At 39.4% G+C, this 144,179-nt stretch overlaps 2 protein-coding genes and 1 long non-coding RNA gene across 6 annotated transcripts; 2 read left to right on the forward strand and 1 right to left on the reverse strand.

Annotated features, from left to right (window-relative positions):
- Nucleotides 1-18,008: 18,008 nt before the first annotated feature.
- LOC146380389 (uncharacterized) lies at nucleotides 18,009-70,484 on the reverse strand. The gene is made up of 3 exons (XR_014801398.1): nucleotides 70,251-70,484; nucleotides 21,055-21,202; nucleotides 18,009-19,933 (listed from the first exon to the last, which is right to left on the reverse strand). It is a non-coding gene; the product is annotated as an uncharacterized LOC146380389 (long non-coding RNA).
- Nucleotides 70,485-72,101: 1,617 nt separating this feature from the next.
- On the forward strand, nucleotides 72,102-78,855 carry LOC146380390 (phospholipid scramblase 1). Of its 2 annotated transcripts, none has more exons than XM_084939411.1 (7): nucleotides 72,102-72,210; nucleotides 72,856-72,949; nucleotides 75,298-75,340; nucleotides 75,429-75,649; nucleotides 75,824-75,985; nucleotides 76,494-76,655; nucleotides 77,047-78,855. In XM_084939411.1, exons 2-7 carry the CDS (start codon nucleotides 72,881-72,883, stop codon nucleotides 77,074-77,076), a joined length of 687 nt encoding a protein of 228 aa, XP_084795537.1. In that variant the 5' UTR covers nucleotides 72,102-72,210; nucleotides 72,856-72,880; the 3' UTR covers nucleotides 77,077-78,855. The 2 variants fall into 2 exon arrangements, with proteins under 2 accessions (XP_084795537.1, XP_084795536.1); XM_084939410.1 differs by lacking the exon at nucleotides 72,102-72,210 and adding an exon at nucleotides 72,245-72,601.
- Nucleotides 78,856-89,436: 10,581 nt separating this feature from the next.
- Nucleotides 89,437-124,344, forward strand: plod2 (procollagen-lysine, 2-oxoglutarate 5-dioxygenase 2). 3 transcript variants are annotated; one of them, XM_084939412.1, is made up of 21 exons: nucleotides 89,437-89,937; nucleotides 101,988-102,079; nucleotides 102,916-103,052; nucleotides 107,471-107,634; nucleotides 109,974-110,086; nucleotides 110,411-110,474; nucleotides 110,756-110,853; nucleotides 111,813-111,914; nucleotides 113,814-113,939; nucleotides 114,052-114,173; nucleotides 115,688-115,792; nucleotides 116,600-116,725; nucleotides 117,241-117,382; nucleotides 118,099-118,161; nucleotides 118,515-118,559; nucleotides 119,320-119,433; nucleotides 119,728-119,793; nucleotides 120,018-120,122; nucleotides 122,131-122,277; nucleotides 123,117-123,242; nucleotides 123,407-124,344. In XM_084939412.1, exons 1-21 carry the CDS (start codon nucleotides 89,838-89,840, stop codon nucleotides 123,560-123,562), a joined length of 2,313 nt encoding a protein of 770 aa, XP_084795538.1. In that variant the 5' UTR covers nucleotides 89,437-89,837; the 3' UTR covers nucleotides 123,563-124,344. The 3 variants fall into 3 exon arrangements, with proteins under 3 accessions (XP_084795538.1, XP_084795539.1, XP_084795540.1); XM_084939413.1 differs by lacking the exon at nucleotides 118,515-118,559 and having other exon boundaries at nucleotides 89,438-89,937; XM_084939414.1 differs by lacking the exons at nucleotides 118,099-118,161; nucleotides 118,515-118,559 and having other exon boundaries at nucleotides 89,438-89,937.
- Nucleotides 124,345-144,179: the final 19,835 nt, after the last annotated feature.

Consider the following 144,179-nt stretch of genomic DNA (forward strand, 5'->3'; position numbering starts at 1 on the left):
GACACGTTCAACATGCTTTGTTTTTCTGTCCCCAGTCATCAGCTATTATTAAAGACAAATTTTCAATATCTCTCTGGGAGTCCAATTAAGGATTTACATTGTGACAGTATTTTTCACTTTAATTACTATACATGGTGCAAGCTTTGACGTACTTCCTTATTTATCAAACAACACAGTGGAACGGAATTTATCAAGTAAAAGGATTGTTCGACGCTGTAATTGCACCTTCCGTTTTAGCTGTTAAAAAAAAGATCCAAAACCTGATGAACAATTGAATAATAGCTCAGCTGGAGAAGAACTAAACTCCCAAACTGTAAAGAATATTTGATATATAGCTCCTCGTGATACGTACCACTGATCATATGTGGGAGAAAATGAAATGAAAGGAAGGGGATTAAATATTATTATTCCTAAATGCAGTAACTCAACTGCTGCCGTATTACACCACAGGTTTCTGAATCACAATTGGTTGTGGGACTTGGGAGAAAATGTATGGACACCGTTATAAATTTCACTGTACCTCATATTGGGCAACCAGCTGGAATCCCCTGTGTAACTAGCAGTGTGGTAAAACATCGGTGGATGACAGCACTCACAGAGATGCTTTGTGACCGCTGCACTTGACTGGCATGTAGTGTTTGACACTGGCATTCAGGGATTCACTCTTAATATTTAAAACCTAAATGCCTCATTGTTGGAGATGACTGCAATAGTGTTGAAGTTAAGTGGCTTCAAATTGAAATTTCCTGTGGGTTTGTAGCCTGCATATGGAGCCAATAAAAGTCCCGTGGCCCTGAATAAATGTTAATTTTTCTTTTTGTGGGTCTGCAGGGTAAGAGAAATGATGACAGTTTCTCTACTAAACATGCAGATATTCTTTGAATAATCATCTCATTTCTTGAAAAAAAAAAATAGTATGGCAATCCTCTTTCATTGATGGTTCCCTGGAAGCGAGGCCTGCAGTAGTTCAAAGCTACCCATGGCATCCTGCTTAATGCCCAATTTTCATTCAGCATCTATACCAGCTCCTTTGTGTGACCCTGCAAATATCCTCTGGGCCTCTTCATTAGTCTGTGGGGCCTGTGTGCAAAGGCTCTCCAGTTAATTTGCCCTGGACTGTTTCCCCTACTGGAGATCAACAAGGAAAAAAAACTGCCTTTTAATATTCATAGAGACATCATATATATATATATATATATATATATATATATATATATATATATATATATATATATATATATATATATATATATATATATATATATATATATATATATACACACATACACACACACACACACATATACATATATATATACATACACGTATATACATACACATATATATACATGTATATATATATATATATATTTGCTTTCTCCATTTTTTTTTAAACGCATTCTCCTCATCCATTTTAAGTGCTTCAGCGAATCTCTCACACCACTCATTGGCTTGTTTATTGCCAGCTTTTTGGTCTGATCTTGTCATGCGCTGGTGATGCGAGCACCGTGGTGGGTTTTTTTCCCCCCTTCTTTTTTCTGCATTGTTTGGCCGACCACTTGCTGCTACAATTGACCTGCAAGTGGAGCTGATGACCAAGATGACTAACCCCTGGGGAGCCCAAGTCAGGGAAATCATGCGAGAGATGGAGAGAGACAGAGAGGGAGAGCAAGAGACCAAGACCAGCTCGCACAACACAGGCATGCAATCACACACAAACACACACTGTACTGTATTTCCACGGAGCTCTCAGTGGCTCGGCTCCTTGGTCGAAGCATTTGCGGCGAGGAGAGATGCCACATTTATGCAGCACAAGACAGTCATTTCTTTTGGGTTCAGGAGCTCCTAGTGTGATACTGGCATGATGTGCCTGGCTCTGACAGGTGCTGCCATCCCAACAGCGCAGCTCGGCCACCAACCAGACAAGAGTTGTCTGCTCAAACCATGGAAGACCCAGAACCGTGCTGGGAGCGTGATCCCAACTTGGCACTGACCACAGCACCAATCACTGAAGCTGATTTAATTGTGTCACTCTTGGGGAAAGAGAAGCTGGTGAAAATAGAAGTGAAAGGCATGGCTGCTCTACCACATTACCACTTCGAATTAGAAAACAAGGAACATTTATTGTTACATTTTTTAAAGTAAGGCTTTAAAATATATCTGCGCTCCCAGTTTGGGCATTTTTCTTTTCCCAGTTTGTCAAGGCAGAGCATGTACTCCAATAGGTGTTGTATGTTATTAGAGGTAGACAGGAAAACTGAGTGAACTGCATAGTAGACAAACTCACCAGGAAACATTTGGAAACATGTCTTCCTCCGCTGCAGGATTGTGAAGTTCCACATGGAAAACATTAAGCTTTATACAGAGCGAATAAGGATGGGCCAATAAATGTCAGGAATTTCAAAAAAGCAGGACCAAATCAAACAGGGTGGGGTCTCCATCACTTGCCTCCAATCCACTGTTGCATTCAATAAGAGAACGAGCATTCCTCACCACATCCCACCTTGCAGTTTGCTGTCTGCTCTGTAATTAGCTCAGGCAAGGTATTGTTTCCATGACAGCAAGAGGAAGCAAGAGGCAGACAAAACATAGACAGGGAAATAAAGAGAGAATGAGGAAAATATAGACCAGGTGGAAATTTTGGACACATCTGTAAAACAGCAATGAGACATTCACTGTTCACCACACTGATTCTCAGCGCCATTCCCTTCACACTGAATGGAGAGCATGTCAGGCTAAAGCTGCATTAAAACGAGAGAGAAAATACCTTTAAAAGCAAAGAGATTAACATAGTCTTGTGGGGCCATAAAGGGATCAGGTGATGGTGTGAGAAAGACAGATTACAAATGCCATGTGATGAGATTGAATGTGTCAGCTTTAATTTGGAGGACTTTGGCTTCGTGACTCAGGCTGCAGATGATCTGGTCTAAACTTTTACTGGGCGCTGTCCAAGGCTGTCTCCTTGGAAGAGTTACTGGGCCATGGGACTTTGTCCAGACGCTCCAAGGAAGGCAGAGTGCACCACAGCGCTTTCAGATCGGCTGTATTTTGATTAGTTGCAAGGGTAGAAGCACTCTGGTGTTTTATGATCAGATGTTAAATATCGGCGCGGAATTTCTTGTTTTTATCATGATATGCAAGAGTTGGCTGTTCTTGATCACACTGGACAGTCTTTTGATCTCAACATTAGACTGTAAATTTTTTGTTCCTTTTATCATTTTTTTTTTTTAACTTTACACGGTTTATCTTGCGTGTGATATTTTAAACATGAAGTTCTTTTGGCTATTCAAGTGTCTCAGCGGACAGAAGTTGTTAACAAATATTATTTTTACCTGTCTCAGGTTCCAGAGAGCCCTTTGCAGGAAGACCATGTCCTCCATCTGCTTCCATTCAGACTAGTAATAAGATATATTCTAAGTTTACTTCTTATAGTTTAACTTTGAACAGTTCACATAATAAAGTTGTACTTATGAAGTGGCCATTTTTCTGCTCATCCCTCAGCTCTGAGATTTACAGGGGGTAGAATCGTCAGAGTGAAATCATAGGTCTACAGATGTTTTCAAGATGTTTTTTCTGTCAGTTGCAGATTATCCCCTGTAGCAAAATCTCATTAAAGTGCAATTTACAGAGCTGCACTGATGTTGCCATCAACCAAAATTAAAGGCATTAATTTTTCAAGAAGTTCACCAAAGTCCTCACAATAAATGATGTAGCACTTTGTAAGAATGATTTGCCAAAGTATTATTTTGGGGGAAGAAATTAACTCACATTAACGGAGCGAGGGGATTGGACATAGGCTGCAAAAAAGATGTGCAAATGTGGCCATTTAGTCAGAGCGTGTCGGTACGGAGACATGCATATTAAGGCTACCATGCTGGGACAGATGAGGGAAGAGGGAAATATGAAACCCTGATGGAGGTTATGACACAGACACATAGAGAGACGTGTACACTGGAGGGCTAAGGCGCCCACTCTTCTGTACTCAGTGCTGCTGCTGAATGCAGGAGGATTAAAAACAGGCAAAACTTAAATGTAGTTTGGTACAAGCGATGAAAATCCCATTCCTCTGAAGTGTGGCAAATGTAAAGCAGTACTGGATGTTTTGTCTTATTACAAATTTCCTCATAATGCTTATATTTTTAAAAAATATTTTTAAAGCAATTTTTATATGAAAAGTGAATGTTTAATTTATTGAAAGTGCTCTTGATATTGATATTGGGAAACTGGCTTCTTGCAACACAATCACAGATACTGCTTTTATAAAGCGAGCAGCAGGCTGATATTTCGCGCGTTTTCCGTTCTTGTTCAAGTGAGAAGCTATTTAATTTATGAAGCATTAATTTGTTACAAACCCAAATTAATTTTACAATATTTGACTTAATAAAGTTCTTCCTAAATATAATTTAACATAAATAGTTTGCTAAATAAAATTTAGGTAGCTAAATGAAAAAAACAACAACAACAACAACAACAGCAAAGTTTGTAAATTTAAAACTGTCAAAATCCCAATTAAATGTTACGTTTATACAACACTTTTAAAATAAAAGCTCAATAACATTAATAATAATAATAATAATAATAATAATAATAATAATAATAATAATAATACTAATACTACTACTAATAATAATAGTGATGATGATGCATATTTCGTTGCATTTCTAACGAACCTAACTGCCATCGTTTATTTCAAAGCAGAAGTCGCGGTTACCCCGTTTGGATTTGAACATGACGCCATGCACTTTATAAATCATAAGTGATCACTAAATGGACATGGGGCATGGGAAGTGCAGCTCCATCATTAATGTACATTAAAATTAATGCCATGGAATGGTCTCTAAGCTGCGGAAAGAGCACTGCTTGTCCCTGCAACACTTCTGGAAGCTGCAGGGATGTGATTTATAGTAATGTGGATGTACTCCTGCAGACCAAGTCGAAGACATAAGAAGTAGAGCATAATTCTGTATAGTCCAGTGATTTATGTTGGTATTTATAATTCGGAAACGGTGCAATTAACATCCATAGACTGGTGGTGTGAATAAATACAGTTCTACATAAAGCAAATAGGCCTGTGCAACTCGGCAAAATAACCACACACTTAATCAAAGTCACTTTGAATTATTATTATTATTATTATTATTATTATTATTATTAATAATAATAATAATAATAATAATTTTTCACAGAAAAGTAAAACTTTTTATTCTCTAAACGTTATTTACTCCAAAGTTAAAAGTCTTTCTTCTTCTTTCTTTATTTCTCGGTGAAACAATGTAAGGCGGATATAGGTTTAATTAAGTTAACTCATGAAAAAGATGTCACAGCATGCTGCAACCAGCCTGCCCGCTGCACATAATGTAGGCTAAAGAGCAAAAGCATGGTCTTTCTTATAGCTGACGGTCTCTGAGTCACTTGTTTTTGTCCTCAGCTCACACCGTTGAGGCGTCGTGCCAAAGCCTATCAACTAAATATCAAAGACGCGAAGTGTCGGATCCTTCCACTCTGCATTTTTACCTTATTTCATCCAATCCCACCTGCTGTCGCGGGTTAAGTTATTTAAATGCAGGTACTATTGGGAGGCTGCACACGCATGCACGTTCAAAATGCCATTGTCTTTTTTTTCTCTCTCTTTTTTCGTTTCATCCTCAAATACGGAAATCATTTGCAAGGAAATTATAGGCCTCGCGAGGGCAGGTCTTTTGCATACTAATTTTGTTAGACTTACCTCCCGTGGTCAGTGTTGGATGTGACCATTAGTGAGAGCGCTAGAATTTATTTTATTCCACTGAAAAGAGCGTGTTTAGAGTAATGTGGCGCAGACACCTTATGCCAACGTTAAGACAAATGGCTGGGAAGACTCTTTGTCTGCTCCTGGACTCGGGCCTGCAGAAGGTATGCCTCTGGAGTGTTTTGAGTGGCGACTTTAAGCGAATTAAGGCAAACACGTGGCCTTTGTGCAGGCACAGTTGCCTCCTGAATATGAGACTCTTTTATTTTCTCATACAATAATTAACCTCGTATAACTGGATATCACCCGCCATCTCTCCATCACCATTCGTCTATCTGCTGACCTTTTTATTTCTGCAGCCCCACCCAGCTTTACACCCTCCTCCGTGCGTGATAGAATTACACTGGCCCGTATTTCTTCTCAAATTATGTGGACACAACAGACAGATTTTTTAAAAGGTGAAAGGAAATATTTTTAACAACCTCGAAAATAAACACTTGTCCAGCTTTGGGATTTGTAAAAAATAAAAAATTAAAAAAATAAAAAAAAAATAGAAGAAGATAAAAGGTTGTGGTGTGAAGCTGAGGCAGGAGAGATTTTACCGTTGGCTACTTTGGGGGGTTGGTGCGTTTGAATGGCAGGAAAGGGGAGGGAGGGGAAAGGCTTCAAAAGCTGCTTACCAGCAGGTGGCGGCAGCATAACGTTTGAGCAGCCCCACCCCTTCAGCTTCTGGGTTGTGGACTTTCTGGTAATATTGACAGGTGTTTTATTCTGTAGCTCAAGAGAAATTAAAACTGCCAAGTTGTCAGCAAATACGATGTTATTGATCACTGATGAGTGAAATTCAAAGCTGTTGTCTGGAAGGTTTTTTTTTTGCTCATATTTAAAACAAAAAAACCCAAAAACAAAACAATGGCCTTGGGTCAGCAATGGCCATATCTGACTTCTTGCTTCACACTACTAATTTGACAGTACGTTTTGTTTTTTTAAACTAATTATTATTGTGTTTTGTTTCTTGACCAAATCGAAACAAAAGCTCTAGCAGACACCTGGATGGACATGATAGTCATCAAGGTCCTTTGTGAGTGCTTATCCTCAGTGGTCAGGTCCCTTTTGTGGTGGGAGTCATTCAGAAGATGAATCACATGATGCATTTTTAATTTCCCTGCCGTGGCCCTAGTCCAGGACTCGGTGGGTCACATGGAAATGAGCGCTAGACAGGCTAGCGACATCAGCCGACGAGGGCTGCAGCACTTAAGACATGATGTACGACGGTCATTACCAGAGGCAGGTCAGGAGGGAGTCCAGGTCATTCTTGCCACCAAAGAGAAACAGCAGAGGAGGCAAAAAGTGTCTGGCCAGTTTAGAAAATGTCCCATCTCCTCAGACTTTCCCCAGGAATACACGCAGGGCCCCTGATGGGTGAATGCTCCCTCAAGACAGCAAGGGATTATTACCCATCCTCACCTCTGCTCTTTGTTCTTGTACAGTATATGGCTGATGCACATGGCATGCTCTCTCTCTCTCTCTCCCTCTCTGAGTTGCATCACAAATAATGGTTTGACATATGTGCTACTTATCAACACGTCTGCAGACAAGTTGGCAAGTCACACATCTATTTTAGTTTTGAGGTCGGCTGATTAGCAGTGCACATACAGGATTGAGCACATGTGTCACTTGCACTCTTTGTGTTGGCACGGTGAAACTCCAGCACAGTAGAAGCTCGGGCTAATTACCAAATGTCTGACGGCCTTTTCTTTTTCCTCCCTTTGATTGAAACTTTGACTTTTGCCTCCCGAGTGGCATCATGAAATGCTTCTCCTTTTGTGAACGTGCTTCTGGGTGGCGCGCTGTGCGACCAGGCCGCTATGCGGGAGCCTCGGTGTTGTGTATCTGGTGTCACAATATTTTGGGTGTCAGAAAGAGCAAACAGATTTAGAGCAAAGCAAGGTGTGAATATCGCCGCATGTATCTCTTCTGAGAGATTTCGTAGCTTCCTTATTATAAGGACAGGGTTATTCAAAATTAAACAAAGGTGGCTGACAAGTGGAAAGTTAATTGCATTCAAAGCCGTGCTCAAAACTCGCATCTCTAACGCAAAGAGAGGACAGCGTGTCAAGGAGATTAAGGAGAGAAAAAGGGGAGGAAAAAAAATGAAAGGAAATAACCAAAATGAAATAATGTGCTGGACCACCTCTTGAGCGAGTACAAGCGTGGCATCTGTGTCAGATGTTGTTAATTAACGTCAGTATGTTCCTCGCTGGCACTTGGCTTTCTGTCCTTCGTGCAGGGCATTTCCTAGAGTAGAAGTGCTTGTGGGGAACAAATGTATGTGTGTGTGTGTTGAGGTTTGGGCAGGGGGGGCTGCAGGGTTAGAAACAGCAGTGGTAGGGGGTGTTAATCCCACTCATTATAATTCTAGTCTGTGGCCTGTCTTGGGAAAGGGACTACAGGGGCCTACTGCTGTATATTATCAATATGTATTCCTCCTTTTTCACCTCTCCAAGTGGCCCCTGACTGCATGGTGGCTAGGTAGTCTCTTTCACTGTCTATGTGTATTATGTGTAAATATTTCATTGTTTCTTATACCGTCCCGCTCATTCTTGACCAAAACCAAATTTGTGTACACCCCTTGACTCTTCTCTCTGTGAAATTTGTGTTGTTGTTGTGTCTTTACTAGTATATACTGCCAGTCACCTTAAACAGGATTTAGGCAGGATTCCAGTGATGACAAACACAAAATTCTATATAAATTAATAACCAGTCTTACTATATAGTTACCCTGAAATATTTTTTTCCCTCTGCCCTTGAAGTCCAAAGAGCAAACCACAATGCCATAATGAATAAAAGCAGCATATGGCACATTACTAACGTGGGAATTGACCTTTCATACTACATACTGTATGCGTGGAGTGAACACCTGCTTTGACTATACGTGATGCTGAATATGTGTAAGGTAGCTAACAGCAGGCAAAGGAAGGTACATTATTATAAAATAGTCGTACCAACAATAAAATAAAGTAGCATGTTGGGAGGAAAAAAAACACAGCACAAGCCAAAACATGCACTGTTTTGAATAATGTAGACTAAATCCACCAAAAGCTTACCTAATGCCACCAAATGTGCATTTCATAAACTGGATAACAAGAATTGCTCATAGTTTCCCTTCCCAGTGTTGTTTTTTTGGTGTTATTTTTGCAACACAATGAACCCTATGTCAAGTTTTTATACATTTTGTTATGTCTTTGGGGAAATCAAAGACTTTAAAGACAGTAAATTATTTTTAATGCTTGCACAAAAATAATAGGCCATTTCCTAAATGATGTGCCATGCTGGTGCCTGGGATCATCAGGATGCCAGTTTTGCCTCCCTGTTGATCGGCTAATTTGAGAAAGAGCGCACCTGGTGTGTCTTATTGCGTGCACAAGTGCCGAGAAATGGCACTCTATCTACTAGGTTTGGTTATTTCCATGCAGAGCAGAGGTACTGACAATGTTAGCATTAACGGCTCATTAAAATGAAGAAGGATGAAGTCATTGCCACAAGAAAAAACAAAAAAAAACCAACAAAGTTGTTGCACCTTGCTAAATGGGAGACCGTAGTGGAAACGAGGTAAAGAGGAAGTGGAGCTTTCAAAATGGCCACCACATCCTGTAATGACCAGTGTTCAGTTTTTATAAGCCCTCCACCGAGTAGGGTCTCAGATTAATGTAGACGGGAGCGTGACAGCAGTGGTCTGAATGGACTGCTGTAGGGAGCCCACTGGGGCTTGTTTCAGACAGCACACGCCTGATGGTAAAAGTGAAATGGCTGCGACATGCAGATGTTGGAAGCATCTAGAACTGTCCCGTATCCAAGAAAAGCTCTAAAACCTTTAAGAGGACTACAGTGGGTGATGTTTATAGCTCTGACTATTGAAGTGTATGTGCTGTTTATCACTTTCACCTGCCTTGCTTGGAGTGCTGGGATGTCTAGCCAGCCACTGCTTCCAGGGGAGCGTTTGGAGCTTATCTTTTCAACAGGTTTTCGCGTTGCTGTGGACAGCAAATCAGGGCAGGCTCAGCCAAGGAGTCGAGCACAGTTTGGGGTGGTGCCACACCTCAGCACTAATTTCAGGGTTAGCAGAACGCCCAACAGGAGAACGGCATTGCCATGGCAACGGTTAACAGCTAAAAGCACTGTCTACAGTCTGATAGGGGCCCCAAATAATCAGTCATCACGACAAACAGCCGATTATAGCAGTCTTTTTCAACACGCAAGGTCTCAGCAACAGCTAAGTCTGTGATTTAGCTACAGCATAACTAAATGCATTGGCATTTGCTATACGTGCATTTTAAATCCCCATGTGCTCAAGATGGGATTTTGTAGCAAAATTTGCTATTAATCTCAAATTAATAGCACAAGGACAAGAGCTTTATCCATTTGTCTTTAATATTTATGTTTTTACCAGATGCACTCTGTAATAAAAAAAAACATTACAAACGCTTCCAAAGCAAACCAGGCATATTTACTCACTCCACTCCTGAACTTGATGTTGAAATTATATATTTTTTTCTGCCTGTGTACGAGCGATATAAAAAGCGAATGAAAAGCATGAGAGTAGATGGCAAATCGGAGAGAGGGTGTGATAGTCAGTCAGGGGCAACCACAATATACTTTCCATCAGGATCTAGTCAATTTATCAGGAGAGAGATGTTATTAGCTTCCAGATAGCTTCAGCAAAAGCATGTAGGTATTTTCCTCCCCATCAGTCTCCTTTTATATTTTTAGATGTTCTTTATGTGAGTACAATGGCCTCAATATCAAGCATTTTAAATGATGCTTGAAATACCAGTCACTTGACTTTGATGTCACAGGCAATTAAATCCAACCTTACCCCTTTCCACCGTTAATAACAGCAATCTCGCCCGACCTAGTGCCTAATTAATATGTGCTATTTGTCACTTTGCCTTGACACATGTATATCAAAGTGGGGGTGGGGAGAGAGGCCTGGAGGGGTGAAGAGGTGGCTTCATGGGGGAGAGTGGGAGGTGGCGGCAGTGGTGAAAGAGTGGTATGGTGAGCTTTCATTAGGTGGCAAGGTACCGCTTCTCCTCTCTCTATCTTCTCGCTGCTAAGTGAGAGGCAGGTATACCGTCATTTGATTTCATAAGAGGGGAAAAAGGATATTTAGTGTGGGAAAGATGCTTCACAAAATGCGGAGAGGGTAAAAAGGCAGGAGGTGAAGAAAATATTTGGCCACAAAGAAGAAGAAATAATGATAAAAATGAGAGAGCTGTGAATGCAGCCATGATTTATTGCTTCGCTTCTGATGGTGATTATTTTGCATGTAATGACACATTTTCACATGGTGGATGCTTAATTTTGGAATGAAAATCTTCATATTGTTTATTTGTACGTAATTTTGTGCCTTTTAGGATATCATCATCCTTCACTGGAGTTTGACTGTGGCAAAGTGGTGCTTATAATTAGGCATGTGTTTGTTTGTGTATGTGCATGCATGTGTATTGTGCATTGTGCATGTGTACATGCCTTGTCATTGCCAGTTTCCACTATGGCTCGGCGGGTGGTAGGGCAGCACTGCAACGCTGCAATGAAATCAATGATCCATGGTTCTTTAGATGTGACCAACAAACTAAGTTGTCATCTAGCTCTAAAACAAAAGGGTTAATGGGGGGAAAGCGGAAAGGAAAAATAAGAAGCCAGCGCACAGACGCCGCTAAGATTACATTGCAAATGTGCAGGGTATCATGCCAGTGCAGTTCTCAGTGGGGTCAGCAGACAAACACCAAAAATTCACAAATACATCCACACTACATCTCTCTCTCCTAGCCCCCCACCCCATCCATCCTCCCCTCACTTTCCGCCTGAAACCCTCTGCCAAATGCTGCCAGACTCTCACATCTGTGCCGAAAATGAATTGTATCCCAGAGCCCTCTGAGTCAAGGATTCACTTGTAAAGAATGCAGTTTTATTGGATGAACAGACTAATGTACCATGCAATGTAGTTGCACTAGCATTTTATGCCACATTGAAAGAGTCAATTAATTTGCATAATTTAAACGAGCATGTACAGCCACTTTGAAGGCATGGCTAGGCAACTTGGCTAGTCACGTCAGCCCTTCCATTTCTGATAAATTAATCATTCTTGCCATACAATTAATTACATTTATGACAATTTGAACCTTTGTCCCACCCACCGGCCTGACAATTTTACAACCAGGCTGCAATATCAGAGCATCCTGATGAAACCTCGGTGATTTAGTGAACACCTTAACAGAGAGCCTATGCCTAGGGCTGAATAAAATTAATATTTTGTTTCCCATCTGGTGGAATCAGCAGAATTAATGAGGGAAGGAGGCCCGTAGCTACGCAGAATCCAGGGATCAATCTGCCTCTCTCCGCTGGTTGCTACTCTTTGCTGGAGGTGTGTGTGTGAAGCCGGGGGCGTGGGGGGAGATATGAGAGGCGGGTGAGATGGAAGGAAGATAGCGCGTTGTGCACTTCCACAGTTTGAGCATTCACCCACAATGCACTATGGTGATCACTACTGTAAATGAGTGATTACAGCAGTGCCAGTCACTCCTCCTTTCAGCCCTGACAGACAGCACAGTTCCTTACCCACCACCACCACCCTACTGATTAATTTCCAATTGTGGTTGCCCGTCTGTCTGTCTTTGCCTTTGACACTTGTTTACAGCCTCTAATTGAATTGCAGTAGGGCAAATGTCTATGAGCTCGCTGGCGTGGAGCGCTGGCAATAAAGTGACTACGTTCTATGGCAGAGCGAGACTAGTTTAGAGCGAAAAGCTCAGCATCCGGGCTGCGTGTGGTTCTTGTCGCCATGGGAATGGCTGGGAGTCAGAGGGGTTTTTGATGCTGTCACAACAGAAACAAGGAATTTTCAAACTCCCTTGTTTTGGGATATTTTACATTGCCGATTCCTCTAGACTTTAGCAGATCATTTTTAAAAATATGATTTCTTTGTTTTTTAACATTTCCTAAATTGAAGATTTATTTCTGGGTTTTTTTTAGAAATTCTTAGAATGTGATTTAAAAGGTTAGTTTTGGCCATTGAACTTGTTTTGGGGGTTTTTTGCATTAAAATGCTTTTCAGTCTGTCAAAGCAGATGAGGGACATTTAGGAGTCTAAATGCAATGCAGATTTTTATGGACATATGTTTTGTTGGGGTTTTAATACAGCTGCGACAAGTAGGGAGACTTTATGCACAAATTTAGTGCTCGGGATTTGTTACAAATAATGTTTTAGGTTCAGATTTTATTATTTTTTTGATTCTGTGGGATTTTGATGCTGCCAAAATGAGAAAACTTGGAAATTGAATGAATGAAAAATGTAAATGACAGTGCACATTTGCAAAATAACACCACACAAACATTTTTTTTTTTTTTTTTTTTAAAGACACTGGACACGATAGATACAAATCTTTTCAAAAGTTTTTTGTCCTCTTGGAAACGCGTCCAGACAACCCATTAAACACTTTCCCCATTTTTCAAATGTTTTCAGTTCATTGCAGCTGTACACACCCACTGTTACACTCATCTGTAAGAAGAAATAGTGAAGACAACACATGTTCATTTCATGTATTCATTCATTGTCGCTGGACTACAATGAACATTTTAGTCATCCATTTACCAGAGATGGCAAAGAAAGAGAGACAGAGAAAGCACTTGTATGACAGAATAGGCACTCCCACAGTGTCATCCAATCTGGGCACCCCATTACCTCCTTCTCTTGCCCTGTGTGTGTCTGTGTGTGTTTATGAATATGTGTGTGTGTGTGAACCGGCCCCCCCTGTCTGCCTTGCTTGCTCCATGCAGCGTTTTGCCGCCTAGAGAAGGTGCTAGTCGTCTCTTTGAAGTATCACTTCAATTACAGGGTTTAACCCCACAGGTCAGCCCTTGATTATTTACACAAAGCTGGTGTAATTCTGCTGGAAAGACTCGCCTTTGCCATGAATACAAAGCCAGGTTTCACTCTAATGGAGTGAATTTCACATCAACACTCGTCCTGTTTTGACCTGCATCTGATAGGGTTAGTGTGTGACAGAAGTAACGCGTCGTCTTGTAAAAGGTAGACACACATATGCAAAGTGGGGAAATATGACAGGGATGCTTCAAACCAAGCATCTGGGAAAGGTGAGATCTAATATCTTCTTGTACCCATTTGAAATAATTCCTGTTGGGCATTAAATGTTTTTTTTCCTGTGTTGTTCTGATGGTTACAAGCAACATGAGGTTATCAAAATGTGCCTCAATGATGTTTTTTTCCCCCTCTGTCTTTTTGTTTTAACTACACTGAAAGCTTGGTGGCGTGTTTCATCTGCTTGGCTTGCCTGATAAATTGGGGCCATGTAAAAACTGATCTTGCCAAAAATGGCATTGAATAATAGATTGTTTTGTTGATCAGGTTGCTGTTTACTTACCCTTTTAAATCCCTATTCTGTCTCCTCTCAGCTGGTGGCCTTCAATTGACTTCTTGTTATTTTTTCATGAAGTGAAGAGAGCGCAATACCAAGTGCTGCTATCACTCCTTCTTAAATAATATAAACAAGAGAACAACAAAAAAGGTAAAGTCTAAGTCATCTTCCCTGTTAGTTCATTTCAGCCTAGATGGCCCTCGTTCGCTGGAGCATGATGCGTGCAATGAAAATACGAGGGTCCTCTTCTCTCCGTGTCCCTGTGTGCACCACCCCCATAAAAGTTGCAACTGCCAGCTCAGGTGGAAAAATGTTGCAGAGTAAAAGATGTATTCAATAAATAGAGAGGGACAGCATGGGGCCTGGGGAAAGTGTGCATGAGACGGAGGTTTGGAGAGTGGAATAATGGAAGAGAGGGTAGATGGGGCATGAGTGTACATTAAACAGCGGTGCTTGACGCCTGTGAAAGAAAGCATACCGCTGGGAATATAACTCTTAACTAGTATTGTCTCCTTTCAATTTAAAGGAAGAACAAGTGCTGTCATCTATATAATTCTTTCTTTTCAAAGGTGGTTATCAACATTCATTACTATACATTATATCGCTAATTAGAATATCAGCGTTAAAATGTATGTTATGTGCCACAGGATATTTAAGCACATCAGTACATATAGCTACAGAGTTGCTCAGGCTGTTTTTATGACCACAATAATGCTTTAAGCAAAATGTAAAAGAAGAAAAAGGGGGGGGGGAAATGTATCAGCGCAGAATGAAATGTAGCTCATCAGACACAACAAACTTTTTGGGTATTTTATCTGTGGCGAATATACAGAATATATAAATACACTATGTTTATATGCTGTGTGTGTGTGTTTTTGCATATAGCTGAGGTCATTAATACACATATAAAACATTTAAGGGCTAGGGACCGGGGGCAGTTTTGTAAAACATTAGAAAAGCTGGTGGAACATCTCAAAAGTAATTTTGTTAATTGGCAACAGGGGTTTAAAATTGGGTATAAAAATTCCAGCGAGTATGAGTATCTTACATGTAAGGGAAGAGGGGGTGGGGGTTCCATCGCAAAGAAAAAGACTTTGTTAACAAATAGTTCAGCTATTTAAGACGTTTCTAAAATGTAAAATCGAAAACAATTTGGGGATCTTATCACCTGTGGAACATGAAGACAAATTCTTGTAGCATTGCTGAAAGCCAATGTGTAATGGCCGTGGTCCTAGGACCCTCAGTCAGTACTGCAATAAAAACAGACATGATTCGGTAGTGGAAATCACTGCATGGGCTCAGGAACACTTTATAAAACCATTTTCAGTGAACACAGTTCATAACTGCATCAACGAACTGCAAGTTAAAATTCTACCATGCGCGGAAAGTAACCGTATAAAACAAGACCCAGAAACACAACCACCTTCTGGCCCTGAGCTTATTTTAGACTGGCTATGGCAAATTGGAAATCTGCCCTGCGGTGTGACAAGTCACAATCTGAAACTCTTTGAAAATGACTGGCATCACATCCTTCTCCCCAACCTCTGCTATCATCTTTTTCATGGTTTGACTTCATGTATTCCTATTTCAGAGCTGGGCTTACCTTAAACATAAGTATAAGTGGTTTTGCTGCTTTGATGGCATCACAATTCACAAGAGCAATGACCACTGCATAAGAAAGGGAAAATTTGGCTTACACTCATGATGCCATGGGATTCTTGCACATCTGATGTGACCTCCATTAAGGTGTATAGAGGCTTGGGATAAAGTCAGAGTAGTAAGATAGTCTGAAACACCCAGAAAGCAATAAAAATTCAGCACAATGTATGTGATGGTAAACATCTGCCCAAAATACTTTAAACATTTGAAACTCTTTGTTAATCAAATTGTGTATTAATATCACTAAAATGTGTGGCACTGTGCTTTGTGTGCCCAGTCTCCATAGTACAAATGCTAACAGCCATCTCTCCTTTAAGGCCTACATCTCCATACACCATACATGTGTACATTGCTCCAATTGAGTGATTATATACCAGTGTACTCTAATACAGCTGAAATATTGTACAAAATACTATAGGTGTTCACTTTCTAGATCAGGACAGGAGGACTGCACTGGGTTGCAGGGATTGCATACCTTACTTTGAACCTTGCTTGTTTACAACTTCACATCACAAAGGGAGGGGTGCTGCCATCTGCTGGGTCTTAAGACGCAGCTAGTGCAGGCTATGTAACATCTTACATTGCAGTTAGCTGACATTGTACTAGAGGTGGGTAATATAACCTTAAAATTTTCTAAAGATATTTCACGAAAATTTGCAACAAATTTTATTCCTGACAATAGAAAAAAAGGTGAACAATAATTTATCGCAAATTGCAGCATGCAGAGAGCAGCATTTGTTAGTCTAAACAAAACAAACAGCTGCCATCACTGATTACAGACTCTCGACCTGTACTATGTTATTTTACATTTTTTAGCCGCCACCTGTGGTTTTCACATGTACTGTATTCATATATTCTCCATTTCTTTTAGTCAGGCGAATGTACATCACAGCGCTCCTTGGCTAGCACGTTTGTGCTGCACTGTACGGTGCAAACAATAGACAAGAATGGGTTTCAGAGGGCAGTGCAGGGCTTGCTGGTTTTAAGTTGTTGTGAAACTATAAGCTCTATAGTTTAAAATTAAACATTTTAATTTGTTACATTTAAAAAAAAATGTTGGATGTTGTACTTGTTGCTACTTTAAAAGCCTTTCTTCACCATCATGCAACTGCATCAGTAATGGGTGTAACTAGCGACTGTTTCATCAATGCTCGAATGACACATCATGAGCTGCTGGCGTCTCCTTCTCACATGCCTTCATCGCTTGGTTGTATTCAACAGTGTGTTTGATCATATGTTGTTTAGTAGAAACCTTTTTTTGTGTATATTTTGCAAAGTATTGTGATTATTATGAAATCCTCTGGAGCAGCTAAATCCTCATCAGAGGCCAACACTCAGCTCTTACCTTCAGACATGCCTGTCTCACTGTTGTGCAGAGATGGGCACTAACGCGTAATCCGATTACTTTTTTCAAGTAATGAGTAATGTAAGGGATTACTATTGCAAAAAAGAAATTACATTACTCTTACTTTTCTGTAAGCACACTGCGATACTGCATTACTAAACCATCATGATTTTGTTTGTGAGAGTGTCTCATGACAATGATGTAAGCACTTGCGACGTCCGTGGCAGCAACAGACGTGTGTAGATCAACAATGGATAATATGGAGTGCGGGAGAGAGTACGACCAAGCAGTGTTTAAAGCGTGGACGTACTGACATTACTTTGAGTTTGATTATGTAGAAAGTGACAAAAACATTAGCGTCCGCTGTAGACTCTGCTTGGGAAGAAAATTTCTTTCTACAGCGAAAAATTAAACTTCAAATCTGAGCAAGCACCTAGCAAGCTGCCACGAGAATGTGAAATTCACAGAGATCCCCCCGGATCCCCCCACTGACATGACCGCTGTGGCACCGGGCAAACCTCCACCCACCCCACTCCTGCTAAACAGGTGAAAATAGATTTAAGAGCGACAGGACGTAGTGCTTTGATTTATATTTATTTTTTTGCTGTGTTCTACTTGCATCTACTTGAAAGAGTGAGTGTAAACACAAAACATTGTTTTATTTCATATGCTGGAATATGCAGAAAATAATTTTAAATGTTAAAGAATTTCTTTAAGCCAAAGACTATTGCATATCATTTAATTTTTGCTTAATGCAACGTGTATAAAATTAAAACTAATAAAACAATTTTTAAAAAGAGACTTTTTCATTTGATTCAATTTTATATGATGGATTTTGCATAAAAAATAGAATTGGGCTGAAAGGTGTATTGCTTTATTACATATTCAGGTTGTGTATAATGTTTTTAAAAAGTAACTAAGTAACTAAGTAACTACTTACTTTTGAAAATAAGTAATCAGTAAAGTAATGGGATTACTTTTTGGAAGACGTAATCAGTAAATAGTTACTAATTACTTTTGTAAGGTAACTTGACCAACACTGCTGTTGTGTATGCTAAGGAGCATAAACACGTGGTGTTGCTCTATCATTGATGGATTGTGCCGATCGTGGCTCAAGAGTTGGGAGTTCGCCTTGTAATCGGAAGGTTGCCGGTTCGAGCCCCGGCTTGGACAGTCTCGGTCGTTGTGTCCTTGGGCAAGACACTTCACCCGTTGCCTGCTGGTGGCGCCAGTGTCCAGGAGCCTCGCCTCTGTCAGTGCGCCCCAGGGTGGCTGTGGCTACAATGTAGCTTGCCATCACCAGTGTGTGAATGCGTGTGTGAATGGGTGGATGACTGGATGTGTAAAGCGCTTTGGGGTCCTTAGGGTATAGTAAAGCCATTGACCTGATGATGTGACACATTTATATGATGTAAAAATTTAAAGAAGGATTACAATATGATATGAGAAAGTCCTCCATGTTTTTCTTTTTTAATTAGCTAATCAACTAGTATTTCTGGCACCAGCTAGAGACGACAACATTTAATTATCTAATTTACTAGGTAATACATTGTGGCTTATTAGGAAAAGACTAGCTGATAAACTGGCCTGCCTCCATACCAGACCTATCAGTGGGTGAAAATATTTGGTGCACCGTGAAACAAAACAGAACCAACAACCCTTGAAAAAAATTAAATGAACATGATTGGACAAGGGCGGGTGATGCCAAAGAATGGTTGCTTGAGTTAAGATTTATAAAGCTGTAGGGACATATGAGACAAAGAAGGCTGAAAACCACTGATATAAATACATACAGTGTGCGGCTTTAAGAAGACAATGGCTTCCTTGATGGCACTTGAACCCATAAGAGAGCATCTGCCTGCCTTCATGTTTCACAATGAGGCTCATTACAAAGAATATTTGGGTCTTGATGAAAGATTTTCGTTGATGTCAATCCATCAAGCTGATACATACCTGTCAAAAAAAGAACAGAAATGTGCCATTGTAGTCATGTGTTCGTCACAAGATTCGACGCTGCGCGGCTGGTGATGGAGCTGTGATGGGGCTATGAGTGACAGCCGGTCGCTTGATTGTCAGCTCAGCCCTCCCATGACCTCCAATGAGTCTGTTTGTAAGCCACACATAGAGTTACATGGTGTCCTACCAGTGAAGGATTTCACACAAAGCACAAATGATTCAGCTGCTATGCAGAGACGGCAGTGTGACTGCAACTACTAGAAAATGACAATCATTATATTCTTTTATCCAAGTTTCTGATGTACACACTGAGAAACTCAAGCAGTGTCATTGAATTTAATTTTAATGTGGTTTGATTGACTAAAATAGCATAAAGAGCAGTTTTAGAAATGCCTGCCCTTGTGCAAACTATTATCCCCGCAACAATCGCAACAGTAGATGGACACAAATTTTCTCCAACCTCTCTTAATTTGAAAAATATAAACAGCTGGCTCTCCGTGCTTTAAGAAAACAAGAAAGAAAAAGCAAACCAGTTGGTATGCTTCAGAGCTGAAACCCCACAATGCCCTGATAGCTTGTCTTTGTACCACAGAAGCACATTCATTACCTCCTTCTGTCTATTTTAGACAAGGCATCAATTTGAAGATGTGAGGTGTCACGGTGTGGAAAATGTTGCATTTTCCTTGTCAGCCAAGCCTATGTTTCTCTTTCTATGGCCCGGATAAAAGGAGTGGCCTCGGCATGCATCTCTGCCATCTTTCCATTCCCCACGGAGATATTTGAGTGCGAGATGAGTCTCCCTCCATGCTGTGTACACACAGAGAAAAGAGAATTGGTGCAGATGCATACTTAGGACGAATAGCAAGTTTTTCCTCACCAATACAACCAGAGCAAAAGTATTCAATTTTCGACATCTGCTTCACTTCAATAATTCAATGCATTTGAATGTTTTATAAGTAAACTATATAATCTTTAGAAGGAAGGAAGTGGTGTTGTACTGGAAGCTGCCTTCGCTGTTGTCTTTCATAAACAAGGATGGCATAACGTATGCCTTAACCCTTCTTGGCTTGATGATTTAGCTTGACATGCTCTGTGTTCTTTAGATTTGACTGATTTGGGCTTTGATGAAACTGAATCATGACAATTTCTCGCTGCATTATAGCTGTTGTCATTCCAGCCTGAAGACAACAGCCTAATAGGATCAAAAATGAGGCAACAATGAATTCAGCCATACAGCCTTGCTTTATTAACATGCCTTTATCTCTGATATCATCAAAAGGCTATCATCAACTAAAAGTTAACAGCATAAACCCTGAGCTCCTCTATCTCCTGAATGCGACGCACCATCATTTGCTGTTTTTTTTTCTGCCCCCTTGACTGATTATCATTACCTTTTCTTGCAAATACCATGCTCATTACGTTAGTGTACAGCCAAAACATTAGTAGAGGGAGCCTATCTCTCTCCCATGAAGGGAGAGAAGAGGAAGAGCTATGGAGGCAGATTTTCCCCTAGCCTCAGCAGCCAGCCCTGGCGCACTTGGCTATTAACCACAATGAACATGGGCTTTGTTATTAACATCTGTTCATCAGGGATCGGGCCCAGGCCTAATCACCCCTCACACCTTCTGTTTCTGCACAAGAAGAGAGGCAATCAAGGGCATCATTTGGCAGCTGGCTGGAACTACTAATGCTTTTCTCCTGCTCTGCTCTGCCTCCCCCCCCTCTCCTTTCATTGCCTTTTCTCTTTTCACCGCCATCATTTTTTCCTCTCTTTTCTGCCCTTATCCTCAAAAATGTCTCTTTCCCCTCTTATGGGATTATGTTATTTGAGAAGAACACACACATACAGACAGACAGACGAGAAACACATAGAGAAAAAACATGGACACACTCGCACACACATCAACAGACAGAGGCAGAGAGTGAACCTTTGATAGCAGTGAGATGGTAGATTTACTGATGGCCGTAACAGTCCGGCGCCATGGGTGGTTCACATGAACTCAACCTCATCTCAGCCTCTCCGGTCCGCTCCTCCCACTGTATCGCGGGCAGATGTTCACAGGTTCATATAAGCCCCTGAAACAACATTCAGACTGGGTGTGAGAGAAAAGACAGTCACAGGAAAAGATAGAAAGCCGTGAGAACCAACATTGGCAAGAAAGTAAGAGATAATAGCAAGACTGACAGATTACCAGTGGGAGATACTATATTTCAAAAAGAAAAAAAAATCACTACTACAGATTCGCTCCCAGTGCAGAAATAGTTCTTCTGAAGGTTATGTTGGTGCTAAAATATGTGACACTCATATCCATCTAGAGATGTGAGCTATTATTTCGAGGTTTTTCATTCTTTTCATTTTTTTGGAAGTCTCTGGCGCTCGATGCATGTTTGTCTGTGTCAGTTCTGTTGTGACCATATGATATGTGTTTTTCTGCTGCGATTTATGCCAGAAATTTCAGCATTTGTTGTCATCGGATTAATCCCTTTGTCAGCCCTGGCCTCTTGAACACATTGTGTCTCCTTCTGTTACCCACAGGAAGGAAGGACTGGGGCATCTGTGTTTGGGTTGGCTATGTCTAAATCAGCACTCCTTGTCCTATCGTGGTAAAGACATAGACACACACACACACACACACGCACGCACGCACACAAACATATACCCCCTTCCCTCTCTCTCTTTTCCAGTCTCTGAATGTCTGTTTCTAGCCGAGAACAACATGTCCTCTTCTGTCTCAGTAGTGGGGCTTCTCAACACAAAGCCCTTTTCATGTGTGGATGCGGGTCTGTGATGGCTGTCACATTTTGGCTAAGTTCTCTGGGGCTGTCAGCTTGATATTATGTTTACCAGGATGCTGCTGTCACTCAGAAAAAGTTGCTATTACTGACAGTGCTATTACTTCCTTGCAGTATTTCTTGACTGTTAAAGGGTTCAGTGTACCCAGTGCACTGAGATGGGTATGATCAATGGCTCATACCCATGAGCCATTGATCATGCACAGTTAGATACTATCTTTAAATTAGTTTAATTGAGTAAAGCTAAACCAATATATACTGTTAGTTTAAAATCAGGCCAGCATAAACTGTCAAGCTTAACATTCAAACCCCTTTTAAAAGTTCTGTATCATAACTAAATATCCAACTAACTGCTTGTGTAGTTGCGGCTTAGCTCTGTATCAGCGGGAAGGTCAATGGATCGATCCCTGACTCCTTCAGTCTGCATGCAAAGTGTCCTTGGGCAAGGTACTGAACTCAGAGTTGCCCCTGATTCATCCATTGGACTGTGTGTGTGTGTGTGTGTGTGTGTGTGTGTGTGTGTGTGTGTGTGTGTGTGTGTGTGTGTATACATGTTTAGACATCATGTGAGGACAGAAAATTGGCATGCTACTATAGTTGTAGGGACCAACAGTTACAGTCACGGGGACAAAATGCCCGTCCCCCACGAGTTTGAAGGCCTTTTTTAGACTCAAAATGTAGTTTTAGTGTCAGGGTTATGGTTAGGTTCAGGCTGATGGTTAGAATTAGGCATTCATTTTTGATGCTTAGGATTACGGTAAGCGGCTAGGGAAACCATTATGTCAATGAGATGTCCTCACTAAGATAAGAAAATGAATGTGTGTGTGTGTATGCGTGTGTAAGTTTAAGAAAGTTTTTAGGTATAGATAAAAGTGCTGTAGGATCGTGCATGTTTGGAAGACGGAGACTTGTAGTAGTTCTTTGAGTGCTCCAACTGAGTAGAAAGGAGCTATACAAATAGTGGTCCATTTAATTTGTGAATGATTTTATTGTTTATAAACCCTTTATCACCAATACCTATTCTAACGACAGATTTCAAAGTGATTGCCACAGATTCTAAAGTAGACACATATGCAGGTAGATATGCAGGCTACAGTGATACAAAGCCTGACTGCTCATCACTGCCTTCGATACCTTTTGAAGAACAGGCTCTGGCTGCTGGGCTGGAGTCAGCATGCACTCACTCAAACACTCTCCTTTGCTAACTTTGTGTTACCGTGCTGTCTGTGCAGATGCTTGCAAAGAGCTGATGCTGTGTTAGCAGGTGTTTCTGTCCTAGACGCAGTTAGCACGTTACCTTTGCTCTCTTGCTCAGCCATGCAGTAAAAATAAATGTTATGCTCATATCTCCATTCTTCAAAAGTTATAGATCACTCCACTATTCTCCTATTCCCTGCACACTAACTGAAATCAGCGGATTACAATGCAAGTGCAGGGAGAAAGCGCAAAAAATGTAATGTGATTACAGTAATGCCTTACATTGGAATGAAACAGATTACACCCACTGTATACACACTGCAGTACATAAGCTAGCAGGAAAAATTAAACTCAGAAACATTATTTTAAACCAACTCAACTAAAGTTAACTTAATTAGCTAGCAAGATAAAAGCTGGTATGCTCACTTAAAATAACTAATGAGCAAAATAATCAGATTCATTCAGCATCATTTCACTAACACAGTCATTTTTTAAACGATTTGACAACCATATGGTATTTTTAAAATGTAAATAGTGAAAGAACTTTTTTATTTTCATTTGGACTGACTTTAACTATTTAAACGCATCTTGTGTCTGTTGCATTGAAAGTCCTACATCTGAAAATGTCAAACCATAAACATTATGAGATTGAAAAGGCGTGGAAACACAACAAACACAAACTTAATTTACTTGTTCCAGCATATGGAGTTACAGTTGCTTCTCCTTCAATGAGAGAGGTCATCATCCAACCATATCCAAAACATAGTGCATCCATATGTCCGTGTGCAGTTGGTAGCATGTTAATTCAATGCGTCTCTATAACAGTTTGCCACCGTGTTTAACAGGCCTAATTGACTTCAGATATTTGCACTAGAATCTAAAACAAGTTTTTCACAACATTTAACAAACACGCAAACACGATAACATCTCTTGCACCCCCTGCCATGTGTACCGGTGCTATAGTGTGAGCAGGAATTGTCTAATTAGCCTGTTTGCAGGCTTGGAGCATCACTTTTAATGAGGTATCATTTCCTCAAGGTCATTTCCGTGTTCCCAGGTTGTGTGTACGTCTTTGCGTGCATATGTGAGTGTGTGTTTTTTCTTCCCCTCTGTTTGTTTGCATTCTCTTTTTTAATTGAAAATGTTGACTCAGGTTGTCTCCATCTGTTAAGTGAGGAGCAGCATGACAGCAAATAATTATGACCTTTGCAGCCTGTCTTCTCCCAGAATGCTGTTCTTTCTTCGATAGCACAGCTTATGAGAAAAAAAACAAAACTGCTGTTGCACTTCCTTTATGAATAAATATATTACCTGAGGATACTTACTACTGTGCTGCCATTTAGAGAATTGACTCAGAATGTGTAAAGACTCATTTCTTTTCCTTCCATTGTCATACCACCACATGTTCTTCTGTAATTCATATTTGCTTCCTCTTTTCAACCTCTTTTTCCATTTCTAGCCACAGGGGTCAACGACAACGCACTCGGTTGACAGTAGTCAACAATAGCTTTTTGGTCATGGCTCACAACGTCCACACTTTGCCTCTAAAGACAAGGGTCGTCAATTTTATTGTTTAAAAGTCATTCTGCCTAACCTCTATGACTCCATTTTCTTTCATTTCTTGACCTAACTACCCGTTCAGTTCTCGTCTCCTTCTCACTCGATGGCTTCAGTGCGTATGTATTCACCACGCAACAGCTCTCTCATTTCCAGTGTTCCCTTCATTTTCGTCTCATTCTTCACGGACACTTCTATTTCTGTAATGGTGCATGGTCAACCATTATGTCTCTATCACACAATTGTCTGTCTGAGACATTTGCCCATATACAGATTGAGCTTTTCACCTTCGTGTCACCTAAGCTTACCTTGTCAGGAGCATTTGTACCTTTCTGAAACCTTGAACCAAGCCAGAGCTTGTAGCGCTAGCACAGCTAGCCAAGCTATGCTGCCACCCACCTAAATACCTGTGATTCAATGGGAGGAAGCGTGCCCACAGTGGAAATGATAATAGTGGAACTGGTCTAGGCCTCTATAACCAGGGGAGTTCTAGTGTCCCTCCTCTGTCAAAGTAAAAACAGTGAGGTGCTAAACACCTTCCATCCCAGCAGTGGCGGGGGGCTCACAATGCCATTAGAAAAAGTGTGGAGAAACACTTGGAGTGTCAATTCCTCAGGCTGGTTACACCGCAAGACTCTGTGTGTCCAGGTATGCTGTAGTCATGCCAGTAGGACAGAGTGATGTGGGGGTGGGGTAGGTGCTCTAGGAATTACATATGGCGGCTCAAGAGGGATAGGGAGTACGGGCGGGATGTGAAGGATGTAGTGTGCGACTGTATATGTGGTCTGACACCTGGAATGCTATTTAACTACTTACTGGCAGGTGTGGTGTCCAAAACATACACACATACACAGTTGTGTGTAATCGCAAAAAGAAAAAGAAAAGTAGACTGGGCCTTGATGGGTTAAATGGCCATGTCCCCCCTGTGTTGAGGGGGAATGTGCTCCTGTGCTGTGAGCGATCACTTCCTCTCTCAGGGGCTCCAGCATGGGGCCAGACTGGTGGCTGTTAGCTGGAGATGGATGACTTCTCATCCTGCCTCTTCCGACAAGTAGAGCGCACAGGCAGAAAAACAACACAGGAAACATGAACATGCAGCCAGGAGTAGCATTTTTATATATACAGTAGACAATGCACAGTGCTGCATGACTTTTGTAGAGGTGGGGGAAACTGCTTAATGGAAAAACAGTATTGCACTGGTTTGCCAAGACTAAGATACAGAATTACCTAAGACAACATATTAGTTTACCTAGATGAATTTAGCTAATAGCCAAATTATTGTGATCCTGAAATTTCAGCTGTGACAGATTTAACAGAAGCTCCTAAAATAACAACTAGACAAAATACACCGTAAAAACACGTATAAGCACATACTGTACATATATTGCATGCTCCATATTCTATTGGAATTTTCTTTAGTAGAATAAAATTCAGAAAACTAGCAAACCATGCTGAAAGTATACTCATTATACTATCTCTTTTACAGATGGAGGTATTAAAGACATGGCTCTGAATCTATAAACAGGAGAGCTTCCACCCTCAGAACTTTCATTTCATAGGGGGAGGTTTCAAAATGGACCAGAATGAATGTGAAGGTTTAGTCCAAACATCTTGTAACTCATAAAAAAGGTTTTAAAAAAAGACAGAAAATATTGTGTATTTTTTTATGTATTTATTTATGTGCTGTCTGTAAGAAGGGGATCATAGATCTTATGTCTGAACAAAATTTCTTTTGCCTCACATCATAAAATGTACTGGTCTATAACAGCGACTTTAAAAGACTGAAAACCCATTTTCCTCGGTTCATGTGTAACCACATGAGCTATCGCACTTTAACTGTAGTCTACATGGTCCAAGAATGGAGGTCACCCTCAAAGCCCAGTACAAAGAGTGGACTGATCCTGTGGTGTTGACTTTAACGTAATGTCCTGACTCCCCTCCACAGTGTTCAGAGAGTCCTGAACAATGTATCTGAAGTGAAGTTCTCTCAGCAGGTGGAGGTTCAAACGGGTCCCAAACCAGAGGCACCTCGGGAGGGATCGTATGGCTGGTGCCGTTAGGCCTGGCCAAAGTTTGACCCGCACTAAAAAACATGCCTGTTCCAGACCATTTCTGCTAACCCCCTACTAAAACAACACCAGGGAAAGTGTGCGCCAGGATAGGTATAGCTTTGGGTGTAAATGATGTGTGTGTGTGTGTGTGTGTGTGTGTGTGTGTGTGTGTGTGTGTGTGTGTGTGTGTGTGTGTGTGTGTGTGTGTGTGTGTCCAAGGTGAAAAGGGGCAGGTGTATATGCAGCTGAAAATACTGACCCAAACATGGGTAAACACACAAATGACAACCTCATGGTTTTCCTTCTTTGAACTCATGTGACATGCGGCTGAATGTGTCAGCGCATGAACATATGACCTATATGTGTGAAGCATTCTTCATGTGAGGTCAAATGTGAGTATATTTATACAGCACTGCATCAAAGTGCAATACTCAAGTCATCTTTTACGTTGAAGTTCATCATTAAGGGGTTTTATTATAAACACAAAGTTTAAACTTTATTGAGGAAGTTAAACTTCTTGGTTATTTTTCTTTTTCCCAGATGTTCCTAAAGCTATGAAGGTGCAAGCTTTCTTTTTGGCTAATTAAGGATCCAATTTCTTTTCTCACACATCTGTACTTTATTTTTACTTTTAGCTATAATACAAAAAAAAGTAAAACACTGACAATAGGGATGAGTGAACATCTTAACAGGCGTTGATGGCCACCAACTGATAGGCCCCGCCCTTTGGTCAGTGAGTGATGGGCCAAACTTGACCTTCTCTCTGAACGGCAAGGGGTATGGGGCTAGAGATTGAAAACATCCTCTCAGAATGATGGCTGTTTCAGGGCCTGCAGACATGGGAAACATGTCCTGCCAGTCACACGTACTCTGTGGTGTAAAAAAGAGCCAAGAGTGGCATGCCAGATATGTCACCCATGCGCCAGACCAACTTTGCAGGCCAAGCTGAGCCAGCGGGATGCCACTGGTCACTAACTTCACCAGACAGACATGGGATGTGTTTACAAATAGAAAAAAAGATAAGTATGTCTGTTGCATATTGCACTGCCACGCTCTGTAGCTGCAATGAAACTGTGGATTTTTCTCTCATGGATTTCCATCCAATAGTCAGGAGAAAATCTGTTCTATTGACAGAAATGTCTGGTAACTGACAAAAAGACAGAGAAAACATGCATACTATTTAGCCACATGAATTCCGGTCTGCATATTCTATAAGAAGCTATGAGAGAAGATATGCAAATGTATCTTATAGCATGTGATTGCTGAATTGTCTCTAAAAAAAGGCCTTTTTAGCTTGGGAAAGCTAAATATTACCAAATATCTCTGTGCTCACAAAGGAGGCAAATACGTCTGGAAAATGTATATGCAGACACAAAGTCAAAATTTTAAAAAGTAAAAGAAAAAGTAGTTATTAAACTGTTCCTGATGCATGCTATTGAGGATCCAGTAGTATGCACTATTCTGTGATTTTAGGAGGTGCATTAAAAAAGGAAGGGGAGAAAGAAAGGGAGAGACAACAGCAAGTGCCTCTGATTGTAATTGACAAAGAGACCTTTTTGGGGATATGAGGGTGGGTTTATGTGGGCTGGATGTTTGATTTGCCGTTGATTTGTAGAGCCCCCCAATTTAAATCAGCAACACAAACTCTAAAAGGCATCTAGAGGTGATTTGCTCCTTTTCCCCCCCTCTTTTGGAACCATGAGGCTGGGGCATGAAGTGTCACAAATGACATTTTTCTTCTGGAGTTATGACTTTATATTTAGGTGTGATCATTTATATCACATTTGAAAGGTGTGCTATGTGGTAAAGTAGTCAATCCACTGCTGATTACAAGCAGTTGTGCGAACAACATCTCAAAAAGTCCTTCCACCTTCTTTCAGTTTTCAAATATGCATCTCAATTGATAAAACAGTGGCTGTGCTTAGTAGTGACCTAACAATTAAAGTAACATGTGAAGGTGTGTTACCCAGAATGCCAGTGAGTTATCTCGCCATAAAAAAAGGCGGCGCATCATCAACCCAAGTCTCCAAGAGAATACAGGATGCTCCATACGACTTGGGTTGACGTTGCCACGTATAAAGTTGAAGCGAACATCTCTTGATAGTCATGCTTGAGAAATGACATGAGAAAATGATGCGCACCCAGGTGGTCAAATGCTCTTTTTGTCTCTCAGCAGACAACCAGTGCTGCTTTTGTTGCTGTTCATCACTTTGAAGGAGGACCCATGGTGGGTGTTTACGGTTCCTCGCTTCCTCTTGGTACCACATGCTTCCATGCTCCCCTCACCAAACAAGCAGGAGCTTTTGTTGTAAGAGGGGAAGTGGAAACTTGTAAGAGCTTATAATATATGGTGTGAATATATGGGGGGTGAGTAATAAACCATACATCTATTCAACTTAAACTACTCGGTGGCCATATTCCCTCACAGTCTCCACACTTCTCACGAGGACCCCATATCAGCACCCGTTTAAACTACACAATAAAAAAAAAAAATCACTTCATTGTATGCCAAGTTATATTATATATATATACAGTTGTAATCCTATTGGGCACACAGGCTAGAACATATTGTTACCAGTCATTAGGCCCAGATTAATACTTGAATACATATACATAAAACCCAACAGAATGATATTACTCTGACTTGCCATCCATAAATTGTGGAGATATAGTGTCGCCAGATAGAAGGCATATGGCCATGGTAGGACACTGCTCCTTGTAATTGAGCAGCAGAGCAAGCAGTCCATAAAGATGCCAAGACATAGTTAAATATTTATGTAGATGAATGGAGTAATAAATAAATGGTTAAATGAATAATGGCTTGACTAACGTGATCGCAATAGATAAGTCATGTTTTATTCAGGACCTCTAACCCGTTTAGAGAGAAAAGAAGATGTTATTTTAATGAGTCGTTTGTTTAAATTGCCTCTGAGTGAGGGTGGTATTTCAACAAAGTGAGATGTTCAGTGTTAAGTTTAAATAATCTTAATAAAATGCAGGTATGCTGGGTTATTCTACAAAAGGTGCCTACAGAGATCTGAGGCAGTATTTCATTGTTTTAAATCAAATGCGGTTTCCAAAGTCAATGCAAAATGATTGTGCTGTTAAATCTAAGTTAATCAGCGCTGGAATAATACTTTCGCTCTCATCTGGGTAACAAAACCATATCTTCCCTTTACACACAGATAAAAGTCGGACTGTGCTTTTCTCCTATTGGGGATATTGTATGTCTGTGGACTCCCCACTGAGCTTGACCAGATTGCTGTTCAGGCATGCCCTCTACAGGCAAAATCTGGAACTGAGACCACTATCTTCTGATGTCATCTTTTTAAAAATGAGTATGAACAGACATACTGATATTTAAAAGGAAATATTGGGATATTTTACAACGAAATAACCAACTTTATTCCTGCAATGTAAAAAAAATCATTTGTTTTTGCTGAAAATTCACCTTCAGTCAGATAACGGAAAGTGGACAGTGCCGTTGTTTTATCACATCCAGAACCATTGAGATAGTTTCTTGAGTGGACACAAGGGAAAAACTGTCAACAGCACTGACACAGATTCCCACTGTGAAGTCAGGACCACATAAGATGTAAAGCTGTCCACAGCATGCCATCAGGATTTCCCTCTTTGTCCTTCAGATTGTTTTTTTTTCTCTCTTCTCCCTCTGGATGAAAAACGATCCCATTATACTATTTAATAGCCACAAATGTAGTCGTTCATAACCTACCACTGTTGTTCATTTTCGTCCTAAACAGATCCACATTAGTCCAGAGTCACAATAATATTTATGTATGTTTTATGGTATGGTTTTCCATCGTATGTTTATTGATTAATTCATTTCTATTTGTAGTTATGAGACAGAAACAAATTCAGTAAATGTAATAATTTGTGAATAAAACCTCTGTTACAGAATAATGTCCCAGCAATTAAATTAGCTGTTTGGCATGTGGCTTGTGGCCATCTCAAATCTCCCCTGGATCCTTGCGTTCCTTTGACGGCCCACATTTTGAGTCGCCTCTTTGAAACCTGCTACTGTAAATAAAATATTTACACAGAAACCGTTAGCAATTAGTTAGTTCAGTGTTACTTAAAAAAAATCCAGGAAACACACAGAAATTAAGCAAAAGAAAGATGAAGAAAGAGCATAAAACCAGCGTGATTTCATGATCTGTCTGCAGAAACTGCGTGATGTTTTGGTTTGTGAAAATAATTTTCAGGGGACATTGTTTTGTGTTTGTGTGGTTTGCGTTCATAAGTGTGTGTATTTGACTGCATATAACCGAGCGTGTGTATTTGTCTAGTCTTTGAAGGCACTGCCTTCCCCTGTGTGTCTTTATTGTGGTGCAGCTGAGGCCCTGCCTGTAGCTCTGTCCAGCAAAGAGAATCAGACACCAGCTGCATTCAACGTCACAAACCTCCACTGGCCTTTGATGTCTGCTCTGCTGCCCAGCCCCTGACCACAGAAACACAGTGCATCCACCAACCATCTTGAGCAAAAAAGACAGAAACACCTCAGTCCTATTTACATGTTTTTATTATCTAACGGGAGAGGAGAAGTTGTTTGATATCCGTGGACAAAAAACAAGCTGTTCGGGTCTGGGCACTCTGGGGTGTCGGACTGATTGACTGCATGGGCAAAGTTCCCAGGGTCTGTCTTTGTGTCCGACTGCTTTTCAAACAGCCTCGGGCATGAGAGAGTTTTGCCTTGGGCAGAAAAATGATAAATTAGAATTACATTTTACCAAATCAGAGTGTCTAGTTTTGGACTAGGAAGGTGCAAGAATGAAATGAGATAGGCTTTTATCATGTGGAATCAAAGTACAATCACGTTGACGTGAATGCAGTTGTCCTATGAATATGCAAAAGAAGAAACGGGGCTTCCCGCTGCTGTGTTGATGCAATTGATAGAGCACTATTTGGTTTGTAGTTTACATTTTTGCATATTAGCATTGAGATGCACAACCTAAGACACTAAACAGAGGTATGCTTGATGAGGTGCATTTTGCCTACTGAATGAAATCTGCATGAATAAGAGCAATTATGTGTTTGTACATGTTTTAATTAGTATAAATGCTGTCATCTGATTTGCATCTATTAGAATCTATTGTGAAATGCACCTTAGCAAAGAACACATTAGATTCAAAGTTTTAAAGACTGAATTAAAAGTCAGATCAGTATCCTCACACTGCTGTCACTGCAGTATATTTTCTAATTCAAGTGCTCAAACTGGGGCATGCCAGCCTCTCCCTTGCCTCTCGCTTCTGTAGTCAGCTACTCAGAGTATAGACTCTTCTTTAACACAGTAAGGTGAATACAGAGTTGTCCAGCCTGTGGCTGTGATACTGCCTGTGACAAGTAGAGTGTACGGGGCAAACAGAAACGAAACAATAAATAAAAGGGAAAAATAGGGTAGGGGGGTGGGGGGAATCAAAGATAACAATGCATTTTTCCTACTGTCTTTCATGGTTTTACGGCAGAAGCTTTAGACGCAACGTTTGTATCATTGCCTCTCAAAAAATTTCTAAGCAGTGGCATTTCCCTGAAAGGCTAGACAGATGACACGGCGCCCGATGTGCCCCCGGATAGTGCCTTGTTTCACGATCGTTGTTAGCCTTAAAGCCCCTGCGCAAGCATCTCACAAATACCTAATGGTCTTTATCATAAATATCAGTGCTGCAAAGGTTATAGTTAGATAGATATGTCCCTGCGCTCCATTTAGTTGCATAGTAGACACTTTTGACTGATACTGCTTTCAAGTAGCTAGAAGCACATTGATAGAGGAGGCTTAGAGCTAAATAACAAGTAGGTTACACTCGGGGTAATCTTAATGCAGGTGAAATATCTGCTCTTGTGTAAAGGTTATCTCAATATAACTTCTACATTGTTTTCTCAAATCTCAGCAACATCCTCTGTTAAACTAATGGAGGACCTTGCCATTTTGGAATAGCGTGACTTCGAGGCAGAACAGTGAACTCAGAAAACAGTTTGCATCAACGTAGAACCTTTACAGAGAATCTGCAGTTTTCTCCTCTGTACTGGGAGCACTGGAGACAAACTATAAAGGCTATTATAGCTTTGACTAATAGTTTACTTGACTGAATTATAATCACATGATAATATCTATTGACCATCATTGATTTGCTATTAGAGGGCTAGTTTAACCTTGATTTATGGTAGCAGACCTGTCGAGTTCAAGGCCATAAAGGGATCATTGACAAGCAACAATAGCCCTTGGTAACATGCCCCTAAGGTCCCCTTCAGCAGGAGATCGATACCTGACCTCTATAACCATTACTTACCAGCAATAGCTTTTCAGCTTTTACTAAAAATGATGTACAGTATCTGTCTGGGGGGAAAGGGGATACATTGTTCTTAACCTTGTGCTAATAGGCTTTTCCTGTGACTGATGTATCAAGGTAAAACAGAAACAAAAATGAAAACCTGCAAAGAACACTATCATATGCTTCCCCCCCATTATAAGCAACGCTGGGTATTGCTCACTGTTTAACCTCTATGCATGTGTTATATTATGAATTTATAATCCACACTGCAAACAACAGAATTTATTTTTCTCAGAGGAAGTAGGAGGTGTTGCAAATTGTTGTGCTGAATTGGTGTAAACCTTCTAAACATGTCTTAAATTTCATACTGACATAAAGTAGGATATTTATTTTTTTTAAGTATTACTTTGGGGAAAGAGATAAGGAGATATGTCTAGATATGTCTAAATTTAGGATGTGTTGTTGGGAAATAATGTTTCTAAACCTTTATGGAGTATTTAAGAAATGATTCGGTTGATTTAAGAAAAGCATCAGTTAGTTGATTCTGCTGGTTATCTGTATTGTGTAATATTAAACGTATTCTTCTGCGTCACAGGGGCACAGTAAAGCACAACTGAGCAACGCTCCACAAAAACACTTGATTCCTCTTCACAAAAAAGTGAAAACCACTGCAATGTTGTTTCTGGACAGCGAGAGTGGAAAGAGTCAGGTGAGTGCTACTTATCCGTGGGACCTTTCTGAACCAACTTCAGGATCTGCAGGGTAGTTTTCAGAAGATCTTTTTTACAATGAAGTGTTTCACCCAATCAAATTTGCAGTTCACTAATGTGATGGTATTTTCTTAAGACGAAAGTACATACAAATATATTAAAATCAGGCTTTCTAAACACGTGTGATGGAGTAGGATCAATCAGTTGATGGTCTTAGTCTATATTCAGAACGATACAGACTATTACATGATTTTAGATTGTCCTACAATAACAGCTAAGATTTGTTTGCAGTGAGTTTACATTCTTGCCATAATATTCAAGTCAGTAGCGTGCACTTGGTAATAAAAGCAACGGTGGCTCCCCATTAAGAAGGACCTTGGGGGACAGAGTATCTCTCACAGAGTGACCTTTATTATGAACAGAGCCAATGGGTCGTTGGATGTGACACATATGTATTAGGCTGATTAGGAGCACAGCCTTGACTGGGGTCTGCAGGTGTCCAGCAGCACGACACCAGCAGCCTTTCTCTGTCCGAATTAAGAGGAAATAGTGAAGGCATGTGACCTTTTTAGATAGGAAAGAACTTCACTTTACAAGCTATCCCATACGAAGAAAAGCAAATCTATTGTGTAGTGTTTCTTCGTGACAAAGAGCAAAATGTCTGTTTTTCATTATTATACAAAAAAAAGCCAATGATGCTGCTCATATTGCACTTTATGGTTGATTTGATAAAGGATTTTTTTTTCTACAATATCAATCTTCCAACTTTCCTTAGAGGTTATAGTGCACGATTACATGTCTGTATGCAGCATGTGTCTGTCGGTCAACAGAATCCACTCAGACAGGTGATGTGGGTGAGTAATCCATTATAAGGATACAGAATCCCTTCCTCAGCAGTGCACAGTTTGAGTGCACTCAGCAAGACCTTGATGGGCCCCAGAGCCAGGGCCTGTCAAGCCAGGAGGCAGAGTGATGGAGAGCCCCCACCATGGTGCAGTGGACCCTGGCTTTCACCCACGCACTGCCACTGAGGCTGCACACTCAGGGGCCTACGGTCACTGCAACACAATCCAGATGTAATCTACTGTGTGTGCAGGTATGCACGCGTTGGGCGTACGTGCACATGTTCTTCTCACTAAGAGTATGTGAGAGTGCCAGCAAAGGGTCAATGCAGATTGAGATATTTCCTGCCAGTCTCCTGTCTGTCTGTCTCAAGGGCTTGGGATATTTCCATTATTGAAGGAAAATTCACTCAAATCCCTCAACCTTGTCAGCCAATGACATGCACTCCCAGAGGACATTGGGCTTTAACTCTGAGGGACATTAATGAAAAGGCTACCAGCTCCCAGAGGAAACACCGCACCACAGCACATAGTGCTGCACCAGATAATGGCCAAGAGAGACACTAAAAAGGAGAAGTGTTACTTATATGGAAACTTATAAAAAAAATGTGTCTTTTTTTCTTTAGTTAGTTTTGATCCAGTATATATATATAAAAAAAAAAACGAAAAACAAAACAAAAACGATTTTGTTCACTAGATTTCATGAGAACTACTTTTGACAATGTGTTGGACAGACAGCTGTGAAGACTTTGTTTATGCAGACGGAATCCAGACAGAAAACCAATGCCCCTCCTGTGGTGATCATGGTTATTGTCAAACCATTAATGATTAAACATAGAAGTTTGTTGTAGTTATGTCTTTCTTTCTTTGTGTGTTTCCCTGGCTTTATACACTTACAATTCTGTGCAAGTATGCCTGTGTACATAACTGACATACCTAATATATTTCCTGAATGTTTGGTTATATAGTAAATGACTTTAAATTTGTAATACAGCAACACCATGGTGAGCATAACACAGTTTTTATTATAAATCAAATCTTACAAGAGTTATTAAAGCAAAAGGCCTCAACTTCACTAATTGGCGCAATGATTTAAAAAAAAAAAACAACGCACGTGTGATTTCTTCTCAACCAACTGCAGTGAATAAAGGCATTCCATGTTGTTATGAAACTGAATCAATAATGTAGAGCACTGCTGTGTCTTTATTGCCTATCTGGGGAGCTACCGATTCATTGAAAAAAAAAAAAAAAAGAAAAAAAATACAATATGGGATTTGCTTGCCCAGGGGTTTAGGTTATTGCAATTAGAAAAAAAAAAACATGCCATCAAAGTCTTCTGTAAATATGTCTGTTAATTTATTGATGCATGCATCTGCAGTAATGACTCATTAAAGAGTGAAAGTATAAAGTTATTGAGAAACGATTCTTAGTTGCTGACACACTGCAAATCGCAGAACTGTCTACATCAAAATATGATAAGAGGTAAAGAAATAACTGCAGAGTTGTGTGTGACCGATTATGTGATATACTGGCATAACTTCAAAAAATAGAAAAACATAAACAAATTTTCACCCCAGCACCATGTCATGATATATATTTGTCTGTGTTTTTTGATATGGACTCGAGGGTGTGTGTGTGTGTGTGTGTGCATGTGTGTGTCTCTGTGTGTGAATCCCGCCAGCCTGAAAATCAGTTTGGGCTGTGAAATCCCTGTCAGTGCCCAGGGCTTATGCATTCTGATCTGCTTGGGAAAGCTGCTACACTAATATGTGGCATTAAGCTGGAACGGTCACATTGTCTCACTGTAAATGTTCTATTCATTTTTCATACCTCTTTGTGCAGCAGTCTAGTGTGTGAATACCTGCATGTCTATGGACTGAAATATAGCAATAAAAAATAAGTTGTGAAAAGAGCCAAAGACATGCTTCTTTTACTAAAATATTGTAAAATAGCTTGGATTAAATTATTGATACCCCTCAGAAGGGGCAATAAATATGGATTGTAGTGACATTTCAAGCAGACTATTGTCTTCAATTAGTACCGCAGGAGGCTTCTATCAAATATATTAGTCATTACCTTATTTAAATGGATAAAAGTACCCATGGTGCTTTGGCATCAATGTGTGCACCACACTGAATGTGGGAGAGTGAAAGAATACGATTGTCTGAGGAGATAAGTAAGAAAATAATTACAAATTATGTTCAAGGTTAAGACTACAAGACCATCTCGAAGGAGCTTTGTGTTCCTGTGACCACAGCTGGTAATATTATTAGAGAGGAACGTCTGAATGGTGGGAAAAGAACCAAGAAAACTTCAAAATAGATACAAGCTGACAAATTGACAGTATCCAGTTGCACCATTTGTTGCTTTCCGAATGAAAGTCAGCTCCTTGGAAGACCCAACTTTTGAAAAAGGAAATAAAAGAGGAAGAACTGGGATTTGCTAACATGAATGCTGATAAGAACCAATGCTTATGGGATGATATTTTTGGACAGATGAAGTTAATTAGAGCTTTTTGAGAAGTCACATAAGCTCTGTGCTCACGAAACAAAAAACAAAACAAAAAAAGAAGCTTTCAAAGAAATTAACACCATGCCCACTGTGAAGCACGGAGGAGGCTTGGTGTCATGGAGCTGCTTGCTGCATCTGGCACAGGCTGCTTTGACTCTGTTTGAGGTCCAATGAAATCAAAAGCTAATTGAGGCATTTTGGAGCAAACCATAGTACCCTGACTACACTGGCATTGTCAGGGAGCTCCATCTCAGTCACAGGTCACAGCCACTTCAGGAGCATAATGATCTGAATCATGCATAAACAGTGGAGAAGAAACAAAACATCAGCTCTTTCTGATCTTAATCCAATTGAATACTAATGGAAAGAACTAAAACTTGTTTTCCTTTGACTAAGCTTGTCGAAGGAGAACAAAACTATAAATTCAAAGGTGGTTGTAGAGATTTCCTCAAGGGCGCCTTATAATTAAATATCAGGATTATTGTAATATAGTTTTTATACATTGCATTTTCCTTTGTGTTTTTAAAATCTTAATAGCAATGCCATTTCAGTTAAATATGGAAGAGAAAATGATAAATGCCAGTTAATTGTGTCAGTTTCAAGTCATATGAGGAAAAAAACTGTGCTCTATAATTTTTTAAGCAGAAGGGAACCAAAGATTTAGCCACATCATTAAAATCCTGCTTGCAATAAACTGGCTATCCCTTAACATGACTAGAAATTTTAAGAACATGGTCAAAAATGATTTATATTCATATTGTAAGTTAATATAGAGGCACATAACGAAACCTTAATACACAATGATGCTTATTAGTTGTTAGGTTTACAATCTCTACTCTATCATGAAGAAGCGGAAGTAGATGTTCTAGTAATTAGTATCTTAAAAGATTAAAGTAGCTTGAGCGCTGATCTACTTTTTAACTGAAGTTGTCTGAAGGGCTACTTTCCTTGATTTTAGTTCACAAGCTGTGTTTTATTCGTCATAAAGTGCTTTGTAATTTTTTACGTCTTTGAAAAGCTCTATATAAATAAACTTTAGTTACTTTACTTAGTGACTTACATACTTAAATTTCCCTTGAACTGTTTTCTGTCTGATCACAGGCATTACCAAAATATTGGATTGTGCCTTTAAACCTTTAAGGCTTTATACCCACATATCCACATATTGTAGATTTTGAATGTTTCACTATCAAATATTTGTACAGCTGTATACTGATGGTTGCATAAGTTAACCGGCTACCATCAAAATATCATTAACAGTAATTGAAACTCTCTGTGGATCTCTGCCCTCTAGGTGTTAGGACCGTCAGAGTTGGTTATGCAAAGGAGGACACGATGACAGTCGATGACATGTGTGTTTTTGTGTGTGTATATGTATACGTGAGTGTGTGTGAAAGGTGATTGTTGGTGGTAGCTCGGACAGTTCGCGGCCCAGCGGGGACATTGGCACTCCGGCTGGGTAGGTAATGATATCAGATGCCACGCTCGACAACAACAGGTGCCTTGGCACTGCCACCTTCTACCTCCACGCTGTGTCAATGACATCAACACCAACTCACTGGTTAATTATAGATCACCAATCCCCTGCTCTTCACTGTTCAGCAGTGACAGGAGCATGAGGTTATGGGGAGATGTTCTGTTGAAGCGGGATGACAGGCTTTGCAAAGAACATGACACAACAAGTCGTTTCTTTCTACCATGGGCTGTTTAAAATTAATCTCGCAATGTGCTGCATACGCATAAAAATGCACAACTAATGTGGTTGTTTTGACTGATTTTTAGGAGGCTGCAAATGTTATTAACTGATGTCATAGCCTGCTCAGCATTCATGGTTATCCATTAACTGTCACTGGTGACACAAACCCAACTGGGTTGCGAACATGCTACTTTTTTCTTATTAATAACAGGCAATATTATAGGTATTATGAGTACATCCAAAATATACCTAGATCCTAAAGGGTATGTTTCAAGAAACAACTAAATATAAATTATTTTTTTCATTCACTACTTTCTCATCTTTTTTCATGAAGGGCATATGCTTTTTGTTGTCTTGTACCTCATATGCTCAGAAGCCCTTGTGACTAATTCAGTAGAAGTGCTCAGCTCCAGGGTGGAGATTGGGAGCAGATTTAGGTGGAGCATTTGGATGACCATATGGAACTCTTTGTGGCGCCAAGAGACCATGCAGCTTGGAAACCTGATCACCATCTCCCTGGTGACAGCTGGAGCCTTTACACCATCAGAACATTTGTAGACTTCTAATTTGTCATAACCACCTCCTGTGGCAAAGAAATATGCTGCAAAAATTAGGTAAGCAAAGTTTGGAATTTCTGGGACGGAGCAAGATTTCGGGAGCAGCGCCAAGGAAGAAACCGGGGAGAGGGTTAAGAGATTTGGGGGGGGGGGTGCAGCATGTACAGGAGACGTATCTTATGCTTACATAATCCCGCCGTGTTATTAACTGAGTCACTAGAGCTCTTGCTTTAAATTATGAAGATGTTTTCACTGCAGTGCATGCACAGGTTGCTCTCAGTGTCTGCTGTAGATATGAAAGTAGGTATGAAATGGGGTTTCCTTGTTCCTGCCCAGTCATAATTTCCAGTCACAAGTACACATATGAGTGGGCTTCTGTGTTTGTGCTCGCAGGTCATGCACATGTACCTCATGTATATAGTGGCTGTCAGTCAAGCACAAACTCCCTCTCCCTGAAGTCCCTAAAGAGGGAGAGCTGCTGGTTATTGTAGCTTGTCAGTAAACATATCCCATTAATATTTCATGGAGCTGTACGTGTGTGTGTGTATGTGTTTTATTCTTTTTTCAGCTTTCTCTCAGTGTACCTTGTTGTTTCTCCCCATTTGTCTGAATGAACCGTGTACCTTATGCTCATCAACCAGAAAATCCTCCCCCTCTGTCCATTCTCCATCTCCAGTGTGTAAAGTGTTTTCTGCCTGAAGGCACAATTCTCTTGTCATTGTTGTACACTCAGGGCCTTGTTGTAGTGTGATGTAATTGTTTTGTTCCGAGACCCTACACATTGCAAACTGAAAACAAAGAATAGTTTCATGATCTGTGCTGCTTTGAACCTTTTAAACTCACAGTTTGAGCGCTTGAACCATTATTGTTTAGCTAACAAATTAATGACTCTTTAACAAAGCCTCACACTAACAGAACAGTAATTGCCTGCATACAACTCCCATATCTGCGGTCAAATTGGTGTTGTGGGCCTGTAACGCCGGCATGAAACGGAGACTCAAACTCTCATTGCACTTAGAAGAGCTCTGGGAAAGGCTTGTAGGCTAGCATTTTCTAGTGGGAAATAGCCTGAGTGTTTTTTTCATTGCACAGTAGTAATGCTCTCTAATGCTGATGGTTGACTCTCGGCAGGCAGTCCCACAATTCTCAGGTGGGTCTTTCTAAAGCACTAGCTGAATTAAGTGGATATGGCTGCGAGATTTTTAAAGTGCGTCACAGCGTACAGACTGCTGGTCTACCGTGACATTAGTTGGTTGTTAAGTGTTCTTTAGCGGATTACAGCAGGCTTTGGCATGTTTCTGACAAAGCAAAATGGGGCTATCAAATCCAGTTGGCCTGATTGTGGACGGAGAGGTGATAGAGTCTGTTTCTGTTAATTTGGTTCAAGCTGGCACCTCTGGGAGAACAGCAGACAGAGGACTGTCCAAGAGGGCATTAGGGATGGTTTTAAAAACAATAGATGGGAATCCAGGCATTAGAAAACATAAAATGGAATATATGTTGTTGTGTTTGATGCACAATGAAAGGAACTGCTGCACACATAAAGCCCTCAGGCTTGCTACTGTATATCTGAATGGTACAGTTTGCCAAGAAGAGAAAGCTGTATGTGTGACAGTGACCACTGCAAAAGGCAAGCTGTTTCAAAGCTGTTCTTAGCATCATATGTTAATAATATACATTTCTAGAAATAAAACATTCTTGTTTATGGTTAAATTTGCTCCATGTGATGAAACACCTCAGACGCCAGCTGGGTAATTCTTTATTTATCCTGAATGAATACAGTTAAGCAGTTGTCTTAGTGAGTAAATTCCTGCAAAAATAATAAAAAATAAATACATAAATAGTTCAGTGTTAGCAGCCAGGTACAAAAGTCTGGGTGAGCATGAAAGAATAAAGGGTAAGAAAAGGAATGGCTTTAGAAATGCTCGCCTTCAGCAGAAAGCTATCTGAACTGTAAGTTAGATGTAGTTTGGAGAGTGAGAGAGAAATACAGAGAGAGCGAGGGTGAGAGGGAGCTAGAGAGAGGGGGCTATGGATTTTAATCCGTCAGTCGATAAAGGTCAGTGCTCGAAAGGGCTTTATTCCTCAGCTCCACATCAAAGTGTAAATCCGCTGATTGCAGGCCCTGAATGGGGAGACAACAAGGCTCCATTTGTGGTCCGTTTCTATGGCTCAGTGTGTGTAAGACCCCGCGTGCGCAGACCCATAATACAGGGGGTTTCTATCAGGGGCCCCCTAGATCAATGGGCTGCATGACCTTTGTATTGTGCTGCCAGTTTGGCCCGTGATGTCATGCCATCTATCCGGTGCTCCACTTAAAGGGGTGAAAGAAAAGCAAGGCAAAGTCCCACACCTTCCTCCCACTGAGCCACAGAAAAGACAGCATGAAAGGCATCATCTGCAAATGTATCCACCTGAAACAGGATTTATTCCCTTCAAAACACACCTTTACAGATTAGGGTGCTTTCTGAGAAGGTGCGTAGGCGTTCAGAATGACATGTCTGCTGGTTAAATTCTGACTGTTACAATGACAGTTGTAGGTTATTGCTCAGTCACTGTTTGAATGCATGTTTGCGCATGCTAACAAAAGTCTTGTTGGCTGATTCAGATAGCCCCGTCTCTTCTGGAGTGGTGTTCAGCATTGATCTATGGTAACTGAAATTAAACATGGTGCAGCAGAGACTCTGGGCCAAGAGAAAAGAGAAGCCCTCTCATTGTTCCCAAGTGAAAGGTCCTCTTTATAGTGAGGAGAGACGATGGCAGCTGGTAGGTTCTTCCCTCTATAGAAGATAGAGCACTTCCACAGAGTTGTGGAGTGCATTTGAATGGAAATCTAAAGAGGTAGGCGTGAACCATTTGTTTTGCTATGTTTGTGTTTGCTGTCAACATGTCTGTCTGTGTTGTGGGGCGGCCCCTTTTTACTGAACAAAGTGGCTAACCCTCCACCCCTGCCCCAACTCCAAGGCACACACAAACATGACCTAGACATAATCACAGGGGAGGAAGAGTTACCCTAAAGGAGAGTGCCGGAGCCATCTTTGAGGGGCAGCTTTGTCATGGTGACAGATGTTGTAATTGCCAACTGATAGATCACTTGTCAAGGACGTCATTAGGACTTTGGTGGTTGGGACCTTTGGAAGAAGAGAAGTGGTTAAAGGAAGAACTGGGAGGAGGCGGAGCTAGCACAGACGGGAATGGATGCAGACCAGGTCACATATATTAGCCTTTTGACTGGAGTCATGGAGATTAATAATGTGATTGGCCACGCATTAGAGGAGACACCATTGAGAATAAAAGACTCTCCACTCCTGCCTTCTTGTGACGGCATGAAAAGTTTAAAGGATGGGGCGTATAAACAAAACAAACCCTCTATGGTTCAAACTATAAAGCACTATATGGCCCACTAGCATTGTGCTGAAACGGACAGTCTTCGGGTGATAAATGACATGCACATGTACATGCTCCCACACATCCTGAACTCTTCAGAATTCTGTGATGAGATCTAAAAAATACGCTGTTTTAAAAAATCTTACCTATATCTCTCTAAATCCAAACAGTGATGCCTTAATGTAAAAGATAGCCGGGGTCCTCCATAAGAGCGTGATGAGGCTTCTGAGGGGCCCAAACCAGAGAGAAGGCTCTATTCTCTGGTGGCACATTCAAGGTCATTTAAGCAAGTGTCCCCACGTTCTACAAAGTGTCACTCTTCACCAAAGTAAATTGTCAGTTTGTTTATACTTGCCAGTTGATTGTGTAAGGCACCCCTCAATGCACACACACACCCACACATACACACACAAATGCATACACCAAAGGCTCCCCAGAGGTCAATTAGGACAGACAAGGGGCTTTCAAACAAAGGGTGCTAGTGGCCCAGAGCAGCCAAGGGAACCACATAATTAACAGTTATAAAGTACTTTACTCTGTTAATTTAATTAGTTAATCCTTTTATCAGTGATGCTTTGTTGAAGAGAGTCATTACAGGGCTCCTCTTCCAGTGTAAGGGCTGAATGGGTGGTAATAGAGCTACACAACTGATCTGATCTCCAGTGGCCACAAAGACACTCAGGGGGCTGAGAATGGAGGTCTCTGGACTTCCATCAAGAAAATGTGGTCATATGTTATTTCTCCTCATTAATCTTGGCAAGGTGGTGGGTTGTTATATCAAATGTGTGTCTGTGACGGTTTGATTATTTTACTTCTGGTTGTAGAAAGAGTCAACGAGAAAAGAGACAGATCAAATACATTTGAAGGCACAGGTTTCTGTGGATGTTTGAAGTCAAATGATTGTTTTCAAATAAATAAATAATAAATAATGTAAAAAAAAAAAAAAATTGCTTCTTCTTCTTCTTCTTCTCCCCCAAAACCCATATCTGCCTTTGCACTCTGTAAATTATTTAAATGAGCTGATCTTGCCATTACATTTATTTTGCAGCACCAATTGAAGAGGTAACAATAACGGGCGTGTAATTGTACATGATGTAGTTGCATGCAGTGTCACTTCTTTGCATGTGCAGCACCTTTGAACATCAAATCGTGTTTGAAAATGTTTTAATAATCAGTTCCGCTGCCCCCTGTTGGGCAGTGAACCTGGCTTCCCAGATTTGGACGGAGCTAGAAAGGCGCCCTCTGGCCCTTGCCTTCCTGTACTCACACAAGCATTTAACTTGGACTTAAACATGGAAATGCTACTGTTTAACTTCATATAACATCTTTAAATGTGTGGTGAAAAAAAAAATCATCAACTGGCTCTGTGCCGTTACGCCCATTCCACATTAAAGTGGAACACAGGGTCCTGCTGATTGCTACAAGCCCAGCATAACACCATTACAAATGCATGTGCTGGGCTGAGAATAGATTTCATAGCTACTGTATGCAAATACTCTAACACAATTAGCAACACCATCATTGTACATTATATTAATAAAACACAGGCAGTAAGTGTGTGCTGAAATGAACAGATCGTTCTTTCTGATGTACATAATTCATCTAATTCTATTCAAACAATGCGTTTCTTCAGAATCTTTATCAAGAGTGCCTATAATTACTTTTCAATCTTTTAATTGTGGTAGGCCAGTGCCAAGAAAATTGGTATGGAAGTCACAATCAAACAAAAGTCTTAATCTGACCAGATGGCTAATTCTATACTTGTGTGTGTGTGTGTGTGTGTGTGTGTGTGTGTGTGTGTGTGGGGGGGGGGGGGGGGGGGGGGGTTGACAGAAAAAAAAAACATATCTCTGATTGCAATCATTCTCAAACATCAGAGCTTCATTGGGAGACTAGAGGAATTGTGATGATGCAGATGTGAAACACCTGTTAGTAACCATGTTAACGTCAGCCCGGACCATGGGCATCTTACAGACATATCAAGATGTAGTCTGGAGACATGTCATTCTTACACTGTAAGAGAACACTGTGGAGAATTAGCCCCTGGTTAATTAACTGCACCTGCTGGAGCATCCCCCAATGCCCGGCAGCCCTCTAGCCTCTGCTTAACAAAATTGATGAAGCCCCCCCCCCTTCCTCACACACAGATACAAAAATCCTCTGGCTTCCTATCTTTAGCTAGTTTCCTGTTTTATCACTGTTGTTGTGTAGTTTAAACAATGCCCAAAGAGATAAAGAAAAACAAAAGTACTAACAAGGTAAAGTTCTGGATTTTTTAAAAAGGTCTTTAAAGCCTGAATATTTCATATTCACTTTGTGAGGAAACAAAAAAAAGAAAAAAAAAGAAAACTGTTCAGTCTGTCACACACATGCAAGTACAACTCCCCCTCAATGATGAAATCATAAGAAAAGAGCACGTACTTTAACTGTCAAAGCTGCTGTGACCGAAAAGTTGTACTTGTACTAAAGTGTAATTTTGAGGTATTTGTAATTTGTGTAACTGCCTTCATTTTGTGAGTAATATTTTCACTTTGCTGTACTTGGAAATATTGGATCTTTTTAAATTCTGTACATTTATTTGACAGCTGATGTTATGATTTATTTACATGATTTAAGTCTGTAAATTATGGCAACTTAACCACAAATGAGGTTATGTAGCTGCACTTTACATTTGACACAATATACAAAAAGATGAGCAAGAAGTGAGGAGGAGTAAGGTTGGTAAAGGGTTCACAACTCCCCAACAAAAGCACACTGGCAAATAGTTTAGCAAGCAGATTATTTCTCAGCATAAAATTGCAAATTTTGGTGATTTATTACCATCATCTTCATCATCTGGCACACGGTATCACTGAAAGATTCAGAGAATGAAAAAGGTTTCTTGGCGTCAAAAGACAATTACAAACAAACAAACAAAACACAGATCCAAATATGCTGTCCTTTTTCTCAGCCCTCTCTCCTTTCCAGTAAGATGGACAGAGGTAAAGCTGAAAACTGATGGCAATGGATCAGAGTTGTGATAGCACACAGTTCAAAAGCCAGCATCGATGATACTACACAGAACATTAGTGCATATAGTATGGGCATGTTACAGATCGCTGATGAATACTAACCATTATATAAGGGATGAGGTGTCTAAAGGAAGGCCTTGCTTATTTCATCAAGACTGGGCTAAACTACATTGAGTATATATTACCTACATACTAAAAGAATTTGGGTGTTTCATAAAAACTGACACCGCCTAATAACATTGGTCCAGCTGTTAATATGTCAAAAGAAGGCCCAACTAGTTGAGGTCCTAAAATCCAACCAAGAAAGAATGGGGAAACGTTTTACTTTAAAAACTGCAACTACTGGTCTCCTCAGCTTATTAATAATTTTTAAAATGTGGAAGTAAATATACCTCTATCCCAGCTTTACTGAAATGTGGTTCTGGTATCAAATTCCAAATCAGCACATACTGTATGTGTGATAAAAACAACACGTTCTTTTGAATTTTCAATGCTTCCTTAACTCTACTAAACATGTGCTTCCAATTATGTGTAAATTGTTACATTCTGTTTTATTTATTTTGAAAAGTTTTGTACTTTTACTTGAGACTTTGAATACACGACTATTATTGTGATATTTAATCTTGTATTTCATCTTTTACCTAAAATCAGCGATGATATTTCTTCCTTATCTGGATCTTAATGTGTATTAAACCTATTTTCCAATATATGAACTGTATTAGACAAAGTCAAACTAGAGAGACTGCATAACTGTATGCTCTATTAGTAAGTTTACAAACTCCCCCAACTGTTAAAAAAAATGGCTCCTTTATAATTTCTGGCAGTCTTTGTGGGGATTTGTGCCCAAATGAAAATGCATTCGAAATGAGCAGCCCTCTGTGGCCCCCACAGTGTGCAAAGATGGCATACAGCAATAATCTTAAAAAAATGTAATTAAACACAGATAAGATTAATACAATCAGGGAGAGATGATTGAAAGATGCTGTTGTTGTGTAGGAGGGTGGTCAGGCCCCCGGGCCCCTGGGCCCCAAAACGAGGCAGCTAGCTGTGGGGAAGGGGGCCCTTCGCATTGGGATTAGCTTACCCAGGTGGGGGAGCTTCGTGGTTGGAGCATTTAAATTAGCGGTGAGATGACAACCCCCATTAGGAGGGATTAAAGGCCTGCTGGCAGGCAGAAATGCACTGGCACTGGCAGGGGCATCCGTCACACAAAACCCAAGGCGATGTGGCACAAGTCAGTCACTCAACAGCCACTGTCATTCTTCTCATTACAATCGCACAAAACAGTGTAAAATCATTTCATAAAATTTGCTTGTCCAGGAATTGCCTTTTACCGTAACTTTAACAAAAAAAAAAAAAAAAAAAGTACAGGTGGCTCCCTGAAACATTTTATCACAAAGGTGACATCAGTGCAAAGTTTTGTTCTTACAATGCAGCAGCTTTGTTCTTGAACCTTTTGCTTCTGTTCTGAAAACACATTTTATGTTACAGTTTTTATTCCTTTAATGATTATAGCTGCACTTTTCATGATTCCATATGAAATGTAAAAAGTATAGTAACCTGATTATGCGGTCTCTCTTTAAATTTAATTCAAAAGGACAGCGTCCAGGTTCAGGGCTTCATGCAAAGAAGCCCAATCACCACGGAGGTCCCGCAGAGACTCTGTCTGTCAGTGGGATTGTGGTAACGTCAAAAAGCTGCAAGAGGAATTACTGGCTTACTGCCACCTGACAACGGCACTTTTTTGTTCCTGATGCATTCCTAAGTTCTCAAGGCAGAGGAAAACAAAACAAAACAAAACCAAAAAAACAGCAATCCGATTAAAACAATCTCCTTGCGTGTTGATTAACATACATTTACATGAGAATAGCTCTCTGTGATCAAACAGTAGTAGGTGAGTGCAGCGCCCTATGTGGTGTTATGGCCCCTCAGAAGGAAGTCCACAATGCATGCCACGAGCGCAGAATCTTCCCTGCCTAGACTGTATTCAGCCTGTTTGGCCTGAGCTGCTCATCGTAAATGTGTCATCTCTCCCACGGCAGCTTACAAACAAGAACTTTTAAAGTCCACCACCTGCTGAACTAAGAACTGGGATCAGTATAGGATGAGAGGATTGTATCTCCATGCAAACTAACTGATGACAAGTTCCAGATAGACACAATAACAGCTGAGGGTAGAAACAGGAACATCATGCAGAGTAGAAGCATAATTTAGCAATATACAGGCTTTTGTGTGATGAACACACAAATATTAATGCTATACTCTTACCTTAATAGTGAGGTAAGGCTACGAAACAAACATTGACAAGCACTGCAAGGGTGGCGGTAACAGTTGTGATGGTGTAGGGGGAAAAAGGGAGATGACAAAAAAAGAACTGTAGACAGACAACATCAGATGTCACCGTTTGGTATTTCTAGGAAGCTCCAGAGAGAAAGGGTAGCCTGGAGCCATTGCAGTATATCAGACAAATGAAGTGAGTGTGTGCAAGCTCCTGTGCCAACCTGGGCCTTCTTTCTTCCTCCCTTACTGTAGGCTGAGCTCTCCAGCGGCAACAGGAAATCAAACAATTAGCAGGAGGGAAATGAAAGGTCCTTTTTTGCCCTCTGGCACTTGTAAACATGGAATGAGTGTTTGGAAAATGATGCCATCATCATGCAAACTTCTTTGTCCTGCTGTCTCATGCCGTCAAACAATACAACCTGATAAAGGCAAAAAAAAAAAAAAACTGTTCTGAGATAAGGGAAATATATTAGGAGTTAATAAAATGATTATTATTTATAAATATTTAAAGTAAAGTTGAACTTTAAAAATTTAATTCCAGATCTGTAAAGGCATTTCACAATTTGTATATTAGCACACATAAATAATGTTGAAATTACGTAAAACATGTTGAATATGCAGTTGTATATGCAAAATACCCATTTAGCACAATTTGACAATTGTGCTAAATGGGTATTGTGCATAATAAAATGTGAAAGATGAAAAGAGAAAGAACTTGTGCTACTAATTAAAAAAAAAGATACAAATATAATAAAAAATGTATTTCTTGATGCCACACACCCCAGAATTGTAAAATAATAGTATATATAAATATGAAACAGGTTTTTCATGTGTCTTCTAATGTACACACATATTTATTTACCTTATAAATAAAAACACTGATCAAACATAATAAATGGATATGACCCTAAAAGAGAAAGGAGTTTGTGACTTAACCTAAAGTGTTTATTGTACTTTCACTCAGCCAACTGGGTATTACGGCTACACTTAGAGCTACATGAAGTAGCTTTAAAGAGTAAAGCAACGACATGACTCGCCCCATATTGCAACAGAGTTCAGTGTGCTCTCTAAGTGGAATTCTTAACTATGGGACCCCTTCACAGCAAGGAGTTTCTGTTTACATAAAAGAGCCAACCAAGGTCTGGGACATTGCACTCGGGACTGGGGCATCCCAGTCCTCTGTCGAGGTGGAATGGAGAAAACATGGATGTTAATGTAAAAGGAGAAAACAAGGAACATGTGTTTTTCTTTCAGAGATGAAAGTTTCCAAGCTGGCTTGTTTTAAGTTAACCAAATATTGGATGATGAGTAGGATGCTTTCTTGTTTTGTTTTTTTCTTTTAATTTAGCTAGATAAAGGAACATCTATATAACATTTATTTTCACATTTTTTTCTTACTCCAAAATGCATTTTTTCTTCGAAATAATCTTCTGTACTTCTTTTTTTTTTTTTTGCGAAATGTTGCAAGTAACATTTGTAAAAAAAAAAAAAACAAAACAAAAAAGGCAAAAACAAAAAGCAAATGTGTAAAATGTGTAAAAGAAACGAAGAAGAGACATAAGATATGAGTGCAATATTATGGATAACCAGGGATATTTATATTAAAGTAAGTTAGGAAGAACAATAGTAAACAAACAGATACTTTTTAATATTTAGGAGTATCATCATTAAATGCTTTACTAGAGAACAAAAATATGTCAATACTGCAAAAATACACAGCCAAGGTTCATGGGATAGATATCTCTTATTCTAAATATAGCATATCTGAGAAACATTTCTTTGTTATTGTTGTTATTAATTTGGACGTCATGCTTTGTACTGCAATTTTCTGTGATATGCCATATCACAAGGTGGTAATGGTTTTAAGTAACTTACACTTTTACCTAAGTTTAAGAAATGTATCATTTATTTGTCTTGATGCATAATAGTTATGTTATAATCTGAAAAGCACATTTAGACCTCAACATGTCCATGGTACTACTGAAAAAAAATACAAATGAGGAAATTTAAATTAAACATAAATTAGTGAAGCTAATGGCTCCATATCCTTACACTTTTGACCTGAGAAAAAGGATTAAAGGGTATACGTCCAAAAATTACCGAAATACAGCCAAGCCCCCCCCAAAGGTCCCTTAAAAGATGGCATTGAAAAGCACTGACTAATGCTGTATGAACAGTGCTGACCTTAGATGTCCTCCTGGAAAAATGATTTAGAGTTTTTATTCAAAGTATAGAGCCTATAGCTTTAAGTTTAGGGAGGATTAACTGTAAAATCCTCCCTAACATAAACAAAATCTAATCAGATAACATAAAATATAATCACATTTGTGGCAGGTCTGTAAATGTGTATTTTGTTTTGCACTCACTTGTAAGGGATGTAGAGTAAACCAAATAATTTGCAGTTTTAATCCGTGTAGTTCTATATCAGGTGACTACAAATAATGGGATGCACAATGATTATATTAATATGACTGTTAAGATGCGATCACTGCTAAATGTAAAAACTGAATGTCATATTTTGTTTATTACCATGTAGCACTGACTGCAACCGTTTCCTTTCTTTGCAGCATTACTATCCCCTTCTCCGCACACTTGTTCCTGTCTATCTCTTTATATGAAACTGAGCATGCATACTGCACACATTCCATAGAGCCACTGGAGTCCAATGTTGGCCTGACCTGTCCACATTTTCCCCAGCCTGTCTCTGTGCTCCCAACATCCCTCTAAGTAGTGCTTTACACTAGGGCACCCTCTGGGGCTACTGGGGCCACTTTGATAGAGATGGATGTGCTGGTGCTCTACTGCCCTCCAATGGCAGCTGCTACACACACGTACACACACATACATACACAAACACACACATACAGACTCCGTACCGCTCTGCTCCACTCTGTTTGGCAGTGTTGGGCACTTAGCACTCAGTACTGAGAGGATGGACTGGAGACCAGGAGACTGACCAAAGTGAGGCCAAAGGAGAAGGGCCTCCACATAGGAAAACTAGTTCAAGCAGATGATGCCATGCAGGAGAAGCATGTAATGGAAGGCTGTGAACAGGTGTAAAGAAGCGTGCTTGTATGATGGATGCTAAGACCTGCCACTGCTTCCTCCAGCATTCACAACTGGTGATTGTTATGGTTTAGAAAGCAATACAGTATGCCTTTTGCTTCTACTTTCCACTTATCTTTGTGTAAAGGCAGCTACACAAACACACAAATGTATTGCACACATTCATGCATACACACTGTTACAGTCAAAAATACAGAATAAAACCCATAGTATACGTATAATTCATAGAGATAAATGTACACAGTGTGCTGAGGCCCAGATGGCTTAGTCACAATGGCGGTGCAGGGCAGCCTTTGATGGGTGTGAGTGATTGATTTCAGGCTTGACTGGCTCTGATAGAGTCACCTCAGGAGGCGCCTGGCAACCACAGGCCCACGCCAGAGCCTTTCGGCAAGAAACAAGATGGAGCTGAAATTCGCTGGATGCCCAGCAGCTTCATTCCCGTCCCCATAGAAGTCCAATACATTCTGGGTACTTACAACCAGTGGAATTGGATAGATTTTGGAACGGTCTTCAGCTTTCAATGGAAAAGCAGTTTACAGTAGAGTAATTGGTCATTCAATATGTCACAGCATGTTACTTTCAACACAAAATATTTTTAAGTAATTCTTATTCGGATTTTTAAACTCTTTTTCTGCTTCAGCCTATGAAAAAAAGTACATGCAACTGTGAAGTCCTGATTGACTATCAAATCCAGAGATGACATACAATTTGTGGTAGCTATAAAGCCCTCACAAAAAATAAATCTAGTTTATTTTATATCCATATGGCTTTTCCTTTGTTACTTTATGCTCTGTTGAAACGCTGTAATTTGCCCTGCATGAAGATATTGAGCGATAGCTGTAATGGAATATGACTGTCATCTTGGGGTGACATTTTCAGCACTGCCACTGTGCTGCGACTGACTCCGCTGAGCTCACTGGGCAGGAGGGCACCGTGTTCACGAAGACATATTTGCCCCGGAGTCATCTCAGTTACCCGCTACAGTATGACATGATTCGACAATCAATTAACAGTCCCCTTACTAAACAAGACCTCTTGATTAGAGTCAGTTCATGACACCAACAGCAAAAGATTTTCTTCTGCTGTCTGCTGTAAGGATGAAATAGGAGCATCTGACTTAGAAAATAACAAATCCACAATTGCAGACGCCATTAGTGTTATGCTGGGATATAAACTGCTAAGCCAAAATAGGGTTTTATTATTATTTCCGGTGCTTTAATTTCCTTTAAATGTACAAGCATTTACACATACACACATCTAAATAAACATAACACCTGAATGTGATTATTCCATCCTTTATCTACACTGTACTACACCCTAACATTTAGTGAAAAATGTAGAGGTTTCAAAAAAGATGTCTGGAAAGAATACACGGGACAAAACACAAAAACAGCCCACATACAAGAAAAATCTCATTTGCAATTATGTTTGTATTTCTAATCACAACCTAATTGCTTTAACTAAATAAATCACACTCTGATTCACCATGGCAATGCTATGGTAATAATTACTACTGTGATGACACCAGCATCAGGCAGGTAGACTTTGCCTCATTTGAATAATTAACATCTTAAAACGCTATGCCTTTTTCTCCTTTTGCCTCTTTCCCCCCATTCATCCTCCATCCCTGCCCCTAATTGTGAGTTTATTAAAGAAGGGGATTGATGAGGCCTATGCATAATTTACCAATTAATTTTACACATTTGTAAAATTGCATCTTCAAACAACACGTCACATTTGTTTAGGATTAAAGTTTAATGCGTCTTGTTGCTTATGACTAAAAAATTTATTTGTATAAATATGTCCCCCAGCTATTCTGCAAGAATATAAATCATTGGTTGGTTTATAGAGAAAACATTCTGCAGCTTTACCCAAATTCACATATTTATGAGGAGTGCGTTAGAAATGTCTGTAGACATAAATGAAATCTCGATGCCTTTTCTGAAATAGAGGTCAATAAGAAAAAACACCCCAAGGTTTTTAACTAAATTTCTGAAAATCACTGGAAACCTCTTGATTTTTAGGCTTACTTACGATAGAAATAATGCTTTTCAAATATGTACCATAAATAATACAGTCAAAAAATATGTCGAAGAATCCATTTCAAAAGACAACATTAATATCCAAATATTGTTTTAGCTGAGACACACTGTCTAAATCCAGATATGTAAGAAAACAGAAAGGGGGTATCGTTGCCAGTCATGCAGCCCTAGCTCCAAACACATATATCTAACTGGAGACAGAGGGGCGGGCAGAGAGGTGAGAGAAAGGGCAGGGCAGCTCTGCCCACCTGGGGAGTTTGGCATGTGCCCTCCCTGGGCCTCCTGCAGACCTGGGGTCAAAGTAAATAAAGGGGCGATGTGGACCGCCTCCAACAACCCCCTTACCAACCCCTTTTCCGCCTTTCATCCCACACCCCAGTAACAGGAATCGTTCTCTTTATCCAGTGACCACGCCCTTCTGAAGCCATCCATACCTCCACTGCCACACATACCATTTCAAACATTCTCAAACTTCAAGTCCAGACATCAGGCCACAGTCCAATCTCAGTTTGTGACAGTCTAGTGCTGAAACATGGCAGAATGGCCAAAATACATACAAGCTATTCTTTATGCATGTAATGCAAACTCATATCAGGCAAGGTATATACTTTTGCATCTGCACACATACTTATAAAGTGTGTTGACTACTCCATCTTGGACACACAAATCAATGTGCACACACACACGCACACACCTTAAGCGTTAATGAATTCCAGAGCTGCATTTCACTGAAACACGGGTGGAAGAACAAAAAAAAAGTGTCTCTGAATTGAGGAAATGGTGGACAAAGAGTTCAGATATTCCTGCAGATTTAAAAGTGGAAAAATGCTTTGCACGTAATTAAAAAAAAATAAAAAATCGTAGCCATGGAGCTGGCTGAGCTCATAGCAGGAAGCACAGGATTTGCTGTGTGTATGAGCAGGATCTACAAGAGCTTACCAGGCTTGTAACCACATGTTAATTGTGTATTAGTCTTCAATTGTTTCAGAGGTTAACACATTCACATGTTGCTCCCCTAACAGGTTTAATGTACCAGTACCGAAATCATGTAGCCATTCCAACAAGATACTTTTGCCATGTTTGACAGAAGGACAATATGCCAACATCATCTCCAAGTTAATGTTAGGGCAGAGTAGACACATGGAGACAGGCTCTCTTTCGCCTCCTCCTCCTCCTCCTCCACGTCGTCCATGTCTCCATCCCCTCATCCCTCCTGCTGCAGGAATTCCCAACCCTCTCTGCAGGTAGCCAGCCAGCCAAGACCAGCAGAACATGTGTTTTCCTCCCTTGGTCGGGTCAACATGAGGTCGTTCATTCACTCCCAGTGATACAGCGGCCCGATTCGCCTGCTTGTATGCTTATCATGTGCCGCGTCCTCACAACAGATGATGAATTCCACTCAACCGATAGATAGATAGAGGAAGGGAAAGGGATGGAAGAGAAAGATGGAGAGGGACCCCCCTCTGGTGCCTCCAGACGCAACTCATCCCAGCCAGTTTGCAACTCAATCAGTGACATGTGTGATTTTTTTAGAGAGGAATTGTATGTTATGCCTTTTTTTCAGATGTTCAAGCAGGAGATGGTTTTGAACTTTGACCACACTGTTATGAATTTTCTTTTAAGGCTCAAAGGAACTTAAGGAAAACATTTCTGGGATAGTGTACACAGGATATTCAGGTTTCAAAGCAAGTTTTGATTTCAATAATGTCTAGCTTTTAACCATGCTGTTTCCACAAGTTTGTTTTCTTCATTCTTTTGAACATTAATAATATTGGTGCAAGGAGTTTGAACACTTAAAAAAATATTGTTATATGACGTTTATTACCCTATTTACTCCGTAAACAAAAGAATGTGGTTCAAGATTATTTTTGTGAATTTTATGTAGACAAAATCACAGCAAACAGAAGAACTTAGAGGCTTATTATTGATCAGATAGTCTTTGATGTACTTACCACATCCCCGTGGCCTGTGATCATGCCAGAGGCAGTGACTTAGGGGGTATGGCAATGATAGAAACACAGTAACAGAGTTCATCTTTGGGTTTTTTTTTTTTATATATACACTTACCGCCCCTTGTATTTCATACACCTTGTTAGCACCAGATTGAACCGCCTTTTGCGTTGGCAGAAATTCAAGGTTTCAAGGTGCTGGAGACATTTGTCAGAGAACTTGGACCAAACTGATATCAGAGCATTATACGGTTGCTAAAGAAATTGTCCATCCATGATCCAATGTCCCATTCCACAACATGTGGAAGCCATTGGAATACTGTGAACTCATTGTCGTGCTCAAGAAGCCAGTTTAACGATTTGAGCTTGTGACATGGTCCCTTATCCTGCTGGAAGCAGCAGAAGTACTCAAGTATGCTCAGTTGCTAACATCCCCCACACCATTACACCAGAACCAGCCTGACCTGCTTCTACAAGGCATAATGGATCCATGCTTTCCTGTTGTTGATGCAATACTCTGCCTGTACCATCTGAATGCTGCTTTTCCCATCATCTATTCACCAGTTTGGTGAGCTTGCATGAACTGTTGCCTCAGATTCCTGTTCTTAGCTGGCAGGAGTGACACTCGGTGTGGTCTTCTGCTGCTGTAGCCCATTCGCTTCAAGGTTTGAAATACTATGTGTTCAGAGATTCTCGTCTGCATACCTTGGTTGTAACGAGCGCTTGTTTGAGTTACTGCCTTCTGTTAAGCTCAAAGCAGTCAGACCATTCTTCTTTGACCATGACTAGACATTTTCACCTAAGAACTGCCACTCGCTGGGTATTTTATTTTCAGACAATTCCTTGTAAACTGTAGAGGTCAGCGCTAGATCAGCAGTTTCTGAAATACTCTGAGCAGCCAGTCTCACCTTTCTTCCCCATTCACATGTTATTTACAGGATATATTTATCCTGTGTCTCGAGTGCCCTCCTTCCTGTCCATTTCACTCGCACAACACTGTGCCATAAATTAAACACGTCCTGTAATTTTATGTATGTAAAAACAGCTTTATGACAAGAGCAGTGTATTAGTCTGCTTATAGTTTTGCCTTCTGATGGGAGAAATGTAGAGTTATCGAGTGAGAGGGGTAAGAAAAAAAAGAGCGCATTTCATTTTTCTTGTACCTAGAGAGCCAAGCAGTATTTTTTGTATCCTAAATTACAGGAACATATATTTTATATTTTGAAGAAAAAAAAAGAAGTTACTTTTAACCTGGTGGAGGACACTTATTTAACACTAAAATCCCTAAAATAGTACACACAACATAGTAAAGAAGTTGTCTGGCTTACTGAGTTACGTTAAATCTGGAACCTGGGATAAGAAATACAGTTTTCCTGCTTTTCTGGTCTAGAAAAAAAGTTACCTTAAAAACATCTATCTTTCCCTTTTCTTACTAGAAAAAAAAGACAAGCTGAGGACACTGTAATACTAAGGAGATATAAAATAAATAAACAAAAATAATAACACTTAGGTATCACAGCCTGTACTTAATGTTTATCAGGTGTTGTGGCGGCCATGACACCGTGCTGAGTAAGATTCTCAACAGGAGGCATCCTTTTGGCCCCGTCACCAGCATGTGGGCACCGACGGGAGCTGAAAAGGCGAGACAAGAGATTAAGGAGGCAAGAAGCTTTGTCTGTGCACCCTCCCCGACTCAAGCACAACCACCTCTCCATACACCCGCCTCCTCCCTGTGACACACACATACGCATACACACGTTCTGCTCCCATTTTTTCTTATTACTGTAAGCACAAAGGGAAAAAGGACAAAATAGTACTTACTAATGGAGCAAAAATGTTCCCAACTCCCTACCTTTTCACTCCCCCAAAGCCAGAAAAACCACTCACCAAATCTGTTCTGTGTCCCACTGTTGAGAACTACATTTAGTCAATCATATAGTGCCCTATAAGGAATGAATTTTGGGACATCTTGTGAGACTGGGTGAAATGTGAGTTAATGGGAAGAGAGTCAGTGGTTGAGTGAAGAAGCCAGGCAGAGTAGGTAGTTAAAGAGCAGAACAGTGCCTTAGGGGTACTCAGTGTATCCGGACTCACACTGGGAAAAGTGTATTTATCAACTTAATAGCAGGTGTCTGATTGAACATGACTATGATTACAGTAAGTTGTTCCTTCTTTTGGCTCCTCTTCCCCTGTTCCTCCTCATCATACTCCCCTTCTCTGCTTCCTCCTGTTTTCCACCTTACCATCCTCTACCTTCGTTTTAAAAATACAGGAAGGTGTTATGGTGGTATCGCTGTCAATGCAAATTAATTTAATTATGTTATAGGAGGATAATATATTAAAGGAATGGATTGTTTAAAATTCATGTAAATATGTCATAAGTATACAACAGCAGTCTTCTCCACATTCCTATATATTTGTTTTTGTTTCTTTAAATCAAAGAATAATATATGAGAAGACAAAGTTTAGCAGATCTAGAGCTCTAGAAATATAAGTAGAAACAAGATTCTGAGAAAGAGAGACACGTGAATAAACAAGAAGTAAAATCTGACTTGTGGAATAGGGGGAGTGAGAGCCATTTAGCTGATAAGGCAGGGAAGGCCCTTCAGGTGTCTCCTGCTCCACTGCTGTGTAAATGAGCTCCAATTAAACAGGCGGCCGCTAGCTCTGGGTCTCCCTGCAGCCCTCCCCAGCCTCCTCAGCCTCTTCCATCCCCTAAGCTTCCCCCAGCCCCTTGCTGCTCGCCGTAAGGCTCAACCCACCCCATGGCTCCTGCAGCTGCTCGCTCACTCCCACTCTCTGTTTTTCGCTCTCACTGCGTGACCCAAAGGCCTGCTTAACTTGTGTGTGTGTACACAGTTGTCTGTCGATGTGTGTGCGCTTCTCTTTGTGTTTCTGTGTGTTCGCTAGCCCCACAGCATTTCAGCTTATTGTAAACTCTCGATAAGTGACAGCATGGTGGAAAAGCTGCGTCCCAGTGTCGCGTTGATTTGTGTGCATTGCAGTAATTGCTCTGAAACTCAAAAACTTATTCTCGCAGTCATATTTCAAACATAAAAACTGAGAAAAAAAATGTAGTTTTACTGTAGAACTTGAGACCCTTGTGTTTCAGACTACTGGAAGCGTCTCTGAACACTGACCAAACACAACGCTAACAGTTTGCAAACATTATCTGAATCCTCAGAAGGCCTTTGCCACACAGCAATGAGGGTTTGTGAACAGCGGGTGATTTAGCCAATTAGATGAGGTGGTGATTTAGGTGGCCAGATTGGAAAGGCCACAGTTGGCTGCTGGCCAGGATACTGGGGTTGCCACCCCTGATCCTCAAGGAGTCATGTCACGAGTTCCTATATGACCACAGTGAGAGCAGAGGAGGGAATGAACATTGGATAAACAGTGCTGCGCTGTTTCTTCTTAAGTTAACCCTTGTAGACATCAAGGCTGATTGATCTTTAAGTAAATTAGTTAACTGCTTAAGGAGTAATATGGTTCGAAATGCCTAATAGTCTCCGAGTTCTTTAAATAGCAGTCTAAAATGTGGAAAAAAGGCTCAAGCTAGCCTATGTTGACTTCAATTATGATCAAAAATGTGGGCATCACGCCAACTTCAGCTAATTGTTTAAGCACTAAATTCTCCAGTCAGCAATTGCACAGCTTATTAAAAGGACATATTTTTGTTACACAGTAAATATGCTCAGTCCCTTATATCATGGTTGTTGAAATTCAATCTAAGTCGTCTGAAAGGTGCCATTGTTTACGACGGATGGGTCAGAGCTGCAAGTCAGCCTGTTACACAGCTCACTCTGTGCCTCCCACTGTAAGAGGAAAGCACAATTACCTGTTCTTGTCGAGGTATACAGGCCCTGTCAGCAGCGCCTCGTGCATAATGCATACCTGACATTCTGCTAACGTTACCTGCCACATGTAACCAGTCACACTGTAAAAGGTGTTTGTCTGCTCCCCCGCCACTCCAAATGCTAGATATTTAAAATTAATGGACGTGATTAAGATACTTTAAATCCCGCAAATGGTATATTTAAATATTAAGTCACATGTAATTAAGCAGGGAGAAATATTCATCCCCGTTGTTAGGGCAATTATAACAATTTCCATCAAGGGATTTCTCAGCTTGACTTTTGTTCTGAGCAATAGTGATTAACATTATGGTTAATTGAAGTCATTTTCCAAGACTAGGGGTATTTCTTATTTCCTGGCCTTAGAGAAAAAGGAAACCGGACAGAGAGGAGGCAGCGTGTCTGGTGTAGAGTCTTAACAATGTGATTTTCTCCTCCCTGGTTCCCTTCTGTGAGCATATTTAACAGTGTGTAGGGGGGTCTTCCCCAGGTGGCTGAGGAGGTCAGTATCCCCTGTGGGAGCGTCGAGTCAGTGGACAGTCGGAGATGAGGGCTCAGTGGGGAAACGCCACTTGGGTTAGCAGCCATTTCCTTACATCGCTTAGAGGAAGGAGGGGATTGGATGATGTGATGTCCACCTTGTTTGGTGATAGCAGCTTTTTTTAACTGAATGCGTAATGTTGTTCTACTTATCAGACAGTCCAATTAAAAGTTGTATAAAGCTATTAACTGAGCGGTAAGGGAAATACTACATGACAGGATAGAAATAGCACAGTGGGTTTAATAACTTAAAGTCAAACATGCAATCAAAATGTGTTTAGCTCATTTTATTCACTTTGACTTTCTCTGTGCAGGAGGAACTGAAGACAATTTAAATTTATCACTTTTGATGCATTTAGGGGGTTTGATTTTGTGCCATCACAACCAGTTTGAGAGCAAACCAGTGCGAGACGAACTAAAAATGGATGAAAAATTTCGAAAAATACTTTTGCATGCGCATAAAATGTCTGTGTGGGGATTTAATTGAGCCACTGGAATATTGTATTTAAAGGAAAATTCCACTTCCACACAATTCATGTCATTAAAAGTCTATCACTGCCTCACGTGGTAATACTGCAGGTGATATCATTAAGTTTTAGCAGTTACATGAGGCATAAAACGGGGTAAAATGCTGTCAATCAAGCGAACAAATTGTTGCGCTGCATTTCTCACCTGTTTGTGCGACAAGTTCACCTCGACTGTTCATCATTTCCCAAAATTGCCGCTTCGTTACTCTGAATCTGTTTACGTGACGATCTGATGTTGTGCCTCGATATCAGCTAATTGCTCTCGCACAGAAAGCGAGCAGTCAAACAGTGGCCCCTCTGTTAAGATTCCCAAATCAAGACATAATTGTCACCCAGCATACAGAGAGTACAGCTCCATTACCAACTCTGTCTTAGTGTAAGTAATATGCCTGCATACTGTCATGAGTGACACGGGCCTCTTCTCTTCAGCTCCGTGACCCGTTTTAAAGATCAGCGCCAACCCATGAGCATGCAACCCAGCAGTTGTCCTCCCTCTGAATGTTATTACAGAGGGAAGCAAGGTCAGATTGCAGAGATGATGATACATGGGAAGCACTTTTGAAATAAGAAATTCTTCTTTTTTTTTCGCCGCTGTGTCGCATATTGACCTTGGCATTTTTGACAATAGCATCCATCACACACATGAAACCCTTCCAACAGGCAACACTGGTCTGCTGAGCAGCCAAGTGAATCAGATTAAGGAATAACACCAGTAGATGGATGCCGGACGTCAAAGCGGCAGAGGGATCAACCTCCCTGTTCCTCGTGCATTCCGCTTCCTTCGCTCTCCCGCACACACTGCGTGGTTGGGTCATGTTTCTCTGATTTTGACACAAATGATTAACGGCCGCAGGTTTACTGAGTTTTTGATCGATGCTACAGCAATATGGCGGTATTTAATACAGAGAATTGAAAGGTTGTCGATTGAATCATCTGCTGACACGAATCCATCAGTTTAGAAAAAGCGAAAGCTTCGAGAGAGTCGAGTCAATTACTCGTGCATAATTGAATCAATCCCTCCATACATTCTGTTTGTTTTGGTTAAACATTATTTTCACTGCAACTTATTTCTGTTATTGCCATAATGTGAAAAGTCTGCCCTGTAATAAAGTAAACTTTTGCGGCTTTATAGGGTTTCCAGCTAATCACTGCAGGGCATCTCTTACAAGACTAATGAAATACCATTTCTCTCCGCAAGCCTTGTTTTCAAATATGTTGTATATCTGGTTTTAATTTCTCTGAACTTTAATAGTTCCACTTATGTGAAATAAAAATAAAATGGATCTCACAAAGAAGTGACTCATTTTATAGCGATGGCAAAGTAAGATTCCAGGCTGACGGCAGCTTTGCTATGGGGTCGAAAGCATGCGGTATCTGATCACAGTGCTGCGCTAGTTTTAACACAGAATATCCTTCCAGCCCATGTACAGTCGGAGAATATCATGGAGAATGACTCGATCTCATCACATTTTGATTAAATTTAGAAAGCAAGAACTCTTTTCTTGCTTTTTTCCCCTCATACACAAAACAAAGTCTTCAATAAAATTTATGGATGATTTGCTGAGAGGCACCATTAAAAACAATTAACTGCCATGATTATTCTTTTTTAGCACTGAAGGAGCCAGAATTACCTCAAGTGTAAGAATGCATTTGTGAAACAGTTGTTCCTGATTAGAAAATGAATAATAATAATAATAATAATAATAATAATAATAATAATAACAGTAATAATTGGGGTTTTTAAAAAAAACTAACAAAAAAAACATCCAATTAATGGTAGCTTTTGTGAGAGAAAAGCAAACTACGACACCACTGAAGCTTTGTATGGGGTGCCTGCATGGAAAAAGACATTAACAGAATGTGTGTGAGTGTGTGTGCGCATATGTGTATGTCTCAGAGAAGAGCTGCACTGAAGTACTCAGGCGGGAGCATCCAGTCAGTGACCCCTGTCTTTCCAACTGTGTGGAGAGAACTCTTCAGTGTGCATGCAAGTGTGTGTGTGCGTGTGTGTGCATGTGTGTCTGCAGCACAGAAAGAGCAAGACAGGGAGGCAGTGAGATAGAAGTACAGCACAAAGAACAGAGGAGCATTGTGCAGCGCCGAGCCTCCTCAGGTCCACTCCGTGCACGTCGTCCACATGCTGTAGCTCACAGTGCACAGCCTGAGGAGGAGTCCTGAACCGCACTGGCCTTTGCACTTTGCACTGACACTGACTCACACAGGGCAATGTGGCCACCTCGCTGTATCTGTCTGGCCTGACCAGGTTCAACACGCTCCCTAAGCCGTGCAGAAACAGTAGACTCACTGTAGGCACGGAGCTGTTTCTCATTTAGCAATAAGCACTGGCATGTTAGCCTTAGCATATTAACCCTTATAAGTTGTTGTTTTTTAATTTTTATTCAGCAAAGATATAATAATTGATATTTATTTCAATTTTTCAAATTTAATATAAAACTTCGCCAACAATGTTTTTATATTAAAAAAATTTGCAAAATGTAAAACATGAAACCTTTAACTAATAATTACAAAATGTAATTCAAATTAAAAGTTGGTTTGTTTTTGTTTTTTTGCTAAGCATTCCTTCGAAAATGAACTTTTATTTTTCTTAAACAGTAAGTATTATCATTAAAAGTATTAAGATTATTTTTCTGATATAGTTTATTTTTTTTTCAAAACTAAATTGCTTTTTTTAAATGTAAAAAATATTTAAACCTTGACTAAAGTTTACACTATTATGTGCAAAGTTGTTTTTTTTAAGACTGACAGAAAGAAACAATAATTTAAAGTATATGTTTTGTATTTAGAAAAAAATTTATATTTGTGATTAGCAAGCCTTAAGCTATACTGTAAGAAAATGGTTAATGTTTTATAAAAGTTTTCACATGTCAAAATTCAACAAGGGTCAGGGGAGAAAAAAAAACAAACCTAAAAATAATAACTATATTTGCAAAACAATTTATTTCCCTGTCTGATGTTACAACCAAAATTTGAAAATAAAAACATGCGCTATTTTTTTCTTTTATCAGCCTCAGCGTGAGGGTGTTTTCCACAATCAAGTTTTACGGTGTGCCAGCAGGAAACCATGTCCACAGGGACTCTCTGGAGAAAGAGGTGAGTACCAGGTGCTGCGAACCCTCTCATGCTATTACCACCATACTGTCATGGCTTTCTGTCCCATTTCTACCTTGCATACACCCTCCCCCAACCCGCCAGACAACAGGATGGCATCACAACAGCTGCACGTTCGGCAGCTTTGTCCATTTACAGCATATTTTATAGTCTATACGCATGTTTTTCCTCCCTTAGTTTTGTGAAGTGGACACTGCTGTGTGGCCCGAAACACAGCAGACTCATTTTATGTTGACAACTTTTAAGCACATGGGCACAGAAATAAAACGGTGAGGATGATTTAATTTTTATTTTTTATTTTTTTTGCAAGGGGAAGCCGGTAGTGAAAAGTTTGCAATGCGCTGAACAATATTCTGGTGAAATATGGACTTGGAGCACCCTCTACCCATCATGAGTTAAAATGCAGGCCGACTTTGCTCCAGAGTCCTCCCATTCCTATGTCTGTAATTGTCTGGGAGCCAGGCCTTGGTCCTGCTCTCCAGAATTTTAACAGAAACCATGAGAGGGGAGGCTGCTTTAAAGGCTTCATCAACTGTGACCAACCGCCGTCAGCAGTAACCCATGTTATACAGGCTGCAGTTATGACACCCTCAAAGGGCTGCCCATGAGGAGGCAGGCGACAGGGAGGGGGATACAAGGGGAACAGGGCCTCAGAAGTTTCCCACCTTCCCTTGAACCGCAGCCGCACACCCTCGGCAGGAGGTGGACAGGGCCAGCTTTGAAAAATAACACCTTTGTGATCCCCAGTGTTTGGGGATGGATCGTGGTCTGCAGATGGCTCCGGATACTCTCTGTGTGGATGGTTGGGAATGAGAGCGAGCGAGAGAGGGCTGAGCTCTTTTGTATCCATTTTTGTACCTGAGGTTTAAAGATTGAAGTCTGAAGTTTCCAGTTATTCGCAAGTTACCTTAATGGGTCATTTAGTCCATGCTCTATTATTTTTGATCAATGGAAAGTCACAAATGAAAGTGCCGCTAGATGCAATTTTACAATATGCCTCCCCCAACACCATCATAATGATGAATACGGCCTGCAATTAAGTTATACAAAAAGCTGCCATCTTCCAGAAAGTTCACACGCGGCCTGCATATGGCTAGTTAATGGGTGCGAGTGGAAAACTAAGAAGCAGACGTGGGAACTGGGAGCCAACTGAGTTTTGGACAGGGGAGAATAAATTATTATAGGCCAAGCAATAGTGACAGCATTTTCCCCTCAGTCAAGGGAAGAAAACAGTATGCTGAACTTCTAACCCCTGAATCCAAAATCATTTTTAGCTGCAGTTGACAGTCAGTAACCGGCACTTGACAGCAAGCTCACGAAAGCTGGTGACACTTTCCTGGGGCTCAGCGGGGTCCCCCAGTGGTCCAGCCCTCTGTAAAGATGATCGGCTGTTGTGGTGTTTTTCTTTCCTTCGTCTTGGCTGTTTCAATGTGCAATAAAATATAGAGTGTGTTTCATTCCTCTCTCCACTTTATTTACATTTCGCTCTTTTGCTCTGTTTGCTCAGTTGCTAGCACCACATTAAGAGCCAGTATGGGAAATGCCAGTTCAACGCAAATAATCATTTCAAAAAAGGGGGAAAAAAGATGGGTTTTACATTTAAACAAAATAGTCTTTTGATCAAATTTTTTGCCAGCGTTTAAACTTTAAATTTCACATGCACATCATCTTGTAAGGTTTATTCTCCACAGACATAACGTTACAGTATTGGGACAGAGCTTTCAAAGTCAGCATGAGTGCCAGTCTCAGAGCTCAGTAGAGAAGACAGTGCCTCACGAAGGCTTGTGTTGCCTCCAAACAGCTGTGGTGCCTCTTTTGTATTATTTGGAGGGCCTGTTGCCCCTGCTCTATTCAAGGCTTTCACACCAGTCTCACTCACTTCTCACTCCCTGGGTTCCTCCTCACAGGTCATAAATTAAGCGGAGGGAAGAGAGGCCTGAGATCAGAGAAAAAAGATCAGTCAGGGCCTTATTTCAGTTGGTTTTTGCCACATATTCTGTGCTACAACAGCACAGAGAGAGTCTGTTTCATAAGCAAGTGTAAGAAGCAAACCTGCTGCTTGGTGAGAGGTTCCCTAATGTACAGACAAGTCAGTGGATTTGTGAGTTGGGATGGTGCATTTTGGGTTCATCCACTTGGGGCCACACTGCTGTTGACACTATACGTTATTTTAATGAGTGTTGCAGCGCAGTGGTTAATGTGGCCACGGCTCGTGGCTCAGAGGTGCTGCGAGGAAGCGTGTGTGTGTGTGCGTATGAGGGAGACAGAGTTGGTGGGGGATGGGGGTGGAGGGGTCACAATATGGTTACGGTGACAAGCGCTGGAATAACTCATACACCTCTCCTGTCAAAACAAAGACTACTTGAAGTGAATGAGGCCAGCAGTGACATATTTTATGGTAACTGGAAAAGCTTTTCTTGGCACCGATTTTTCTTTTTCTTTCACGAGTTCAGTTAGTTCTCATTTTCACAATTCAAATTTTAAAAAAGAAAATCAACATCGTGATGGACATATTGTATTCAGTAAGGTCACCAAACTCAACCCAGTTGTGCATACTGCGACAATGACTTAATGACATGAATGGGGTAAATACTGCACAGTTCAGTGGGTTGCATTGCGTGCTATTATTCCTTTGTGATACAGGGAGATCAAAATTATGAAATATCATGCGACACATGTGGGATCTATTCAGTGATATCACAAAACTCCCATTGAAAAACGGGTAAATGGCTTTGCATGAGGCTGTGTACAGAACCATATGGACGCCTCCACATCTCCTCATTTCATACATGTTTCTTTTGACATCAATAATGCCTCGGTATCCAGTCGCGTTTGGAACACATCCAAAACAATTATAAAGTTGCCGTGGAAACTGAGGTCCTGTGCCAGGGTGAGGCATACTGTCTCCGCTCAGATAACCACATGGAAAGTCACAGCAAACAAAGCACTTGACAGGGGTGCAGAAATGGGAGAAATAAAGAGAGGGAGGGAGGTGAGGGATGGGCAGAGGTGAAGAGACAGCGATGGAATAACAAAAGCAGCGTTCTTGGACAATAAACGTACAAAATAAATCTGTATTTTTGGGGGGTTTGTTTGTTTGAGGGTGTGAATTATAGACATTTCATGCTGGACAAAAAAAAAAAAACCTTGTTGTGACCAATTTAAAGGCCAGTGTTCAGAACATAATAAGGCAAAAAAAGAAAAAGAGATTTAGAGATCGAGAACCAGCATTATGTCGAGGTTCAGCAAAGGTCTTAGTTTAAGTGCGGAACAATGCACATGTTTGTGCTCTTGTGTGCCTGAATGAACATTATCATGGCAAACTAAAACACAGCCTCTTCGGTGACACATGCAATTTTGTGTGCGGAACATTGGGACTGGAGTAATGTATTGTAACCTTATGCTAACCTAATGAACAAGAGGATGAAAGCGGTGTAATGGAGGCATTTTTACATTTATCTTTAGGCTCCTCATTATGCGGTGAATCTGACAACCTCGTTAGGAGTGCACGAAAGATTACCCATGCGGATAAAGAGCACCACCTTCACATAAAAAAAACAAAAAACAAAAACACACAGAAGAATTGTAGAACAGGTAGGAATGTCAAGAGCAAAGGGTGTACAACTGGTACGCACACACACACACTCGTACACAAATGTGCAGATCATTCCCTGGTGGGAGTAACTCGGCTCTGGAAGTCAGAAGGACAATCTGACTGGCTTTCAAAGACCCCTGACGGTCTGTTTATTTAAATGGGAGTAAAGAATGCCACCATTTCAGAGGCAAAGCATTAGTATGTTTTGATCACACTGATGAAGACGTTTCAGTGCTCGGTTTGGGCAGCTGGGATGATAAATGGGACCACCGATGCTACAAATAAGTCTGCTTTATTTCACATTAGATCCAGGGTCTACAAACTAATGCTACATGTATAGCTGTTTGGGGGGGGGGGGGGGGGGGGGAATGAATATTTAGGTTTTATAGCAAAACATTTATTTACAGAACAGAGAAAACACAAAGCAGCCTGTAGATTCAGCGCTTTTTAGGTTACATCAGGTCAGCAATCGCCGTAACGTGAATCAATTAAAACATGTTTTTAGGTGTTTGCGCCTGAAGTGTCAGCAGATCTGTGTGTGAGTCATCATTTGTTCTCATTAGTGTTTCTTGGAGAAATCAGTAGCGCTTGAGGAAATCAGGTAATTTGTATTCACAAATAAGCATACTCGACCCAACGACGTCATGTCATTTGTAACAGAGAAAATGTTTTTTGTGCGTGTGTGTGTGTGTGTGTTTGTAAGGACAAAAATATCTTCTTTTTTTCACAATGAAAAAGCAATTTCTACATTGGTCTTCTTACGAACGCCAATGAGGCCGGGCATCATTAGCTCAATACTGCTCTCCAGTGGATGCAAGGTACATTGATACTCTCAAAGTTCAAGCGCACAGGGAGGGTTTTCTACTATATTTGTAGAAATTGAGTCTCAAGGTTTTGAAACGCCAGTGTATAAGTGAACCTAAACCTAAACCTAGTTTTAAAGGACGGTTAAAAACATGACTAAGAAAAAGCTTTTAATAATTTAGGTCTGGGATTAATCCATGTCTAGGAAATCAAGCCAATTTTTTTGGTTATTCCTGCATGTCTTGGATTATTGAGTTTCACTGTAAGTATGACATATGTTCAGAGTTTGACAAAACAAGACATGACTAAAACAAAGGTCTCTACATCAGAACAGTATCTTAAAATCATATCCTTAAGAGATAGGAAGAAAACAAGGAGAAAAGAAGATTACATGGGAACTGGACTGAGAATTTATGAAAAAAAAAAACCCTGATTTTAAGTGTGTGAATCCAAATTTGAAACTGTCGGTTCAAATTGCTGTCAGTATGTACATTACAGGTCAGGAGAGAGGTGCAACAGTGAGTGTATAGCCATGAAACCACACTGTAAAAGACAGTAGAGGTGTTCGATGTTCGGAATATTAAGAAATGATCAACACAGAAAAGTACCATCAGATTTTGATAGACCATGCAATACTATCTGTAAAGGATGACTGTGATCCCAAACTCAGTGCCAATTAAGTTAAAGCACAGACAATTAAACACTGTCAGTGATGGATTACCCTCCACAAAACTCAACATTATTGAAGCAGTGTGAGATCATCTTGACAGAGAACAGAACAAAAGGAAGAAACATCCAAAGAAGAGCTTTGAATGTCCTTCAGTAAGCCTGGCGAACTATTCCTGAAGACTACTTAAAGAAATTACAACAAATCTTGCTTAACAGATTTCAGGCTGTGCTGATAAATAAAGGCGGCCATACTAAATATTGACTTGCAAAATTATTAGAACTGTATAAAGTCTGTTTTGTCCTTATATACTGTATTTTCATCAATACTGCAAATATTTCAAAACAGTGCACCCATCATAGTAAAATACAGTATAAGGAAATGAAGGCTGACTTATTTGGACTTAACAAATTCATGCATAGTAGTTTGATATTCTAATAGAGCTTAAATCAGGGAGATAAAATCAACTCACACAACTGTTATAAGTCAATTCATCTTTCTCCTGTGTGAAGGACCTCAGTCTGAGACCTCTAGTCTGACTCTATTCAATCTATAAAAGTTGTGCTCCACTGTCAGGAGAGGACATTTTGGGCCTTCTATGGATGCCAAGAGCACATGGACTTTCGTGAAAATGACAAAAATGATGCAGTTTCCACATTTTATGTCCTCTAGGGAGATTAAATACTAATTTTCTGCAGACATTATAATTTCTATTGCCAACAATCACATTATTTTTCAATTTAACAGAATTTCAGAAGTTCTCTTCTGCACCAAAACTGATATTCAGCGTCCTTTCTAGTGGACAGCGAGACTTACTACTTCCCATTTTCAACCTATGTCTATACTTCAGGAAGCACAGGGAAGGTGGAGTTAGGAGATCTGGTCGAGGAAGGACAGACATTAGAGCAGTGCAAACACTGACGTTAGAGGTGGTATATCATATGAAGGTTTTTTTAAAATATATATGGCTCTGAATTGTAAGGTAAAGACCCTACTAGATCCTAATAAAGAGAACACCCCAACAATCAAGCGAGCCCCTTTGAGCAAGCACTTGGCAACAGTGGAAACAAAAAACTCCCTATAAACAGGAAGAAAATCTCAGGCAGAACCAGGCTCAGGGAGTGGCAGCCATGACTGATTGTGTGTGTATGCTAAAAGTGTACTAACTCTTCTGTCGTGTTGACAACCCAACCATCCATCCATCCAACATACAGATATTGATTACATGAAACAGAAAACAAGCAACCAGGTTTTCAGAAAAAACGTCAGACCAAACAAATCAGAGGCAAGTGCTCATCCCTAAAGATAGCATTAAAACTGAAAATATTCTGGAGCCAAAAACATTCTTTAGCATATCTGTGTTCATGTTTGACTCTGATAACCTTGGATCCACATTTATTGGTTCATAGTTATAGTCAAGACAGATTCTTCAAGATTGGCCATGAAAGGAACAAATTATCTTGATGTCACCGATACGGAGGGAAAGGAATAAAGCCCTCTGTAAGGTGAGACCTCCCTTAAACAAAATGCAATGAGGCTGCTTCAATCTGCTGAGACGGTGTAAAGATGATTCCCTTCACAGGTCGGTGTCTCGTATACCAGTTGTGAAACAAAATCCCACAACTTCAGAGCTCTAGTGGTGTCAACACACCATCCCTCTGTCATACTATCCATGATCATTGTTAGTGCCTTGGGTGACATGACCATACAACCCAGCTTTATGTGCCTATTGCCAGTGTTGGGGTTGGCACTCAATAAAAAAGTAATAAATTACAACCTAACCATTACTTTTCTTAAAAGCAGTTCAGTATGTTACTTAATTACTCACTGTCACATGATTACCAGTTAGCAATATAAACCTTGTGCTTCAGTCCCACACACCAACACAAATCCCCAACATACATAGAATCTTTCTTTTAGTGTTTACATATGAACACAAAACCCACAACAAAAAGCAAAGATGAAACCAGCTCAAAGAAACAAATGCCACAGTATTTAAGTGTTACTGTAGAAACATGAACAGGCACAAACAGGCTTCAAGCCTGACTGCTCATCATTGTCTTTGTTACCTGATAAAGATCAGTCTCTGGCTCCTGGGCTGGGCATGCACTCAGCTTTCAAATCACTCTGGGTTCTTGGCTAGCTTTGTGTTAGCATGCCGTCTGTGCAGGTGCTTCCAAAGAGCAGAAGTTGTGTTAGGACTATAAAGCAGTTGTTTCTGTTCTGGACGGTTTACACTTTGCCATCATTCAATTAAACTAGAACTAATGTTAAATTCTCTGTGGTAAACCGCTCCACCATTTTTCTGCTCCGGAACAGGAACTGAAATCAGCTGATTGCAGCGCAAGTGTGCGAAAAATAAAATGAAATATTTTTTTCTTTTCTTTATATCTACCCAGCATGTAGATAACAAGAAACTTTGTAACACAAGTAATGACATAATAATGAGTTACATTACTGAAAAATGTAATGTGATACAGTACAGTACAGTAACGCATTACACCCAGCTCTGCTATTTTGTGTGCAGATTAGAGTTTAATTAAGTTTAGTTAATTTAGTTTATTTCAAATAAATAAATTTAAATGTTAAATTTATGTTTTAGAGTTCATATGCGTTTCCTTCAACTAACTGTTTTAGTAGTCATGAAAAAAAAAATGGAAATCTTACCAATAATCCACACAACACAAGTGGAAAAATTATTATCAATTTCAACTTAAATTGAATTGATGTGATGTAATGTGATGTTCAACATATTTCTTTCAACCACATGACCAAAACAAAAACATCTCAACTTCTCAGTTTCAGTAGAATATAAAAATAAGAATATATAATATAAAATTATTTCTGTATAGTGATTTTCAGTATAAAAAAAATGTTTTTCAAAATAGAAGCAGTTAAGCCAAAGACAGATAATCAGGGTATTAATGCCAAATGAGTGAGTTTAAAGCCAGATATACTGCAGGGTACTTACCCTTAAGGAAACAATCTTAATAAATGCCATCCATGCTTGCAGGAGGCAGTTTTAACATCTGAAAGTCCTCTGGACATTGCACTATTAACTTTATTATCAAACAACAATTGCATCATAGCACTAAAACACAGGAAGACACAAAAATAACATCTGAGAGCTTAATCAAAGCACATAAACAAGGGATTGTAAAAAAAAAAAGTTCTGTAGTAGAAATCACTGTGTGAGATCAGGTCTGATAAACTGTTGTGACTGATCATATTTTATCTGCATTCAAAAAAAGTTTGACCTTTACGATGCAAAGAAATTAACATATATGACCAAGATCCGGAAAAGCTGTTGTATTTTTTTTTAATATAATATAGATTGAGGCAAAGTAGAAAGCTGTCATGTTGCTCTTACAAATCAAATATTTACATTTTGGGGGTGAATTGCTTTTTGCGTTTTGCTAAAGACGGAAGAAACTATCGGCTTGTTATCAGCAGGCAGTTCAAAAGCACACATATGCGATGTGATTACCATACATGGCAAGGGTTGCTTTCTATGAAGGCACCACTAATATTGGTGTAAATAACGTAACTGCTGGAATTTATTGTAGATTGCTTTGTAAAATCCACAACAAGATGCACAGGTTACAGGATATACTTGAAACCGTTTCACAGAGTTGCGTTTCCTCGTATTTATGGTGACATCAAGAGGATGGAAAAAGAAAATACCAGGAAAACCGATATGTTGCTAACGTGTGCATAATGAATAAATTAAATAGCATTAATTATTAATGTTTGCTTTTTCGATTATACTTATCTATTTTTGGTTTGGTTTTGCTTTTGTGTAATGCAAACGCTCTAATCGTGCAAGTTATTCCTTTTTTATTTTGCTCTATTTTTTTCAGTTCTACTCAAATCTATTTGCTTCCGCTGAGTTCATTTCTATACTCTCATATCGCCATTGGTGCATGCAGATGGGAAGTACAACCACGTCGACCAATGAGATTCGAGTTTTATTCCATTGGTTTGGTTCCGGAGTGGCCCGTTATTATTTTAAGTAGCAGGTTAAAATCGGTGAGTATTTTTTGTCCCTCTTGTAACATCTGGGTGTCTCGCGTCTAGTTAGCACTGCGGAGGGCGTGTAGAGACACTTTCGTGTTGACTGTAGCGCGTCGCTTTGAACGACTGGCTCTATCTGAATCCCAAAGTAGGCAGATCGGGGTGCGCTCTCTGCACCAGCTGACGAAACATTCACGGGTAGTAAACATATTTAACGCGATCGGTCACATAAATCCGCGCTGACTCGATCTGCTTGCTTGAATACGGTCAGTGTGGCTGACACGGGCTTTAGGCCCGCTGTCTTATGTGTAAACAAACGGACTAAGAGGATTTCTCCAGCTGGTGTCTCCCCGTCAGAAGCTCGTCACTTCCAGAACCAACCAAGAATGTCTGTGTCGCCCACCATGTAGGTCTGCAGCCGCTCCCCCACGCTGTGGACTATACCTAAATCGCTGTTGGTTAACAAAAGCATATACTGGACCTTAGAGAGCACAACGATGCCCCCAGACTCTTCTATCGACCTCAAAATACTAGATAGATGTCGAAAATATACGGATCGTTGTCCATTTGCTTCGGTTTAGCAGCATTTGTTCACGACTGTGATTATACATAAGCAGAAGATGGCGCCATTTCTCAGTTTTAAACACTTTTCATCAACAGGTCTCATCAACTCCCTCTGGACGGTATGAACATGTATGCTGTGCCCAGCCCGGGAATACCAGGCTGTCCCCCAGGATTAGAGTACCTGACGCAGGTTGGTAAAGTACAAGTGACTCTAAATGGAGCAATCTGCATAGCCAAAAGTCTAAATTGATGCTCAAGGCCAGACATAATGAGTAATATTACCTTCCTTCTGGTTCCTAACATTAAATAGCCACCTGACACAGCAGAAAATCACATAGCAGTGAAAACTATGGAAACATACCCTGACTTACTCATCCTTTGTGACTACATAGATTAAAACACTGTGTAGCATTGACAATATTTCCTCTAAATTAAATAGCTTAAATTAAATGCTTAACCAAACTGACGTAACTAACAACCCTACATATAATGATCACCACTGATGTTCACACAGGCATTCAGACATGTCACAGTAGGAGAGTGTGAAAAATTAAAGAAAAAGTGACTGAATTCTGTGCAAGCTACACTTGTTACACTTGTTGTTAATAGTGACACTTCTGCTTTTGCTTGCTGTGATAAGTCAACATCTGCCCTGTGAATAAGCTCTGTTGGAAAGAGTTGCTAGTTAGTTGAAGCCACCAGTCTTTTTCTTCATTCCTTGCAGCTTTAGGTCCATTCATTAAAGTTGAGAAGAACATAATGAAGTCCATGGTAAAAGTATATTGATCCACTTAAAATAAAGTGAGATGCACTGCATGTGTTTATTCCAGAGGGTAAGTTGTTATAATTAGTAAAAGATGTGAGACCGGGCTGTTCTGATCCAATCAAAGGCTGTCTTTCAGAACAAAAAAAAATCAAGTCATCAGAGATAGATTGGTACTCATATGCTAGACTGTTTGTTCTCACTGCTTTGCTCAGCTTCTAGAGCTCCATTTAAAGTTTGACAAATTTGAACAGTGACAAAACTTGTCTAGATTAACTGGCTAGCAAAAGTTTGTAGATGAGGCAGTGGCTCTCACATCCTCACTCTGCTGCCATAGCAACAAAACTTTTCTCTGATCCCTCTGGCCTCGCCTGCGCCTCATTGCCTTCATCCTTTTTTTGTTTTAGAAAAAGCTTCTTATGTTCCAGCTTAGTTACCACCAGAGGCCAAAAGTGACAAACACAGTAATGGGAACGCTCCCTCTGTCTCTTCTGGCCTCGCTCTCATAAAATAAGTGTGTGCCAAGTGATTTAAAGTTTATCTGCTGCTTGAATGACCCAAAGAGGGGAGAAAAATACCCTACTACCATTTATGATAAGAGGTATCATATTTTGGGGGGAATGGATTGATCCAGGGCTATAATTATTCTATTCTATTGATTATTTCTATCTGAGATCTAGGGCTACTCATTAAAACAATGAACTATAAAAATAACACTGAAACAAACTGTTTCAGTGTTATTTTTATAGTGCCAAATCACATCAACAGTTGAGTCAAGGCAATTTAATAGTAAAGTAAAAACCCTAAAATAGTGTAGAGAACTCCCCCAAAATAACACAACCCCCTATAAGCAAGCACTTGGCAACCGCAGGAAGAAAAACTCCTTTTAATAGGAAGAAACCTCTGGCAGAACCAGGCAGGGGCAGATGTACAAACGTTTTCTTAGAGTTGCATGAGGGTGGCATGGAAATCAGATTAGGTGGCAAAATCAAAGCCATTTCTTTACACATATGCAGGTGTTACCTTCTGTAATATGTACTATATATGGATAAATACATCAAATGCAGTAAGTATACACATGTTTCATATAAACATCATCTGTATCTTTCTTATTGGCTTTCACCCAAATAATTAAACATTTCAGTTACTTAAAAAAAATGTGAATTTTAATTTTATGTACTGTATAGCCTATATAATGAATAAGCATGTAGCCCAATACAATCCAGAAAACTACACAACATGATGTGGATCAGTTAGAAATACAAGTCTAACTTAAGTTTCACACTCTTCTTATTAGAAATAATCAAATTGTTATACGCCTAAATTTACACAAAATGTCAAAAATGCGCTGTCGGTTGCTACTGACAACAAGAAACAAAGCCGTTTTGCGTTAGGGGCTGAACCATTTTTAATGAGGGGGGGATTATACAGTATATTTTATTTTAGAATTGATATTCAATGCTAATTGAAGCTAGGCTCAAAGTGTTAATGATAGATTATTTTAATATACAACTGTCATATGCAAATCTTGGGTGGTACTAGAGGTGGCAAAAGATTATTTTATGCCACCCCAGGCCACCACAGTAGATCCGCCCCTGGAACCAGGCTCAGAGAGGGGGGGGCTGTTTCCTGTGACTGGGTAGCGGTGAGGAGAGGGAGAAATAATACAGCACCTGTTATTTATGTTTATGCCAGCATATATAACACTACGCCACCAACAGCTGCTCCTCTCAAGTGTCACATAAAAAAATAACATTGCTTATGTGGTTTTCTAGGTGGATCAACTGCTCATCAAACAGAAAGTTGAGTTGATTGAAGGTATAGTATGTAAATAGTTTACTACATGCATATTTTAAGGATGTCTTTAGCGACAGTTGTTCAGTGTGGGTTTTTTTTATCCATGCAGCTCTTATTGGTTTTGAAAGCAATAATAAGTATGAAGTTCGTAATGTCATGGGCCAGAACGTCTTCTACGCTGTCGAGGAGAACGACTGTCTGAGTCGACAGTGTTGCGGTCCCCTGCGCTCCTTCACCATCCACATCCTTGACAATTTTGGACAAGAAATCATCACTGTCACCAGACCACTTAAGTGCATGTCATGCTTCTTCCCTTGTTGTCTACAAGAGGTGAGAGTAACTACGTTTAGACACATCCTCTTTGTATATGTTAAATTACAGTCTTTCCCTTTGATCACCAAATCACTCATTGTTTACACCTTGCACCACATCTTTGATTTTTACATGTATTTTCTAAAAGCTGACTAGAAATGAAACTCTGTTCTTTAATAATGATTCATTCAGCTGGAGGTGCAGGCTCCCCCCGGCAACACAGTGGGCTATGTGATACAACAGTGGCATCCCTTCTCCCCTAAATTTATTGTTGCTAACGAACACAACGAACCTGTACTGAAAATTCATGGGCCTTTCTGCGGATGGAGCTGCCTTCCAGATGTTGACTTTGAGGTGGGTTTACCCAAACACAGAGAAATCCGTGAAATTTGTGAAAACACAACATGACATGGTTACATTCACACCCACTGGACATTATTTTTTTAAAGGAAGCCTCCTCGTGCTCTGAAGCGAGAAATGTGTTTCCAGTAACACAAGCCCATGGCTTGGATGAAGCCACTGCACAGGGCATGCTCTTGTGTGGCATAGTGTAGGCTTTGTTCCATGGCTCAGCTAGTTTTATTAGATTGAGCTGTGAAGGGGATTTGGGTCAGTGATACAGGCCTTTTGCCAGATCCAAAGAAAGGGTAACTGAAGCATGATATTACTATCCCCTAGCTGCTTTGAACTCATTATGGAGCGTACAAATCTCAGATTTCAGTGGCAGCGGGCAAAAAACAAAATCGAATTATGAGCTGTTCGATGATCCTGTTCCAGTAAAACCAAACAAGTCCAGGGAATGACCTTTACGCTAATGCAATACATGTGCACAATTTGTTTTCTTATGCAACTCTTTCCACAGATTTTAACAATCGATGAAGTCAGCAAGATTGGGAAAATCAGTAAGCAGTGGACAGGGCTTCTTAGGGAGGCATTCACAGATTCAGACAACTTTGGTATCCAGTTTCCCATGGATCTGGATGTGAAAATCAAGGCTGTGATGATCGGCGCATGTTTTCTCATTGTAAGTTCAACCTTCACTTACCTTTTAATCAAAATGATTATATGATGTATTAACCTGTCATGTTAAGGCTTTGTAAAGGATGTAATTTTAGAGTTCTTGAGCTGCAGATTAGGTGTAATTTTCAACACCGTCAACCAGCAGCTGACCGACTGACTTAATGTGTAACTTTGCCCTCATTTATTTAGAAATGTGGTTTAGAATCACCTGAATTTCAACTAATAGAAAACAGAGTTTGCTAAATTCTTTCAATATTTTTTACTTTTCTAGAAAATTGGCAGTACAAATTTTATATATGCTTTGGCTGATGCATTTTAACAGACGATTAAGCATTACATCGTTACATTTTTAAACATTTTTATGAACGCTTTCTTTTTCCTTATTTTGCACACAGGATTTCATGTTCTTTGAGTCAACTAACTAGGAGCCAAACCGCATTTCCTTGTACCTCTGCAAGAAGAATGAGGCCTCAAAGCCATGATGATTAGTCCCAAATGCCCTAACATCGAACAGCCTTCAAAGGAATAGTTTAAAGAAAGTACCAAATGGTACCTCAACGTCAACACTTTGCATGAACAAAGAAATAGAAGGTTTGTTTTAGTCTTAGCTGCTCAGGTTTGTTGCAAAATCATGTCATTGGGCTGAAAGTGCAAAATGCAGTTTTCGTTTAGCCAGTGTTCATGAAGATTTCATTATTGTAATTATTATCTTGTATTTATTTAAAGGAAATGTTTTTTTTAATATATTTTTTGCTGTGTGTTTTACATTGTGACCATTAAGTCAATCTGGAACCCCGAAAAAACTTTGCTATTACTGCAAAATAACGTTTAGGGTAAAGATACATTTATATACAAGGAAACAAAAACGGAGCACAGTGGTGTAGGAAAAAAAATAGTTTGGTGTTAATATGGTTAGTATGAAACCCTCATATGCAATGGTCACATTACAAGTAAAGATACTAATTTACTTAATCTACTCTGCTTGTATCTACTGTGTGAGAACTAAGGAACTCGTTTAATTCAGTTATCTGTAGTTCTGATATCCAGTGCCCTGTTTTTTATTGCTTTATGTTTTGGTCATTTGCCACACATAGCGATGTCTGTGCGCACTGCTTTGAACAAGTGTTTGTGTGTCTGTGAGCTATGATTGTACTTGTCTGTGAACAGAAGTTATAATACCATAAAATATTTTTTTTTCCACAGTTTTTTTTTTTAAGGAAAGGGTGGGTGGGAAGTAGAAAGGATGTGCTATAAGCTTGACATACTGTTCTTGTCTTCCCCACTAGAGGGAGCTAGATATTCATTTAAGAATAAGCAGCCCAGATGAACGATATAAATACTTGCTAATGTTATTAGTATCTGATGACATTGTATATTTTTTTGATAAACTCAGGTTGAAATGCATGCTACTACTGTATTACAGTGTTGGTCACTACTGGCTCTGGACGTTACACACCTGCACCTGATACTATGAACATAAAGCGTTCACTGGTTTGTTTTCTTAAATCATTTTGTACATTATATGATTTTAATATCCATATATTGCTTCCATTTTCTTTTATATTACATTTAATTTTGATTATGTTTACCTTTTACATTAATATCCTATAAGACAGTTTTACATGTATCACAATATTGCAGTTTCCAGTACAATAGAATAATATTTTGCAGAAAATGGACATTGGTACTCTTTCACCATACTTCAATTTAAAATTATAATACATATTAATTGTGGCAATCGGTGTGATTAGGGGTGGTATAAAGTATTGTAGCAAAGGCGTTATGTGTCAAACATTCTTTATGAAAAAAATTTTTCACCATGACTGTGTAATCTGTGACTTTACAAACCTGAAAAATTAGCTTCCATCATGAGCCATTTTTACATATTAATACTTAAGCTTTTATTTTTGTAAAAGTACTATATGCTGCCAGTTGGAAGAGATAATATTACTGGTGTAAACTTACATTTTTTTTTGGTGTCCAGAGTGTTTTATTCTGCCTTTAATGTATTGACACTTGTTTTTAGAATAGCCATAAGTGGATATATTTCTCTCTTTATAAACATAATTTTTTTAAACCCCTTAATTATGCGAAACCTAAATAAAAACTTAATAGATGTCTTTTATGAAGTCTGTTTTTTTTCTTTGCATACAGTTGGTTAAGATAATACTCAGTTGAAATAAAATCCAATCCCATTCTCGCCACTAGCATGGGCCTTTCTTTTTCTTACAATACAGTAGTAGTATAAGATGCTGGTGCTAGATCCTCTGAAGGCTCTTTGATTGTGTTTAAACGCCAAAAAATTCAGCCAGAATGTGATCTTAAAAAAGGGAACTTTACTATTTTCAGTCAGTTATATAACAAAAACAGTTAGAGTCCTTATTCTTCTACTTTTGCACTATTACTGTAAACTGATAAACTGTTTAGTCACGCAATGAATGGAAATGAGCTACGCTTAGATTGTGCAAATAGTCCATGGAAAAACGTCAATAAAAAATAAAAAGAACTGTGATGTGTGATGATTTCAATACTAAAATGAGTAGAAACTGACCATTAACAACCACTGATAGTGAAAAGGTTAAACTTTAGTAGGTACTATGAATGAACTTCTTTGTTATAGTCATTTCAATATGTTTTATAACAATGCTCAGACCTTGTAAACGGTTATGTAAAGGCACTGTGCTTGGTAACCACCTTCATCTGGTCTTTCATCAGTTTCCTTGAAACATCTTTGTTAATGTTTCTGAATGTTGAATTTTTAATGGAAAAACCTGATCTGAGGTGCAGAATAATCAACAGTTGCATCAAAGAGATATGAAGGATATTATGAAGAGGGAAACGAAAACTATTCATTTTCTCCCTTCTGAAATAAGCTGCAAACCTTCATTGGATAAGTCCAAGTAATTCTCATTTACAACAGCCTTTTCAACAACAGCACCTTTTGTTATGACATTTATTCAATGGAAAAATTATCTGCTGTGAAAATACTCATATCTTTTGATGAGCCTGGTGTTTATGAAAATTATCATTACTAAGTTATATTAAGAGCTTCCTTATAAGGTAACTATTTAAGGGCAAATTTCTCTTATATATAGGGTTTGTATTATACTTAAGGATATGTGTGAATCATGGCAAATATCAAGTTTCAGCTATTTTTGTGGTGCAGATGGTTTTCATGTTATATGGCAATATTTTCCGGAATACATGATGTCCTACTTCTCTGAGTGGTACAGATAATTAAGCTGTGGTTGGAAAATAGTGTGGAGGAGGGAGGATGTGATTAAAAATAACACTTTATGCCATTTTTTTCTTTTTTTCTGATCATCAAATAAAATTCTTCTCATGACATAGGTATGGCAGTGGTTATATTTGCAGTAGTACTGAGGTGGATAGATGGTCAGATTGTTGTGGACGGGTGATGTCTATGATAGAGCAAGTCACATTTTCTGTATGTGCAAGTAAGCCTAGCTCTTCTAGGCTTCAAGTGACATCTATTCTTTTATTAAAGGGTTTATGAAAGGGCTGTAACACACACAGATTCTAGATCTGACCAACCTTCTCAGCCGTGGGCAAAAGATGACAACCAATAAAATTCTAAAAGATAATTTGTTAGCACACTGATCATAAAAGTGAAGGGACAAAATAGTCCAGTGTCCCACTTGCAAAAGGGATACAACACACAGTTCAAGCTATGCCACACTTCACTATGGCGACAACTTTAACAGGAAACAACAGTTGTCCTCCAAGACCCAACGCCCTGTAAGTAAAGGGCTGATAATCACTCTAGCCTCAGTAAACCAACTCTGCCTTTAGGCTGTGTCACATAGTAGGCACAGAGAAACAAAATATCACAGCATTGTATTGGGTATAAATAGACCAGAGTATCAGTACAATCAAATACACTGCCTTCAATTAATCCAACCCCATAACAACCACTTGTTCACAGCAATTGTGACACACAAAAAACCTCCCAAACTAGTGCCCAATACCCACAGCAAAGATGGAGATGAGTAAATATAGGCAATACTAGTCCACCATATTACAGGGGCATCACTATGGCAGCTCAGTATAAGCCAGTGTAAACAAGCCAAGTCAGCAAGATGTTTTCTTTGTATATTAGAACTATATGCTAACTTTAGCATTCTAACACAAATACATATACAGTATATAGCTACTATTAGCCAGTCTCCTGTTCATAAGGGATTGCTACAAGAATCAGGGATCAGGAATCCTTCATTGGTTTGGCAGATGTATAAACCAATACACTACAGAGACACTGTGACTGCACGATTATTTGACTTCATTAGTCTCTCACATTGTTGTGGAGAAATTCTGACCCACTCTTCTTTACAGTGTTGCTTCAGTTCATTGAACTTTACAGACATTTGTTTATGTACAGCTCTTACGGTACTGGCATGTTAATTAGGTTAAGGTCTGGAGCTTTACTGGGCTATTTACTGGGCAACACCTTGATTCTTTTCTTTTTTAGTAATTCTGTAGATTTGTTGCTTTCTTGGCTATCATTGTCATGTTGCATAACTCAGTTTTGGCCAAGCTTTAGGTGTTAAACAGATGACCTCACATTTTATTCTAGAATACTTTGGTATACAGAGGAGTTCATGGTCACTTCAGTGACTTTAAGGTGACAGTTGGTATGAGCTGTGCAGATGCTGTGTTTGGTTTTCACCAAATGTGGCAGTGTGCATCAAACATCTCCAAATTGTTCCAGTGTTTAGCTTTGTTCAAAAGCAACTTTCCAAAGACATGTAATTTTTAGAGAGTGGAGGCTTTCTTCTGGCAACCCTTCCAGATAAACCATATTTGTTTAGTCTTTCTCCAATTGTGCTTAATGAACTTTTACATTTAATATGCTAACTGAGGCCTGTAGAGTCCAAGATGTAGCTCTGCAGTTTTTCGGAGTATTGTACAGTCTGAACTTGACGTGGATTTACTGGGATGTCTAGTCTTTGGAAGATTGTGGCACACACCTGAATGCTCCAGACCAGCAAACTGACAAAACGTCTGCTTTTATAGATGTCCTCATACTTGGTCATCATCAAATTAATGAGGTATATTTGATTAGCAGCACACGGCTGCTAATTACCCTGTTAATTCCTATGGAAACAGTGAGGGTGTACCTAACTTTTTAAGTACATAACCTCACTAACATAACTAAATATAATCTATTTTTCTGACAACTGTAATTCTGTACTTAAACTTACCCTGGTTTTCAACCATGAAAAAAGAGGAACAGTTTTTTGAGATTAACAATGTAGCGCTATGTAGATGCCTGCAAAAATGGTAACACACACAGCTAACATTTCACCACTGCTTGTTACAAATATCACCACCAGGTGTAAAACTGTCACCTTTGAACTCTTTGTGACCCCACATTTCAATCAACACCACTGGGAACTTTACTAACTGTTGTGAGGAGCAATCCCTTTATTGTTGCAAATTCAATTTAACAAGGATTTAGAAGACTTCCTTAGAAAAAAATCACTCTCCTTTGACATGTACTGTAAAAGAGCGCACATTTCAGAATTTACTGGAGTTCTGCTGTAAGCTATCATGTTTCCAAGGAACATTCCACATTTGTTAGGAATTAAATATTTAGACCACACAGAATGATCTCACTGATGTCGGTGCGGCAATTTTGATGCCTGACATGTTCCAGACTGTGAAAAACAGATTTATTTTTTTAATTATTTGGTTTTTTTTTTACAGCAACAAATGTTTTGTGCAAAACATTTGAAACTTCATTATAATTAAACACATTTGCTTTCAATAACTGTGTAATATTTTTGCAATACATATACTTAAAAATGACACAATTGGTTACACAAAAAATAAACATCTGTAAGTCAAACATATTTAATATACTACAACAGTGGTGGGTTAAGCAGACGTGTCGGTTCGGGAAACTAGATGGGCTGAATTATTTGTATTCCTGACTTGTGATTTACAACATTAAAAAGTATTTGAAGTCAAGCTGTAGTTCAATATTGACGTTGCAATGAAAAAATACAAACTCAGATCAAAAAAACATTTGTCAAACATTACAAAAATATAACTGTATTAATTCGAATGAAGTATTAACAATCTATACTTTTAAATCTGTATTTGCAGATTGTGATTTCCTTTGTTAGAAATCATAAATGTGATATGAAACAAATTTATTCTTCAGCTCTAGCAACAAGCCAGCATTATAGTAGTGATCGATTCACAAGTTTGGCTGATTATTTTATATTAACTGAACTGCTTGGTGTAATCACTCTACATATTTTTAATGATGTTGAAAGATGTTAAAATTCATTTTAACATCTGTTAGCATTTGTCATGCATGCAATAAGCATATCCTATTAGTATTGTGATAAATCTGCGAAACCCAAGCTGGAATAGAAAACACATCTTCTCATTACATTTGCTGTTCTGCTCTGAGAATAAAATGGAACGCAGATTGCTCTGTGTTGCAGTGACTACAAGTGTCTCCCAACAGTATACAGAGAGTGGAATTTCTGGTATCTGTATTTTAAACCCAGGGTGATAAACAAATGGCTGAAGCAACATCTGTGCAAACGGAGCCTAAGAAAACACTATATACCCACAAGGGTAGAAGAAAACAGATGTAAAGTATAAAATGGGGGATGGTTGTTTGCTTTTACACTGAAATAAGAAAGACTGGACTGGAGACAGTTTAGACTGCCCGTGCCTATGAACAAGCTGTTTCTGTATATCAGAAACAGCTTGTTTACAAAAAAGATTTAGAAGCTGTAAATAAAAAAAGAAAGAAAGATTTTTGACAAACTAGTCAAAAAATGAAACAGACATTTGTGTTTTAGAGAGATTTTTTTAAGACCAACACTATAATACATGTATATACAGAGCTGTGGAAAAAGTATTTGCCTTCTTCTTGATTTCTTATTTCTTTGCAGATCTGTCACACTTAATGTTTCAGATCATCACACATATTGTAATATCAGACAAAGATGATTGAATGTTAGTGTCAGTTCTTATCCAAACCTACCTCCTACCTGTGTGGAAAAGTAATTGCCCCATTGTTAAATCCTGAATTAAGTGTGGAAAGTCACATGAGAAAGTCAAATCTCAATCACTTGAGTAGAAACTGTCTGAGAAACTGAAGTAGGCTGAAAGATCTCAAGAGCAACAGATCATACCATGATCTAAATCAGGGGTGGGGCAACTTCAGGCCTCAAGGGCTGGTGTCCTGCAGGTTTCAGATATCACTCTGGGTCAACACACCTGAACAAATGATTAGTTTGTTACCAGGCCTCTGGAGAACTTCAAGACATGCCGAGGAGGTAATTTAGCCATTTGAATCAGCTGTGTTGGATCAAGGACACATTTAAAACCTGCAGGACACCGGCCCTCGAGGCCTGGAGTTCCCCACCCCTGATCTAAATAAATAAAGAACAAATGGGAAACAAAGTAACTGAAATCTATCCGCTTGTAAAGGGTTACAAAGATGTTTCTAAAGCTTTGAGATGTCAGAAAACCATTATCCACAAATAGAAAACACTGAGGAAGGTTCCCAGGAGTGGCTAGCCTACCAAAATTACTCCAAGATCACCTCAACAGCTCATCCAAGAGGTCACAAAAGAACCCAGAACATACTGTAAAGAAGTGCATGTCTCACTTGTTTTAGTTAAAATCAGTCAAAGTTTTCATGATTTAACAATAAGAAAGAGACTGGGCAAAAATGTCATCCATGGATTAAGAAAAGGGTTAGGGTGTAGAACTAACACAGCATTTCATTAAAAGAATATCAAACCAGCAGTGAAACACGGTGGTGGTAGTGTGATGGTCTGCTGCTTCTGCTGTAACTGGAACCATGAATTCTTCTCTGTACCAGAAAATCCTAAAGTCCAGTTATCGTTTCAAATCTTCAAGCTCAAGTACACTTGGATTATGCAACAGAATAATGATCAAAAAAACATAAGCAAGTCCACCATTAAATGGCTAAAAAAAGAAAACAAAATTAAGGTTTTGGAATGGCCTAGTCAAAGTTCAGACTTAAATCTTAGGATGCTTTGGCATAACATTAAAAAAAGCTATTCATGCTAAAAATCCTCTAGTGGGACTAAATTAAAACAATTCTGGAAAGATAAGGTGGCCAAAATTCCTCCACTGCGATGTTAAACACTTGTGCCAGTTATTGCAAACGCTTGATTGCAGTTGGCATATATAATAGGAGACATATCAGTACTAAATGTTAAAGCGAGGGAAGTGTCTGATTATACTCCCGATCCAGAAGTGGGACAGTGGGGATAGGCATTGTCTTGCTGAAACAGCCACAGGGTGCCGTACTGCTTCTACCTACTATCGAAGCTGGAAATCAAAAGACTAGAGAACAGTGGGAACAATAGTAAGCAGTATAAACATAATGAGCAAACCCAAGTAAAAACAGGGCTGTATAATATTTCGTAAAATTTATGACAAAACCACAACCCTTTGGTAGTTGATGACATCTTAAAAACTGTAAAAAAGGACCAAAATCCTACTCTACACTTTCTAAATTGTGAACTTAACCACACACCCAAGCTTCCCCTGTGACCACTGAGATATAGATGTCACATATCAGATGCACTGAACCAACTACTGTCAGTGAACAGAATCAAGGCAACAATTACTTGTCCTCCAAACTGCATTTGGAAAACCAAATTAGTAGGGTATGTACACATATTTATAGTGATGAGGTGGCACTATATTGGCAGGTTTACTACAAGGTTGAATCTTCTTTTCCTTAACCCACTTCTGGTACACATTTTGAGGCCTTGTGGTTCTAACTTTGCCGCCTAATGATGACATTCAAATGAAAGTCTGGAAAAAAGAGCTTGTTATACGTGTCTCAAAACTCCAGCTTGTCCAGTAGAAATGGACATTCATAAGACTAGAACTCACATATATTTAAGAATTGCAAGAAACTATACACTTGATAAATACAAACTGCTGCCTCAAGTGGTTACAGTAAGCTGTGGCCTGTTTTCTGAGACAGTAGATAAAAAGCCATCCACGAAAAGAGTGAATTAATCCATATTTAAACCCTTTTCCCTTGTGCAGCTAGACTCTGTGACTATAACAAATGCGCATGCTGTGCTATTTAAAGGTCTTTGGTCTAAGATTAAATGCAGTGTTACCTTCTAGCACTTCCTTCGAGGAATCCCTCAGCCACACCCAATGGGCCAATGGAAGCCCTAAAATCCCATAAATGTGACCACAGGAGACAGGCAATGACGTGGTGACGTACTGGGTACTCGGGAAGATGACCTGCTGAAGTAAGAAAAATGAGTTTTACTCTTTCCATTGATCTGGACTAGTAATTACACTTTCTGTGAAGTGATCAAAGCATTGGGATAAAAATAAAACCCATTCTTTTACAATCACAGTGCAGTTGCGGGTTCTCATGAATGCTTTAGGGGACCAAGTTATATGTGACTCACCAGTGCAATTGCAAAACCATACCAGAAAAAGAGGGTTGTGTTAAAAATAGAGCACAAAGTAGAACAAAATCCAGGGCCAACTGACAGATAGTCAATATTCTGGCTTATATATTTCCTAAACTATTGCACTGACATGAATTAAATGAGCAATATATATTATTCTTTACATTTTATTCTCACTATTGTTTGTGTTAGTTACCAGTTAATGAGCAGTTTTGTCTTCAATTTTCCGTTTCTCTCATCTTTTTAAGCCATTTTTGTTGTTTTCTGTTCAGTATTGAGCATCTTCTTTGAGACCTGTCTCCCTAATGAATCATCTGTTTCTTCTTGCAGCTTGATTAAATTTAAACAGCGCTTTTAAACCCACTGTCTCCACAACACTGCCAAAAATAGAGGATGGTCTGCTGTCGTCAGGGAGCTACAACACTATTTAGCCTTTTACTCACTTCAAGTGACAGTGAATGCTGGAGGCTTGTGTGTTCTTGTTGTTCACAAAAATGAGCTTAAATTAAAAGGCGGGCTTAAGAACACACCACCTGTGCTGCAGGAAACTTTCAAACAGCCGGCATTCCTTTTAAAGGTTGATAAACAGCTGTATTGAACCGTGTTGCCATCCAAAGTCTCCTAGTATCCCCTGATACGCAGGCAGATAGAGTGGGGATAATGAGGTCCAGGTGTGTCTTGTTGCAACGATGAGCTAATGGCATCCTACTCTGCCATCACCCCCCTCACCGCAGCCATCTCCCAGTTTCTGTACCCTGCACTTGCCCATTTTTGTGTAATTAAATGCAATTTTCTCATCCACACCACATACCCAATGTTTAAACTTGTCAACAGTGCTACTGCCACCACCGTGGACTCTTGACATGTCATTACTTCAATCTTCAGTGCTGACTTCAACAGACAAAACTCTATAGATGGCCTCCTGCTTTTTTGCAGCTCTATGGTATGTCACATTTCCAATTACTGTCTCTGGCAGAAAATGAAATACCCTGTATGACTTCTGGACATTTTTGTCAGGGTGTAATCAAATCTAAAGAACATTACATTAGCTTTTTCAGATATCTAATGGGTATTTAGTCAGTGAACTGAAGCAATGGTTGTAGCATATTCCTGTCACAAGCTTCCAAAATAAAACATTAGGTTTTGCACCACAAACACTTTTATTTTCCAGCTGCAGAGAGTTCCCTCACAAACCCACAGGGCAAAAATCCCTGTTATAAGTTATATGTTTGGTGCTGAGCTGTCAAATTGCTTTAATCCTTCTTTTGGCTGTGAATGATTGGACTGAAATTTTTGCAAAAGTGCAAAAGCAAGGGTTGTTCTACTGTTATAACTTGGTCTGCGTTAGTTTGAGTTTCCGAATAGGAGGAATCTCTGTTGTTGAAAGTATTTCTATTCAAGACAGACAGCGAGATTTAAAGGGGTAATTTTCACTAATGACACACTAATTTCAACAAGCGTGCCTGCCCAGTGCTTGCTATAGTGTCAGTTACACACTGACTTACCAAAAAAGAAGAAATTAAAAACAAGAGAACAGCTGAAATCAAAGTCAAACATCCAATACCAACTTTCTGGCATGACTCTACATTTCATAGTTCCATCAGGGCCTCACTGGAAAGAAGTAATAAAGGTTCTCACTCTAAATTTAAAACCACGATTCTGGTGATGTCATTAAGCAAAACAATCTTCTGGCAGTGATTACAACAGCCATGCAAAGTGTTTACCAGGAAGTAATGGTCTGAGCTGGGGGACAAGTCTGTTACTCTTAATAATGAATCAGGGAAACAAATCACAGAAGGCATTAGTTTCAGTGTCAACTAAAACACAAGGAAACACAAATACAATGTGACAGTTAATGAAAGCCAGATTTATCATCTGGTTTCTGCTTCCCCCTTCATTTCTTCTTGTTGAGGGCATACAGCAGCTCTAACATGTGTAGTATTGCATAGCTGCTTTATATATGTCCATCGGCTCGATTATGACACAGGATTCCCTACTGTATATCATCGCCTGGATGAGGATCTGCATTTGATGGGACCAGTTGGTCCTTGGGAGGATGGTCTACTCAACCAACAGGACATATACATGAAATGATCCATAGCCAGGAAGATCGCAGGGGATTCCAGCAACCCCAACAACCGGCTGCTGTCTGTGCTGCCATCAGGGAGCCTGCAGGCTGCCAAGACAGAAAGGACGAGGAGCTTTTATCCTACTCGTAGCTGGACTGTCACATAAGCTGCGCATTCTAACTGTATACGTTTACATGTCTAATCGTATATGTATTCAACTCGAGCTTGTGCTATAATACCAAATTATTTACACTCAATTATAAGAATTATTTAACTATTCAAGTAAGTAAAAAGGAAAAACTTTCTCATACTGTAATCTCTCTAATGGAAAAAAACTGATGGCCAAACAGTCTCCTTCAGGATTTTGCTTTTCTGGTAGAGTGCAGAATTCCTGGTTTCATCACTTATGGCAAGCAGCAAAGCAGCTTCAGCCACACTGCTACCACCATGTCTGATTGTTCTCATGTTCATTTTATGAAATGTGGTATTAGTTTTATGACAAATCTAATTGGACTCAAACTCCCCAAAATTTCAGCTTTTGTCTTTTCACTCCACGGGATATTTTCTCAAAAGTCTTGGGGATCATCAAGAGTTTTCTTTTGGGAAATATGAGATGAGCCTTTGTGTTCTTTTTAATCACAGTGGTTTTGGCTTTGAAACTCTCCCTGTGGATGTTGTTTTTGGCCAGTCTATTTCTTATTACTGAATCATAATAACTGACCTCAACAGAGGTCAGTTATTTAGACATTTTTCTGTGTTTTTCTCCCGAAAAATGTGGTTAATCACTGTTAAATAATTTAAAATAAGCGTCAGATAAGTCTGTATAGCATTTTTTCCCTTGAATATTGAAATAATGATGCAAAAAAACAAACAAACAGCTTTGTCTGGTTTTCTTTGTCTAATGATATCCTAATAATGTATTATTATTTTTGTTTTTTGACCATCTGAAACATCTAAGTGTGAGAAATATGCAAGAAAGTAAGAAAGAAAACAAGAAATTGGGATAATAAATAATAAATAAATAAAATAATAAGTTTTACTTATTTTTATTATAGTTATAAAGGAAAAAAGTTTCTAAGTAATTTCTGGAAACGGACTTTTATATATATATATTTTTGCTGAGGTATTCGACAGCTTACACTAATGAACTGTTTCAACTTCCCTGCAGAAGGGGAGCAGTGTTGGTCAACCAGATGCCGTGTGCTCAGGGGGAGGGGACCAGAGGAGGGACAGTTAACAGCCGGCGGGGTGCGGGGTTCAAATACAGCTGCGCTTACTCACACTTTTCGCGTAGGACGTCCCTGTGCCAGGGGTGAATGAATACCGTTATCTTTTCCTCTGCACCGTCTCACTTCATAGGCTTTACCGGGAACTCAAGCTGCAGCTGCAATTAAGGAACCACGCCTGTTGCTATTTAATTTCCCTGAATTGTAGCACTTATACGACAGCTCCCTAGAGCTAAAAGAATAGTTACAGGCTCCCAACCAGAAATCACACTACTCGTTGATTTTTTTTTTTCCTAAATCCCCCTTTATTAATTGTATTATCGCGAGAGCCAATAGTACTAGCCTCCTGGGCTGATCTTGACCACTGCTGCCGGGCTGGGAGTTAATATCACCAGCTCTCTGACCTGGAGCACGCACTATAGCAGAGATGGAATACCTCATGTTTTTAGTGATTTCATCCTGGATCAAGTTTGCAACTTCTGTCTTTTCCAGTGATGTTCCTCAAGCCCCTGTGCCAATTCCTAAAGGTAAGAAACGATTAAAAAAACAAAACAAAAACTTTCACTCCTTCCTATTCTTGTTTAGATACAGGCAAATATGGCTACTTTGACACCGCCAATGGCTACATCACATTTTACTGCGTTTACTGTATTTTCCTGCGTCTGAGTTGTCATGCCAACTGTGCAAATACGAAGTTGTGTAGGTTACTTTTCTGGCTGTAATTTCCGGTTACATGATGTCTATATGAGACGCAGGTTGCCTGCCTGCGGCTCCCTGTGTGGGAAAGTGAATATGTCTAGCGCGACATATGTCGGAACGTAAAATTACATGATGTTGCTTGACAGAAGAGTCGTCTGCGGTTTCTCACAATCCTGTTTTTATTTGTTTGGCTGCACACAGCGCTGGCTTTTTATAAAGATGTCAGGCTGTAAATTTCACTGCGAGAAATAACTAACCAATTGCGGGCGAGTCTTTGATGATTTCACTAGTTTCCCCTTACTCTGCATTAAGACTAAAAATTCAAATCGTTATTGACTTAACCTAGATCCGAGTGAAATCCCCGAGTATATCATTTTATTTATTAATTTATTTATTATACAGCAAACAAGCAATTATGTGATTGAGATACAGAGAAACGCCTGTAAACGTGTTATAATTTAAGGTTTATGGAACAGAGCCAAACACTGCTCAGATCTTGAGACAGGCTTTATTCTGATGTAAAGGGCTAAGCTCCTTGAAGCAAATCGTGTCACATTTTTATTGACTTTGGGAGGGGGAAATCCACCCTCTGCTAACACGTAGCTGTCGTTAAACTGCTCTAAATTACCCTCATATTATTCCCGTTTAGCATGACTTCTTCCATAGTCACAGAGCACCTTGTAAAACCTATAGACAACATAAGCAGATGTTGTGGCTTTTGTTTTAGTTAAATCTGGAAATCTGATTCTTTTCAAATGATGCATCTTGCTGGGAGATTTGACTATCAGGACACAACAGCTGCTTTCAGTCTCTACAGGCTTGTTTTGTCATCTGCATTGGACTAACGAAGCGCCTTCCACACAGTAGCCACATTAACTTTACGAGGGATATAATGTTTTATTGTGAAAGCCTTCGATCACTAAACTGATGCAATATGTTGGCTAAATTTGTGACAGAAAGCAAACTTTCAAAAACCATGACTAATATTAAAATTTAACCCGTAAACTGTAAACTCTACATATAAAGTCATTTAAAACGAGAGCACTGGACATTTCATTTTACACATTGTATATAAAGGTGGTGCTTACTAAAGTGATTAAATGAAAAGGACTAGGAGGGAATTCAAAGCTGTTTTAGTTTTGGGTAGGTCTACGTTAAAGATTCAGTACATGGTAGTGGATGATTGCAAGCCTTTCTTTTAGGCATCTGAAGAACATCAGAAAAGTATAAAGTAACTCCATTTGGGGGCAATTAAGTATTTAATACACAGTCACCCATTTCCAGGCATGCATTAGATGGAAGAAAAGGCCATGAGAAACATTTGTTCTGCCTGGCATCAACTCGATGAGTATTTTGCAGAAAGGCAACATTTCCAGAGAAAGGGTCAACACCTTGGTAGTTGTGTGTTTGCCAGGTGGACATAAATATGTTTCATTAGAACAAGTTCAAATCACATGCCGCTATGAAAGAACAAGGTGTCACCACTGTTTAAGTAAAACTAGAAATGGTAACTAATAAGGCACCAATGAAAGGACCCTAAGTCCCTAGGTGTTCGTTAAACACTGGTTGTAGCACAAGATGCAAACGGTGTGATTGAGCACTGAAAAGGGTTCAGTAGAAGGAGTAGGAATTTACAGCTCTGCCCATTTCTCACCAGTGTGCACCTGGCCACTCATGGTGAACAACGGACATGGCTGTCTGGTTTGTCCGTTTTGGAAAGTTACAAAAATTGGGGCTGCGTAGACCCCCACTGTCCAGCAGTCTGAAAGAAGCCTTTCACTTATGTCTGAATGACTGTGTGAACTTCGGACGGAGCATTGGATTCAACATGCAGGTCTTGCTAATCCAAGTTTGAATAGTTTGCTGCAACACATAGTTTAAAATAACCAGCCCACTGTTAACCTCTGACAGGCATCCTATCAGAACAATGTTTGTCCATTATACTTGGTCCAGCTCTTATCCAGTTTGAACGTAAAGTATCCAGTGAAAATTGTAGCCGCTTAGGTGATTATATTTAACCCACAGACACACACACACAAGTATCATTTAATTTGACGCAATGCCTGATGTTTAATAGTAAATGCTGGCTAGGTTAAAGGCTATTTCTCATGGCTTGTACTCTGTCCCCCTATTCCATGGATAATGCATCTCTCAGCCCTTTCCCAGACATCATTGACGTGTCAACAGGCAGCATTTTATAGAGAAGAAAAGGAAACCCCACCTAAGGTTGTCCATGCCTTATATACTGTATAATAGCGCTCTCTATTGCCTGTAATTCCAGTCTAACAAACTTAACAAACCTTGTTGCCAAGCCAAGGTTGTAATCATGCCTTAGAACGTTGTCACTATGTCACCACAAGGTTGGTTTCGTGCCTTCTTTTCAGCCAAATATGTGTTGTGTTGTCTGCTTTTTTGCATTGCCTTGTTTTCTCTCTGCTGTGTCCCAAGGATTTTATGGTAACTTGTAAATGTATAGATACATGAAAACTGCAAGAAGCACAGTTCTCAAGGAAACTGAAAGCGAATGACACTTTAAAAATGTCGAAACACTCCCTATTGTACAAATAATCAATTATTTTAAGTAATTTTAAATGGATTTCTGGGAATCAAGCAGCTGTTGATCTTTAACAAAAGACATGCTGGCTGAACCTTATATTGATGCAGCTGAAAAGACTGAAAAGGCAGTACTTTTCAGACTCCTGCATATTCTTCAAAATTTCAGGACTCATTTAGATTGTAGTAATATTGGCCAGAATGCCAAAAATACTGAGGCTGGAAAATTTACCTTCACCTGCCAACAACTTAGACTTTGGGGCCAGTTTGCAGACTTTGCCTCTGAAAGTCATTACTATAATGCATTTATAGTAGAGATCAAAGGAGCTTGCAAAGAAAAGCGTCTGGACTTCTTTAAAGAAGTCCAGACGCTTTTCTTTGCAAGCTCTTTTGACTACGATGACCTGGATGACTGAGAACCTTCACAGACATTTATAGTAGAGAGAAAAACAACAAAACTTTTTTAGTTATTATTTATTTATGCTACAAAGTCAGAGACATGCTCATGTGCATTCCTGCTGTTCTGCAAAATTAAACAAAACTGAAAAGATCAAGGTGGAACATGAACAATGAGACAGTACATTATGTTTTGATTTGTACTTCATAAAACTGCAGGATAAGTCATTAGTCCAGGTGAAGGATGTGCTCATCAAGTGCCTTTTGTAGTTGATTATAATAATGGTTTAAGTAATTGATACACAACAAAACCAATTTTAAAAAAGAAAAATTCAAAAGTAAAGCCATGTTTGTGCTATTTAATGAGGCAGTGATTCAGTTTATATGAGTAATCATTGATTCTTGTTAAAATAAATTCCATAGCTGAGAAGAAGCCAACCCATGCTCTTAGGGACCTGCTCATTGTTTGCCTTAAACAAATCATTTCATTCCCTTTCCAGGTGCAGCAAGAGAAGCAAATTTAATGCCTGTTTTTCTCTCTGAAAACTGTGTGACAGTTCTGACAAATGAGAGGAAACTGAGAGAGAATCAATATAATTATGATATAAGGGTGAATTCTTCTGTTAGAAATTTCTTGGGACTCTGTGTTGTTGGTTTATTACAAATTATTCCTCTATGCAAACCTGAAATCTATGTGTAACCGCTGATATATATGATGTGTAGAAGAACATAAAATATTATTTGCCCATCAAATCCTGAGCCATCACTGGTAATGAAGTCACTGTTACGTTGCCACATAACTAAATGTTCACATCTTTTGGTTTTTCTGCAGTACGTACAACTAATTGAATTTATGCACTGTTAGAAAACCTTGCTATGAGGGCATCTCTGAAGAAATATTTCAAGCACAGTTCATTGGCTTTGCCACTGATGATGCTGGAGGCATGATGGGCCGACACTCCTCATTGAAAAAATCGCCAAGATGACTATTATTTATTGAAACATTTAGAGTACTTAGAACTTGTGGTCCATAATGCTGGAAAACACGTTACAGATTAATTTTCACATGTTTCTTAACTCTTAAAAGTTTGAAGTTCTGCTGGCGACCCCTCCTTCTCAGGTCAGATATTTACAGATATGGGTAAAAAGAAAGACTCAATCACTGTAAAAACTACTATCCAGGAAAGTAGGAGAAAATCTGAAATCAAAGCAAGTATTTTCTTAGGAATCTACTGCAGTGTTATGTTAATTCTTTCTTTAAACTAAAAGCATTTTGAACTGTTGCATTTTAACATTACGGTATGTCTTATTAAATACTGAAGTTAAATAGCACAACTACTCAAGTGGAGATGGGATGTAATCCTGGCATGTTTGCATTGTTGTGTTGGCTGTGAGTGTCTCAAACAAATTGTCAGACTGAGAATTGTGAATGTTAATTTAACACTAAGCCTAACACGTTGCAACAGTAAGACATTAGTCTAACACACATATACAGTCCTGTTAACAGCTTTATTTTGACATATGGCGATTAATTGGAGGCCTTCCGCAATCTGATTGAGTGATTGAGTGAGTCCGAGTTGGACCAAGACAGATTGCCTTGCACTGAGCTTGCAGAGGTTGAGGATTTTGCATGCTCAACCTCTGGACAACCAGCTGGTTGTAATCAGTCTAAAACAGCAAAAAATTAAAAAAAACCTGAAAATCAGCCCAATCACTTACACATTTTTCCTGGTTGCACAAAGGCTGACATTCAATTTCTACTCTAATGTGATTGAGACCTAAGTTGTGTTTGTTATTCCTTATACAGCAATTCAGCACAGAATACATTAGCATATTGATTGAGTGCTTAACCTGCGAGTGCATAATGTTGAACTGGACTATGTGTTCCTTTCATTACTGAAAGTCTATAGTATAACCAGCTTTTTGGCAGAAGAGAATATTACTGTCCTAACTGTCACAGCATGACAAAAGCTAGATGAGAGATTAGCTTTTTTTCTAGTTTTTATTTGTTTGTGTAAGGAAAGGTAATGAGCTATTCCTGATTCAAAATGATGTGTGACGAGACTACGAAAATTGTTTCCTGGCCCACTGTTGGTGACATCATGCCACATCCTACGCCTGAAGTGCCTGTGGTTTGAAATGTGTAATTAAAAACACAGCCATTTCTGTGGATACCCTCCGTGGCTCTTGTGTTATGGAAATAGTGTGTTTTATCAGTTATGGTGACTCTGGTAGTCACTAAAAAAGAAACTCTTTATTTTAGTTGTAGACAACAAAAACAAGACTTGTTTAATCAATTCTGTAAGCAAAAAGGTTTACTAATGCCTTGCCTATCCTCTAAGGCTACACACAGGTTAAAAGTAATGTCCTCGTGTCTGCAAGCTCCAGTATGAAAAGTGAAACTTCTGTGCGTAAGCCTCTTTGTGGTCACATTAAAATTCTAAATCTTCCAAAGCCTTACAAAATAGCTGTGGGCTGGGTAGTGTGCCTTATGTGTATCTGAAAACTTAGAGATGAAGGGATGTAAATGTCAGGGATTAACAGCTTAAGAGTTCATTCATTTTTGTGTACATGTATTCTTCTTATATTGTACACATTCATATGGTCATTATTTTCTAATTTTTATCAGTGCCAAGTTATCAGTATCAATATACACAAGTCATAAAGCTTCAGAAATACCCTAATCTCTCACATTTCAAACAAAGGTTTTGAAATGTCCAGTCAAGATTGGGTTTGAACTTTTTCTTCAAGTCCTCTGTCCCTTCAATGTGTTAAATCAAATTTACTAGCCTTCTGAAGGAGACTGACTAACGCTGTGTGGCATTTTAAATAATGTGGGTGAGTTAAATAACCAAGTTTGCATTGATATTCAGATCAACGCCTTTCTCATTCCAGCTGTGGCCCAGTATCTCAGCTGGGATGCCGGCTGATTGCAGATTCTTGTGATGGCTGAATTTGAATAATTTCGGAAACTTTGGCAACTGATACAAGTGATGAAATATTCATTCATCAGAAGCTGAAGTATACATTCTTCCAGGGTTGGAGTTTTGCAGGACACAAGAAAATACAACAACCTCGTTATCTTCTATCTGAAAAATCTTAATAACGCTGAGGAATGTCATGGTAGACAAAGATAAGCGCTGTTTGCAATGACTAAAGCCAAGAACACCTGGCATAGCTCCGTCACTTCCCAGCACCAGTATGGCCTCTGGAGCTAATCTTCCTTCATGCACTCAGAACAAAGCTTCCTCCAAGCATGTCTCAGCGCATTTTAGAAGCATGCCAAAAGTAGTCCTTTATGTTAAAACTTGGTTGGGTCCTTAAAACAGTGTTGTTATATTTTGTTGCCAAACCAACCTTGCTTCTCCAACTTGTCTTAGGAAAAATGTGCTTTGGCCAGCCAAATGATTCTCCATTGTACTTTTCTTTTATATAGTTATATTTTCAGCAGCATTACCTTTAAAAGAGAGATAATTGTATGTGAAGGACTTGTTACTTTAAGTAACACAATGAAGGGTTTCAGCTATACAAAGTGCTAGTATAAATCAGCGTTAAGGTTCTGGTTATGCACGAGAAGCAAAGCCATACATTAAGAGGAATCTTTAGAAATCCATTATACTCAGTTTCTTAACATGTTCCATATACTCAGAAATGCAGGAACTCAACACAGACCTTAATTAAATTTAAATTTACATCACAGATTGGCTTTTCAGGAGTTTCTGCAAGAATATCTGAAAGTTCACTTTGAAATCCTTGCATGAAAATCTAAATGACCTCTGAATGAGGTTATAAGAATTCTCTTTCTAGCTCAGTAGGTCTCTTGTTCTTGCCATCATGCTCTGGTTAATATGGACCAATTCCAGCAGACTGTGAATGAGGCCGATTGTTTCTCGTTGACATGAACAGCGTCCTCAAGCCAGTAAATGCAGATAAAATAAGTGTAGGTCATTGACTGCAATATTTGCGAAGTATCTTTACTTACTTGACCAAAATAGAACTAAGGCTTGTGTTCACTGGCCAGGACCATCTCATCAAAAAGAATCCTGTTATCCTTATGTGCAGGCCAGGGCACATTCCCATGATACCCCTTTCCTTTCTGCAAGAAATGCTTACTTAAGCCTAGCCCCAGCCAGTGAGTCAGAACTTTTGCTCATCCAAGTGTGAAAGTTTACCTAGACGGCTGAGCCCCATGTGGTGCAGAGGAAAAGTGCAAAGGAAAGACCACTTGGCGTCCATGCCTTTTTTGGAGAAGAGTTTCAGCAGCACTGTATGAGCTACATTCCTCTCCTCCTGTGGGCTGTTCATACACTACTGACAAGAGAACACGCTGTGTTTACCCTGACTAGACACCAAAACTCTAAAATCACAGCTGTATGAAAACCTCCCTTTTAAGTGTTACCATCTGCCGCTCAGTTATGCTTCATTATGGGTGTGATTATGGTGTTTGCATAAAAACACATCAAAGGACTGCTGGTCAGTTGCCCTAAGATTCAAAATTAGTGTTAGACAAAAAAACAAAGGAAGATGTGTATTTCTATCACCCTGAAAAAGTCCCTGGGATTAAGTCAAATAATGAAGGAAGTGTGTCTTCTATTAACACCCTAGCTCAGGGGTGTCCAACTCCAGGCCTCGAGGGCCGGTGTCCTGCAGGTTTTAGATGTGTCCTTGATCCAAATGCCAAATGACCTCCTCAACATGTCTTGAAGTTCTCCAGAGGCCTGATAATGAAGTAATCGTTTGATTCAGGTGGTATCTAAAACCTGCAGGACACCGGCTCTTGAGGCCTGGAGTTGGACACCCGTGCGCTAGCTCATCACCCAGTTATTTAGTTGGTCTAAACCAGGGGTAGGCAACTCCAGGCCTCGAGTGCCAGTGTCCTGCAGGTTTTAGATATCACCCTGGGTCAACACACCTGGATCATAGTTCATTCCCAGGCCTCTGGAGGACTTCAAGACATGTTGGGGAGGTCATTTGGCATTTAAATCAGCTGTGTTGGATCAAGGACACATCTAAAACCTGCAGGACAACAGCACTCGAGGCCTGGAGTTGCCTACCCCTGGTCTAAACCAAGCCTATAGTAGCTATCATTATTATATTAAACATGAATAATATAGGTTATGAATGTTGCATAAAAGGATATTTATTTCTAAAAGAAAATTTAATATTTGGGGGAAACAAGTGAGATGGTATAGCTAGATTAGATGAATGATTGAACTATTTCTTTTCACTATTATAATCTGTTATAATTTAATAGTCTGTTATAATTTCATGGAGCCCTATCCCAGAAGCTTGCACTAATCTAATATGACAGTGCTGTTGCTCCATTAAATAATGAAGAGTGAACAAGTCTTCTAAATGTCTCCGCCTAGAAATAGGCAGATTTACCTGGATTTCTGCTTTAATTGGTAGCAAAATGTGGTCTGGTTTTAATCTTTGTCACAATAGCAGACCACATGCTGGTTAAACTAGGAACACATGAATGGCTTTACTTTTAACGTTTCTGTTGAGCACATTATATAATTACCCAAAATGCTGACTGGAAATGTGAACCCTTGAAGCAGCAATAGCCTCCATCAAACGTTCCCTGACAAATTGGCTTGGCCCATCAGTTTTCTGATGGAACTTTGGCTTGCATTTGAAGACAGTTTCACAATATCCAAGCAAGGTTAACATCAACAGTTCACATGAGGGCACTGAAACTCCTAGGGGATTGCCATAAATGTTTGAAAAAAAAAGAAACACTTGGAATGTAGGAAATAAAAGTGTATGTCTCATTTCTTTTAAATCAAAGGTGGTTTACATTTCCAGGCTATACTTAAGTGGGAGCTTGCTTGTTGGGATGCACTCATGTGGTCTCCATGTTTATGACAGGAGTGAAGTATGTGGTTCCGAAAGGTCACGCCAGAGTCACAGAGGAGTAATTGGTGTTAGCTGTCAGTGCGTTTCTTCCTCATGGGAAATGTCTCACTGACATAACAGGAAAGTCACTGTTTTTCTTTTCTTTTTTTTCTCAGAGTATATACTGTACTGAAGCACAGCTCTTCGAAGTGAAAATAGATGTCACGGTGCAGATATCACAATATGCAGCACCCTGTAATCTTTCATCGTAGAAATACAAACAAACCTACTTGAAGTCTTGAGTTTATGTGTGTGTGTGTGCAGAAAAAACAAATGGAGTTAATTTCAAAAAGAAATACTAAACATTTCCCCTGGCTGTAATTACAGCCCACAAGTAAAAGAGACCTTTCATGGAGGTTTCAGAATTTTTCCAAGACATATTTGTGTGCGCCTTTTCTGTCTGCAACATTATGGCTAGCTTCCAAGGTACACAGTCTGAAAGTCTGTTCTTTTATCCCCATACCTAACCTGGCTGACCTGTGAGACATCAGCTTTGCCTCTGTGTCTCACTGTTCAACCAGGTTTAGGGAAATGGGCAAAATAGAACCCTTTCCTGCAACCGTTTAAATAACCTGTTTTATAGAGCGGTATGAGAAATGTGTTTCTCAGCTGCTGGAAACATCATCCCCTGGCAGCACTGTGCTCCAACATCTTCTTGCTTCAAGCCAAGAACAAGAACAGGGAACACCTGTGGTTCAGAATAGTCATCCCTTGCCTCTTTACAGCGATTGACGTGAAACTCTTTCTTTTAAATGTTTCTAGGTTTTGTTGGGTGACATAGCATTTGGAACTGTTTGGAAAAAGCAAGACAGGGCATTATTTCCACTTTCTATCAGGACTTTTACGTCACACTAATACTGGAATGGCTGTGATGATGGAGCCACAGACTAGACAGAGATGAGAGCTAAGTCTAAGCTAAGTCACACTGACGGTAAAGGGATGGAAAGAGTTGCAATGAGGTTTCTGGACAAATACAGCTCTAGAATAGGACCTACCATGTGAACTAGTTCCTTACTTGACAGCATGTTTAATTTTACACTAGTTTCTGAGGTTTGTTTACATATATTCAGTTGTTTGTGTTTTTTGTTCACATAGTGAGAAGTAGTAGATAGTTGTTAGTATGTCTGTGTCAGTTTGTCCCCAGTTAAACAGGCCTAGAGACTGGTTGGTGTCTCCCTAGCAACCTCCAGTCACTAGGGAAGCATGTGTACACCCCAACTAGTTAGCGAGGGGTCGCTGGAGGTTGATGGCTGTCACTAAAAAATCAGTTGCTAAAACTCCAATTGGTCACTCAGACTTAGATACTGGTCTGTGGCCCCTGGTAACTACTGGTTACTCGGGAAAAAGGTTTATTTACTGATCAGTCAGTGATTGATTGCCGAATGCTGCTGTGTCGCTAGGTGAAACTGGTCTCACGGACGTCTGTGGTAGTGCTGCAGTCATCCACAGTTTGCTTAGAAGACACAGACTTGCCTGCAAACACTTGCTAACTACTAATAAAATGGTAGTGAAAATGTGAAAAGTGCAACACAAATGCAAATAAGACTGTTTGCCTTCAGAGTAAAAGCTGTGCCATACTGCTGCAGCCAACAAGTTTCAAAAGCAAAGGGTCTCTGTTTTACCTTTGTTTCACATTTTTTAAGTTACACTATCACTTGTTTGCAGACAAATCTTCTGTTTTCAGGGTAGTTGTTCAAATGTTTTAAAAAGCCCATGCTCCTCCAACTGTTCATTGTATGGGGCAAGGGATTGGGACAGGAACTAAGGTCTCTGTATCTTAACATTGAACAAACATTACATTTTAAAAACTAGGGTTTCATAAACTGCATTTAAATTATATGAAATAAAACTGAAGCAACAAATTGATCCACATCAAAGGACAGCCATGTAAGATTTATTTGGCCAAGATTAACAGGTCTTTCAAGATGAAAACGTGATGTCATAACATGTCCTTTTTGAACTGCCTAATAATTTAACTCTTTATACGTCTAGTGAGGTTTGCATTGCAGTCAAAAAGACAAGAAAAAAATCAGTGATGATAATCGTGTTAAACTTTGCACTCCAAAGGAGAAATGGAAGCTCTTTAACTATGTTCTCGGGCAGGCTGCATTTTTGAGTTAGGTCCTGTGGAAGCGTTTATAAGTCCCAGATATCTACTCTTTCCCACTCCCAATTCCACTTGCCAATGTCCAATAAATATTTTACAGGGGTTTAATGGAACTTTGTGCTGTATATTAAACAGAGGATAGTCTGGTTTCCATATTTGAAAAGCAGGAATAGTTCTCAAATAGTCATTTAAAACCACATAAAAGCATCATTAACTTTTTTGTTAGCTTGTCTGATGGCTAGCACAGAACAGCACATTTTAAAATGTAAGCTAGGAATTAATTAGTTTCCCCCCTTTATGTTGTAACACCATTTCATGAAAAAGATTTAAAGATGTGTGGTTCCCCCCCCCCACCACCACCACCACACACACCTCATTTTACAAAACATGACAGAACAAGTGAAAACTAGCTCAGTGAGTTGAGCTTTTGAGGAATCCAGACACACTACTGTGAAAATTTGCATTTGGTTAACCCTTCTTCAGACCTCAGTTTTCAGCACTCAAGGCCACTAGAAATATCCTGGAGGTTTGTGGGAGTTCTTCTATCCCAAAAAGGAAGAAATTATTTTGTCTGTCTTTGAAAATACACTTCCGTTTTGGGATCAAACTAAAACTACAGTAGTCCCTCCTAATTTGAGACATAGGTTTGCTTAACCAAATAGTTACCAGTATGTTGACATAGGTTTGAGGTTTACAACGATCATGGTCCACAAAGAAGTGGGAATCTCAATGCATATATTTAAGCTTAGAAAAATATACACATTTTTGTGGATATCCTTCAATGAAAGCCAAAATTTTTGCAACCTAATATGTCTTCTGCAAGAGTATATCCCTGCATCCCTGTAATTTCACAGGAAAGAAAGTATTTGATGACTTAAGGTCAAAATAAGGAATATTTAACGTTCTTTTTGTACTCTTTTTCAGAGAAATTGCTCGTCTTAACTGTTGCAACTGAGGAAACAGATGGTTTCCTCCGCTTCATGAGGTCTGCTGACTATTTTAACTACACTGTGAAGGTAAAACTTTCTTTTTAAATTTTGAAAAGACTGCATATTCACAAATCCAGAGTTAAGGGCACTGTACTGACACACACAGCAGCAAAATGTTTTAACACAAACTTCCCTGGATTGATTGCACTTATTAAAGGAAACAATGGAGTGGAGCAAGCTGCAAAAACATTCATGGATAGCGTTTAATCTGGATCCAGAATTCCCCTCTGTGGTTGAAACAATTGCAAAAAAACCACGCTTTTTCCTTCTTCTTTTTCTTGCTCAGGGTTCAGTTCATGCTCTGCCCTCATTTGTATGCTTCTGGGAAAGGAATGCAACCAGACAGTTTACAGTTGTACACAGCTGGGAAGAAAAAAAAACTCTCAGAGGCTTTAGTCATACTGATCAACTTCACAAAAGTGACGGAACTGCCATTTAAGAATCCAGAAAACTCTTAACATGCTTTTTTGTCTACTGGGACATTTTAAGGCTTGCATGCTCCGGATGCAGTGCTGTGTTTAATCATAAACACTATGTAAGATTAAAACATCAGCTGTCTTGCAACGCTCCCATTTTCATTCCCATCAGACAATGATTCTCTGTGTCCTCCAAATCGAGCCATAAGCGGGCTGATATCTTGTAGCAGTTGTGTAGACTGAACGCAGCGTAATAAGCTCTTCAACTGAGCGATATTAACCCATCAGCTTTAAAGAATTTGAATTATTTTATCATTAATCAAGTAACCAATCTGACAGTGCATTTTAGAGTTGTTGTTTTTTTTTTGAAAACTATACAAAATAAAACTGACAGACAAGGCAGGGCTGCAAGGCCAGTTTTGGGACTCATTGTGTGTTATGTTTTAGGTGTTGGGAATGGGAGAGGCATGGAAGGGCGGCGATGTGGGTCGTTCTATTGGTGGAGGGCAAAAAGTCAGACTACTGAAGAATGCCATGGAGGCTCTGGCTGATCAGGGGGATCTTGTTGTCCTCTTTGTGGATAGGTACGTTCTGTTTTTTTGTGAACTTTTCTTTAATATTCAGATTCATTTTCTGTTAAATAAACGCATGATTACATGGGAAAATATATAAAAAATATGTCTGATTGGCTAAATTTATTTTAATCTAAGCCTTGACGTATGTAAGATATGCAGAATATTCCTAATAGACATTTGTGAAACAGACATGCAGACAAGCAAAAGCCTTTATTCTGTTATTATGATATTTACAGTGAATAAATATAATAAATTAGAAAAAGAATAAGTTGTTTGATCGTGTGCTTTTGCTTCCTTACACTATATACTTTTAACCATCAGCTTTGATCTGATTTATGTTTTCTGTTTCAGTATAAAAAAGAGATGCAAAACACCTTTAATTGCTACGTAGAGCTATAAATGAGATATTGTAACTAATTTTCACAATCACAGAGCATAATAATTGCTTTGAAAGCCTTATTTCCTGAGTGAGAGGTGTTTCTGCATATTTACGTGTGCTCCACTTCTTCTTGCAAAGGCCTTATTATAGAGCAATACCAAATACATGAGGAGAATAATTCTCCCATGCAGGTAGGTGAATTATGAGTTTTGCAGTCAAATGGAAAGTTTCACTGAGTAAATGTGAGTGGTTAAGAATAATAAGAGCTTTGCATGCCACGTTTCCTTAAATAGAGCAACAGACGATCATACTTGCCATACCATGTGACATGAATAATGTTCACCATAATTGCCGTGCAGAGCTGTCACACCCTTGAAACAGGTAATTGGAATGTATTTTTTTTCCTTTTAGAGGAAGTGATTGTAGTATATTCAACTGCCTCTGTATTTCAGAGGATTAGGAAGCCAGTTAAATGTAATTTAACATCTATAATCCTGCTAGACCACCTCGGGTTTTTTGACAGTTTCTGCCTTTGCTACAATCACAGGCCTATATTTTGTCTTCTGATGAATTTAGTCATTAAACTGTAATTCACTGTGTTTTTGTGCGTTTTAAAAAATGTGCTGAATTTTCAAAATCAAAACGCCTACATGCATTTAAAAAAAAGACACATGCATAGATAGAAGTAATCACTTCAGTGTTTCACGTTGCACAATATAAATTGATAAATGTGTTTTCTCACACCTTTGTAAAGACAGGAGGAAATGGTTATACCATTTTTAAATTCACAAGACAGGAGAATAACACGTTTTCTGTAATTGCTGCATAACTATGTCCAGATGTATTTTCTCCTCTTTGGTGCCTTTGACTTGGATCAATGCTACTGCAGCAATCAAAATGTTAATGAAGCAATGACAAACAATATATACAGTACATGTTCTGGATTTACAAATACACTATGAATTGCACTGTTCATCATACGTTGACTGGCACTTTTTACTGGGTACTTTATTATTGTTCAGCTGCTCATTAGCACAAATATCAAATCAGCCAAACACATGGCTGCAACTCAGTGCATTTAGGAATGCAGACATGGTTACAACAATGTGCTGACGTTTAAAGTGAGCATCAGAATGGGAAGGAAAGGTGACTTTAAACATGGCAAGGTTGTTGGTGCCAGACAGGCTGGTGTATTTTAGAAACTGCTGATCTAATGGGATTTTCCCACACAACCATGTCTGGGTCTTACAGAGGTCCAAAATAGAGGTCAGAGAAAGAGAAAATATCCAGTGAGTAGCAGTTCTCTGAATGAAAAGGCCTTGTTAATGCCAGAGGTCAAAAGAGTCAACAGTACCTCGAAATGATCACTGGTAACAACCAAGATGTGCAAGATAGCTTCTCCGAATGCACATAATGCTGAACCTTGAAGTATTTGGACTACAGCTGCAGAAGACCACACTGGGTGTCAACAAAAAGCAGGAAACTGAGGCCACAATTTGCAAAGGTTCAACAAATTTGGAAAACAAATTAATTACATGCTTGATGTCTTGATTTCTGGTGCAACATTCAGATACTAGAGTCCGAATTTGGTGTAAATAACATCCCTTTTACTAATGGTTCAGGCTGTTGGTGCAGTAATGGGGCACAGAATATTTTCTTGACATACCTTGGCCTCTTTAGCACCAATGGAGCATGATTTAAATGCCACAGCCAACCTGAGTATTGTAACTGAGTGAACCCATTTTCTGATGGCAACACACCATGTCACAAAGCTCAAATCATGACAATGTTATTGACAAATTTTCTCCTTACTTCATGGTAAGTAGGTAACAATAGGGCACCTTCGAAATGGGATATTTACATCGTGGATATATAGGTATCACGTGAATATGGACCAAAATCTCCAAGGAATATTTCCAGCACCTTGTTTAAGCTATGTTAGATACTGGTTACATTCACCTGCTAGTTTGTGTTGATGAGTCTAGCAACCTAAAACAATTCTTGGTACCAGTAGTTAATATTCACTAGTTAATATTACACAGTGTTCAATCACACCAAAGTTTGGAATTGTAGCAAAACAATTTGGCATTTCACTACAGTGATGGTTAATTAAACATCATGAAAAGACATTTGAGTAATTTTAGGTAAATACGAGAAATACAGAGAAAGAAATCTAAAAGACAATTGTTTTAATGGACAAATGTCTTTTGCACCTTTCTTGGTTTGCAAACTACATGAATGGTTACTATTGTTTTGCAATTGCTTTGCTTGGCGTGGTGATAAACTGTCATTGCACAACTCAAGCTATTATAAAAAAATGGGATTTAGTTCATGTTAAATCCCCACAAGTACAGACGAGTGTACACTTCCCATACGGAAAAGGTATATATAGGGCTGCTCGATTATGGCAAAAATGATAATCACAATTATTTTCACTGAAATTGAGATCTCGATTATTTGACGATATTTATTTAACAATAACAATGTATTGGATAATGACTTTAAAAATTGTCAAAAAATAATATAAAATAGTGTGCAAATACTGATAACAGTGCAAATGTTTGCAATATAAAAAATAAATGAAAAATGTAAACATCTATGTTTAGTGAACTTTGCAGTGTTGCTCTGTGGTGCAGCTACGACACTGTAGCAAAGTTTACACACTATGTCTGCTTGATCCACGTCTGACTCCGCGAACCCATAATGTTTCCACACCACTGAAGTTTTTTTTACCTCTCTTTTCAACCAACAGCAGTCACTCTCCTCTCCAAATAACTTCTGCTTAGCTTTCCGAGCTTCCCTCTGGTCCTCTTAATCAGCGGTCCCCAACCCCCGGGCCTCGGACCGGTACCGGTCCGTGAGTCGTTTGGTACCGGGCCGCGAGAGTTGAGGCTCAGGTGTGAAATGTATAGTTTTCAGGGTTTTTATCGGTTTTCAGCGTTATTTTGTTATCGTTTTTATCGTTTACTCGGTTTTCCTTGGTCTTTTCATGTGTGTTATGAATAAATTTTCTTTTTTTCGGTACCGGTATTAGTTTTATTTTGTTGTATTTATCCGCGACACCTTAAAGGCCGGTCCGTGAAAATATTGTCGGGCATAAACCGGTCCGTGGCGCAAAAAAGGTTGGAGACCGCTGCTCTTAATTGTTGTGACACGTGTTCGAAATGCAGGGAGGTGCGCTCGATTTGCCACACGGAGCAGCGCGAGAGTAAAGCACGAGGGAGGGGCTAATAATCTGCTCAGTCATTTTTAATGATCGTTGAAAGCCCAGATCGTAATCGTGATTAAAATTCGATTAATTGAGCAGCCCTAGATATATATAAATCTTATAAAGTTTGTATCGGTCTTGTGTGAAACTTGTATGAAAAGCATACAAGAGTGAAAACAGATATAAGATCCCTTGAAAAATTATATAATGAAACTTGTATGTTTTGGATACTTACTAAAACAATATATGAAAGTAATGAGAAAGTGGCCACTTTCATGAGTAAATCATATAAGTTTTTACTATTTCTTTTCCATATGGGTTCATCAGAGCCACATCTATTAGAAAATATTTATTAAGCAATTATTTTGGGAATGGTGTCACTAAAATGAATCGCCTCTTTTACTGTTATGATTTCACACCTCCAAGTAATAAAAAAATCACCAGAAATATTACGATTTTCCACATACTAAAACATCTGACCTTTGGGTAATAGCATACTTTTAAACAAGTCACCATGAGGCTTATATAATGAGGTGGGCATTTTCCCCTCAGTCTGGCGCAGAACTGTATAGGCCATGCATGCATCAGCACAGTTAAAGTACTTTTGTGTGTTGGTGGCTGACAAATCACAGCATTTTTTGAAATGCCTAGCAGTGCAATCCACAGTGCTTGGCTAAACAAGTGTTCCCACCTGAAGAATGTCTACTGTTTACATTGAGATGTTTATCAGTCTCAGGCAAGTAGAAGCCTAGCAGGTGTGTCAGATGTAAGATAAAAGATGTTGATGAAGTTGAAAGGTTAAATGATCTATTGCATTTCGTCTTCACTCCTCCCTTTTAGCTATGATCTTATCTTTGCTGGGGGACCAGAAGAAATTCTCAGGAAGTTTCAGCAGGCCAATCACAAGGTGCTATTTGCTGCAGAGGGACTGGTATGGCCAGATAAACAGCTCGCTGACAAGTACCCCTTAGTCCGCACTGGGAAACGCTACCTCAACTCTGGAGGTGGGTTCTGAATATGAAAAGCTGCTTTGACTTGTTAAAGTCCGATCTCTGAGACTTTGGAGTAATAGTAACCATAAATTGTGGTTAAAGAAAGTGAGTTCAAAAGACTAGACTAGCCCTTCCCTAGCGGTACATCTACACAAAAAGCATTGCAACTTTGTTTTTTTAATACCGTGTTTGGCATGCATCTGACAGAAACAATTCACTTCTATTTTAACCAACCCAGCTGTCTGCACGAGCTGTATACCAGCTTGCATTTTACTCAAAGAAGAAAAAAAAGATGTGAGGTCTTCTTTTCTGTGTTCTTAAATGCACAAGTAGAGGGATTGTATATTAGTCTCAGCACAACTACATACTCTGCCTGAAGGCATTCTCTTTCTGCTGCTGCTCTACACCTCCCGTGTAAACATAATGTTTCTAATTCAACCCTGTCACCCATGTTTTACCCTAAGTGACAAAATCCAGGCATCTCCAGAGAATAAAATGTATTAGTTAGGGTGAATGGTTCCTTGTGTTGGACAACTGGACGCTGCAAATCTGAAGGCAATATTAGGATCATTATGGCAATGGTTTCCACTGAAACTGGTTCCAATGTTACCCACTGTGTTTATGTTATGTGCCTAGATATTTTATGCTTGACTGTAAACACACCTAGTTTCTATGTGTGCAAAGGGATTTTGAAATTCCACCATCAGCTGTCAAAGTTTGAAGACCTGTAAGCCTGGCTGGAATTCGGGAATTTAAGCCGCACTGGCCCTTCAGAGTTCTACAGTTATGAGAGGTGGAGAAGCTGCGAGACCTGCAGCCCAGTGTTAGTTTTAAAAATACAATACCACTTAATGTTTTTATTATTATTATTATTATCTTTTGCTGCGAAATTCAACTATATTTTCCTTGTAATCTTGCTCCGTCAGGTATTTCCTGTCTGCGGTACACTGGAGGTGGGTGAATCCCATGGCATACTGCGGTTTCTTTTCTTTAGTAATGATCCTCTCTGCTACATGAGGGGATGTGAATACACACCTGAAGATGTGAAATGAGAGAGGGGGAAGACAGTTCAGAATATGTGCACTCATGCAGACATTTTTAAGAAAGAAACAGTAACAGTATGTTCTCATATATAAGCCGTATGGCCTGGTCATTTGCATCCTGCCAGTTCTTCAGGACATTGAATTACTGCCTTCCTTGTGGTCATCAGTGTGGTCTGACCTCCCATATTGGAGCCCGGCTGTCTCAGACTGATCAGAGGCTGTTTTTAGCATTCATTGTCATTGACATGACATGTGGATTTGTCTTGGGCCCCTGAATGTGCCACAGTTTGTATAAAATTGTAGGCTTTGTTTGTGTTCCTAACGCTACCGCCCAAGTGACCATTGGGGAAAGTTTTATAGCATCTGGATGCATACTTTGTCACAGAGAGTCTAGTGTCTTGGAGATGCAGTCAAGATAGGGTTATGTTTGTGTGTGACTGCATGTGTTTATTTAAGTAGAGTGAGGGGTCACGCACACGAACAAAACTACTAATGGGTAAAGCTAATTACCTGAAATCCCTGGGATTTAGCCATTAAACCCTGTCTGTCCAAGCATATATATCGTAAAAAATGTGAACTGTTGTTTCATATTATGTGTTTTCATTCCTGAGAATGTTTTATGCTGCCTCATCTAGTAGAGCAGTACAAGACACTGAACGTTTCCAACAGGCATGCAATTCGCAGCATTTGAGGTGGACTAGCTATCAGAAATAAAAGCTTACAAACATAAAATATGATTTCTTTTGAACATTTTTCTCTCATTCCTGCCGCTTAGATTATGTCATGTCTGTCCATCGACTTGTTTACAGTGTCTGAGGCTTTTTTCAAATGATAGGATGCAAAATGGAGCAAACCAGCAACACAGCCAAACCCTGCAATCTGTTATTGTGGTCACTGTCCTTGAGCAACACAGTGAAGAAAAGAAGAGGCGTGGGGGGGAAATTGGAGTAGAGATTGCCATGAGAATGTGCATTTATAGTGTGTAAGATACCACCAAATATAGTTTCAGAAACTCAGCTAGCAGTAAGTTGTGTTGTTCTAAACATAAAGATCCTTCTTACTACCCATTATTACTCTGAGGGAAGAGAAAGTCCCTAGCTATTTCTTGTGTGTGCTTGGGATTATTGCCAAAAGTCACACTCTGTGCTAAGACGTCCAGGCTTCCCAAGTATTTAGACCTACACCATGGAGCCAGCAGTTGTACTGTAATTGTCACCAACAGCCTACCAGCCACGTATACCACTGTAAACATTTCTCACCCTATCTTTTACTGCTGGATTTGTGTTTCACACTGTTTATTACTTTCAGGTATAATAGGCTACGCACCGTACATAAACAGAATAGTTTCACAATGGAACCTTCACGATAATGATGATGACCAGCTGTTCTACACTAAAATATACCTGGACCCATTACAGCGGGTAAGTCCTGCCAAGAGAGCAAAGATTCTCTAAATCTGTGGCTTGGTTCATGTCTCCATTGTGTTTTTTTAACCACGGGCACAGTGACTTGATCGTGACTGCATCAACATCTGCCATGTCTCAATTAGTAATGTAATGGGAGCTCCACAGCTTGGCAACAGGTTCAAATTGGATGTGGTTATTGCAATAACAGAAGACAGACCCACAAGAGTAAACTGTGCACCACTGAATCCCAATGGCAGCATCTTAATTTAAAACACATGTCTGTGTTTTAAATTATGGATAGCTATGGATGGCTAAATGTAGGTCTTTGTGTTCTTACAGGAATCTCTCAATATGACTTTGGACCACAAGTGCCAGATTTTTCAAAACCTGAACGGGGCTGTTGGTGAGAATTTAAAGATATTTTATTTTCTAATTGAATAATCTGTGAATCTGTATAATTTAAACTCTGTCTTGGATGTCTAAGTGGCAAAAAAAACAACAACCAAAAAAAAACACTTAAACCAACATTTGATGTTGGTGCTGCCGCCAATCTGTGGATTACTTTCAGTGAACATGTAGGATTTGCAGTTTATAAGTTCTAAATCCTCGCAGCTCTTGCCCATGTAGTATGTCAGTTTTCAAAATCTGGCCTAAAATGTCTTGTGTTCCCCTTTTTGTTGGCAGATGAAGTGCTTCTCAAGTTTGGAACGGACAGAGTGAGAGTTAGAAACACGGCGTACGACTCTCTGCCAGTAGTTGTCCATGGCAACGGAAACACCAAAGTGAGCAAGAAATTGCAGTCAAGGACGCACCTAATGTAGCCTACTTAACGGACAGAACAGATACTTTTAAGATAATTATCCTGACCTATGACACTAACCTTGAATGTAATTATCAAACTCTTTCCTGCCATTTGCAAATGAGTTTCTGTTGGCCTTTTAGACTTTTAGATTTTATCCAGCAACCATTCATCACTGCTGCTGATGTTCTGTTCGTTGACTCTACTTACTAGTAATGTGATACTTGCTAGTTACCTAGGCATAAAAGGCAGTGAATATAGCTACAATACTCTCATTTTGGTTTTGCCATCACTCAATTCTACATCATGGTGTAGAGCTGAGGAAACTAAAAAGCAGGATGCCCGCTATAATTCTGTTGATTTTTCTTCTGGTCTTTTCCTTCTCCTGTCTCATTTTCTGGCCAACTGCTTATGTTTGGTCTTCCCTGTTAAAGAACCAAACCCACCAAACTACTGAGTCATTCTTCCCAGAGGGCACAACAGCTGAAAGAAAAGCTTTTAATGAGAGATCACAGTGTGAGCTGACTAGCGAGATGTCAGACCATTAGTTAATTTTATTTCCCAGTTATCTCGCCAAGTTGAGTTTTGTGACAGCTACACGATCACGGTGTTAACGTCTGCAATAACAGACTGGCAAACGGTAGCAACCAGGAAATTACACGTTCTCACACTAAATACAGAGCAGCAATGGTTGTGCTAACAATATGTTGAAAGTTATGAAGAATGATAACATTGTTGCCAAGCCTTGGCTTCTGTAGACGACACATCACTCTGTGGCCTTTAGTCTGACCTGCAAGTGAATGTGTCCAGTCATGACACAGTCGTACAATAAATCTTTATGTCCACAGTTGTATTCCAGGTTAGGATTTTCAAACATATCATAAGAATGTGACCTCAGCTGTCTCAAGTCTTTTATTTACTTTGAATGCTTTTTTCTTGCAGATGTATTTGAACTATCTGGCCAACTATGTTCCCAATGCATGGAACTATGAACACGGCTGTAGCCACTGTGATGATGACGTCGTAGACTTTTCTCAGTTAAAAGTAGGTGCACCAGACTGCTTTTTTCCATCTACTTGCCATCCTTTTTTAGTCTGCTTTGAAATAGCTGCTGTGGAAAGTTCTTCTTCAGCCTCTCTTCTGGACTCCGGAAAGGATGACACATACAGCCCATTTCCCAACATCAACCACCCATGTATCACTGACTGTTTAGACAGTAGTTGAAGATCCCAGATTTTTTTCCGTATTTCAACAGATAAGCAATTCTGTTGGTACTCCACTGTCTTTCCAGCGATAATAGGTTATGTGCCCATTCTGCATTTCTGGACCATTTTAAAAGAGCATAAGTGCAAGGGGAACTACTTGGGCAAGAGGAAGCACTGCACATCTGCGGTGCAGGATATGGCTTTTGAGGTTTTCTGAAGGGCTCATTTAAAGGGGTGTCACTGTCGACCAGGCTGTCTTTTAGCATGCGCCGCACTGTGGGTTTTATCCACAATAGTAACTTACAGTGGTTGTACTGAAAATTTGTCACAGAGTTCAACCCAGGCTGGCAACGTATAGCCGGCAGGAATGGCAGGCAATAGGAAATGTCTATTGCTGTGTGGTTACGTCTGTCAAGAATGGTGCCAAACTTTACTTCTGGGTCCTCTAGGCGAACACTGTAACCAACACAAGATCTCAGTTCACCTTTATTTATTTTTACCTTAAAAATAGTTTGAGGAAAATCTGTCTATTGTAGAGCAAAATGTGTTTTTACTGTTCACTAAAATTGATGTTTTCACATTACACAAATAAAATTGCTGTAATCCTACATGCTGCATGGATACACTTCAATAGTTTAACTGGAGCCGATTCAGTACAAACCAAGCTACATGAAAGGCATCACTGTGAAAGTTGCTATTGGTGACCTTCCACAGTGAATGAAGAAAACACTGCTCCTTCTCAATAATAGGCACATTAGAAAGGACATTTCATTCCACTGTGCCCCTTTGTTTATGTGGGACAGAAACTGGTGGGAGCTCAGGTCATGTGGAAAGTTTGGTCATACTGTCCAGGCCTTTCTTGTGGGGTAAACCCAGTTTGGAGGAGGTACTTGTTGGTTTTTAGTGTACTTGTGTTTTGAGATTGAACTTAAGCCCTGCAATGACACTGAGAGTTACACCACAAAAGACCAAACAATCCCACCCAGGCCACTTCATTGCTTTTCTTTAACTGTTTCTACTGTTGGGTGTTGCTTTTCTCTGCTATAAGAAATGCTAAGGGTAGCTTTTTGCTTTCGTTTCAATGTTTCTGTCTGCTCCTGCTTTTCTGTGACAAGTTAAGCTCACATTGCCTTGATGGATGAGCTCCCATTCTTATGCCTAAAACACAGTCATTGCGGAACTTGCAAATTAGATGGTTCTTCTCGGATCTCTTTTCATCCTTGGTCCAGACCTTTGCCATGAACTGGTCAAGAGGATCAAGAGTCCAGACTGAGCTGTGTGGGCTGGAGCTGAGTGTCATGGGAAAGTCTTTGCTCTTCTCTTCTCTATTGCTTCATTTTTCCATTTTATCTTTATTTCCTCAACTTTCTGCGGAATCATTTTGTGCACGTGTTTGTACTGTGGTTTTGGTTACCCACTTCATTAGATTACAACATATCAGCTGGTCAGGATGGAAGATGTTCAGGAAATTAATGCAAAGGGTTTTGCAATGTGTTAACAACATATTTAAAATGTTAAAGCCAGCACCAAATTCTGCAAAGACAATAGTCAAGGCACAATTCTAAAGTAAAATCAAGAAAATAGAGTTAATGCAGTGACAGATGTATTGGCTTCATGGTTTGCTTATGTGAGAAATGAAATGTCAAAATCATCCATGATTTATTTTAAACAAGTCTTCCATTGCCAGGGACACTTTTATGAAATCTAAACAATATGTCTTTCTTTCGAATCTAAACAGGAGTATCCAAATGTGCTGGTTGGAGTATTCATTGAGCAGCCAACTCCATTTCTTCCTGAATTCTTTCAGCGACTGCTGACCCTGGATTACCCAAAGGATAAACTCAAACTTTTTGTCCACAACAACGTGAGTATATGCAGCTGCATGTGCAGTTTTTTTTCCTTCCTAGATCTCTACATGGCTCCTTACACAGTATGTGGTGTCTCTGTTAATCCATTAATATTGGTTCCCTGCTCAGGAGGTTTACCACGAGAAGCACATCCAGAGGTTCTGGGAAGAGAACAGGAATGTGTTCCACAGTTTCAAAGTTGTGGGACCAGAAGAAAATTTGAGCCAAGGAGAGGCCAGGAATATGGCAATGTATGTATAACTATTATAAATGTATCATTTCTCAGAATCTGAAGTTTCTTAGAATTTTTGAATGATTATAAAGGCTATGGTGTTTTCTGACTTTGATTAACCATGCAATACTTTCAAAACCTCTAAACGGGTTTTCATGGTTTCTGTTTGGGAAAACAGTCATCTTTGTTGCTAGAAGCATGAATAATTCAGTGCAGGCAAGGTCTGTATTAAGAATAACCAGAGAGACAAATACACCTGTGGTGCTGCTTTGTAGTCTTTCTGTATTGATTACTCATAAAACGTGGTCTTAGGTTCAGCTAAATCACAGATTTACAGATAAACATAATATGACTAAGCTAATAACAGGCAAACAGTTGTAGTTTTTGCTTCTGAATATCATTCACAGTCAAACCTGGGAAAAGGTGCTAAGGAAACTGGAAATGTGGGCTGTAGAGCTTCCCCTCTCTATCAATATAATTGCTTTTAGATAAAAGATGGTAGTAGGGGTCCACTCCTATTACAGAAAATAAAGTCGAGTTATTTAAGTCTTAGTAAGCTCTTTCTTAATGGGTTCATGCTCTAAAGTCTAAAGTTTTTTAACTATAACATAATGTTTATTTTGTAAATTATCGTTCTAAAGGATGACAAGGCAGGGTATGTTTTATTGTAACTGTCAACCCTCTTCAGCATCCCAGTCAGGCTAAGGCCAGCAACTTGGTAATTCAAAAATATGAATTTTCTTAATTTTCAGCCATTCTAATGTTTTTGATTTTTTAAATTTTATTTTTAATTATTTCCTTCCTCTATCTGTGAAGCCTTAGACCCTATTTTTGAAAAGCAGCCCCAAACATAATGCTCCCTCTGCCATACTTTATATTTGGGCGTGCTTGATTTTTAGCATGCAATTCCATTTTCCTTCTGACATTATGGATTTCTACAACTAAGTCTGAACTCTTCACATCTATCTACAATTCATCATAAAGGAATTGTTGTAGAAGGAAAACAATTATTTAAGGAGGACCAATCCAAAATGTCTTCTCATAGTTTAGCAGGTGTCATAAGCATCTACAAACATCTGATGGAGACTGAGACTGTCCTCAAGAAGGTTGTAAATGTTGCTAAATTAAATTCATTGACTTATTTTTTTTCCAGGCTGCATTGTGACTGATTTAAAATCCTCGGCAATGTGTAAGGATTCACAAACACACACACACAGGTGTAAACTGCAGCTTTATTTGGACCAAAACATTTAGGCACAGCATGCCGGGAAGCATTGGTCAGCACAGCCCTGTAATGAAGAAGTCTTAGGTTTATTAGGAGTCTCTAATTTTCTGAAATCTCCTTATCCACTGGAGGTTTAAAGATAGCAAGAGTCAGACTCCACCATTGAAAATTACACCTTATACTTTGACGCTGATAAATCTAAAGCCGTGACAGTGATTAATTCCAAGCCTTTTATTGACCGTAATCAGCTCTGGGTTGGAAAACAAAAAATCATTTTCTCCGCCATGTCTGTGTTTTAATTTCATTAGGGATCTTTGCCGTCAGGATGCCACATGCGACTACTACTTCAGCATAGATTCTGATGTCATGCTGACCAACAGACAGACACTGAAGCTCCTCATTGAGCAAAACAGGTAATCACACAGTAACTGGAATAGAAGCCACAACTGAGCCTGTTTGGACCTTCTTGGTAGCTGTTGTGATCATTGAACCATTTAGTTTATCCCGCAAGTGGCAAAACCACAGGAACATTACAGCTGAGTGAATTAAAGTTTTAAAATAGGCTGCGTTGGCTTCCTGTTTTTCTCTGGCCACATGGATACAGCAAAAGAGTCTATTGAACTAACTCAGAAATGCCACTTTGCATTATACAAAAAACAAACATTCAACCTCTTTTTGCCCTTCTGCAGCTCACGATCTTAAAGAAACCTTCCCATAAACTAGATGTCACTGTAGCCGTGGCATGGTATTGTGACTGGCGGCATGCAAAGTGGAAGACGTTTACGGATATTTAAAGACGGCATGGGAATTCTCAGCTGGCACAGAGGTTGTGGGAGCAAAAGTCCAATTTATCTCAACCAAGAAAGTTTACCATTAGCATACTGCAGTATATATACGAACCCACACTGTGATTTATGGTGGTGTTATTTTGCAAACTTTTTCCCAGTTTATTTAACAGAAAGAAAGTACACTTCTTTGAATTGAGTCCAGCATGACGTACTGGTGTGGCTCGAATCGTGGTTTTCTGTGATCTGTTTCTGACTTTGCAGTGTAATATAAAGTATACTATCCAGCTAGAGGTTGAGACTTTAGATAGAGGCCTTACCCCAGTGGCAAGTGGTCCGGTGCAATAGGTGGCTGCCTGCTTGGGAGATTTCACTGAGTTTTAACTGCCCTGGCAGAGTTACCATCTCTTCACTCCGTCTCTCACTTTCCAACAGAAAAATAATTGGCCCCCTTGTCACTCGTCACAGCAAGCTGTGGTCCAACTTCTGGGGAGCCTTGAGTCTGGATGGGTATTACGCCCGATCTGAAGATTATGTTGACATTGTGCAGAGAAAACGCGTGTAAGTCACAAGAGCAATAAGGGTAAACAAAGTTATGGCTTTGCATTTCATGGTTCACAAAGCAAATGTGGGTACTGGATCTCTGAGCATGTCCGTAACTATGAATAAATCTTGCACCGTTGTGCTGGAACTATTTTCCTTCATGTTTAGCCACAAAAAATAAGACCTGCTAACTTAGAAGGCCTATGTGAACAGTCAGAAAAGTGATTTGATGAGAAAAACACTAAGTTAAACTTTTATTTCTGACTGACTTTGCTTAAAAGTAAGTTAGTAAGTTAGATTTGCTCTAAGATTGCACGGAAACACCCACAACAGTTGGAACTCAGATTGACAGCATGCAGAAAATAAATGGTTGTTATGTAAGTGTCAAAAGATTCTAAATGAATATGCTGAGCTTTTTTTCTTTTCTACCACACAGTTCACTACTGCACACTTTAAGAATGCATTCTTACATACATACATACTGGATTAATACAAAATAAGCACTTCCCGTCTTTATGTCTTGTTGTTTCTAGGGGTGTGTGGAACATTCCTTACATGGCACATGTATACCTTGTCAAGGGCAGTGCCTTAAGGAATGAACTGAAAGAAAGGAACTACTTTGTTCTGGAAAAACTGGACCCAGATATGGCTTTATGTAGAAATGCCAGAGAAATGGTAAGAAGGCACAACCATCATCTTTAAGGATTCCTCTATTAGCACTACTGTTTGTAATATATTAAGATTAATTTAGCAATAAGAATGTATAAGGTCATACTAACTTTAGGTATATTTATAATAGTTAGTTTGGTTAAGCAATGAATTTGCTACTAACAAAAGTCAACAGCTCAACGGAAACCAAAGACTGGCAAGTATCAGTGTTTGTATGTATGAGTGTCTTCGTCAGCAAGGCATGACCGTCCTGTGTTTACAGTGTCTCTTTGGTCGTGCGAGGTTCTCTGCTACACTTGTATCCCATCATCCTTTACTTTCTTTTAACCTTACGTCTTGAGCACAGTCAGTACAACCGATGCCTGGCTGGCTACCAGACAGAAAGGGTCTTGTCTCTTGTGGGGTTTTTTTTTTCTTTTCACTTGTGAACTTGTTACCTAGTCTTGCTTTGCGTCACTTGGACTTGGCAGCTGCGGTGTCTGATTCAAACACAGTGTATGTTGTCTGGTTTGCTTGGCCTGCTCCCCCAGCATGCATTGCTCCCATGTTAACCTACAAAAACATCAGCTTCAGAGGGAATCTTGCTTCTTTTTCATGCAGGCGTGTTTCCTCTCCTCCTGAATTCCTATGTATGTGACATATGTACTTCCTCTGTCACCCTGTTTTTTATTTTGAATTCACTAATGTCACCTTATTTACATGATGCTTCTCCTTTATTTTAGACCAGTCACAGAGAAAAAGACTCCCCTTCTCCGGAATCATTCCATATGCTCAGGCCCCCAAAGGTTTCCATTTGTTTTGACTACTCTGCTTTCTGAAACATCCATTTCCAATGGGTTAGCACTCAGAAACCAATCTAAGCCATGTAGCATGCATAGTTTTAGGTACAGAAATACATTTTCCCTTATACTGAATTTAGTATTGGAGGTTTTGTTTTTTGAAAATGCGCAGTTACAAATTCTTAATAAATTCGTACTGAGTTGCCTACTTGTTGCATAAGAAATTAAGATGACTGGTAACTTTTCGGAAATTGATGTTGACTTTTTGCTTGTGATAACTTTAGGTCTAAAAGTAAAATGATCTCAGTCAGACAGAGAAAGACTCATATTCTTTTATGTTTTTATGATTGCTTCGAAAGAGGAGATCACGGAGGAGACAAAAGCTCGGAGAGTTAGTTCACACAGTGAGCAGTTCCCCTGTCCTGATGCTTTACCCTAAACAACCAAACCCTACATCACGCACACGTTACCAGCTGCTCTTTCTAAACACACTGACTAATCTCAGACTAGGCTCAAACTATTTTTTCGCGCAGTCATGCTAAACATCTGGTGCAAATCACAGTTTGTCACAGAATGCATTTGTACATTAGCAATTTGGAATCTTGTGCAAAGAGATTGCAAAACTATCCTTAATTTTTCATTCATCTTCATCAAGCACAAAGCCTAGTCTGATAGTAAGTCCAAACCACTCCTACACATCTCCCTCCCCATGCTTCACTTTAGAGGGAATATAATTCCTGGATTTGCTTTGTCCCGACCTCCCCAGCACCCCTCTGTTCCTGTTCCCCCACTCCTCTCCTGCCCCATGTTATCCAGTTCCCAACTCTCTAGGACCCTCCCCCAACACCCATAAATAATCTAAGATTATTTATATGACATCTGCGTCTGTTTGAACATAGAGTTCAGTAATGATTTCAGTGTGTTTAAGCACACTTAAATCCAACTATATTCTCAGTTTTGTGCAAATGAAGCTTTTAGTAGTTTGCCACAAGTATCAGCTTGTCAGTTTTATTGCCAGTGATAACTACTCATGAGTATTCATGTGTTCTAATACTGCATGCATGATGATTATGTAGACAAGTAAATCTTGCTTGTGGAACATCAGAAGTCTTTTGCTTCTCGAACTTTTATGAAACTTACTCAACTTTCTCTTGCTTGCTGCAGGGAGTCTTCATGTACATAACCAACCGTCACGAATTTGGGAGGCTCATTTCCACAGCCAATTATAACATTTCTCATTACAACAATGACTTGTGGCAGATATTTGAAAACCCTGTGGTAAGTCATTATGATCTCTCATTATCCTTCAACCACAAAAAAGCTTTTTTTTCTGAATAGCTGAGATAAACAACAGCCACCTGTAAAGGCTATTAACAATAATGGAACGATCACAAATGTGAGACAATTTTGGAATAATGACTTTGGTGTGATAAGGCTCCTGGCTGATGATTTACTACTGTATTTGACAAGCTGGGATCTGCCCTGTGGGAGATGAGATTAGCTCTGTGAGGTATGCAGGTCAGAAAACAGTTCAAAAAATGGGCACTAATTTGAAGTACTTTCTGCTTGCAGGATTGGAAAGAGAAATATATCCACTCAAACTACACTCGAATTTTCACTGACAACTACTTGGAGCAGGTTTGTATGTATACATGTGTATCTGTATGTCTTCAACATACTGATACAGACCGAGGGGGGAAATGGGATGACATAATGTCGCAGCAAAAAAAATCCCAACATCTGGTTTTACCATATCTGGGTATTACATTACAGTTACTAGAGCTCAACGTGAAGGTGTTATTCAAGTCTATTCTCAGCAGCCTCTTTTTGTGTGTCAATGTGTGTGTGCGTGTGTTTTATAGCCATGTCCAGATGTGTTCTGGTTCGCAGTCTTTTCAGAGAAGGCTTGTGATGAACTAGTCGAGGAGATGGAGCATTACGGTTCATGGTCTGGAGGCAAACACCAGGTGTGTATTGTTAGCTCAGTTTCACTGAACATAAAGTGCTAAGTGTAATCGTCACACTACAGGCACAGCGCTCTTCTTATTCTTTCTGTGTTTTATGTTTACACATTTTAATAAGGTGACAAGCATAACAAAATATCAGTGGTACTGGATTCAGTTTAGAAGTATGAGCCAAAAAGCAAAGGTTATTTATTAGAGAGGCCAGGCACTGAGATGCAACCACTGACCTCTTCACCACAGGGACAAAAAATACATTAAATGTATCCAAAAGTATAGAAAGTAAAAATTCAGCACTATGATAAGAAAGAAGATGGCAAAGATTAAGGCTACGTTCACACTGCAGGCGAAAGCGCATCAAATCTGACTTTTTTTGAGCCTATGCGACCCATATCCGATCATGGTATGACAGTGTGAACGGCACAGATCCGATATTTTCAAATCCAACCTGGGTCACTTTCATATGTGGTACTGAATCCGATACATATCTGATGTTTTAGAAAGCGACTGCTGTTTGAATGGTCATGTCACATTAAATCCGTCTTTTACGTCACTGACACAAGACAGACACCAATTATCAGCGCTGGAGAAGACATCGTGAACGCTTCCTGGCCATCCAGTGTAGATGTTAGTGAAACTGTTGGGAAGACAACGTTGGAGAAACGTGAACATTTTATTTGTACTGTGTAATTTGCAGATTCTGACAGAAATCTGCAACGATCCTTTGAAGCACCGCTCCTCTCTAAAACAGCAATAAGGATAATTATTAGGCCATATGTAAATAACAAAATAACTTTATAACTTAAAGCAAAATTGGGAAACGTAAAGTCCGAAACAAGTCTTTATATTAAGGGCCATCAGTCAAACAATACTGTTTGGTCTGGGTCTAAACAGAGCGCGTTGTGTGTGACGTCTTTTTTTGCGCATGCGGGCCGTTTTGAGGGTTCACACTAGAGCGCGTTTGCTGTCACATTTTATTTGTAGTGTGAACAAGCAGACAAAAAATCGGATTTGATCAAAAAATCGGAATTGAGCATCAAGACCTGCAGTGTGAACGTAGCCTAAGTTAATTTAGTTAGCATAACAGATGTGCTGGGAAAACTGAAATGTACTTATAGTTTGATATGTCTGCTTTATCTTGCTTAACATCTTAAACTTTTTTAGGGCTAAATACAACCAGTGTACTTTAAATTCATCAACTGACGGTTTCATTTATGTTATATAATGACAAATACCCATTGCATGTTGCCAGAAACAAGAAGACACTCTTCCTATCATTAATAATGATTAAAAAGCCTGTTAGTGAAGCTGGTTATGGCTGGTTATGCGCAGCACCAGCTTTAGCTCACAACAATAGTGTGAGGGCATGCTACCATTTGCTAACACCACTAGCATGACTAAAAGGTTTATTGATTTTTTTAAAATTATACAGTAGAAATTTAGATTTTTGAAATTACCCCAAAAGTTTACATAAATTAACTGAGTTAACTATTGCTGATACTTTTAAGCACTCTTTCACTGTTTGTGGATTAAATGGCATCCAGATGTAACAAGTATCAGACTATTCTTGGTTAGCTTGCTAGCTTTTAAATGTCAAAGTTATGTTTTGGTATGACACAGAAAGTTACACACATGCAACTATGATTAATGCATATAGTAAAAAATGATTTTAGTGCTGTCATCACAAGGTTGGCCATTTGAATACAACCAAAAAACCCCAGCTGTGTTTTAGTTTAATGGTGTCTAATTCCCAGTGGCTCAAAGTTGGCCAGGGAGATTACATTTTGTACAAATACTTTGACTCTGTTTGAGAGACGACTGAGCTGGATGGGTCATTAAGTCTCATACAGGCAGACAACAGAACAGCCTGTGGTTTAAAAATAATAATAACACATGCACATCATCACAATCACCATCACTTTGAAAACTGTGGACACACACTTTGAGGATAGTGGGTCATTTGTTCCATCGTTAGTCACACTGCATCGTACTCTGTTTCTCTCCTTTTTCTCAGGACAAGCGGATTGCTGGAGGCTATGAGACTGTGCCGACGGATGACATTCACATGAAGCAAATTGGGTTTGAGAAAGAGTGGCTGCATTTCATCCGAGAGTTCATATCACCTGTCACGTTAAAAGTTTTCTCTGGCTATTACACAAAGGTTTGTGTGAATCTGACCTTTTTCTAGAAAAAGCTGAGTTATAACAGCAGAAAAGTTTAATCATATAATGAGCTGCTGACCTGCTATTCATGTTTATGTTTGTGATTCTGATGTGAATCTTAACAACTGATGACAAATTTTCCATTGGATGACAAATTGGTAGAATTTCCCATTACCACTCGTTAATATTGTGGTAATAATGGTAATAATGGGGTAGTAAGGTGGAAAGAAAAAGGTGCCAATATGGAAAATTTCAGTTATTACACCTTAGTAATCCAACTAATCTCTTGTGTCAACAGTGTTTATAATAATTTAATGTGACACTGAAATTTAAGTCATTTGGTAATAAGTACCCAGAAACTAGGGAAAACTATGATACCGTTTTAGGGCCGCTGAAGATCAGAAAGACAATAAGGTGCATTTATTTATGAGGAAAAAAAAGGCAAATCTTCAAGATTAAAGTGGCAAATTTCTGAGACGATTCCCTGTCCCTCATTTTTTTCACCAATCTTCAGTGGCCCTAAAAACTGTAGTAGGAAACATACATATGCCTTTGTATGTATGTCTAGTAGGAATACTATAATATTATACTGGAAACACTATCAGAACTTGCTAGCAATAAAATTGATATCCATGCATTTTAAATTTTTTTATACAGATTTTAAAGTGATACTAACCTTATAATAATAAAGTAATACTGGTGGACAGGTTCACATATTAGAATAGTATTACCATATTGTAATGGTGAAACATATTGCAACTTATGTCCTCAGCATAATTCTTTATTTGAAGGTAACATCAGTATTGTCAGCCAATGCATTTCTATCCTTTTGTCACAGGGTTATGCTTTAATGAACTTTGTTGTAAAATACACTCCTGAGAGACAAGCCTACCTGAGGCCCCACCATGACTCCTCTACCTTCACTATCAACATTGCTCTCAATAACAAAGGCATAGACTTTCAGGTAAGGACTTGTATTATGGGGCATAAGTCACACTAATATTATAGCTGTTATATTTTTTTTAAATGTAGATTTTATTTTAAGCTTTCCAATTAGATAATCTGTCTGATGAGTATTGTTAACCCAGTGATTTATTTCACAATTATAAATCCAATGTACTTTTTTAGGGAGGGGGTTGCCGTTTCCATCGGTATAACTGTAGCATAGAATCACCGAGGAAAGGCTGGAGCTTCATGCACCCGGGACGACTGACTCACCTGCATGAAGGCCTACCCACAACCGGCGGCACCCGCTATATTGCAGTGTCCTTTATTGATCCTTGAACTACCTGACGGCCTTATGATGTCAAGTCTTTCAACCACGCTTCGCTTTTTTTCATCCAATTTTTTTTTGGTTTTTGTTTGGTTGTGTGATTTGAAGTTTTGTGCACAAGCTGTTCTTCTGATGCGATTCTTTTTTTAAAGCAGTTGCTTTAAAATCTTGAAAAAGTTGCATTCAAATAACCTCTGTCAGACAGAGAATAGAGAGGCCAGGGAAGTAACAAAGGCAATTAACAGTTTTGATACACAAATTGAAACAAAAACCAAGCTAGCAGGGTAAGGATTTCTGTCACATTACTGCTTCATTTTTTGATTCAAAACCAAAATCTTTCAAGAAATCGTCTATGCTGTAGATTGTCATGATTTTCATTGCTCTGTCATGGTAACCATCATTCATCCACCCTGGTTGATTTGCTAGCAATTAGCTCTACTGTGTGAGGTTGTGCAGATGACCATTGTGTATAAAATTGTGTTTCAGGTAAAATGTGACTGAACTTGCGTATTGCTTCAAAAGTTACTACTGGTGCTAATAATCATGTTTCTGCAGTGTAAGTTACATTGTTTTCTACCCTGAGTCAGTCAAGGTTTTATTTGTGATTTTTTAATTACATTTCCATTTGGTTTGTGCCCCATTAAAAGAACTTGTGCACTGCACTGTAGAATTCTAGCTAAATGAAGATCGATGTGTCATTTTTACTTGAAAGGTTTTCCTTCTTTCTGTACTGAATATTGGCAACACTGATTTACTTTACTGAAAATATTTCTGCAAAATGTTCTTCCTTTTTTCTGACAGATATGAGTGACTTTATTTTGAAACTCAGCAAACTATTTTTTAACTTATTGTCTAATTCAATTAAAAAAAACCTGAATACTGAAAAAAATACTGAAAAATTAATGTTTTCACATTTACTCTAATTTTGCATTTAATATACTAAAGTATGCTGTGGTATAGTCAACACATTGCCTCATGAGCCTCACGAGACCCTGAAAGGAGACACAAACCCAGCTTCAGGAGGTCATAAGTGTGGGTAAATGTGATGGTTGCATCTGGCATACCATGTGAATCCATCCACTTTGATGACCTCATGGGAAATAATGGAGCAGCTGAAAGCACATTCTTTCATTTAAAGCACTTGCTGTCCAGAGAGCAAACCAAAAAGTCTCCTTGTAGATTGTAGAATGTCTGGATGTGGTTACCACTGCATACAAGCTTTCATTGTCTTATCGCTTTATCAGTTCATTTTCCAAGTCTGGACACATCACATGTTAAACCCATCATGGTTGGTTTGGACTGAAGTACTCCTCTGCACAGGGAGTAGCCCTGAAGTGTTTGGGCGCGGTGTGATGATGTATATCAGTGCAAATGTGGTTCAGTTTACCTTAGGGGCTAAGTGTAAACATGTACATGCAACTTCATGGAAGTGGTACAGATGGTGCTTAAAAGACTGATGACAGAACAGAGAGGGGAGGTGTTAAAGGCACAGCTTACAGAGGAAAAAAAACATCCAGTGAAAACTATGATTATTACCCCTTACATGACTATATGTTTACCATCTTGAAACTTAATAAAATATCCACCTTAGATTGAGCCCTAGATTTTATCCAAGTTCTCACCTTCTTATCAAATCCCATTTCTTTTTATTGCCAACAGCCTCTGGAGCTTTACTTCCCCCTTGAGGGCCGTGTATTTACCTGACCAGATGTGCATTTTTGCTCCCTGTAAAGCCGAATGAGGGCTGAATTTCTGAGTAGCCACTATGAAGCAGTGAAGACGCGGGGAGCGGAAAAGGAGGAGATTTAGGTCAGACTAGGAAAGGCTCTCAGCTGCTGAAAGAGCCCTTTGTAGTCATCATTTCCCTTGAACTGCGCAGTGTCCAGACCCTGTGAAAGGTGACATTAATTACAACCAGGCATGCAGGAAAAACCTCTTTACCAAACTAGGAGATTCTCACAGCAATGCCTTTATCAAAAGGAAGAAATGGTGACACATATCCGAACCTTGATTTATTCGAAAGTCGCAAGTAGGATACAGTATACTCGGTGTTTTGGAGGCAAAGGCGGGTCGTTCAAGGTCATTTCCTTCTTTTATTAATAAAATCAACTCTAGAGTCTGTGTTTTTACAGTTGTACATGGTTGTACGCACCATGTTTAACCCGATGAATACCCATACTTAGGGTAAATGGTTTTTGAGATGGGAATTTAGTTTTTATACCAATGTCAATTCAAGCGCACCACTAACTGCAGGGTGCCCAGTGGCAAATAGTGATTTAGACATTACCCCAGCAAGCACTCTGGTCTTGACCAAACAAAGGATTTAAATTAAGTGTTTACAACATTGTAGGATTTCAAGTGCCTGGGGCCAGTCTATGTGTGGTCATATCTGTAGCTGATGGTTTAGAGGCAATCTTGCACCATGGGGATAATAAGAAGTTTCCAGCATATTTTGTCTGCCTTTAATGCACTATTTACCTGTTAGTGCAGTCACTCATTTACTGCCTGGGGTAATGAATCAAAACATTAAAGCGTAAGAGCCTTGTGACCTGGCATGTGCCACAAGGCAGAAAATCTATTAAGGGGCAAAATAACTATTCCTAACTGTCCGAGTTCAACAAGATACATCCTTTCATACTTCTGTTTATACTGTTGAGCCACCAAATCTAACTCTCTTGAAAAAAGGCTACAGTAAGTCACAAATATACAGTTTCAGTTCATCTTAGTTTAATTTCCCCACTTTTTTCCCCACATTTTTCTTCCCAGTTAATTTCCTCGTGCACCTTAGCACTGCTGTTTTTACTAGAGTTAAGTTCCAGCTGTAGATTAATAAACCTTTGGTGCGCTATACTATGAACTTTTGGCACCAAGCCAGCCTATCCAGAGCCCACGTAAAACACTGTACGTAAAAGTGCTTGTGTCAATCAGAGTAAAACAGCATGTTATCCAGTGCAAGACACTCACATATGATTGTGGGTGTTGAATCATTTTTGGACAATAAGAGAGGAGGCGTTTGGAATGAAACCAGGAGTATTTCCATGGAATTTGTTTCCAGTGACAATATACAAGTTATCATTAGCCATATGCTTTAGGTAATTCATCATCCTCTTGACAGAATAGTTTTGTAAGACATGTTTTGTGTGTATCCGTGAAATCCATGCAAAATCAGTGATCATCCCTGAGGAATATACCACCTCTGCAGGATACAGTGCAACATTTTCATCCAAACACATCATGGCAAAAAGGCCAACTGCATGAGTGTGTGTGTGTGTGTGTGTGTGTGTGTGTGTGTGTGTGTGTGAGAGAGAGAGAGAGAGAGAGAGAGAGACATATAAAATGTAGTGCATGGTTATTTCATTGTAAATTTCTCAAATTACATTTATAGAAGAGGGCGGAGGGGTAGTAGGGGAGTTGTATGATTAGTGTGGTTTGGGGCCAGGGAGAAGGTTCAGGCACAGTGCAATTGTGAGTGAGGCATCAGTGGAAAAGTACTGTGATGGAACACAGATACAGTAGGAAACATTTGATGCCACTGAGCCGGCATTTTGTGCATTAATGGATGCGTGAAAATACGTTTGTGTCCATTATTTTCACTTGTGCACAGTTCAAAAGATGTTAAATGAATTTAATCTCACGTTTCACATAAATGGGACTTCAGGGACCAGAAGTCTTTTAGGAACTGTGTGAGCAGAACAGATGCAGCTAATAAAGGCATGCTTAAAAGCTTGGAAATGTGACCTTCTCTGTATCATTTGTTAACAAGCAGTCTGGGATCTCCACTATGGAGCAACATCTTCAGCAGTGGAGACACAGAAGTATGCAGGCCTGCTGCTACTTGTTTGGTAAAGGTACCTGTTATAGAAAGAACCAAAAACTCGATCATCATCATCACTTTTACATTTGCATCATTGGAGCGCAAAGAAGAAGAAAATGACTCTTACATTTTGATTAAAACCTGGTTTGTGCCAGTTGAAGAGTGGAAGTATTTACTGCTAATTCTTTTTTAACCATTTAAAAACTCCTGTTTGAGGCAACAGCAGCAGCTCTAACACATTGTAAAACCTTTATTGGGTTTTATAAAAAGAGCACGAGACTCTGAGTCTGCAAATCCCTGTTAATGTGTTTTGTTTGCAGTCTCACATGTGAGGCTAACATCTATAATATATATGAAACAAACAGAAAAACAAAAAGATTCATGCCACATGTTAGGTAAGACAAGATGATCCGTATTGAACATGATCCATAATGTTGGTTGTAACCAAAATAGTACTTATTATTACGGGCCTATCATCATGCCTAACTCCCAGGTAAGTAATGAAATACATTGAGTCCACAATACCAATTATGTTGATTGTATGCTTCTAGGGGAATCAACACCCTCACTTTTTACCAGCCAGACTGTTTACCATCTCAAAGTAAACTGGGTGCAAGTACCATTTAACAAAATTACACAGCAACGCTCTGTAAAAACAATCAGCAGCCCCACACTCTCAGGCAGATATTGATTTATGGAAAAGACAAAAGTGGAATGGAAGATGGGTGGAGGATGGGGAGTTTTCTAAAGCCACAGAAGCTCTGTTTATAGAAAGCAAACAACAGTAACACAACATGTGCTTTATGAGCTATTTTGGAGTCCTTTGAATGATCTTTTAGTGTGTTTAAACCTGTACTTTCTCATTTGAAGTGCAGACAGAAGACTAGTGTTGTGCAGTGGGGCATTCTGGTGTCAGGGTGTGTGCGCCCAAGTCTACGTGGTGGCTACGTGTCTAGGTCAATGTGGTTGCATAAAAGGAGCAACGAGAGCCTGGCATTTAGAGCCCCCCTGTGGGTACAGACTGTTTATGCCACTTCTAAAGTGGATGTCAGGGATTTTTCATTGTAAAGAGAGACGGTAAGACAGAAATAGAAGATAAAAACAAGTTCATTCTTAGATGTAAGAAAACTCAACCTTTGTTTTAAATGTAAATACAAATCCAAGAAATCAATCAGTCCAGCCAAGAATATATATTGACTGCGATTTGGCTGTTATGCTAAATTAAATATATTTTCATTCTTGATGATGTGAAGAAATGAAATTGATTACTTTTTCTTACTTGTGTAAATGCACATTTTTTCTATATTGTCTGCTCACAGGAAGCTGTAAATCTAAGCACATTCAAAGTATTACCTAGGGCAATGTTCACACATTACAAATTAAATATAATCTACTTTTTTTTTAATGCTGGCAAGCAAAGAGATCAAATCAAATACCCTGATCGTTCTTTTAGACAGGCAGTGAAATTGCCTGAATACCAGCTGACGCCACTTGCTGCCGTGTTTGTTGATGACTGTCGACAAACGTCAAACAGTCAATTTCCCTGCTACTTTCATCAGCTAGTTTGTAATTCTTGGCACAGTGCTGGAGATGACCACCCACGCTCAGTATGTCCATAATGATTCACGAGATAGGAGCTGGTGAGAGTGGGCCGTAATGAAACTAAGGCCTAAATATATAAATCTTTGATGGGTCTAATTTTGACTCTGTGATGATTGGAAGCATTTGAAATAGGCTTTGAATCATAAATGGAAATCTAACAAAGATTTCAGCATAAAGTAAGGCAACACTAATAATAGCATTGCTTCAGAATGTAACACGAATTACACTTATTGCATGTAAATCTATATTATGTTGGACTTTCGCATCTCAGAGACTTAAAATGGTTGATGCCCCACTAAAAAAGTTTTCTTTTGGACTGGCAGTCTGGCAAGAATATGGATATTGTTATACCTTATGTACAGACAAACAGGCCCCTCTAAAATAAGAGGGCTTGGGACTGCAGAAACCAAGTCTGGATAATAATAACAGACACTAGCCTTTCATGGTAACGTTTCTGAAAAGTCTTTGAGGTGACTGGTTAACTACCTAAAATCAATAACCATCAGTATAGTTCACTAATAGTGTCATATCAGTTTTAAAAGTAAGAAAAATCGCTCCCAAAAATCGAGGTTCTTTCTTAAAAACATCAAAGATAAGCAGAGAATAACGGGACTTCAACCACACACTGACAGAGCAACAGCCTATCTGAAGTTGTGATGAAAGGCAGTGAGTGAAGTGTCTCATTCATGCAAATGTGCCATAAAGTATCAAATGTATTATTATCCAAAAGCACAAGACACATGGTAAAACATGACTGTGTACTAGGTGTTATATAATTGTACAATCACAAGGGAGACTTTAATTGTACAATTTATTATTTAATTGTACGATTATGACATCTGACAGCGATTCTAAATTTCCTGTAAGTGTTTAGCTTAGTTTTGGTCATTGTCTCCAGCTTCAGGTGACCCTGAATTGGCATGGATGGATGGGTGGATGGATGGATGTTCAAATTTAAACTTAGATCAGTTTTTCTGGTTGCTTCTGCCTCCACATGCCAACATTTTGTTAAATAAAATGCTGACATTGAGGCTCCACAAATAAATGAGTGACATCACAGTGGCAACGTTTAAGTTTTATATGCAGACTTTTGCTACAACAGATGCGATTCTGCATTTTCCATCCACTATCTCTTACTTCGAGACCATAAAAATGATGTCTCTATTGCCAAACCTCAGCAATCTTTGATTGAAAGATTCTGCCCTCCCTTGTAACAAAGTCCCACCCAGCTAAAATCTGTGTACCCAACTGAAAATCTATATTTGTAACATTTAAAATCGTACTTGGGTATTACTAATTGCTTCAGAAAATGTTATATGCAATAGAAAGGATTGATATTGCAGCTTTCCCATAGTTTCTCTTGTCTTGATTCCATAGAAAGCTTTCCCCAGTAGCTGTCTGTCTGTTGGTATGATATAATTGCATGTTTCCAGTTGTGTGGCTCTTGTTAGATTTGTAGTTAGCACTTCTTTATATCCTACCAGATACTAAAGACGAAGAATCCCTCAGCACGGGTGTGTTTGTTTTGAGCCATCCATATGAACCTAATGCCCTCTGAGGAGCCGGAGGCAGCAGTGACAGGCTGGCAATCTGGCGACCACAGCACATCAAGACAAAACTAGTGGTGATCCACCCTGATCCTTCTAATTGGGTGTTTGGCTCCCACTTAAAAGACCAACCACAAGCAAGGGGGTGTTTTTTCCCCTTGGATACCTCTGTTGTATGTACAAAGGGAATCTTCCACACTGGACATTGTGGTCTGCAGCTCTGTGCTGTGGTATTCTGCCTTCATCTGGGCACTCTGCCCTAACCATCTTTTCGTACTGACTTTCACAAGTTTCTGTGAAAGGAGAATTTAATATCTAGGTCAAGTCTAACTAACTGTGCAAAACTTTAATATTTCATGAGGCAGACTTGACTAAAAATGCATATACCATGCATTTAAAATGCTGCATACAACTGGGGCAGGTTCTGAAACAATTGGATACTGCAAAAGATAAATGTTTTCTGCATAAACGGAGCTGGAAAGACAATAATGTGGATTCAGATCCACAACACCCAAAACACAGAAGGCTACAGATGCTAAAGTAAAGCTGGAAGACTATTACCAAAGTCGTTAGGATTTCACTTTTTAGAAACAAACTCCATATTGATTCATGCCATAGTTGTTGAAATATTCCGGTCATCCATTTAACCATCAAACTTGCAAGGATCTCTCCAGTGATGTAATGATGCATTGCACATGCCTCTATCAACAGTATCTTAAATAAAATATTACTCGATATAACAACTTAATTAAATCTTTTGGAAAGAATGAATGAAACTGACAAGCTACTCAAAGCCCAGTGGTAGGTACTTTTTTCACAACACTTGCGGTAGCAAAAAATTGCATTGCTGTTATATCTGTCAGGTGCTGCTCTGCATAATATTAGGGTTGGCTTAATATAATTACAGAGTAGACCTGAACTTAGCTGTGGGTCCTCTGTGTGAGATGGCAGAGTAAATTTAGCCTCAGAAGGTAAGGATTTGATTGAGAAACAAGTGCAAAGCACAATGCCAAAGTCAAGTGGTGGTCATTATAGAGCACACTTGGGAACCCCATCCCCCACCCCCTCACTCTCCCTTCCTTCTTTCTCCAGCACACGTAAACACTGAGGTTAGAAACCACGGGGAGTTGTGAAAGCTAGAAATCCCTCAGATCTCTCAGACAACACAGCCTCCCAGGAATGCAAAGCTTAAGACTGGCTCACAAGGTCAAAAGCTTTTTTGTATATTGCCTGGTAGGTATCTCACAGGGGAACCTTTTAAAGCAAGTGAGACTACTGATTGAAAAAGGTTAAAAAATAACGTTTAATTATTTTCCACCATGCAGCTTGGGAATAGTAAGAGAGCTTATCTGTGTGGGAAATTTCTCAAAAAAAACTCCTTCTGTATATAGAGACACATGCATGCTTAAATGCTAATACATACACGCTGGCTTTAGGCTCAACCTCCCTCCCTCACTTGTCTCTCTCCAGTTACCAAGGTTTTGTCCCTGGAACTTAGCAGCACTTGCCTACAGCCTCTCGCTCTGAGCTTACATACTACAAACATGCTCAAGGTCTTCCCCTGGGCCATTCAGACTGTCAATAAACACTTTCCCCACACACCCCACCCCTGCCCACCCACCTCACTAATCTGAGCCATGGTCTGAGTAACCCCCATAACTCAGATAGAAATAAAAAGAGTCATATACTAAAATTAAAGCTACTTTCAGCTGCTCCTTTATTCACAAGGGGTCCCACAGAAGGTAGCATCCACACATTTGATTTGGGATTTTTTGTTTAATGCTGGATGCCATTCCCGATGCCACTGCAAAGGGATTTGTGTCTCCTCTTAAGATTGAACTATGGATCTTTTTCTCCTGTTAGGCAAACATGTAAACCACTATATAATGCAGGGACTAAAAAAGAAATCTTGACCATGTTTATGCCTTGTGCCAGGTTTTCTCCAGCACATTTGTATCATGTACTGTATAAAACACACACTGAGCCTCTTGAGATAGCCTACATCACTATCTCTGGCTTTTATGCTCACATGCATCAAATACCCCCCCAAATCTGGAAGAGTTTAAGTTGCTGATGGGAAACTCTTCTTCTAGGCCAGAGGTGATCTGGAACATCCATTATCTTAAAAACAAACCACAACTCTTCTTCTTTGACATGAATGTACTCAAAGGCCGTGTTGACCATCTTGATACAAGATGTATCGCAAAAAAAGAATTAAATTAAACCACAGGAATGGTTTTGTGCACTGCAAATCATTTGGGAGCACGTATTCAGTATTTTTGTTAAAAGACTTATACTTATTCCAACCAGACTTGCGATGTAACTACTGAAGATCAAGATTTGTGTATAAAGAATAAGAAAAGCAGTTTTTTCTCCCGTAGAGAATGCATGTATTTCCTGGGTAAAAGACTACTTTCATCACAAAGTTACAAAAACTGCATTTTGCAGGGTTTTTCATGGCTTAGAAGTGGGTTTTGGGGGAGGGTGGTAGGGCTATGCATGTAAGCACAATCTGCCTGTGTATGTTAACAATGAATCTGTTCTGCCTCATTTAATGAAATGTAAACATTTCTCTAACATTTCTGCATTGTTGTGCTGATAAAGTGGAAAAAATAAACTGTAAAAAAATAACTTAGTGTAAGGGTGGTTGACTTGAATCCCCCCAAATACTTTTTGTAACTAAATGAATGCATTCGATTTAATTTGAAGAGATTCACTGCTTGGGTATCATAATGGATTACATAGACTTTCCCTTGCAAAGAAAAAAATACTAAATATAGCTTTCCTTGAGCTAATCATAAGCTCACACAGGTAGAAGTGCAGAGGCATGATCATTTCCAGACTGTGCTGCACACTACACCTACTCATATACACAGGTACTCTTTCAAGGCCCTCATTTGACTTAGTCACTAGGCCGAAATAACTTGAACCAATCAGTGGTTTGCGTATGTTTGTCTACGTGCACATTCACACACAGCTTCCTATAATTTTCACTCTCATGGGAAGCTGTATAAAAGTACACATATGGCCACCCAGCTATGTACATTTGTGTGCTCAGTGCTGGGTGTGTTGATTGCTTTCGGTCCAAACCACAGTTTACTGATGCATGCTGCTAAAATCTCATAGTCTGCTTCCACATGTTACGTTGCATAGGTTTAGTGCTTTGCTCATTTGCAGTCTCATTATGCGTATCACAGAAAAGGAAATGGTGGGGAGAGGGGGGCTGATAACAAGTCAAATGTTAATTAAATGGTGTTGTTTTTTATACTCCCTGGTACTTTTCAGTATTTATTCTCCGTAACTGCAAAACTCACAGTATGTACCTCAGCAATGATGATCTGGCTCCCAGTGAACAATGATAGAATGAAAAACATTTACTTCCTGTATGACGTTGGAAATGTGTGCCACACTCTCCTTTTTCAGAGAGGAATGTATTGCGACAGGTAAGAAATTTGAGCGCTTAGAATAAGAACATAGTATGTAGTCTAACAGAGATCTTTTTTAAAATTAATTAATTGTTTTAATGCCGGGAACAAACATGGAAATATGTGTCTAGAGGGTCCCAGGTGTTCTTCCTTTTAAAGTTTCCATGGCACTGCCAAGACAGTGGAGCCTGCCAAGGTTCCAAATGTAGGGCAACATTAAACCTCAGTTTTAAACTAATGAGTCATGGTAGTCTGGGCAAAGGTGACATCATTTCCTTTTAGCCACAGTAGGTCTGGAATCTGAACCCCCTCCTCGCCCACCCTCCAGCCTTTATTTAGCAAATCTGTGAAACTCGTCTAGAGTGGAAACAGTCACGATTAACTGACCAAAACCACTGAGTCAAAATCAAATGTGATGCAAGCAGGCTTGTCTCTTGTATCAGAGGGGTCTTGAAGTAAGCAGGCACTATGATAAGGTGATTTTACTTGAGGCATTTTAACTAGCACAAAGAAAGTAATAGGATGACAGTGTGATTTGGGTGTTTTCCCAAATGCTATTTACACTGATGCACCATAATCTAGGCCTTAAATTGCAGGGTAGCGCCACAGAAAGTAAGCATTAAGCGAGTTCTTCCACCATTGTGTCCCACTCATTGGATAGAACATTAAGCTAAATGCCAATATGAATGGAGTCATTACTGTGCTCCGATGAAATTCTTTTGAATTTAAAAGGTGTCATGTAGCAGATTCAAATGAAAATACAAATGCCAAGAGTTCAATACTCCGAGAGCAATGGCAAGAACATTGAGGATATTCACTGAGAGACTGCAAAAATTCTGAGAATGATGCCTGTTCCTAAGAATTACATCACCCACACTGATACTGAGACTTACTGCTGATAAAGACGTATAAATTCTCTAGTGGCTTGAAATGATAAGTGAGGGAAAGCTCTGGGAGCAGTCGTGAATTATTGTTGAAATACTCCATATCTTCACAGCTGTGTGGGAGAGACATTTGGCCAGTGAAGTACAGTATGGGAGTGGATGTTGCTAAACAAGCCGCACTGAAGGACTAAACACTCACAAATCTATACAGCACTGAGTAAGTCTTGTACCCACCCTCATTTCATTATAGATAGGAACATTTATGACAAAAAATAAATGCAGATGCAGCATATGAGGCAAAAACAGAGTTTGTACAATTCTAATTCCAAGGTTGAACATCTATATTTGGTATGACCACCCTTATCTTTCTACACACCCTGAACTCTCTTAGGCATGCTCTTCTTTGGATGTTGGCTGCCTTTTTGTTCTGTTCTCTGTCAAGATGACCTCACACCGCTCCAATAATCTTGAGATCCAGGCTCTGGGGAGACCAATCTATAACTGATAGTCCTCCAATGTGTGTTTTACTGTTCCCTAACATCACTGACTGAAAGGCAACCACAAACTGCCATGTTTCGAAGCAAAGACAGATGGACCCAGAATGCAGACACAGCCAATGGGAGCAGCTCAACAGATATATTTACAAAGACGATGATGACAAAAGAGTCTGAGAAAGGACATTTAGTCCTTACAAATTCTGAGGCAGGCGGTTAAGTAGCCAAAAACACTGCCCTTCGGCTGACTGATTTCCTGAAGAGTGGGCAGGTGGGTCAGAACAGTATCATTCCAGAATTGGGTCTACTCCATCTTACAAGTTCTCAGGGGAGGAAGCACTAACAGGCAACGTGCCAAGACTGAATCCAGCTTTCATAGGAAAAGTTGGGGAAGGGTTAGGAGAGTGATCAACGCAGCTGGCGGTGACGCGCACACACACACACACACACACTCACACTGGGAGATTTCCTGGAATAGAAGACAAAATGAATGGTAAGTAAAGATTGAAGCAAAGGCTATTTCCTAAGAGCCTGACGTTACCACTTAAACAGTTGAAACAAAATGGCAAACGTGATTAAGCACAGGCTTTTCCAGCTGGTGGCCACATTTTCAGAGTCTTTGGCCCAAACAGATGCACAGCAGAGATATAGGACCAAAACTACCAAGGAAGGAAAGAAACCACGATAGAGCCTGTACTATGTTTTACAAACTGGAGCCTTTCAACGAGGTATGTTCTCCTGACTTCCATCCTATATATTGGCTACTATCTGAACCAAAGTGTCAAATTTGGTTTCTTTAGACGATAATACATTTTCCCACTTATTTTCAGGACAGTTCTTGTATAATTTGGCACATCTCAGCCTTTTCTTCCTCTTCTACTGACACTATTTCTGATGAGACTTTGGCAAACGGTTAACTGACGAACTCAAGGGCCAGATGCATCTCCCAGTTTCCAAAGTGTTTTTGAGGGCACACTGCACACCATACTGTGATCTGCCAAGTTTTCACTTAATGGCTCTTTGGAAATCACCTTTTTTTTAACCTGTCAAACTTGTGTGATCTTTGGCATTCTCATAGGCTCAACGGAAGAAATGGGAACAAATGATGTTCTTTAAAAACACGCTCTTTGCTAAGTTATCTGTCACATGTAGACAGATCACTGGTTCATCCCTTGAATTAGCTGCCTTTTTACGCTTGAATGATTAGGCAGGTCAGTGTTAAGTGGATTAAAAACAAACAAACAAACATTCCTTTGAAAATGCTCTGGTACAAGGACTGGACTATTGCTCAAGACCTTTTTAACAAACTACAAGAATGTCTAGCTACTTGTAACCCAAATACAAACAAATATAAAGAAATGAGTTGTGGCTCAAGACTTGTGCACAGACCTGTATATAATAATGGAACACCTTTATACAAATGCATGCCTCAGATATGTTATCTTGTTGAGTCTTGTTTTAAACTGCATAGAGAAGAAGCACTAGCCTCTGATCTGGAATCAGAGAAGGTCTTTTTATTATAGTTTAAAATGAGTTCATGGCGCTGATACCTCTTTCGACATGTGGGAGACTCAGTACAAACAAGGTCTGGTTACACAATGCAAAGTAAGACGACTCATAAGGACTCAGGAGACAAACGCTGCAGCAGCTCAGTTTCTTCCTTTGAAACATACTTTGAAACCAGATCAATCCAGATTCATTTAGACTGCCTTCAAACTGTATTAGACAGTGTTCCAGTGCATCCCGTGTGACCGCCTTCATCATGTTTCAGTTTACCATCAATTTGACTGAATATGTAAATAAACTGAACCCGCTGCTAAACATGTAGCTAAAAGAGCACTTACTATGCCAGCATGCAAGGCTTTGACGGCTGCTGGTTGTGTTCTTTGTGTTCACTTAGAACTTGTAAGGAGTCTTGCATCATTTAGGTCTGTCAGCTTGATGGGTTTCTCTGTTGTAAAACAAAATGAATTCAAAAGATGTGATTTTAAAATTTGGGAGTGTTTGCAAGCACATGGTTAGAAAATTCTCATTAAAATTCTAATTCTAAAAAGCTTCACTCAACCCCTACAGTATGGTAGCTTATTTGTATCTTGCTGTGTTCTGAAGGGAGATTACAAGTGCTGTAGGTGGTCTAACAGCACAGTCAGAGTGATGTTTGTCTTTATTTATGTCTAAATATGTCTGTGAAGGTTCTCAGTCATCCAGGTCATCGTAGTCAAAGGAGCTTGCAAAGAAAAGCATCTGGACTTCTTTAAGTTTACTTGAAGACGTTTCACCTCTCATCCGAGAAGCTTCTTCAGTTCTAAGGTCAAATGGTGGAGAGTCCCAGATATAAACCTAGTGGGAGTATCCCCCCACAGAGGGACAAAAGGACCCCCTGATGATCTTCTAATCGCCTGAGCCAAGGTGTGAAACTGGGTGTGGGTCCCAATCAGCCAGAGTTTCGGGTGTGTTCATTGTGAAACCTGGCCCCACCTTATCAAAGGTATGGTGGAGAGTCCCAGATATAAACCTAGTGGGAGTATCCCCCCACAGAGGGACAAAAGGACCCCCTGATGATCTTCTAATCGCCTGAGCCAAGGTGTGAAACTGGGTGTGGGTCCCAATCAGCCAGAGTTTCGGGTGTGTTCATTGTGAAACCTGGCCCCACCTTACCTTTGATAAGGTGGGGATACTCCCACTAGGTTTATATCTGGGACTCTCCACCATTTGACCTTAGAACTGAAGAAGCTTCTCGGATGAGAGGTGAAACGTCTTCAAGTAAACTTAAAGAAGTCCAGATGCTTTTCTTTGCAAGCTCCTTTGACATTTATGTCTAAAGGGAAAAAAATAGATGACAAAACACCCTTAATTTATTTTAGGTCCCTTGACTTGCTTCAGTGTGGACCAACACAACAGCTTAAGCTCAGGCAAAGAAAACATTGCGAGAATTACAGTAGCAAGTTTCTTTTAAACATTATACAACTGCACATCTGGAACTGATACCATTTGTATGTAGATGCTGTTTGGTGTTGGTTAGACTCTAAATGTTGGTTTGTATAACAAAAAAAAAAAAAGGAAAAAAAAGTTATTTTGAAATTATATCATCACAGGACTATCAGTGTATCTCAAGTAAATCAGATTTCCTCACAGCTGGAATGATCTGACTTAGCTGAAACTCAGTATTTGGCCACAGATATTAAATGCACAATGTAATCCACAAGGTGTCACTGTGAGAAAGACCCTGCTCCAAGTAAGAAATGCCACAATTCTCATGCAAAATAATCAGCACACTATAGGAAGAGAACAGAAAAAAATTGCCTGCAATCGGTTTAGATTGAAACACACACACACATACACACAACTAATTAAAAATTTTCTAATTTGCATTTATCAAACACTCAGCCATCAGAAATATCAAAAGCCGACTGAAGTTGCTGTCAACATCATTAACAACAAAGCAGAATTTCAAATGAAAAAGAAATATTTGATCACTGAGATGAGACGCTCTGCGTCATCCGCCTGCATCCGCTCCGCTCTCCTTCCCCCTTGTGGCTAAATCCAAAATCGGCATTAATGAAGGAGTCGCTTTAAGATTTGCAAGCATTTTTTTTTTTTTATGTGTCTTCATCCTTACCTTTAGATTACTTTTCCCCAACAAGCTACTGAAATAAAAATAGATTTTTATAAAAGCAAAATAAGAATACAGTATTTTTTACACATCCATTCATTTTATGAACAATTCAGCGATTTCGAACAATAATACGAGTTAATGTGAGTCTGCTAAGAGAGCAGGTGTTTGCCTTCGCACCACAAGGGTGCGCCAGTGAGCTGCAAATGGAATTTTCAGAACTCCAAAAAAAAAAAAAAAAAAAAACAAGAAAGGAAAAGAAAAAAGAGAAAATCAGTTTAAGTTTAACTAACTGAGCAGGCTGGCTGTGAGCTTTTAATTGATGATGTAGGTTTTGGGTTTCTGCGCCATTCATAGGGAGCAAACTGGGTCATAATTTACAAACATCATTTAATAATAATAATGCTAATTCATTAGTGCAAGACCCAAGCAATCTCTTTCATCAGTTGAATAGGAGAATGCCACTGGGGCTTGAAAGCAGGTCGGCACGGGGGGTGGGGGCAGGCAGGGAGCGAGGGTAAACAGCAGTGCACATTCTCCAGCTTAATGTGGCTGCCTGGCGGATTTCTGTGCCTTCAGTGAATTTGTGATCACAAATGAGCTTCATCTGCAAAGTATAAGTAAATGTTTTTTTATGAGACGTTGCGGAAATTCTAGACTCGGTGATGTCTCTGACAAAAGAAAAAGACACAAACATAAACATAAAAAGGAAACAAAAACTCTTCAAAATGTTCTTTGTAATAAATGTAAATGCCAGACATATTTCCCCTTGAAGATGCAAACGCATTTGGTGTCAGTATTTTCACAAGCAGAAGAGAGAGAGAGAGAGAGAGGGATAGAGACGCTAAGTTTGAAAGTGCTGTCAACAAGAATTGTTATTCAGTCCGTTCTTCTTTACACGCGATCAGAGGAGACTACAAAAGTAGAAGGAGAGAAGGATGGCGATGGAGGAAGCTGGGTCTCTCTATTCCGAGTCTGTGTCCGGGGAGATATGATGTATGCCTGTAGTAGCTGTGACACTAGATGTTCTCAGGATGGCAAAGGTATAATAGAATTTGAGAGATTTTTTTTTCTTAGTGTGGGTCCCGTATCACCAGAGGATAAGGACACTTATCTAGCAAAATTGCAGTCCTGAGAGACAACATCAGGTGCCAAAGGAACGGAATTGGCTCTCTTGTGTCTGAAGAATGACGGCAACATAAGCACTTTGCGCGCACATTATTGAACCAGCTTGCAAATCTCGGGGACTGACTCACAGCCACAGTGAATGTTAAAAGAGAACACGAGCTGCAGACAATAAACAAAAATGAAATTATTGGCAGGGGTTAAATGATATTTTCATATTGAGGGCTTACATGATTTATTCAATAATTTCATTTAGTCTCTCTGCGGGAAAATAATAATAATAACAATTATGATTATCAAATAATTGATCCAACGCAAAAATAGAAGTTTTTCAGTTTCTTTAACTCCTTGCAATTTGCTGATTAATCTTAATTGTTCTCAGAGAGGTGGAGCCTATCCCGGCTCTCACAGGGGGAGGGCGGGGCACACACTGGAAAAACTGCGAGTCTGTTGGTGGCTGGGTCGCGTCACCGTAAGCACGCCGCATAATGCTTACCTTCACCAACGAGGTTATTAAATAATAACTGAGTTGGCGGAGAAGTGTATGGGCAAAGGAAGAACTTCTTCACTTTTGATTTCTTCACCCGGAGAACTCTACTGCCCCCACTTGTTAAAGGCTGGAAATGCATGTAATATTTGAATCATGTGCCCAATTTCCAGAAATGCCCTGGAACAAACCCATATTGTAAACGGGATAATGGATATTATATTTTCTCTTGACACAATTTAATTTTCACCAAATTCGGTACAGATAATCTTCAAACGAAGGCTCACAAAAGCAATCATATGGATTTCTAGTTTTCCAAAGAATTTGCCTGGGGCAGGCAATCCAAATCCAAACTGGGTCTAGCTATTAAAATCAAACTAAGCACATGGACTTAGGACCACATTTTTGAGACATTTGCATTTATTTCATACAGAATTGTATTCCTCATCCTCCAGTTTTCAGAATCAAATAGTATTTAAAAACAGAACTTTCTTAGTATCTGGTAAATAAAGTGTCAGAAAACAAATTGAAATAGCCTGTAAACACACAGTGTCTTTTCTGTCTCCACTTTAGTTTACTTTGCCAATTATACATTATAATCATACAATTCAATGGGATAAATGAGACTATCATTTTAAAACTATGATGTACAGACTAACTGCTGATAAAAATCATGAATTTTAATCCTGTTATTATATTGGTATTATTATTATCTATTCATTCTTCCATTCATTATTGTTATTATTGGTTAAACATTTTACAAAAACTTAGAAATGAATGCCATAGCTGATCCAGTACATTGGAAAGTTTGTCAATGGCTTTTTACTAGATATTCAGGGTCAATTTGGTTCAGACCTTGTCTATTAAGTCATCTGGTAACAACTCAGGACATTATGCCAGTACCTCAATGTTGGAGCACATTGAATTTTGAAGGTATTTTAGACGGTCCGCCCCCTCTTGAGAGCCGTACAATGGGGAAATGCAAAAGGTGAATTAATTCAGCTGGGAATAAAAACCTTTTCAGGCCTCAAAGACACCTTTCAGTATCTCAGATAAAGTGCCACACGTGATAAAGATTATTACAGTCTTTTGTCTGTATAGCACCCATCTGATTCAACCAACAGAAGAAGAGGTTAATGTCGCCGAAATTAAAAGCCCCGAATGTCATTAAGACCTTTGAGCTCTTATTTTAATTTTTCTAGAGTGGGAAGTGCAAACATTTGGTCTGATAAGACAAATAAGACCTTGCTATAACACATGCTTTTTTTGTATTCCTTTGTTTTAAAAAAATTAACTCTGTAATTACAACATCTCTTGGTTCTCCAGAGTAATAAAGTCAGTTTACCTGTGTGGGTGACAAAGGCATCAGTAGTGACAACAGGGCAGCAGGTGGTATCTGGATGATGCATTTAAAAGTGTGGGTGGGTGATTATAAATTGAGCCATCACCTTTCTTCTGCCGCTGCAGGCTGCTGCCTTTAGTTCCTTATCTACCTTATTCCCATTACATGCTCCCTCTGTGTGTTTTCCCTCCTTTCTTTGGTGAATCACAGAGGAGTGGTAAATAAGAGGGACATAGGGAGAATTTAAAAAAATTTAAAAAGCAAGGAGGGAAAGGACCTGAAATACAGGCATCCCATATCCTCAACCCTACCTCCATAAACGCTGTTGTCAGTGCTGGGTGCAAGAGCAATTAATCTCAGCCAGAGGAGGGAAAAAGGAGAGATGCACAAGTACAAAAGCTATCAAGATGACAAGACTTCGTAGTGCAATTTACTAGGTTTCTTCTCCCGTCAAGGATATAAATGGATGTTAAACTTGTTATTGTGTGTTGGGAATTTATTGCCGATGTGAGCCCTGTGTTGTAATTGAGATTTTCAATGACATTTGCTTTGCAGCTGATGAGGGTATAGTAAACAATTTAGCACACACACGATGGGACACATCTGTAAGATTAGTTAGATGTTATTTTAAAAAAAAAAAATAACTAGGAGTATTGTTGTCCTTTGAGAGTCTTGAACATTAAAATCCAGTCTCCACCGGTGAATTTCAGTGAGCTTATTTCTCTCTCTCGTTCCTGTTCCTTTAATGCATGCCACACTCCCCTGAGTAGCCTTTTCCGCAATAATGAATTACTGAGACATCAGTTCTACAAGGCCAACTGAAGTGACGCCACAAAGACAAGTGAAATGAGTCTTCAAGTGGTTGGCCCTCACGTGGAGAATAACATTATAATGGCCAGAGGAGAAGGAGCTTTGATGTAGCACCGTCTTCATTTTTACAACCACCAAACAATGACATAAACTAAAAGGACACTAATTATAGACAATGAACACATCAAGAAGTAATCCCTACCTCATGCGTAAGCGCTAAGTGTCGTCTTTATGGTGCATTTCAAACAATGCATTAACATTTTATGACCAAAATACTTCATTGTACACCACAATTCTGCAAACAGGCTCTGCATTATTTCCTAGCACCTACTTAGTCTTGGCCTTTAACTGCATTGTTGTTTGTGTGGCTACATTGCATACTGTCCACTCTAAATTTGGTCTTTTCATTGTCTATTATGATGCAGCTATTAGAATGTCACAGAGAAGCAGGATCAAGGTCGCTCGCTACTAAGCCGACTGTGGTTCCTCCCCATTGCATATTTAGACATGACTCGGTGGGATGCTTGTATCTAAAGAACCCAAGCAGAGGATTAGACATGTACAGCACTTCTGTAACAGATGGCATGAGTGCTGTCAGTGATATTTCAAAGAAAATACAAGTCATGGACTCAGATAGCTTAGCGCAACTTTACTCCTCATATCACAATGACAGCTGAGTGTGTTTTCTTTAACATTTTCAGAAGTGGTAGATGACTGCGGCATTGACTGACTATATTCACAGGACATCAAACAGGCCTTGAGTTTGTTAAGTACAAGCAGCAAACACAGACTTGACAGCAACTGGGTATGAGTAGAGGAGCAGCACATAGGTAGACAGATTGAAGACATAATATCAGTGTAGTCTCTCTCTTACTACTCTGTACTGCAGATATGTCAATGATACAAATGAGAATGGTTCTGAATTATATGGTTTTACAAACAATATTACCCAGAGGCACAAAAAGAATCCATTTCATGGGCATATGGCATTCAATTAGTTTTTTTTTTTTTTTAAATTCACCATGCCACTGCACTTTTGTTTCCACTGCTGGCATAAAATAAGCAAACAAACAAAGAAAAATTGCACTATCATTCACAAAAAGTTTGAGTCTTGAACACTTGGTCAAGATGTGGCACAGACAGGGATTAACGTAACACATATCAAGACCATTGTTGCAGACCAGACTGTAAAATGTAGAAGTGATGTCAGTTCAGTAGCCCTAAATAGATCGTGTACGCATAGAACGCATGAAAAAAAAGAGAACATTATCAAGCGGGAGAATAATTACAAAGGAAGCAAATTTCTTATTATGTTACAAAAAAAAGATGAAGGACAGATAATGTTCTTTTGTTTAGAACAACTTTATATATTTAGACTTACAGAACAGGTAGCGATGTAACAGATTTATAAAAGCAACTTAACTTTCAAGTATATTCTTAACTCCTCAATCTACAAAATACTGTTTATACAGAATTTGTTTCGAC

This window comes from Perissodus microlepis, chromosome 9, assembly GCF_051167445.1.
Source record: "Perissodus microlepis isolate ML-2025 ecotype Zambia chromosome 9, ASM5116744v1, whole genome shotgun sequence".
Taxonomy (NCBI): Eukaryota; Metazoa; Chordata; class Actinopteri; order Cichliformes; family Cichlidae; genus Perissodus; species Perissodus microlepis.

What these genes read in the sequence shown, in the direction of transcription:
- LOC146380390 (XM_084939410.1), top strand. Translation starts at nt 72,582, where the DNA reads ATGTCTGTGTCGCCCACCAT. An exon ending in ATGTCTGTGTCGCCCACCAT is followed by an intron (nt 72,602 to 72,855) that starts GTAGGTCTGCAG and finishes TTTCATCAACAG; the next exon opens with GTCTCATCAACTCCCTCTGG. An exon ending in TCCCTTGTTGTCTACAAGAG is followed by an intron (nt 75,650 to 75,823) that starts GTGAGAGTAACT and finishes TGATTCATTCAG; the next exon opens with CTGGAGGTGCAGGCTCCCCC.
- plod2 (XM_084939412.1), top strand. Translation starts at nt 89,838, where the DNA reads ATGGAATACCTCATGTTTTTAGTGATTTCATCCTGGATCAAGTTTGCA. An exon ending in ATTTTAACTACACTGTGAAG is followed by an intron (nt 102,080 to 102,915) that starts GTAAAACTTTCT and finishes GTTATGTTTTAG; the next exon opens with GTGTTGGGAATGGGAGAGGC. An exon ending in TCTCTGGCTATTACACAAAG is followed by an intron (nt 122,278 to 123,116) that starts GTTTGTGTGAAT and finishes CTTTTGTCACAG; the next exon opens with GGTTATGCTTTAATGAACTT.